The sequence below is a fragment of the Mytilus trossulus genome, chromosome 10 (assembly GCF_036588685.1).
Source record: "Mytilus trossulus isolate FHL-02 chromosome 10, PNRI_Mtr1.1.1.hap1, whole genome shotgun sequence".
Classification (NCBI taxonomy): Eukaryota; Metazoa; Mollusca; class Bivalvia; order Mytilida; family Mytilidae; genus Mytilus; species Mytilus trossulus.
Genome location: NC_086382.1, coordinates 19,952,323 through 20,096,501, shown reverse-complemented (window position 1 = coordinate 20,096,501; position 144,179 = coordinate 19,952,323). Strand labels below are relative to the sequence as shown.

General features: G+C 31.9%; 3 protein-coding genes across 21 annotated transcripts; 2 read left to right on the top strand and 1 right to left on the bottom strand.

The window, feature by feature from the left end:
• The first annotated feature begins 9,998 nt into the window (after window positions 1-9,998).
• On the top strand, window positions 9,999-51,885 carry LOC134687030 (WASH complex subunit 2-like). 18 transcript variants are annotated; one of them, XM_063546955.1, is made up of 20 exons: window positions 9,999-10,129; window positions 12,247-12,420; window positions 13,370-13,468; window positions 17,961-17,984; window positions 20,170-20,325; window positions 21,035-21,058; window positions 21,452-21,466; window positions 21,992-22,006; window positions 22,667-22,681; window positions 23,868-23,966; window positions 24,418-24,556; window positions 26,695-26,867; window positions 30,402-30,476; window positions 44,041-44,106; window positions 45,401-45,510; window positions 46,755-46,815; window positions 47,297-47,329; window positions 48,662-48,852; window positions 49,459-49,546; window positions 50,724-51,885. In XM_063546955.1, the coding sequence occupies exons 1-20, from the start codon at window positions 10,049-10,051 to the stop codon at window positions 50,793-50,795; spliced, it is 1,710 nt and encodes a 569-aa protein (XP_063403025.1). In that variant the 5' UTR covers window positions 9,999-10,048; the 3' UTR covers window positions 50,796-51,885. The 18 variants fall into 18 exon arrangements, with proteins under 18 accessions (XP_063403025.1, XP_063403028.1, XP_063403026.1 ...); XM_063546958.1 differs by lacking the exon at window positions 21,992-22,006; XM_063546956.1 differs by lacking the exon at window positions 22,667-22,681.
• A 3,374-nt stretch (window positions 51,886-55,259) lies between these two features.
• On the bottom strand, window positions 55,260-110,150 carry LOC134687027 (testis-expressed protein 11-like). Its single transcript, XM_063546952.1, has 29 exons — window positions 109,930-110,150; window positions 106,609-106,748; window positions 102,493-102,577; window positions 101,806-101,885; window positions 101,079-101,109; window positions 100,181-100,230; window positions 90,749-90,877; window positions 90,077-90,157; window positions 88,899-89,036; window positions 87,541-87,633; window positions 86,443-86,524; window positions 85,164-85,245; window positions 83,188-83,339; window positions 81,666-81,751; window positions 78,990-79,130; window positions 77,949-78,051; window positions 76,581-76,684; window positions 72,401-72,528; window positions 71,295-71,332; window positions 70,664-70,750; window positions 69,273-69,343; window positions 68,689-68,805; window positions 67,986-68,073; window positions 67,372-67,521; window positions 62,225-62,333; window positions 61,524-61,641; window positions 60,276-60,346; window positions 57,809-57,902; window positions 55,260-55,443 (listed from the first exon to the last, which is right to left on the bottom strand). The coding sequence occupies exons 1-29, from the start codon at window positions 109,973-109,975 to the stop codon at window positions 55,363-55,365; spliced, it is 2,775 nt and encodes a 924-aa protein (XP_063403022.1). The 5' UTR covers window positions 109,976-110,150; the 3' UTR covers window positions 55,260-55,362.
• A 22-nt stretch (window positions 110,151-110,172) lies between these two features.
• Window positions 110,173-133,214, top strand: LOC134687029 (uncharacterized). Of its 2 annotated transcripts, none has more exons than XM_063546953.1 (10): window positions 110,173-110,330; window positions 111,615-111,691; window positions 112,244-112,364; window positions 113,281-113,406; window positions 115,009-115,242; window positions 121,126-121,222; window positions 124,374-124,507; window positions 128,230-128,311; window positions 129,585-129,624; window positions 133,049-133,213. In XM_063546953.1, exons 1-10 carry the CDS (start codon window positions 110,211-110,213, stop codon window positions 133,167-133,169), a joined length of 1,152 nt encoding a protein of 383 aa, XP_063403023.1. In that variant the 5' UTR covers window positions 110,173-110,210; the 3' UTR covers window positions 133,170-133,213. The 2 variants fall into 2 exon arrangements, with proteins under 2 accessions (XP_063403023.1, XP_063403024.1); XM_063546954.1 differs by having other exon boundaries at window positions 110,182-110,289; window positions 133,049-133,214.
• The last annotated feature ends 10,965 nt before the right edge of the window (window positions 133,215-144,179 follow it).

Genomic DNA, 144,179 nt, shown 5'->3' with positions numbered 1-144,179 from the left:
AGTCTTACTAAAATGTTCTAGATTTTAACTATTAAAGTTTTCAAGTAATATAACACCGAAATCGTAAATATATGGTGTGTACTGTCTGCATGGGATGCCAAGCTAACTAGTACACTCTATAATATCTTCAAATCAAGAGCAATATCCAATATAGTCTGTACAGTCTGCATGGGATGCCAAGCTAACTTGTATCAGTCTATCAAGAAGTGCGTGATTTATACTTTTTAATGATAGCCTTGGCAGGGCACTTATAGTTTTATTAAATAAGCTGTAAATAACATTTTTATCATAATATAGTGGTGAACGCTATTGCCGCAATAGTTCTGTGTACATTTCTTATCGTGATATAGTATTTGCAACTTGTGCTGTGTACATTTTTATTGTGATACAAGTGGTGAACATTAGCTGCATACATTTTTACCGTGATATCGTGTTGATTCTTATTACCGCAATTGTGATGTGTACATAATATTTTTAACTTATTATCGTCGTAATATTTTAAGACTTTTAAAATATTTCTTTTAGTCGTACATATTTTAATGTAAATATAAAGATATCCGCAATCTCGGTGTGTAAATTAAATTGCTCATCCGATAAGTGGAGTGCTCCGATTAAACGGAGGTGAATACCTGTACAGAACAGAACAGAACTACCTGTGCGAATTTCAAACGCGCATTTTTAAACCAGTAATGAAACCTTCTATCATTATGGGTAGACTTTACATAGATAAATTCAGCCGTATAAGAAAAGCAAAATGAGAATGTTAAATTAATGTATGCCTTTTTGTGCTTCTTTGTTACATTTGTTGTTTATGTAGAGATATTAAGATGATAACACAATATTGACTGTTGTACCCCTATTTTTGACATTTTTACTCTTTGAGTATGTTTGTTTTGTTCATGCATCGTTGACAATTTAATGGAATTTGATGCGACTGTCATATAAGTGAGAGGTTTAGCTAGCTATAAAACCAGGTTCAATCCACCATTTTCTACATTAAAAAATGCCTGTACCAAGTCAGGAATATGACAGTTGTTACCCATTCGTTTGATGTGTTTGGACTTTTGATTTTGCCTTTTGATTTTTGATTTTCCTTTTTGAATTTTCCTCGGAGTTCGGTATTTTTGTGTTTTTACTTTTTGATACCTTTGTTAGTCATTTCTAACACAAATAATATCTTACTATAGTATGAGTCACTGAATAAAATGGTCTAATTTTAACATGGAAACTTTTATCATAAATAAATATTATAAATGAATAGTTCAAAACATTGTTTTGTAGGTGTATATTTTATAGCTTTGTCTTCTAAGATGAAGTTATTGTGCAATTGTGATTCGAATAACATTTTGTATACAAATTACTGATCTGCAGGCAATAAAGGGAAATAATTTACATTACAAATAATCAGCAAAATTTTGTTCTGTCTGACAAATATCAAATTTCCCCTTTTAATTTGTTTGTAACATTATTTCTGTTATTATTTAACTTTTATCCTCTGTTCTAAAACGAATAATGAAACTTATTTAATGATGAAAGACGATTAACAGCTGTTTTGCAAAATGTTGCATTATTCAAAGTATAAGGGATTGTCTACCAAGGAGCAGTATTTTGCAAAACCTTTCTAATTTGTGTTCTTCAACTTAATTCATACTAATTTTGCATTTCATTTTTTTTATGAATCTTTTGTAGGCAAAATCATAAGCCTCGTATCATTGATTAAATTTTATGTGTACATTTAAACTCAATATAAATTATTTCCCTTTAATGACAGCAGATCAGTAATTTGTATAGAAAATGTTATTCGAATCACAATTGCACAATAACTTCATCTTAGAAGACAAAGCTATTAAATATACACCTACAAAACAAATGTTTTGAACTATTCATTTATAATACTTATTTATGATAGAAGTTTCCATGTCAAAATTAGACCATTTTATTCAGTGACTCATACTATAGTAAGATATTATTTGTGTTAGAAAAGATTGATAAAGGTATCAACTGACTGGATCTGGATGGTAAGTATAACTTTTTAGTTTACAGCACTCACTTCATACTAACAACATTTCACTTGAGCAATCTGCTAAAATATTTTACCAGTTGATCAGGTAGTTGGAGTAGAAATCTGACTGCAATTTGGTAAACTGTTTTGGTCTTTGCAAATGTGATACCCCAAAGGTCACTGGATAAGCACTATAATTTCTTGAAAACATTTGTAGAGTTTCCCACTTAGAAGTAGATAATTTTTTTAATTTCATTAATTATACAACTGAAATCCGCCGAGAAGTACATTATGGGTTCTAAAATTATAATGAAGTAATGTGTATAGTTTATATTAACTAATAAAATATTTAAACTGATATGGAACTAAACAAATCTCTTATATCCTTTTTTAAGTTTGAAATAATTGTATTAAACTAAAATTTCATTAATTTTTTTTAAAATTTCTTATGTTGTTAACATATATTCATTCCAAACATATTTGTTTTTATAAAAAGTAATAAAACGGTTTAATTTTCTTTATTTTTTTAAATTCATAATAATTTTACCCCTAAAATCTTCTATTTTTCCTTATGAGAAAGTGATAAAATGTTTCATTTCTATAAAGTTCATTAATTATTTTTAACAGTTAAATAGTTATAAAAACACCTATTGTTATTATATAAACATCTATTAATATTTTTGTTGGCATTCAATGAATATGCAACAAATAAAATGTTGGCATTCGAGGAAGACACCCTCCATAAGATGACATTGCCGAATGTGAATTATATAAGGTACGGTGTGCAACCCATCAGATTATCGTACTGATGTCGTTAATAATCTTAATCTGCGTGATAAAGTGTTCATTATTTGGTCTTTATATATTTTAAAATTTTACTCTTTATAAATATAACACGATCTGATATAAGGGCCTATGAGACAACTCTATCTTCAAGTCATAAGTTGTAGCGGTAAACCATTAAACGTCAAATCACGGCTTTCCACGCGGTACCTGAGCTCGCACAGAACAGCATGCTGTAAAGGTTTCCCAAATAACTAGTGTAAAACAATCTAAACAGGAAATCAACGGTCCAATCTGAAGTGATTGGTTAACTTCCAGTGTTTTTTTTATTTTTTATATGCAATGAAATGTTATGTGACATTTTTTCTTTAATACTGGGCAGTATACTCAGGACTGTACTCATGCCAAGTATTCATTCAAACAAAAATAAATTCGGTACAATTTTGTGAAAAGTTCAAATTTAACAAATACGTATAGGGAAAATCTATGGTGGTATTTCCTAAACTAAAATGTGGTTACTAGTGCAAAAAATCAAAATTACAACAATTACCAACTATGAGGAAAATTCAAAACGGTAAGTCCATACAAAATTACCGAAATCAAAAGCTCAAATACATCAAACTTACAACTTAAAACTGTCATATTTTCTGACTTCCTGGCAATTTATCTTAGCCAATCCACTTTCAATATTTAACGGTCTCATTATGATACCACATTCTCTTATTTGTATACTTACATGTCTCCATGATTTTAAAGTGATATAAGTATATGTTTTACAGCATAAAGTATAAAGACATGTTCATCAAGAAGAAAAAAAACATACAAAAATGTGAAGTTACAGCTTATGTCGATGGTGGATAGGTATATCATTTAGAATCCTAATACATCTCCTTATTTCCATAGTAGTCAATTAATCTTTAAAGTGTGAATATCAAACTCATTTATACAAGTGTGAACTATGTAGCTAGTGTAAACGCCAAAGAGATAGCAACCAAACGATAACAGTAAGCAACAAACAACCTTCGACAATATACAAGTATGCATAAATTCAACAACATCATGCTTGATTGACAATTATGAACCTACAAGAGAAATACAGATATAAAAATTAGAATGTGTGGTATTTCTGCCAATGATACATCTCTCAAATAGTGACCAACTTTCATAGGTCATCGTACGGACGTCAACATGAGCAAAACCCATACTGCAATGTATGTATATTAATGAAATTTATCCTGCTGAACTTGCTTTAAATAAAGCTAATGCTAACAATGACCACTGCCCTTTCCTCGATCTTGATATCTATATCACTAACGGAAAGCTGAATACTAAAATTTATGATAAAAGAGATGATTTTTCATTTCCTATAGTTAATTATCCGTTTTTAGATGGTGACGTTCCCTTGTCACCATCTTACGGTGTTTATATATCTCAACTTGTACGATTCGCTCGTATATGTAACAATGTTTTAGATTTTAACGAGAGAAATTTATGTATTACTGAAAAATTATTACACCAGGGTTTTCGATATCACAAACTAGTCAAAACAATTACTAAATTGTATCATCGGTATAAAGACATCATACGTAAATAAAGCTCAACATGCAGACTTCTTATACGTTCAGGTATTTCACATCCAATTTTTTATGGAAATATTCTTTATAAAGCACAAAGGTGTCAGTATTCACCTCAGAAACTTACAAAACCATTGAATAGACTTATTAAGAAGGGATATAATTACGATACTGTTGTCAAGTCATTAAAGATTGCATATTTTGGCGTTAATATTGAGTCACTGATAAGGTCTTTGCAGTTGTTGGCATGACACGGGTTATGTTCTTCTCATATATGTTATGATGGTATGATACTAAACCCCTAACGGGAAGGATTGTGCCTGATGTTCATATGATGACATCATAATCTTTCAGTCAGTTTAATTGAAGTCTGGAGCTGGCATGTCAGTTAACTGCTAGTAGTCTGTTGTTATTTATGTATTATTGTCATTTCGTTTATTTTCTTTGGTTACATCTTCTGACATCAGACTCGGACTTCTCTTGAACTGAATTTTAATGTGTGTATTGTTATGCGTTTACTTTTCTACATTGGTTAGAGGTATAGGGGGAGGGTTGAGATCTCACAAACATGTTTAACCCCGCCGCATTTTTGCGCCTGTCCCAAGTCAGGAGCCTCTGGCCTTTGTTAGTCTTGTATTATTTTAATTTTAGTTTCTTGTGTACAATTTGGAAATAAGTATGGCGTTCATTATCACTGAACTAGTATATATTTGTTTAGGGGCCAGCCGAAGGACGCCTCCGGGTGCGGGAATTTCTCGCTACATTGAAGACCTGTTTGTGACCTTCTGCTGTTGTTTTTTTATTTGGTCGGGTTGTTGTCTCTTTGACACATTCCCCATTTCCATTCTCAATTTTATTTAAAAGTAAAACAAAATGACAACTGAATAACAATTCAAACGAGAAAAATAACGGCCTAATTTATGTACAAAATAATAAATGAAAAGCAGATATGATACACGACACCAAACCACTGAATAACAGGCACCTCACTTGGGACACATCGACCGCTACAGAATGTTTGCTGACGTCAAACCCGCTCCTAACCAGAGACAGTGGCGTGACAGCACGACATAAGATCAAGCTATAATTTAAGTCTCAGTTGAAAAGGGCTAAACTAATCATGATCGATACAAAGCACATATAACACTTACAAAAATATATAGACTGAAAGTACAGAAATGAAAGGATTCGAGGTTTCTGAAAGCTAATAACAACTAATTAGAATCTTACTTGGAATGGAGATAAATATTTTTCTTATTTGGTATCACCATTGTTCCTTTAATATTGTTCATTACTGTTTAATTTTGCAAACAATTAAGGTTGAGACTGTGAATGGATAACTGAAGGCTCAATACATTGGTTACTTGATTGTTTGTTTTTGCTGAAAATAAGACGAAACTTTCTAAGGGGATTAGAAAACTGAAATTTTACTATCTAGAGATATTTAGATGTCTTAGAATTTAAATGAAGAGGTAAAGCCAATTCCCCTGTTCTTGTTTTATTCACATGGTAATAAATTAGTTGTCAAATTCTACTAGCAAATAAATTCCAGCAGATATGTGCAATATATGAAGATGTGCACTTCGTGTTAAAAGCACAAAATTTTGCTTAAAAAAACTTCAATCTATACTCTCTAATTTTAGATATGTAGGCAAGCTAGAAAAATAGTCAACTTCCGGTAAAATAAAACATGGCGGATGCATGTTTTAGGTCTCAACTTTTTAATTTTCTTTCAGAAAGTTTAGTTTTAACCTATGATGACTAATGTTTTAATTCGATCAGAATCACACAAGATGGTCATCAGTGTTATTTGATAATATTGAAGCAGCAAAAGGTGGAGTTTGGTCCACTTCCGGTCGCAACATTGTGTCTTATAGAAAGGCATCTAGAGTTTCTAGTGAAGACGAGTCTAAACAAGAACTATCTTTAAAAAAGATATCCGACGTATTTAAATTTGAGCATATTTCAAAAACTATCATTTCGATAACCTTCAGAAGCACAATGACTTAATGATGCAGGACCTCTTTAATTAAATCTCCATCTGAATCTAACTACAAGAAATGTATATTTAAATAATTGATTTACCATTTAAATAACGTTTTCTCTGTTTGACCTGTTTGTGTTCAGTATTCTCGGTCCTCGTAACTTTCTGATTACATTCACCAAAACCCCGCAGAAATCTTACATGCGTAGGCGCGTTCTAAAAGTCATGTACGTTCGTACAACAAAGTTTACATTAAAAATTATATAATTGTCCCGAATAAACAGCTGTCATGGATGCAGAGAGCTATTGGAGAAACAATTATTTTAATAAAAATATAAATCTTAGTAAGATCTAGTTCAAATATTTATAGCTTTTCACTTGCTTTCCATCACGATATAATTAACGAGACGTTTTTTCAAACACAACCAAATCACCCACCATGACAGCATTTTATCCAATCACAGAAAGGATTTTCGAGAATGCGTATTCTGTTCCATAGTTAAGCGTCCTTAAGTTCAAAGGGCACAAACCGAAACTATACCGACTACGTCGGAAAAAAGGAAGAGACACTATGATAAGGCATGGTGTCGCATTGGATGAATTAATCAGCTACATTAGCATTAGTATTAAAGATGTCAGACCTTACAAAGGTTCATTCTGGTCGAATAAGGAATCTACGTGTAGACATTGAAGGCAGAGTTCACAGTACACGATTAAAGAATAGACTACTTGAGTATTCCCTGATATTCTGGCATACAAACAAGGAAGAGAGTTTATTTACTCTCAAGGATTATATAGGACCCGTTCTTTAGAGAACATGTGATGATGACATTGACTCAAACACAGGCAGATTCGTAAACCAGTAAAAATAATTCGCAGCGACATGAAACTATATATACGATATTTATATGTCGCTAGGTTGCTGTCTCATTGACGTTTACCCCACATTCTGTTTGTTGCACACTACATATTTTCAAACATGCAGTTAAGGTGTTATTTCATTTATATAATAAAAGTGAGAAAATGAAGAAGAGAAGATCAAAATACTTAGTAGAAAAAGAAGAAATGATATTTTGTTTTCTTTAAAAACGATCTATTTGGTCACTCGTATATTGGTTGTCTATCAATATAGTCCTTGTCAGTTTTATGAATGTAATCTATAAGAATTGTGTCTTTTAGGGGAAAATGTATGGCTCAAAATTATAAGTTGTGTTATTTGTTTGATAGTGATGTATATCATTATTTCTTTAAATCTTCACTTTTTCAGTTGGCGTTATTGGATTAAGTGTCAGAGATGTATGAAAGGCTACTTAAACAGCGTAAAAATCGTAGATTTAAAAGTAGTGCGTTTTTTCACATGTGTCTCATGACTTTATTTCATGTCATTATTATAAGCAATTCTGAACAAGTAAGCACATTCGAGTTCGTGTCAAGATGTACTACAGACTTAAACTTTTGTTTTATCACAGTTTCAATAGTAGCTGTAAATCTTAAATGTGTGTTTGCAAAGAAAATAAAATAAAATGTCTTCACTGGGAACTTCAGAGCTGAAACCTTTAGACTTCAGTTTAGCAGGGACGTAACTCTATGACATTTTTGCACATAGAATCTTTACAAACACAGCCAGCGAAGCACAGTTGTGCTTTCCAACGACATGTCTACTTAGCTACCGAATGATGCATCCAAATAATGACTGCGCAATACATTCTCAAAAATTTCGCAATTTTTGGACATAAACCACACCCTTTCGTAGAAAGAGAAAATATTCGATCTATAAAGGTGTCGTCTTAAAGTTACACAACGAACATACTTAACCTTTAAAAGGTTTAAACTTTAAATATAAAGTTAAAATGAAAGGTCTCCACACCAAATTTATGTGGACACAAAGACCTATAAACGCAAGCCCTATATGTTTGATGCTTAACCCTTCTTTCCTTTCTCTTGAGTCTTCTTACTCTTCTTTGTCATATGCTTGTGTTTTTCAAGCATATAACTCTCATAAGCAATATATGTTTCTCAACAAATGAATCAATTCTACAAGGCATAGATGCATTATTTGTATTTAATGTAGCTGCTTCATGTCTAGCGACAAATATATCAGTCCTATTTCAAAAAGATAGTTATGTATGTGTTGCAAAACATTGCTTTAGTTAAATTCAAATTCCAGTTCATAGATGCTACAAGGCTTTCAAGAAGAATTTTTAATCATCATTGGGTCTGCTTCATGTCCAGCGACAAATATATCAGTCAAAATACAAGAAGAGAGTAACATGTATGTGTTGCAAAACATTGCTTTCAGACAATTTAAAATCCTTTCAACATGTTCTTGTTGCCAAACCAAAATACGATGTAGGACACGTCTTAAATAAACCCTGATTTATTGTATTGCTTTTTTTGTGTTTAATACCACTTTCATTACTACCAGCTTTTCATTGCGGACATTTTTATCAGTAGACACGGAAAAAAAACGAAACAAGAGGTAGCATCAGCAAAGTGAATATATCATTCATATATATCTGTAGTCGCTGGGGTGCTGTTTCATTGAGGGAAACTCGAATCTCCTTTTCTCCATTCAGAATGAATATGCCGTTTGCTTATTAGTGTCGCTATGTTGCCGTCTCATTGACGTGTACCTCACATTCTGTTTGTTGCACACTTTATTGGATTAAGTGTCAGAGATGTATGAAAGGCAACTCTGTCTACTTAAACAGCGTAAAAATCGTAGATTTAAAAGTAGTGCGATTTTTAACATGTGTCTAATGACTGTATTTCATGATGACATTATTATAAGCAATCCTTCAAAAAAAAAAGTTCGCCAGTTCGTGTCAAGATGTACTGCAGACTTAAACTTTTGTTTTAAATATTAGGCTAATAGCTGTAAATCTTAAATGTGTGTTTGCAAAGAAAATAAAAAAAAATGTCTTCACTGGGATCTCCAGAGCTGAAACCTACAGACTTTAGTTTAGTAGGGACGTAACTCTATTGAATTTTTGCACATAGAATCTTTACAGACACAGCCAGTGAAGCACAGTTGTGCTTTCCAACGACATGTCTACTCGGCTACCGAATGATGCATCCAAATAATGACTCGGCGCAATACATTCTCAAAAATTTCGCAATTCTTGGACATAAACTACACCGTTTCGTAGTAAGAAAAAATATTCTATATATAAAGGAGTCGTCTTCAGTTTAACCAACGAACATACTTTACCTTTACAAAGTTTAAACTTTATATCTAATTTTTTAAATTATGTGGACACAATTCAAAGACCTATAAACACAGTCCCTATGTTTAATGCTTAACTGTTCCTTCCATCCTTTCTCTTAAGTCTTCTTACACTTCTTAGTCATATGCTTATTTCAAGCATATAACTCACATAAGCAATATGTTTATCAACAATATATATTTGTCACAGCCTGATAATTATGCCCTCCCCCTTTTTTCCTGTCCAGCTAATAACAATTAAACTAACCAAAAGTACTAATACCTACGTGTGTATGTACATTACAAAATTAACTTGTTTTCGTTAATTCAAGACCTGGTTCATCGTAATCGCTTATCGCTTAAGTAAGTTAAGTTAAAAAAAAATAGAATGAGTGCACAAAATTAATCGGAATTTTCTTGCATCTGTTCCGTCATTTCACCAAATTTAGTATCAAATTAGGAACCGGAAACGAAGTTGATACCAAGACAACATCAACAATATGAAGGAAGAAAGTAAATCTCCTCGACAAGTTACTATCAAAACCCCCGAAGGAGATCACAAATCATCGAAAAATAATGAAGTATGTTTTAAGAATAAAATGGTCCCTTTTTGAAATTATAGAATGGTAACACATAATGATATTTTTTTGCAGGCGACTATTTTTATTGAATCAATTTGCACCTTGTTGGTTTAGCAGTACATTGTCATAATTTGTAGCTTCATAGCTTGATGGCCTCGAATGCTAGGTCGTGATTTAGATCCCTGGCGCGGTTAAGACTATTATTTCAAAATTATTATTTGCTGATGATCTGCTTAGCAAGTATACAATCATGCACTAGAAAAGTATACAATCATGCACTAGAAAAGTATACAATCATGCACTAGAAAAGTATACAATCATGCACTAGAAAGAGAAGCAGATCGATATACAGGTCTGCAACCCTAACAGTGAAAATAAAAATGTTCCAGTCTGGGTAGGGTATTACAGATGTATATCTTACATGTACCTTGTGTAACTAGCATATTAAAAATCCAGTCAGTCTGTAGAACAAAACTATTTCCTTATCAAATGCAAAAATTCATATGTGTTGCAGTTTGCAGCAAGACTGACTTCTGCATGATGATCATTTGTGCATGTACATTTTTTTAACTTGTATAAATACACCAAATTAAGTCACTACTGACCATTTTCTAAATTCTTTCAGAGTAAAACTTAGCCATCCAAGTTTATAAAATTATCTTTTAAAGTCATATGAAATGAGATTCCTGAAATTTTATTTTTATCAGGATTATTGAAGTATAATTGAACCAATGCATGCATACAATAATCAATACATATATAAACATGTTCTAAATAAGTCTTGCATACACAATTTTATGCACCATTTATGGGCATTAGGTTTTCTAGTCTGTTTGTTTGTCCGTCTGTTCTGCTTCAAGTTAAAGTTTTTAGTTAAGGTAGTTTTTGATAAAGTTGAAGTCCAATCAACTTGAAACTTAGTACACATATTGCCTATTGTATGATCTCTTCAATTTCAAAGCCAAATTATAGATTTTCCCTCATTTTCACGGTCTACTGAACATATTATTATTGTATGACTAAATTTTACATTGAGGTTCTGAAAAAATAAATCACCAATTCACCAACATTCCAACTGACTCCATTTTCAGAAAACGACATCTGTAACAATCATAAAGTTTTAGCTACCTCTAGATCTTTATAAGCAGAACCAAATACAATGAAAGTCCCAACTATGTACTGGCTTCCGAAGCTACACAAAACACCTTACAAATATAGATTTATTTCATCTTCAAGCCATTGTTCCACTACATGCATGTATATATGCATGTATAGCTACTTAATTGTGTATTCTTCTTACCAGTACACTTGGTACAATCAAAAACCTGATAATTAATTGTTCAAATAAGGCCTTTGACATCAGTGGAATTAATTACTCGCTGCATTGAAGACCTACACTGTATTGGTGACCTTCTGTTGTTGTCTGTTCTATGGTCGAGTTGTTGTCTCTTTGACACATTCCCCATTTCCATTCTCAATTTTATAGAAAATTATAATGCGCTGGGGATATATTCTTGATTTTTTAATATTTATGACACATGTATAATGTATTATTGACAAATGATAATTCCATTCAGTGATTGTTGATCACATGCTGACTAAAGATTGTTAACTTTGGAATTTATGTGGAAGTCGGAGGGAATACTCCCAAGTTTCTCCGAGAATTTAGAGAGGGATTTTGGAGTTTCCTGGTGTCAAACCAAGAAAATCTTGGTGTAGGGAGTTTGGGAACCTGTTGGCAAAATTTGTACTGTATAAGCTTTTTGCCAAAGTTTACCAGTTAGATAGACATATTAATAAACAATAGAAACAGAACACTTGGAAAGCATGACATATAAGTGAAAGAGCTATGACATTTTTTTTATATATATATTTTCCATGTGTTCCCATTTGTCAATTAAACAAATTATTCCTTGACAATTCTTATTAAATTGATATGCTGTATTAAAATCTGTTCTCTAATAATTTGTTATTTTCATTTGTCGATTTGTACCTTCAAGAGCATACAAATGTTTGTATGGCATGTTGTGTAATTAACATAATGTTTAGCTACATGTACATTGTAGTGTGCCCATTTATATGCAAGTTACATGATTAAAATAAAATGACTTTTTCAGGATGAATATGAAGACACAGACGCTGACACTGATAAAGAAGGAGAGTCATCTCGACCTCAGTCCATGAGGATAGATTTGACTAGAGTCAGGAGTGCATACTCAGCCAAAACTCACAAAGAATCAAATTTACCATCTGTGTTAACTGATTATGGAATGGAAGATGATAAAACAAAGGTAATTTAAATTTTCATGTCTGAATATTATGCATGAACTTCCAGGTTTCTACAATTACAAGAAACGAAGTGTTCACTTGAATGTACATCATCTTACTCAGTTATGAATTTAATGGACATACAAATGTAGGATGTATTCATTACCCTCAACTTGATGTAAACAAAATAATGTCATGGATAGTATTTACTGTTATGTATTGAGTTTTATACTTTGATAGATTCTCATGTTAAAAATGTTTCCATATACCAACAACACTCTAGTATCATGACAATCTTTTCAATTAAAATTGCAACATTCAATAGCTAATTTCTTTGAAGTTGTAATAAAGAAAATAACAGGACTGTAATTAATAGCCTAGGTGGTTTAGTTGTCTAGCGTGTCAGGCATAGAGCAAGACTATTTGGTTCTATTGTTATCTCAGTAGCATTCATGAGGTTGAATTCCAGCCAGGGAAAGACAAAAAAAAATGCATCCACAAATTCACAGATCTAACATTGTTAACTTAGCCGAATTATATATACAGAATGTGTTTTCATCCTTGTATCGCCACCACTGGTGATCTGATGGAAACAAATCTGTTGTAGAGTTGTCATTGGTTCTGACTTTTTATGTCCCATTTATGGCAATATGTTTTCTGGTCTGTGTGTTTGTCTGTTCGTCCATTGGTCTGTTCATACTCCTGTCTGTGTGTCTGTCTGTCCAGTTTCAGGTTAAAGTTTTTGGTTGAGGTAGTTTTTGATGTCCAATCAACTTGAAACTTAGTACACATGTTCCCTATGATATGATCTTTCCAATTTTAATGCCAAATTACAGATTTTCCCTGATCTTCATGGTTCACTGATCACAGAAAATGATAGTGCGGATGGGAAATCTGTGTACTGGGGACACATTCTTGTTTATCTTATTATATATATATGTATATTATTGATACACCTTTCAAATATTTCAGGAAAAAGGCAGAAGAAAGAAGAAAAAGATCAAATCTGAAAAAGAAAATGATCATGATATGGATGGAAATACTGAAAAGAGAAAAAAGAAAAGGGAAGAGGTAGGAAAAAGATAAAACTTTAGTGAATATACTACAAATGTATATATATACAATTTCTTCCAAAGCCTAATTGTTTTTTTCATGGATTTGGATATGGAAATCTATAAGTTGAAAATAGAGAAATTATTACAATGTTTTTATTATTGCGAAAAATGCACATTTTGAAACTTTTTATATGAATCAAACAGTATTTTTTAAATATCACCCAAAAAAAAATCGCATTCAAGTAAGAAATAAAAAAATCACAATAATAAATGCACACAATAATTTTTGAATTAACAGAACTTTATTCCTATTCATCCTTCAAATAATCTTATTATTTCCTCAATTTTCTTTTAATATTGTAATAATTAATTGATTTATATCTATATGTACTTGTTGTGTTTATCGAAATCTAATAGATATCTTTATACATGTACATGTATATATACAATCAGAAACAAGCTACATGTATTAGGTATTTCAAACATATATTATTGTCTTTATAAGAACATTCAAGACTATTAAGAATGTACCTGTAGTAAAAATACCCTGGTAGGGCCTTTAAATTTCTACTGGGTCTTTGAAAAAAGTTTTGGGATCCAGGTTGGCCCCTGGAGAAAAGGTTAGGTATTGTTTCTGACTGTATTGTAGATTTATGTGTAGTATTTTAACTGACAAGCACAATTTCACTATTGAAATAAAAATAAGTCTACAAAACGCTGCTGGGCTCTGCAATACAACTTAAGCTTTAGATCCATCATGCATAAAAAAAACTATTGAAGACTGAGCTAGAAATAGACGTTGTTGGTACCTTTAATACTGTTACCCAAAATAAGGTTGCTTTTAATATAGCGTAAAATTGACTAAACCCCCTCAAAACTACTAGCTGAAACCTCTACAGTTTACATATGACAATGTTGACATGACCTTTTTGAAATATCAATCATTGTGCTAAAGTGTCCTTTTCATGATTGGCACCGTTACCCTTTTGAAATCCTAGCTGGAACACTGTCAGATACATGAATCTTCTTACTTTTCATAGCTGTAGATACAGTTACAGTATATTAGTATTTCCTTAGACTGGCTTAGTACAAAATTATATGTAGCTTTCAGATTTCTTTTTTACAGGAAACAGCAATTGTAATTATTGTAAAAAACAATCTGTTTGTTTTTGTTTGTTAAGTTCCAGGAAATATCTTTTCTGTTCAGTTTAGTTAGACATTTCTTTTCAGAGAATTTACATCGGTGACCCTTCTTCAATTTTCAAGATTACTTCTTTTTTTCTGTACATTTCCGACATGGAAATTGGCAAGCAACACTTAATATACAATATACGCTGCATGCTATTACGCAAATGATGCATTTGAAAAAATGTATATTCAGATATTGTGCAATAGAAATAATAAGTCAGTTCTGATGTGTCAATCTTTTAACAGTTTATTAGTTGAGGAGATTAAACGATTTTATGCCATCTAAAATTTGTTTTTTAATTGTAACAAAAAGATAATTCTTTGATGTAACACAAATATTTCAGAACAGAAGAAAGGTAATATATAACTTGGCAAAGGTTGCATTGCTTGATTGATTCACCAATTCTGAATCTGAGGCATTCAAGATAAAAAAATCAAAATTATGCACCAAAGCATTCTCTCATTGGTTAAGAAATTCTTATACTACTGATATTTAGCCAATGAAGCGATGAGGATTTGACCTTGGTGTATGAAGAATGTACTTTCCCATAATCTTTCAGATTTAAAGAAAAAAGTAATTAGCACATTTGAATTTCTTCTAAATCAGAACAAGATTTAAGATGAAGGCATTTATAATTAAAAGCAAATATAAGGTGTGACACAGTGACAGTCAATTGTTTAAAAAGATGTCTGATTTATAATTAGGAGCAGATATAAGGTGTGACAATCAATTGTTTAAAAAGATGTCTGATCTATAATTGGCATCTGACAATTCTTCATAATGTACATAAAACTTTGTTCAACTGATTGTTTGAAGTTTTAAGCAATTTTCATGTCTTGCAAGAGACCTGAGTTTTGATTCTTCAATAGTGTAGAGCATTACTATACATGTATATAATATGAAGTAAATACAAAATTATTCATAAATTTCAATTGAAAGTATACAATAACTATGACATTGATTGTAATATATTAATTGGTTTAAGCCATCTTATCGCACCACAGGTAAATTATCACATTGTGATTGGTTTAACGCCGTCACATGGTGACCCCTATTATACTGTAGGGGGTTAGTAAATTTCATAGGGGGTTCCTGACCCGGTAATTGTAATGTCATCTATTAATGTTGTTGTGTTTTGTTGTTTATTTTTCAACAAAACACATAAAAAAAGTCCAGCGTGCGAAAAATTCGTTATACGGTTAACTACTGATCCTTACGGATCCATAGAGGGTGAAAAAATCCTCTATGGATCCGTAGGGGGTCAGTAGCAAACCATATAACTTATCATGTGGTGACCCCCTATCTATCTGAAGGGAACCAGGGCTAGTAAATTTCATATTAGGTTCCTGACATCACATCTACTTTTGATAGTTGTTGCAGCTGTTGTATTTCATTGTTTATTTTTCTACAAAAGGCAGCAGGAAAGAACTGTGTACGATTTATGTGAAATACCATAGAGGGTGAGTAAAATTCATAGGAGCTTCGGCCTTTGGCCTCACCCCCTATGCATTTTACTAACTTTTTATGGGATCAGTAGCAAAACATATAATTGATAATGTTAAACATTCTAATATTTGATCTTTACATAAACCCTGTACTAACCAAGGGAAATAACTTTCATTATTTTAGGCTCCAATTGATTGGAAATCCATTGGTTTAATTTTAAATTTGGTTGTGTATTCTTGATTCATATTACCAGACATGTATTAAGGACTTTATTTAAACACAGATTATACCATCACTTTAATTACATTTAAATGTTTAAATTTGACATCTACTAGAAAATATTTTGACCTTCACTGCAGTTCAATGGATCCTGTCTACAGCAACTAAGTTCTATGATTTAGTGAAACTGTGCTCTCAAAATTTAGTCTCTATTTAAAGCATTATATTTCTTAGCTTAGTATGTTGCCAGTGCACTGTGGTTTTTCTAGCAACAAAGTGGATGCACTTCATCTTGTACATTTTTTTGTACATCTCCTCAAAGAGATGGTTCTCTAATGCTTATAGTATTGTTTTTTTTATCATTCACCCAAAATGAAGTGTATGATATATTGTAAATATTCTTAAGAAATTGTATTGATTCAATAGTTAGGAAAATGGATCCCAGATAACAAAATTAAATGAAGTTTCAAGTTATATACTGACTGACTTAAGAAACGCAACACTATATCATTTTTTTGATATTTTTGAATGAATGTGTCACCATGAAAAGCGCTGACTGCCTGTTACAAATGCCAAAATGATTGTCAGAAAGGTCAACAAATTCTGTCTGACATGTTTTGGGTTCTGTTTAACACCTTCTGAGTTTGCATTTGTTCAACCCATTAATTGCGTTTTGGCAATTATGCGGTTGGAACTTGAGGGCTTAAAAGGTTTTCCTTCAGTCGATTCTATGGCAGTTCAGTTGATGGGAAACATTTATGGCATACATCTGTACGCAATGGCATTCGGCAATTTGATAAGCAGTTGACATTGCGGTGGCAAACAACGTTTCATAATCAAATTCTGTTGACGTTTCATTGTAACAACACGTTGATCTGTTCATTGGTGGCCAGCAACAAATTTTGTATACTTGTATCATTGTCAGAAGGACAGTAAGACGAGTTTCTGAAGCCATATAGTATGGTTGCAGCATGTTTATGTTTTTCGGTTTGCAGTATTCTTGAGGGTTGATTTTGTTTTTTCTATTTCTCAGTCTTGGCAATATGGAGATGCAACATTTTTAACTAACTGAAGTGAGGCAACGGATTGAAAGAACTGTTTCACAAAGCAAAAAAAACCTGAAACAATCTTTTATGGGTCCCAAATTTCGCTTTAAGAAATTTATGCGACTTAAAATTCAGTATGTTCAATAACCACAGGTAAGTTAGATTTTGATTTTTTGTAAAAAGATAGAGGTATGGTAAGCATGAAAAGTAGTTGTAAGAGAATCAAACACGATTTGGTAAAAAAAATTTAACAAAATGAGTGTTGCGTTTTTAAAGTCGTTCAGTATATGTACTTAATTTGTAGGTAAATGTTATAGAAATGCCATTCATTCTAAGAGTCATTCCCTGAAGTAAAGTCATAATGGCTCCTCATATACATGTAATTGATTTTGATGTAAATAAATCTTAAAATATTTATTGAAAAGTTTAATTTAGTTTTATTTAATTTAAAATAATCATATATTTATATCTATGCACTGTAGTTTGTCTGACTATGAAACCATTACAGTATTTTGTGATATGATTTTATATTTATAATGTGATATATGTATAAATTTAGATTGTCTATCGGTCTTTATATTTATAATGTGATATATGTATAAATTTAGATTGTCTATCGATCATCATCTGAGGTAGGAGATTTAACAGCAGATTTTACATACACAAACTGCATGAATCACAAGTGAAGATTTTTATTACATTTTGCTTATTTCCCAATTCAACATGGATCTTTACAACTTTTTCTATTTCTTATTCGTGAAGAGCAATGTTGCTTTTATTCTTGTCTTAAACTTTGGTCAGAAGAGCCTTATTTTACCTTCCATCACATCAGAATCTTTTCTTATTAATTTTTTTGTTGTTATCTACAACTGAAACCCTGAATAAGTTAACTGAATTTTATCATACACTAGAGAGTATTAAAAATTTGCAACCCAAAAAAATTGAAAGTGAAATGTTTAAGTTGAAAGCCATATTCAAATTGACATATTTTCACTTGTGAATAACCAGTAGCTTCAAAGAAAGTGTGATAACCCAAACTCTTATAAAAGAAAAAATAACCTGCATGATAAATTAAAAAAAGTAAGCTTTTTCAGCATGAAAGATAATTGTATTGTATCACTGAAATGTGATCAAATTGAAAGTAATTGATGTGAAATATAACAAATCTACATGTATGCTCTGATTGTGACAAATTGATAGCTCACATTAGTTTTAGCTCTACTTACCAAATCCTATCTACAAATAAAGACTGAACGTCTCTAATCGTTTTTTTTTTTTATTTAGGGGCATCATACTCTGTATAGTCAAACTTTAGGTGGTACCTAACACTACAGGGAGATAATTCTGTAAAATCAGTTAAACGTTTAAATTATGTTGTGTTGTTAAGGGAATATTAAGCTTCTCAATGATCAAAGTAAGTGTTTGCCAAACTGCTATTATATAACCAGTGTAATTTTTCTGATGAAACTACAAAAATGTATTGGTTCAAATATTTTAGAATTTTTATGTTTTTGTCAAAGGGTCAAAGTAAATACTCTGTCAAAATTTTAAGAAAATTAAAGAGGCAAATTAATTTTAGATAAAGTGTTGGGTACCACCTTCAATCTGAATCTAAAGTTTTTAAGTGTGGAATAAAATGTTAATCATTTTATGGAAAAAGGGGGGGGGGCCTCAATCTTTGAGATAGTACATGTATCATATGGTGACTGTACCCAGAATGACACAATCTAAGTTGAAGAAGAGATTACAAATAGCATAAAAGAAGACAAAAGTAAACAAGATAATTTTTTAGAGAACGAAGGAGATTTAATCTTTTTACATCTTCAGTCACATACAATACATTTTTAGAATCAGTTTAAGTCAAAGATTCTATAGGAAAAATTTAAAACAGATATAAAGATCTCTTATTGAACAAAAATTATTGATATTTTTTTGTTATGTATTTGTTTTTCTGAAAGAAGTATACAAAGAAACTTACAATTACAAATCTGTCAATGCTCCACATTTATTTTTAAAGTTTTGTGCTTTTCTTACCTTTTTTATGAACTTTCCTGAAAGCTGAGTGTTTTATGTGTGTTTGAAGTATTGAATTTTATGAAAATTGATATAAAGATAAACAAGAAATATAAAGAAAATTGTATGTCATTTAGCATAGACATGTATGCATGTTAGCTGAATCCTGGTCTAAATGCACATTTCTTGCATGATTTTGATGATCACAAAGGTTAAGGTTTAGCTTTATTCACATTTCTGAGGGTTACTTTACTTTTAAATTTGAGATATATTTGTATTTTGCCAACATGCCTTTATTCTATTAACCGACAAGTTTGTCCAGTTTTAACATCAATCTTTACTGTTTAGTAACTTAGGAAATTGTCATTAATTTTGATAATCTAACAGTAATATATATGTGTGTGTACAATTTAAGATAAAGATGAGGTATAAGAAGATCCATTTTGCCAAGAAAAAGAATTGAGAATGCATTATTCCCCATAAAAAGTTGTAAATATTCCTGCCAAGTGATTTCTCACCATAAAAATTAAATAACTACAAAATTGAATTTAAAAAGCTTTTAATTCATCATTTAGAAAAAGATTAATATATTGTCAATAACAAAATTGTATTATTTATAATTTGATGACATTTTTTTACTCGTCAAAATGGCAAAAAAATGTTCTCTATGATACGTTCTTCTTTATCTAAGGATATGGGAAAAATATTATACTAATTTTGCCAAATTATAAAGTAAAACAAAATCTTTGCATATGACCAAACCATAAGTATATTTATCTAATTTTTAATATGATTATTTTTCAGCGATATCAACAAATTATGGAAAATCAAGAAGACGGTGGAAATTTTTACTCCAAAAAGGTTTCTGGTCTGGCACTGAGAGTTAAAACACAGTCTGATAGTCGATCACAAACACCAAGGACACCAAGAACACCTCGACAAGAGGAAGAAGAAACAAAAGTAGGTTTAGAAAATATGCAGTCTTATCGAAATTATATATATCTCATGTATTGCTCACTATTTTTATGCTCTGATAGCTGCTCTAACTGTGCTCTCTCAGCAAAGAATGAACATCAAGCAAATGTTGAGATCAATAAACTCATCATAGATACCAGGATTTAATTTTAATATTTACGCCAGTCTTAGTAATAAAAGACTCATCCGTGATTTCAATAAAAATGTGAAAATTTTGCAATGTTTACATATAATGTGTTGTGCATAAACCTCTATCCGTTAAGGGGCCCATCTTTAAAGGTGTTGTGTACTCTAAATTAAAAATATGCCTGGAATTCTATACACAAAAAAAATCAGGTGAATAATAGCTTATCTTTAATTGGCATCAATATAATGTTTTGCTATTTCAAGAGTGAAAATTTATTACGATTTTAAATATTAATTCCAATTCCTGTTAATGAATATGTCTTTGACGTAGACAACATCCAGCTCTCCATGTTTTCCTTAATTAAAGGTGTAACTTTCTTGATCAAAGAATATCTGCAATAATGATAATGCGTTAAAGTTTAAAACTGCACGCCTTTTTTTAAAAGAAAATAAAAGCATGACAATACATGGGCATTTCCTTATTTCAGGTTAATAACATGAATAAACATGATAAATCAGCTGTCGGAAGTAATTTGCTTTAAAATTATTTATTTTTGGTGCTTTTCAGCAAGTCCCAAATGTCCTTGAGAAGGTATTTTTACACTTGTTTTTACATTAATTCACCTTAACTTTTTTTTATCCACAAATTTTAACAAACTATTGCCAAATTCATGTATAAATATATGTTTATGATATGATAAAAAAAAATATGTTGGAAATATTACAGAATATAACTCAATTCAAATATTTTAACAGTTATACTAACTGCACATGCATTTTTACATTTATTACAATTTCAAGATGCATATATACCTTATTTTTTATACTAAATGAATTCAAGTTTAAAATCCAAGGTTTTTGATTACAAGACAGTTTAAGAGCAGGGAAATACACGAGTATGTATAAAACTTTAGGATAACAGAATGTACATGAACACATTTGTTGAAGTACTTTGCTATAAATTTTACATTTTTGTACTTTTCAGCAAATCCCAGAGAAGGTATTTTCATTAATGATTTAATTCACCTAAACTTTTTTTGTCCACAAATCATAACATTCTTCAGTTATAATATATGTATATTTATTAATGAAATAATAGTAAAAATTAGGAACTATTTGAGAATTTGGGTTGGGTCATCATCTTTACTGTGATTTATCTATAAATTGATGGGACCACGTTACTTGTGCGTGTGGCTGGGTAATAGAGCAAACCGTAAAGGACTACGCAATTTACACATTTCAACAGTTATAATATCAAACTATAAGTGCACATGAATTGTTGAATTTGTGGCAACTCTGAAATACTTGCTGTATATCTTTTTTTTATTTACTAAAATTAATTCAAATTAGAAACTACAAGAGGTGTTTTTAGATCCTTGTAACAAAATATGGACAAAGAATCTGCATTTCATTTAGATTGTTCTCAAGGTACATTTTATTTTAATTAACTATAGATCTACATGAATTTACATGATAACATTACTGAATTACTTTGCTATAAAGATTTCATATTTGTGCTTTCCAGCAAGTCCCAGAGAAGGTATTTATACTTATGTATTAATTCACCTATTTTTTTTGGGCACAAATCATATCAACTTTCTGTCATTAATGAAATAGATATAAAATATTTAAGATGTGTTTTAGAATAAAAACCTATTTTTCATATATTTTAATTTAAGTGGAAAACAAGTTTTTACATTTCTGGAAAATATGAAATGCATTTAACTTATTTCATAATGTTTCATTGGCACTGAAGAGACTTTTTTTTTCATGTCCCCTGCAGGTTATTAATAATTACTAAGCATTCTTTAATCCTCATGATTTGGTAAATGACTCAGTCATAGCAAAGCAAGAGAAAAAAATGAATGCAGTATATCAGCTGCTTAAAATGTGCTTTTTTATACAGTTCTGATATAAATAAAAATATTCACTATCTATCATAAGCAATGTAACATTCTCAAAAGCATTCACAAGCAATTTTAAGTTTGCAAAAACATAGATCTCTCCAGATGTGAAAGCAGAAGGTCAGCTGTTGTAAGATTCATAATCACAGTGTCTGTGATGGTTTTTAATTTATTAGATCTATATATGTTGGTATAAGTTTTTCTACAAATGAAAATGTAAAATTTGGAGGACATAATTTTGTCTTGATATGGTGACAGGTCTCACTGTAACTCAAATTTATCTTTGTAATTTACAGCCTGTCAGAGTGAAGGTATTTTTGTTACTGTACATGTTGATCATGTTTCCTTTTTTTGAAAACCAGTTTTGTCCACTCAGCATTTTCTGAACATCCCTCTAGTCTGGACATCATCTATGGACATTTTGTCTTGACATTATCCCTGAGCCTTTTGTCAATAGCCAGACATCACCCCATAAAATCCTTTCAAACCTCTTTGACCCTACCTCATCCTAAGAATACTCTCTGAATCTTTGTTCAGATAGCTTAACAACCTCTAACACAGTCCCTAAAACTATGTTGATATTTTAAAAGTGGAATTTTAACTGCACAATGCAATAAATTTTTCTTGTAACTATGAAATATATATAGGTTATAGTTAAAATTTGATTGGCACTTCACATTCTATTTTTTTGTGTGTCCATTTTGTATCAGATAACAACAAAATTATATTAGAAGTCAGGGATGATTTTATCAAATTAAGTTGATAATTTATCTTCTTGCAACGGTTTGTATAAGTTTAATTCACTACACAATATAGTATAAGTCACCTTAAATCTTATGGTATTCACAAGTGGTGTATACATTTCTTTGGCAATTAGTATACAGAATTCTTTTATAATTTAAATTACATTTACTTTAATTTATAAATTAACTATTGGACATTTTTCAAACATTTCTATCTGAATAGTGAAGTCGTTGTATATTTTTGTAAATTTTCAAATCATTATTTCATTTAAAAAATAGTTCCAGCAATTTTGTCTTTCAAAACAAATTGTATACATTTCTAAAGTATATTTGTCTTCAACTATTTTATTTGGATCAATTCATTATTATCTTGCTTTTGAGCATATTTTCCCCTTATTTAAATTTTCTAACTTTCATCGCTAAGGACAATTAAGAACTGTGAACCTTTAAGTCACTAAGACCAGTAAGTATTACTTATTTGTTAAAACATGGAATTTGAGTTCTGTGAGTGAGATCTGAAGCATCTGGATTTTTTTGCAAAGAATTTTATAGTGATCACATAAATCATTGGCCTATACAAGAAAGAGGTGATTGTAGTATAATATTGAGAAAGTGGTATTAAGAATAAGATACTTAGACTATTGGTTAATGATCCCCTACTTTACAGCATTGTAATTTTTCAAGTTATTTTAAAGTACATCTACAGAAATACATTTTTCTTTTATACAATGTAGGTTTTTTTTGTTTGTTCTAGAAGTCACAAAAGAACTGTATGAAGAAGAAATTAAAAAGACATGAATTGTCAACAAATACAGATTTTCTCAAAACAGTTCCTAAAACAGAAACGGCAAAGGTAATAATTGAAAATCAGTTGATTTTATTGCATTTTAAGGTATATTTTTAAAAGTGTTCAAACACCTATGAATTTGATGTACATGTATATATATACCATGCAAAATTCAATTCTCACACGTATAATGTGTAAAAGACAAGTTAATCGTAGAAAGTTTTTTGGAGAATTTGTATTGTTTAATGTCACAGTTTTCGTATTCATGATCGAAGTCAAGAGAGAACAAATACATCTTCTGATTTGTGAAAGTCTAATAGCATGTATCATGTGCATAACATAATGTCAACACTTGTAAATTAAAATTATCCAACCAAATAAAGATTTGCAAGTAGATATTTCAAACAGATGAATTCCTGACTTGAGATAGTAACTTTAACTTATGGCTGATAAATCTATTCATAGTTTTGTGATCAAGGACAAGTGCATGAAATTTTTTTTTTATCTTTGTAAATAGATTATAGAACTACAGGATAAACTGATGAAAGAAGGAAAACTCAAAACCCAGGCAGAAGTGGACAGATTTTGGCTGGACATCAAGAAACCAGATGTTTATTCGTCATATTTCAAACCAGCTATTCAGACTCAAGCATCAGGTATATAATTTATTTTGATGTCCTTTTTTTATAAAAGATACTTAAAAAATATTTAAACCAAGAGAGGAACATACACTGGAAACATTCTGATCATCAGACAACACTCGAATCAAATGCCTCTTAGAGCAACAAAAATACTAGCCAAACTCCTATAATAAAACAATACTTATTTAAGTCCTTTTGTTGTATGAAACAGTTTAACTTGCATTATAAACTAAAAAAAACATTTGTCTAAAGCTATGTGATCTGAACTTCAGAAATTCTCTCTTCAGAAGGTTATTTCAGTGGCAAAGCTTTTTTGACCAACACTACTCTCATCATTTTCCAAACTTAAATATCCTTGCTGCAAAAAAATATCACTTATAAACAGCAATTTGTAAATATATGTTCTGATTCCTATATATCGGGTTATATATATATAGTTTGTTGCAGCTGAAATGGAAGACATGTTTTTGAATCTGCAACACCTAAATCAATAGATGTAAGAAGATGTGGTATGAGTGCCACTGAGACAACTCTCCATCCAAGTCACACTTTATAAAAGTAAACCATTATAGGTCAAAGTCTCCAACACAGAGCCTTGTCTCACACCGAACAGAAAGCTATAAAGGCCCCTTAAAATGACTAAACTAAGTCTAAAAGCATTCAAATGGGAAAACCAATAGCCTAATCTATTTAAGAAACGTGAAACACATATGAACCACATCAACAAACAACAACAACTGAACATCAGATTCAGGACACTGCAAACTATTGCAGCAAGTTTAAACATTTTAATGGTACCAAACTTTCACCCTTATCAACAAGTCCAAGATTACAGTGCTATCTTTAACATACAAAGATATATTCTGCACTGTATTCTAGGTGACTCTCCCTTTTTCTTTAATATCATGATTGTAGAATATTATTAACATAATCTATTAAAGTATGAATATGGGTGGCGAAATTTCTTTTTAAAGTTACTTAATCTTACATAGAAATTACAATTAAGGAAGTTTTAGATGTTAGTCCATGGATTTAACTAGTATTTACAAAAATCTTTTAAGCAGCCGGTTATTTTAGAGATTAATCTAGGTTATTTACTTCTGTTTGTTAAAAATAAAAGATTAGAATGGATAATCTATAATACCAAACCTCAAGAATGCAGAAGGTCTATTTTCTTTATTGACCTTTTGAAAGAGAAAAAAAAAAATCTTCTGAACCTAAGTTTGTTTTTCGTGTCATCTGTGACGAAAGTTGAGGAAACTGAGACAATTTAGGTGTTTTTTCAGCAATGTTGACCCTCATGGTCTTGTGGCATTGAATCTATAAGCAATGTTCAATGTTTTGTTTTCTGCTTATGTCAGTTATAGTTATAAGATTTACTTGTGATAGATCATTGATTTTTCGAAAGTTGCAATACTGTTAGTACATATCAGTTATGTGACTTATTCAAAGCCCTGTCCATAGCTACAAGAGACATATCTCTGTCAATTAATAATTTCTGTTTAACGATGTGTTTAACATTGTAAAGGCAATTTTTACATTATGAGATTAAAAGATTTAAGACATTTTATTATGCCCCACCGACCATAGTAGAGGGGCATTATGTTTTCTGGTCTGTGCCTCTGTCCTCTGTTGGTTCCGCTTCAGGTTAAATTTTTAGTCAAGGTAGTTTTTTATGATGAAGTTGAAGTCCAATCAACCTGAATCTGAGTAGAACATGTTCTCATGATATGCTCTTTATAATTTTAATGCCGAATTAAAGTTTTGACCCTAATTTCATGGTCCACCTAACATAGAAAATGATAGTGCGAAGTTTTGGTTAAAGTTTTTGGTCAAGGTAATTTTTGATGAAGTTGAAGTCACATCAACTTCAAACTTAATTCACATGTTCCCTATGCTATGACCTTTCCAATTTTTTTTCAAAATTAAAGTCTTGACTCCAATTTCAGTGTCCACTGAACATCGAAAATGATAGTGCGAGTTGGGCATCAGTGTATTATGGACACACTCTTGTTGTGCCTATTCAAGTTAAGTATTTAACTGTTAAATATGATGCTGCTATTATACATGTATAAACAAGAATTATTTGAATTCTGGAATGAAATCTTTTCTTTGATGGAAATTAAACACCCAGTCATTTTAATAATCTTCAGGTTCTGGATCAGCCACCAGTTCATTGAATCGCTCAAATGTAGAAACCCATTCTACAGTAGCTGCTTTACAAGACTATCCTGGCCGTTCACTTAGTCAGATATCAGAAAGATCCTCTGTTCCAGGATTGTACAAAGATACACAGGACTGGGCAATCACTCAACAGTTCAAACATGTAAGTTTATACATAGGACAGGGCAATCACTCAACAGTTCAAACATGTAAGTTTATACATAGGACAGGGCAATCACTCAACAGTTCAAACATGTAAGTTTATACATAGGACAGGGCAATCACTCAACAGTTCAAACATGTAAGTTTATACACAGGAGCGGGCAATCACTCAACAGTTCAAACATGTAAGTTTATACACAGGACAGGGCAATCACTCAACAGTTCAAACATGTAAGTTTATACATAGGACTGGGCAATCACTCAACAGTTCAAACATGTAAGTTTATACATAGGACAGGGCAATCACTCAACAGTTCAAACATGTAAGTTTATACATAGGACAGGGCAATCACTCAACAGTTCAAACATGTAAGTTTATACATAGGACAGGGCAATCACTCAACAGTTCAAACATGTAAGTTTATACATAGGACAGGGCAATCACTCAACAGTTCAAACATGTAAGTTTATACACAGGAGCGGGCAATCACTCAACAGTTCAAACATGTAAGTTTATACACAGGACTGGGCAATCACTCAACAGTTCAAACATGTAAGTTTATACACAGGACTGGGCAATCACTCAACAGTTCAAACATGTAAGTTTATACACAGGACTGGGCAATCACTCAACAGTTCAAACATGTAAGTTTATACATAGGACAGGGCAATCACTCAACAGTTCAAACATGTAAGTTTATACACAGGACTGGGCAATCACTCAACAGTTCAAACATGTAAGTTTATACATAGGACAGGGCAATCACTCAACAGTTCAAACATGTAAGTTTATACATAGGACAGGGCAATCACTCAACAGTTCAAACATGTAAGTTTATACACAGGACTGGGCAATCACTCAACAGTTCAAACGTGTAAGTTTATACATAGGACAGGGCAATCACTCAACAGTTCAAACATGTAAGTTTATACACAGGACAGGGCAATCACTCAACAGTTCAAACATGTAAGTTTATACATAGGACAGGGCAATCACTCAACAGTTCAAACATGTAAGTTTATACATAGGACAGGGCAATCACTCAACAGTTCAAACATGTAAGTTTATACACAGGACTGGGCAATCACTCAACAGTTCAAACATGTAAGTTTATACATAGGACAGGGCAATCACTCAACAGTTCAAACATGTAAGTTTATACACAGGACTGGGCAATCACTCAACAGTTCAAACATGTAAGTTTATACACAGGAGCGGGCAATCACTCAACAGTTCAAACTTGTAAGTTTATATACAGGACTGGGCAATCACTCAACAGTTCAAACATGTAAGTTTATACATAGGACAGGGCAATCACTCAACAGTTCAAACATGTAAGTTTATACACAGGACTGGGCAATCACTCAACAGTTCAAACATGTAAGTTTATACACAGGACTGGGCAATCACTCAACAGTTCAAACATGTAAGTTTATACACAGGACTGGGCAATCACTCAACAGTTCAAACATGTAAGTTTATACACAGGAGCGGGCAATCACTGAACAGTTCAAACATGTAAGTTTATACACAGGACTGGGCAATCACTCAACAGTTCAAACATGTAAGTTTATGCACAGGACTGGGCAATCACTCAACAGTTCAAACATGTAAGTTTATACACAGGACAGGGCAATCACTCAACAGTTCAAACATGTAAGTTTATACATAGGACAGGGCAATCACTCAACAGTTCAAACATGTAAGTTTATACATAGGACAGGGCAATCACTCAACAGTTCAAACATGTAAGTTTATACACAGGACAGGGCAATCACTCAACAGTTCAAACATGTAAGTTTATACACAGGACTGGGCAATCACTCAACAGTTCAAACATGTAAGTTTATACACAGGACTGGGAAATCACTCAACAGTTCAAACATGTAAGTTTATACACAGGACTGGGCAATCACTCAACAGTTTAAACATGTAAGTTTATACATAGGACAGGGCAATCACTCAACAGTTCAAACATGTAAGTTTATACACAGGACTGGGCAATCACTCAACAGTTCAAACATGTAAGTTTATACACAGGACTGGGAAATCACTCAACAGTTAAAACATGTAAGTTTATACACAGGACTGGGCAATCACTCAACAGTTCAAACGTGTAAGTTTATACACAGGACTGGGCAATCACTCAACAGTTCAAACATGTAAGTTTATACACAGGACTGGGAAATCACTCAACAGTTCAAACATGTAAGTTTATACATAGGACTGGGCAATCACTCAACAGTTTAAACATGTAAGTTTATACATAGGACAGGGCAATCACTCAACAGTTCAAACATGTAAGTTTATACACAGGACTGGGCAATCACTCAACAGTTCAAACATGTAAGTTTATACACAGGACTGGGCAATCACTCAACAGTTCAAACATGTAAGTTTATACACAGGACTGGGAAATCACTCAACAGTTCAAACATGTAAGTTTATACACAGGACTGGGCAATCACTCAACAGTTCAAACATGTAAGTTTATACACAGGACTGGGCAATCACTCAACAGTTCAAACATGTAAGTTTATACATAGGACTGGGCAATCACTCAACAGTTTAAACATGTAAGTTTATACACAGGACTGGGCAATCACTCAACAGTTCAAACATGTAAGTTTATACACAGGACTGGGCAATCACTCAACAGTTCAAACATGTAAGTTTATACACAGGAACGGGCAATCAAAAACATGTAAGAATGAAAAGGGGAAAAAAAACATAAAAAATCCTGTATGAAAAGATCTAATAAGTTATGCAAAAACATTTAAATACTAAAACTTTAAACATGAGTGTTTTTGCTTAAATTTTTTTTATTCACATTAACATATTTAGATTATGGTCATGATTATGAGTAGTAAATAACAAATTTCATAATAGATTATTTACCAAAAATCATTTCCAAACTTATTTTTTCAATAACCGACAACATTGAAATGAAACCAAGGAAAATAGGATATACAGCACTGTACTCAACATGCGGTGTGTCAGTAGGTTACCCGTAAGTGTTTTCTGCTATATATACATGCATGACTTGACAAAGCCATTTTAAACTAATTTCCAGTAGCAAGTGTCATGACCAAGAACTTGTCAAAACTATTAGTAATTAAGGGAATAAACCATGGTTAAGGAAGATAGCTCTTTAAATTAGTAATGCATTTGTAATAGGCAGTGACATCAAGGCTTTGAGCGTTCCTGATGAAGATATATCCAGAAAAGCGCTTCGGATGCATGGAATTATTAAACGTGTTGTTTTCTATTTTTTAAGCATTCATGCCAAATAGAATTGAAATAATGGATGTTACCCGAAGGCTCAGATTTATATATATGAATGAAAATGCTTCATTAAAACATAACTTACAGTGATTTTACAGAGTTATGTCCCTTCAACAAGCTCTACTCACTTAAAAAAATAAATTGACAACAAAATGTTCACACGACTGTCATAGCATAAAGTTCAAATTCTCATAAAATTTGGTGACGAACATAAAAGTGTGTATTCATTTTGTGATTTTATTTTTTCAGCAACACTCCTCACACTCCAAGGCTGCATCCCCAGTGAAGTCAAGAACAACAGATTTAGAGAAGAAATTTCCAAAGGTAAAGGTTACGAATAATACCAACTATTCATTCTACAATGTTTAGAAAAACTTTTTTAGTGTACACTAGTAGCACGATTTCAGTCTGAAACGGTCATTTTGGTCTGATCACATCTTGATTGACTGGATTTACCGCTAGAGGAAATCGTCGAGACTTTTTAGACCGTTTAAGACTCCGTTACGATCGATAGTCACATCAGGTAAATCAGTCCGTTAAGGCATGTCAAGATTATCAAGACTGAATCTCCTAGCGAGCTGTTAAGATCCGTTACGACAGTGTCAGACCGAAACAGACCATGGATACAAAATGACGTTAAGATGTTGTCAGACCGTGTTTAGTCGTGTTCAGATTTTATTAATTTGGACAGAAAACGGGTAAAACTTTCCCAGTGTTTATCAGGGGTTGCTCCCCTTTTAAGAATAAAATTAAAATTAAAAAGAAGACGGTTTATGTTAACTGAAAGTCTGCCATGTTTTAATTAAATAAAGAAAATAATCAATTCTAATTCATACCTCTTCCTATTTAATTATTTAACATTTTCTATATTAAAAAAAAACATAAGTGGTTCAAAGTCATACTGCTGCGCAAACCGTGGTGAATTGAGTTTAAAATCAACAGATTGCCGAAATTATATTTAATAATTATTCATTGAATATACACATCAAAAACTTTATATTTAATGGTTTACAAGTGATTGTAAATAAATATTTATGCAATTACAGACTGGTGCCGTGGGGGAAAATGTGTCAACTTGACGTTACAGATAATTTGTATACCCTTAAAAATTACGGATGTCGGGATTAACACTTGAAAACGTAATCTAAATATGTTTATCTAAATATGTTTAATTTATTAAATTGTTGATGTTACTTTTCTTTAATATTGTAAATAATATGCATTATCATTTAACTTTTCATGTTTTCTATATAAATTTCATTTAAGTTATTGTAAACTTAAGACAGGGAAAAACTATAACAGTACTATGTATGTTTTTTGTCGTTTTCTGTTTATTGTCATAGCATTGTCCGTTCATTTTTGTCAGACTTGTGCGTTTGATTTCCATATTTTTTTTATTGTGTCTATAATCCAAAAACCATTTATAACTTTCTTATACATACCAGATTTAGAGGCGTTCGTTAAAAAATAAAGGTTAAATATTATTGCAAAAGTCTGTGAATTATTGAAAATATGACGTTCCGAAAACACAAGTCGCTATATTAAATGCTTGTAAATCTCCATTACATGTGGTGCGCTTTTATTCAAATACCTTTCTGTTACATAAAAAAAGTGTAAAAACAGTTATTGAAATCCAGCTGAAAAAAAGGGAAAACGAATAGTGTCTATCTAACTTATTTTTCAAATATATCGAATACACAAATAAATCTCTAACCATCAACGCTTGCAATTTGTTTTTACTGACAGGTGTCTGCTGGCATTCGATTGGATATCAGTTTTATGTAGGCGTAACAATTCATCACACTTATCCAATCAGCTGTCTTGTGTGCGATCTCATAAGGTCCACATAGTTTAGTTTTTTATACATGTAATGGTAGCGATAAAAAATATTCGTGCAGAATATACATATACTATGAAACAAACAATATCCTGTCCAAAAATGACTTACGCGACACCATATTATACCAAATAACTATTTAAAAACTGAGACAGCATACATACATGTATAAACTATTATCCTTCATAACAATTACTATTTAAAACTGAAATATTTTACTATTAGTATCATGGTCCTAGCAATTTAAAAAAAAATATCATAAAAGGACGTTGTTGCAATGGTGTGACAGGGACTTTACGGTGCGTCTAAAAACAACCTTGGCCGCCGTGGTGCACTAAGGTCTCGAAACTGCACTAAGACCATGATGGAACACTATAGCGAACTTTCTATACTTATGAAATGTCCATGTGTGGAAAAGAGATCTTACTATACACTGTACGGACATTTATACTTATTCACTAGCTGTGATATACAGCAAAAGATTTAGCAAGGATAGCAAGGATACAAAAATTACGATTTTGATAATGCTAGAAATTAAGAGGAAAGTGTACGGAATTTGCAAAAAAAACCGTATTTTAGAATCACGAAATAATTGAAATCGAATTTAGATTAGATTTGTGATCGTTGGAATTTATTAAGACTGTTTAACATATCGATCTCTTTATAATTATCTTGTTTAGATCGAAATTAATGAGGTTCATAATATCATATATATATATAAGTATATATTAGTATTGAATTGGTCTATACTCATGCAAATAACCCTTTCAATAAAAATACTTATAAACTGATTTTAAAGTAATCAAACGGAAGACATACTACAGGAGATGTGGGATATATTTCAATTTGACAGCAACCAAACGACAAAAAACATAGATGAATCAAGAGCGCATGTTTAGTCTTTAACAAGAAACAGGTGTCTATGCAAAAGGTCACGGTCTGAATGATCAATCGTTATAAGTTTGTATAAAATTTGTAAATACAATAAATAAAAACAATTATATGAAATAGTCTTAACAACTTAATATCCATTATTTATACAAGTTCGAATGATCTAAATAATCTACATTGTTTTTATTGTTAGAGACACGTTTGTAAAGCTCATTTTCTGTTCTCTTAATTTTTTTTACGGTCTTCTCTTTTTTCATTTATAACCCACAAAAGTTGCTCAACCTTTCATTCTGACAGCGTGAAAGACCAGAACCAAGGTAACACACTAATATAAGTTTTCACAAACCGGTAATTTCTTCGCCCAGGGATATGAATTTGACATTTAAAGTCCCTCAACAGCTTTACAATACCCGGCCGTGTCACTTCCGCGTATATTGTAGATGGAACGGATAATATACACAATGAATTTCATACACCAGAAATACTAATACAGGGGAACTTTACCTTTTTGGAGGACTCCGAAGAGGTGGTGCATTGCATGTGCGCTAATTTTAAACAAAAATCCAAATTTTTATTTGGAGTACGTCTAAACACCGGTAATGACCTCCTTAGTGCACTCAGGACATACAATGTGCACTCAGGATCCTTCATATTCATCCTATTTGCACACGGGACGGGATGGGTGAATATATTCATTACACGCTGCTTATTTAAGAGTATAATAGATTTTTTTTATATAAGATGACCGATAGTGCTGTCTCAATTCAGAGATTGAACATTAAAAAACATGATTAAGACTTAGTATGTATATAGTACAGAATAGTATAGAACGTGAAAGCGATTCGTTTGATATAAAATTTGCAGCAATTATCCAGTATAAAATGTCTGTCTATCTATAGCTACATCCAACGCTTTACATGTCATGATATAATGATATTCGTCAACTCTCAATCATTTTTTACAGCCTTTTTTATCATAATATAACTTCTATAATAACTTTATGGAATTATACTGAATATAAAAGGGAATTTAATGATGAATTTTTCAAATTGTTGAAGGCCGTACGTGACTATAGATGTTAATTTCTGTTTCAGTAAAGCTAATCTCTTTTCGTGCTTTTTTTTTATATATTTAAAGTTAGACTTCAATCCCCCCCCCCCCCCCCATTTTTCATGAAACTCCTCATAGATTATAGCTTACATATAACATATGTTTCGATAGCTAATATAGATCTTATTATAGTTTAAAAACTTTACGAATGCTCAGATTAAACGTGTTGCCGCATGATTCGAAGTGATCAGACTATCGCTAGGCCATTTCAACTCAAAATATATAAAAAATATCGTTGCATCGGTAAAACTTTGAATCTTTTTTGACAAAACTATTAGAATTTAAGGTTGCCCTGCTTTTATAATAACTGTTATCTTGTTATCATTTCAATGAATATCAAGTAATATTTGTCGATGAACGGTTGTTGAGTTAATGCACGGTATTGTGATTTTTTTTCACAATTGAATTTATAGAACCTTTTGTTAAGATTCATTGTCCTATGTATCAAATTAAAATAGCTTTCTATTATCAGTTCTTTGACGTTGCAACACCACTGCATGGTCATCCAATGAAAAAAGGAAAGCCATAATATTTATTTTACAACTTACAGAAAATAATTATTACAAATATTCAATTACATCAGTGAAATATATTTATATTAGTCAAATAATCATATAAGTAAGTATACCCATTTATATAACAGTACAGCACAGTATAATCAAATATAACACATTTTCAAATGAATTTAATTTTGTGCCTTCACAGTCAAAAATAAAAATTTCCCTTTAATTGTTAAGTTGCTTAACATAATGAACAGATACTGGTGAGCACCCAGCCACTTTAAAAGGGGGTCACAACCGAGCATAAAAAAAAGGGACGAACTATATGTCCCTATTGAAATGCATTGATCGTCTAAAAAGTCTAAGATTCGACGGTTTTCTTCAACAATATGGTTTGATAAATTTCTTTCGAAAACTCATTATACTTTTCACATACTAAAATAAAATGATATTCATCTCCAAATACTTGTTTATCACACATATTACAATTTTTTTAATATTTCTCAATATTATAAAATCGACAAGTTTCTATATTCAAACGGTGAGCAGATGTATGCGGTATTTTCAAATAAATGATTCTATAAATATAATTTTAATACAGCATGATCTAAATAAAATTGTTGGGGTCAAATACATCTATGCAACAAAAATGTAGGCGAGTCTTCAAAAAATTAGTTCATTTCACTATTAAAGCTACCGTTTAATCTATCTTTGAATTCAATTAATAACAAATTCACATTTTGTACACCCTGATGTAACCGTACTTTTAAAGCGTAGTCATCCGTATCAATAAATTGTTTAATATCAAAATTGAAGTGCATGAGTATTATTAACGTCTGGGATGAGTGTGAGAAATCTCTGTTGATGGGAATAAACAAAATTTAGCTGAATTTGTATTATTCAAATTAATGAAAAGGCAAGCTAGTGTGTGTTTAAAATGATATTGTTGGAATGGATTTATAACATGAAAAATGTGTGTAACCGATTTAACGTTGACTTGGACTGCGAATTTGAAAATAATATATTTGTGAAATCACATTCTACAAGATGACATATTTTGTAAGTACTTTAACCTTTGATTCTAATAATTCTAATACTAGTATCTTTGACATGCATTTTATAGCTGACTATGCGGTTTGGGCTTTGCTCAATGTTGACGGCCGTACGGTGACATATAGTTGTAAATGTCTGTGTCATTTTGGTCTCTTGTGGACAGTTGTCTCATTCGCAATCATACCACATCTTCTCTTTTATATTTATATAGCTATTACTTAAAACTGTACATGTTCCAGGCTCGTGCCGCTGAAAGAGGTCTCCTTTCAAGTTTGAAAATATGTTAATAGGTCGGAAAAACTATCAGAAATATATATGATAAAAAAAATCAGTAAAGTTCCCAATACTCTTTTTGTGAACTTTCTTGCTATTCCCGAGTGTGTTTTAATCGAAGAATGTTCTCTCTAATGACACTATGGTTATGTTAACCAGAATTGCAATTTAATATTTACGGAAGACTTGCGTTTCGTCTTAAAAAAAAGGCTCATTAGACTAGTGCGCTCGAATCAAAAAATTAAAAAAAGGCAAAATAAAGTACGAAGTTGAAGAGAATTGAGGACCAACATACCTAAAAGTTTTCCCAATTTCATCCTCCGTAAGGTTATCTATTCCTGAGATAAAAAGCCTTAGTGTTTCAAAAATACAAAATTTTGTTAACTATAAATTTATAATTATGAACATATCAATGATAACTCTTCCATCCTTCAATTGCAAACCACATAAAACCTAAACAATTCAAGTGCACTTATAAATTAAATGATGAAATGATGTAAAGCAAGACTTTAGTTAGCGTGCTTGCTTTGGTTTTTTTTTTTATTGTACAATCATTATGATAACACCAAATTTAATTCAAATATAAAAATTATATAAATACAGGTTAAACTATGCCGATACATATTGTTTAAAGATGTCAATCTTATTAACGAAATTTGTATAAACAATTATACAAACAAAGCAAGCAAATAAACCAAAGTTTTGCTTTACATACATTAGGAAACTAGCTGTAAAGCCTTAATTTAGCCGACTTGCTCAAACAATAGATAAAGTAAGAGACGGATTTGATAAAATTTAACATATGGAGGAAAGTTTGGGTTTAAAACACTCAAATGTATTCCATTTAATTTCTTATAAATCGTATAGGGATCTTTATCCTTGTTTTTTTTTTATCCATTTCCATATCCTTGTATTTTTTTTATCCATTTCCATGACACTTCACCACTAATTACGTACATCTTGATATAGATTGAATCGTTGGTTTTCCCGTTTAAAAGGTTTTACACTGGGGCCCTTTATAACTTGCTGTTCGGTGTCAGCCAAGACTCCATGTTGAAGACCGTATTTTGACTTATTTTTATTATATACTATTATAAATTGTGACTCGGATGGAGAGTTGTCTCATTGTCACAGACGACATCTTATCTATCTATGGCTCAAACCGAAACGAAACGGGACAAAAAGGGATAAAAACACACTTTTTTGATATATTTATAATGGGCTTAATATGAGTCAGAAAAGAGTAGAATAGTGAGTCGCGTTGGGGTATAAGCGTGACGCTGAATTGCCGATTGTTTTTGTAAGCGTGACACGTGAAAGTTAAATGATTGTGTCGTGAAAACGAGAAATAAAGTATAGCAGGACACGGAAAATTTCAAAAAATCAGAACTGCATAGTATGAGCGGGATACGGGAATCTGACAAAGCAGTAAGCGGGATCAGGTATCAGACCCCCCCCCCCAATAATACCCCAGAATAAGATATTTATTTATCTTCATCATATTGTTACAGTCATGCCTTCAATAACAAATGTATCCCATGCATGTATTTTCATATTTTGGGTCCCTTTTTCAAGTTTGTGGTCTTCAAATTTATAGACAAAAGTCCTTATGGATATTTGGGGTTCTCTGACATGCTGAATCTTACCGTGTATCCAGTTTAGGGATCTTTTGCCAAGTTACCGAAATAGCCCACATAGAGGTCCAAAGGGTCTAAGATCATCAAACATGAATTGTAGCATGCATGTCGTGTACAATTACCCAAATTTGCATTGTTTGACCTCTGTGGTACTGAGTATCAATCAGTTTTCCCTGTTAGTTAAAAAAGTCAATTTTGAAAAAAAGAAAATGATTTATTCAGATACACTTTTATTAGTATATATATCACGTATATAATTCCTTTATAGTTTTAAAAAATTAATCCGATACAAATATATTATGACTTTTTCAATGCATTCGAAAACTACAGTTTAATTATTTATTGCATACATGTACATAGTGACTTTTTCACATGCATTCCAACATATTTCTGACAAATAAGTTTACTTAAACAAATTTTGACTTTTTTTCTTGTGACTTTTTTTCCTGTGACTTTATTTCCTAGGGATATTGTGACTTTTTTTCCTGTGATTTTTTTTCCGTTATACACCTAATAGTTCAAAATGGAAAGTTATAAGTTACAGGCCGTTTACATTGACCAATACCCTAAGACGTGAAACGATGCATGAATTTGCAAGCTCGACAGGAAATCGCCTGAATACCTGGACGTGTCACACCCCCTGCAATACCTTTGGGAGTAATACCTTTAGCCATGCAGGTGATCAGTGGAACGAAGATCCTAATTTATTTTAATTAAAGTTTATTACATAAAAGAATTATGAACTAATTAGATTTCCGAAAACAATTCAAGTTTCACGGAACAATTATTTATGATTTGAAATTTTTACTATTTAACTTATTCCAATATTATCATTATTGTTAAAAATAACAGATCATGGTTATTAAAAAAAAAGAGAAGAAAATTTTCCGTATCAACTTTAACTAGTCGGATAAAACAACCGTACGATTGACAAGATATCGACACGCAATTACGACTACATCGGGTTACTGTAGTTTTGTTCCTTAGACATATATTGGGTGCAAAGCGGAGAAGGTAACAAAATGGCCGACCGGAGAGAATTGATACTCTAAATTCAAAATCGATGGTGATCTCTTATCTAGCAGAATTAAACTTTAATATTCATGCATTTGAGCATTTTTATACAGAATGAACATAATATCAATTTTTGATTTTTTTGCGAAGTTTCCCTTTAATGAAAATTCCCAATCATCACAATAAAAAGGGTGAAACAGCTTGTATACTTTGAGCTTTCGAACTAAATGGTAACCCCGCCCCCCAACATAGAATGGTTCAAATTTTTAGTTGGAGCCGTTAGACTGCTCTATAATTTGATATAATTTGTCTCGGTGGATCCAGGGGGGTTCCGGGGGTTGGACCCCCTTTTTTTGGCCGATCAATGCATTTGAATAGAGCATATACTTGGACCCCCCCCTTTTACTCTGGGTTGGGACCCCCTTTTTTAAAATGGCTGGATCCGCGCCTGATTGCAGTACACTGCACTGTGAGTATTTGTTAGATAATCACGCGCGATTTTATCATTTAAAGGAAATGCTTCACGAAATAACTAAGATCAGTTTATGCGGTACGTCTAAACACCGCTCAGGACCTCCTCAGTGCACTCAGGACATACAAAGTGCACTCAGGACATGAAATATATGTTTTAGTGGGTGGCGAAGGTATGCATTCGATAGATAATTTAATTCTTCATCTTATAGTTTTTGTTTTTATAAAATCAATTTAATATTTAAGAAGTTATTTGAGTTTTCATCGGCACGCGCAGTTTTTATGAAACATGTCAGGCATGACCGATGATTATATTGAATACTAATTATCATGTTGATTAGGTCGTTTGATCTTTAATAATTAGAAGTGATTAGTGAGGGGTCTAACCTCATACATGAAAGCTTGGCAAACCAACAAACCAAGATGTCTTTTGAAAAATATAGAACAAAGAAGATATATTGTTTTGGAAAAAAATGTTTAATAAACCTTTCGTTTTGTTTGTAATAATTGAAGCTGGTTGAGAAATCTACATATATTTGGGAAATTTTCTTTCAATTCTCCTCATTTGAAAACGTTCAAAAATATAGATTAAATTTATTGCAATATGTGGCGTCCTTGGGGATCAAAACCCCGTTTCAACTACGAGGAGTGTTTCCAGAGATTGAGCAAGGTATATTAATTTAATAGATAAAAATATATCGTAAAATATTTTCTTTGTATAGATTTTCAAATTTTATATAATTCTTTTTCAATACCGAAAAGTGTTAGTTATATTCTTAATTCAAAAATCAAGATGAATAAGTCTTTCGTATTTTCATATCTCTAGATATACTACAATAGACTTTAATTGCATTGTTCCATCGTGAAAAAAAAGAATATATTATTTACTTTTAAGCTAACAGTTAATCACAAAAAGTAGCGTTGTTTTTATTTTATCAAATTTCATTCAATATACGGAAAAGTTTTAGTTTTATTCTTTAATATTTCAAAAATTAAGATGAATAGTTCTTTCGTATTTTCATATCTCTAGGTATACTACAATAGATTTTAATTGCACTGTTTCGTAGTAAAAATGAATTTTTGATACACCTTTTTATATATAATTTATTTCCTAGCTAACAGTTACAATTACGAATAGTAGCGTTGATTCTTTTTTAAATTGGTATCATTGCGTTGTTTAATACTTTAATATTTATATATATATATGTGTTTTCTCTATTTTCTTGTGGTTAAGATTCAATCAAAATTTCATTTTGTAAAATTTATTCCCCTATTGAACGAGGTTTAAAACGGAAATAAATTTACTTTTCATGAAGTTAATTAATTTTGTATATGGAGCCCGTTTTTAACTATAGAAACCGTACTGATCAAAATAAATTTTTCAAACAATCAAAATCGGACTTGTGCACTATTGTTTTTCCTGAGTAATACGAATGTTTGAATAAATCCGCATTTAGTAAGATTTTATTTCTCATTAAAGTCGTTCTTGTCCAGTAATACAAGCCTTGAACGAATTCCGATGTGAAAATAAATTCTGAGAAATAAATTTTTCTCCGTTTTTAACTATGTGTATTGTTTATTAAGAATAAAATTTGATATAAGTAAACATTGTTTTTGTTTATTAAGTTGATATGGAGAGAAAGAAAAAATTACAATGAAAAACAAAAATAGAACGTGTTACAGATTTCTTTATTTTCTTCATTCATAAACTGTAGAACACAAAAAAACAAATGAGCCGTCAAAAAAAATAGACTTAAAAAGAACATCGAATGGGTTATCTAATTTTTTTCTCCATAAACATACAATTCACTATTTCACAGTGCCTAATTTAAATTTCACTACATTAAACAATCTCAAATATTTTAAACGTTTGTACAAACAACACAATTCATAAACATCAATAAAGATAATCCAATTAATTTTGTTGATTGGATGATTCACGGCTCAGTAGTTGTGTAATCAGTGACACGTGCCCTCATTATTTAAAAAAAAAAAACATATCTATCTAAGTTCGATTTCAAATTCTACCAAAATTTAATACTTTAATAAGCAGCATGTAACGCATATATACATCCATCCTGTGTGCACACTTTGTATGTCCTGAGTGCACTCAGGAGGTCCTGAGCGGTGTTTAGACGTACCCCAGTTTATGTGTACTCGTAACACAAAGAAGAAAAGATTGGGCTGCCTCTCTTCAATTGTGTCTATAGTTACCAAAGTAAAATCAAAATTTATAATTCTCTGACAATGCACCTGGTGATATATTGTATATGTCATTCCAACACTTACACTTGTTCTTTTATTTGTGTGGTTATTTAATGACCATTTTAATTCAAAGCTTGGTCAGTTGGATTTGCATCCTTCATTTTCCAGTACTCCAGAATTTCTACATACATATCACAGTAAGTAATTAAAGCTGTGTGTTAAACGTCAATGCGAAAGCAAAAAATCCATAATTCTTTTTAGAGGGCACATATGTTTCTTTCGTCTGACAGCAGGTATACACCACAGTTATCGTAAATTATAAAAACATATATAAAAAAAATCGAAAAGAAACCATTATTTTTTTAAACACAAAACAGAGAAAAGAACTGATAAGTGCGGGGAATCCATGCGCCTTTCCTCCCTGATGTTTCGATATTTAAAAAAATAATTATTCTTTTATCCATGTTAACACGTGAAAACTACACCAGTAAGTTCCATATATGTCATAAACTTACAGCTGGTCCTGAATATGCATGAAGTATTTGCCACTGGACTTTAAACAACCAACAATCAATCACACTACAACTTATAGTATATATAGTTGTGAAATACAAAATGTATATTATAATTATACAATTAGCCAAATAAATAGAATACAATAATACACACTTCTTTATATACGAAGTAACTGACATAATTTAAAGGAATAATCTCTAAACTATACAAGTAGAGAAGCGAAAAGTTTCTTTTGAATAGTAAACAAACTTCCGAACAGTACATGTTTTTTTAATGATTTTCCCTTCGGCGCTCAAATATTTTGCATGGTCTTTTCGTGGTTAGACATATGACATTGTAAGAACCTTTAACGTATAATAGATTCAAATTCGTTATTTTGTTCAATATAAGAAAAACAAAGACATGTATATTAAAAACTGACTGTCAGACATCACTATTTAAATACGTGTATACACAAATTCATTAGTTCTTTATTAACGTTTAGCCCTACGGCACCTTTTTATTAAGAATGATGATGAGAGTAATTGTAAAATATAATAGGCATGTTCTTTCTTACGTTATGGATCATTGATTTTGTTACCTGTTGACCCGGTTGATTACTAGCACGTGCCATTGAACTCGACCATTTTAACTAACACAGATTTTTTTTAAATTAACGCCATACATATATACTAAGTACTATATACATATTATATGAATTAGAAAATAAATTTTATAAGGATACAACATTGTTTGAATGAACATTTTTATACGGTGATACTTTAACACGGTCCCGACAGAGACTGAATGCAGTATCATGATCAGCTTTCGGGATCCGGGAAGTCTTTTTTTTTGAATTTCCGGATGTCGAGAATATTTTTTTCCAAGTTTAATAGAGTAACTCGCACGAAAAAAACATAAAAAAGCAACAGCTTCCACGGTAAACTATGACATATATCAACAGATAACGAATTAAAGCAACTGTAATATTTAAAACAAAAATATGCATGTGTTAATTTGCCTCCGTTGCATTTCTGTGGATTGTCTCATTGGCAATCATACCACATTTCCTTAACTTTTTAAGGTAACGTTTAGGATTTTCCGTTACTTTTTAATCTTCAAATACGATACACATTTTCACCGGTGTTCACATTTTAAGGTTAAATTGATGGCATACATTTTGGTGTGTATACAATAAACATACGTCCTTGCATTTAATTATCAATATATATATTCATATAAACTAACATTTATTAAAAAATAAACAATTATATAGACGAATAATTTAGTAGTTCCTCAACAAAACAAGAAAAGAAATAAAGAATCAACAGAAGATTTAATCCTTATTTATCTTTTAATTAACCAAAATATACTTCAAATTATAATTATATTAAAATACATGTATATTAATATAAAATGCATTATCGAGTAGAAGGGGCGCAACTCGTGGTATCAAACCGATATACTGAACGGATCTAAACAGGGTCTGAAAATTTTGAACGTAATTTTGTATCCATGGTCTGTTTTGGTCTGACACTGTCTTAACGGGTCTAAACAGCCCGCTAGACGATTCAGTCTTTTCCGTCTGGACATGCCTTAACGAACTGATTTACCTGATGCGGCTATCGATCGTAACACAGTCTTAACGGTCTAAAATGTCTCGACGATTTCTTCTAGCGGTAAATCCAGTCAATCAAGATGTGATCAGACCAAAATGACCGTTTCAGACTGAAATCGTGCTACTAGTGGTAGGAACTTATGGATTTCTAAAACTTCTCCTTTTCGCAACAAAAATTTGTCTTTTGATTAAATGGTCATTTAAACTGTAGTATGTTCAAGAAGTGTTTTGAAGTTTGCAGTTTTTCATAACACTATCTTCTATTCTTCAACAAAAAGATGTTATTTGTTGATAAATGATTATATGACATATCACTTGTATTAGAATAAGTCAACTTCACCAAAAAACAAAGAGAAAAAGGATATAGACATTACATACAAAAATACACCTTTGAAAGTAAAAAAGATCTGTCATTTAGTAAAATATACTATTTGCATTATTCAATACAGAGCTAGAACAAAAGACTGGCAGAACTTTTATACTTCTTTTACTAGAATCTACGTTTTCTCCCATTTTTTGCAAGTATTATTGTATAATTTGCACTAGGTCACTGGTGCATGGCAATCTGAAAATTAGGTGTAATTAACTGCAGATTAAACATGCCCTTATTTGGTACATTACTCTATGAGTTAATGTAAAAGTGTTTTTTAAAACTATGGTGTAGTTTACAAATCAAGAAGACAAATTGTTAAGGAAATTGAGATTTTATAAAGGAGGTGGAACTTTTTGTGTAAATAAAAAGTTATAACATAAAGCCTGCATCTTATTTTATATTTTTTTGCAGACACAGATGCCACAGTTACACTGCTTTACAATGGACCTTGGAGAAAAACCACCTGATCCAGAACAGGTACAAACATAAATCTTAGAAAATATACAGTCCAGAACAATGAGAACCACTACTTTTTAAAAGATTATGTGCAAGTCCAAAAGTTTGGGAAATGAAATAAATAAAACAAATAAAAAATGATACCTCAAATATAAATAAAAATCGATGTGGTTAATGGTCAACATTTTCAGAGGGAATTGTTACCATTTTATAAGCAAAAAGTTCCCTTGAAAAATGTCATAACAAAAGTATAAATATTGTGGGTTACAGTAAAATTATAAAAAAAACTCTTGAATATGCTGTAACATATATATACTGGTATCAAACTAAAAAAAAGATCAAGTTACATGAAAAAAATAAAAGAGTATTTTCATATCTATACCATTAAACGAGAAGACCTCATTTTGTGTGTCCCTTCTCTTCTTTCAACAATAAACTAATCATCATGCCTCTGTGTCCTATCGGTACCATGCATAGTCGCATTTGTCATCCATTCTTATGATTATTCAGTTTGGGTTAATTTGGGAAAAAAACGAAAAAAAGGCGTCCAGATATTGTTTCCGTCATTGGACAGACTAGTTTCAAGTTCAAGTTTACTATCTATGTGACGCTCGAATCCAAAAAAGTTAAAAATGCCAAATAAAGTACGAAGTTGAAGAGCAAACTGAGAATTGATAGTAAAAAACAAACACACTTTATTTATAGTAATGAATATTCATAAAATACTAAATGTTCATATTGAAATTAAAAACAAACAACCAGTTGGGAATTTGGGGAAAAAAAAGAGGAGGGGTAGAAAAATAATTGAGACCCAAGTACCTATGACTTTTGATAGGCTTTCCTGAAGAGAAGAAAATTGTTAATTTTGAAAAAAGGAGGAGGGGTAGAAATTGATTGTCCTTTCCCCAAGTACATGTACCCATGATTTTTGATACCTTTCAATGTTTCATTGAATCTTTTACGAAAATTTACTTTAAACCATGCTTTGAATGCCCGCGATTTCACAGGTGTGTTCTAGATACTTAAAAAATATATTCAGGCCATTTTAATTTTTTTAATAGTACAAACATTGAAAAAATGTCCAGCTTTAGAACTATTCACTAGTATGCAATTTTATGTGGTTCTTTTAATACTGCCTGTTTCATTACATGGGCTAAAATTGGCACAATTTATATTAATTATAGTTCACAAAACATATTCTCTAAAGCTTCCAACATCTATACCTTATTAACAGTTGTTGATTCAATATAAAAGTTGACTGTGTTTTTTTGTTTTTTTTTTAATTTTACAAATCATGACTTCTTTCTTATTGTAGATGGCTAGAGAAGCAGAACTAAAAGTAAAAATAAAACAGAGAAAGAGATTTTTACGAAAATTACACAGAATGCATCAAATGGCCATGGCAAATAATGCTGCAACTAACAGGTACTCACCCCAATACTATAATTTATAATATCCATGGCAAACAATGCTGCAACCAATAGGTACTCAAGCCCATTCTATGATTTATAATATAATGTACTATAATGTAAGATTAACCTGATATTATTCCCTTATGCATTACAAATATATTAAATATGGCATATAAATATCCTATAACTTTGTAGAGTATTATTGAGTGAATATTATTATTATTTTTAGCTCACCTGGCCCAAAGGGCCAAGTGAGCTTTTCCCATCACTTTGCGTCCGTCATCGTTAACTTGTACAAAATTTTCTCCTCTGAAACTAGTGGGCCAAATTTAACCAAACTTGGCCACAATCATCATTGTGGTATCTAGTTTAAAAAATGTGTCCTATGACCCGGTAAACTAACCAAGATGGCCGTCACTGCTAAAAATAGAACATAGGGATAAAATGCAGTTTTTGGTTTATAACTCAAAAACCAAAGCATTTAGAGCAAATCTGACAGAAATAAAATTGTTAATTAGGTCAAAATTTATCTGCCTTGAAATTTTCAGATGAATCTGACAACCCGTTGTTGGGTTGCTGCCCCTGAATTGGTAATTTTAAGGAAATTTTGCTGTTTTAGGTTATTTTCTTGAATATTATTATAGATAGAGATAAACTATAAAAGAACAATAGATGTTGGCAAAGTAAGATCTACAAATAAGTCAACATGTTGTCAGTTGACCCCTTTAGGAGTTATTGCCCTTTATAGTCAATTTTTTAACCATTTTTTCGTAAATCTTAGTAATCTTTTACAAAAATCTTAAACTGAAACTACTGGGCCAAGTTAATTATAGATAGAGATAATTGTAAGCAGCTAGAATGTTCAGTAAATTTAGATGTACAAACACATCACCATCACCAAAACACAATTTTGTCATGAATCCATCTGCGTCCTTTGTTTAATATTCACATAGACCAAGGTAGGCGACACAGGCTCTTTAGACCCTCTAGTTTTAAATATTTGAATTGGAAAATATTTGTTTCAAAAGTTGTGACAGATTTTTCTGCCTCACACATTTGTTCTAGAAGCTACACAGAAATAAAGAAAAATTAATTTATTGCTTTTCAAAATAAAAATAGAATAAGTTTAATTGTATAATGTTTTAAGTATATCGAATATTCAAGTTTCAATTTTAAATTTATGATAAAATTTAAATATATTTCAGCAAAACACTCATAGGAATTTCAAAATTTTATATTATATTGCATCATTTTCAGAATTTTAGATAAACATGGAGAATTATCAAGTTTTTTGGAAGGAAATACTCTCAGAGATGTGGTAAGTATCTTTAGAATTAGAGGATTATCTCCCCTCCCCAGAATTAAATTCTCTTTCAAGGGAGATAATTACCTTACATTTACCATTTCCATGTTTATTGTCCACTACCTGCATGATAAAAACTCTTCCTTATAACCAAATAATATGGGTAATGGTCAACAATATTCTGTTTATGATTAATATTTTCATGTAAGTAACTTCAAGTTAATTGTATTTTGAGAGTTTAATGATTTTATGTTTTTTTTGCAACCAAATTTTACAATTATACATCTATGAAAAGGTCATTATTTTTTTAAATAACTATCATTTTCTGTCACAACGCTAAACAAAATTCAGGTGATGGTGGATTTTCTTTTGCATAATATAGATAAACCCTTTCAAAAAATCATTTTAAACATATCATATGTATGAACAGTCCACTCCTGGATTAGAACCCTTTACAGAGACATAAGAAAATCATGATGATGATGTTTAATTTCAGAAATCTTTATATTGCGGAATGCAGACCAATCTTGTAGGTCAAATGTGTGATCTGTATTTCAATGAGTTTTGCATAAATATAATTTTTCTTGCACAAGATGATAACATTGTGAATCACACATATGATATTGTGCTGTTCTGTTTTTGTTGTTCATGTTATGTTGTTAATTGGTCTATTGTTAAAGGATTTTTAAAAGTTTAATTCAGTATACTTTTCTGCTCAAGTGTTAAAAATTGATGTCTTCTTTTCAAAAATACTTTCAACACAGGAGAATGTTTTACATTTCATGCATAGAAGGTTCTTCAACAAAAAGTTCAGTGAAAAACTAGGCCAAATAACCCAAAATATTTTAATATTCTTTAAAAAAATAGAAAAGTAGCCTAAGACAGCCACTACAGTAACAATTGTTTATCAAGAAAACTGTAGGGCACAAATATACTTTTACAAACATGTTTAGGAAATCTGCATGTGATAGTAATAAGTATAAAGATTTCTATTTCTTTTTTTTTCTTTGTTTTTATGGTACATTTAAGCTTCATAACCTTCCAAATAACTCATACATGTTTTTCTCATTTTGAAAAGTCAAATCTTATCTTTATGATTCACCTGGTTTTTTATTTTATTTAATTTCATGAGTGGCTATTTTTTACAATTAATACATGACATTTATATGTGTGTTTTTCCCTAATTTATTGTGAACTTACAATTTAACAATAAGTAAAAATATATGTATTTGAAACTATATATAGAGGAAGTTTCAAATGCCCTACAACTATAAATGAAAAGATCTATTGTATAGTGATCTCAAAGTTTGTTAGCACATTTGTTTTACTCATCTAATCTTTTATTTAATTTTTTGCTTCTTGAAATAATTTCAATTTTGAAAAGATTTTGATATATTTTATTATTTCTTAACCTTTATGCATATCAATAAAGATTAACAGGGGGAGAATTGATCGAACAAATTTATACAAGCTTCTCTGATTTTAAGAAAAAAATTGTCAACAAGAGTATGAATAAAAATTTATCTACCAGAATTGTTTTCAAATAATAGAAATAGGCCACACAAACTTTATTTGTTGTTCTTCATAACTTCTCAAATTCTAGGCATAAATCAGAAAAAAATAATATCTTAATTTGTCATCTAGCTTTTCATAATTTTAGATCTTTTTTCAATCAAATCTGGAGTTTTTAAACAAAAAGTTTACTCCTATATAAAATCATAACTACAAACGAAATTTAAATATGTTATTAATTAATTGTTTTAAAATCTGAAATTAACAAATTAAAAACTTCAAAGAACAGCAAATTTGTTTGGTGTAGTCTAATTGAAAATGTTCATCATCTATATTGTTCATATTTTAGCTATCAATCTTGCCTGCCCCAGAAGACCAATATATATCTGAGGAGGACTTACGGATGCCAGAATCTGTGTATCCTGCTCTTCCCCCACCCAGAGCGTCAGTCAGCCAGGGAAGTTCAAAACCTAGGTCACTAGTCAGCAGGGAATCTAGAACAAGTCTAGCGTCTAGAGGTTCATTTAGAAAAGAATCTAGGTATGTGTATGATTATTAAGGTCATGTACCAAGGTCAGTTGAACATTACAACTGGAAATATAGATAATTATACTGTTGACTCAGAGATATGTCTCACTAGTTAAAACTTGTTTTTGATTTTTATAATATGAGCATGTACTGATAATGCAAATATGGAAATAAAAATGGCAATATTTAAACATAGGAACTATGCAAAACAGTTAAAGTGAATGAACCATGACTGAAATTGAAGGGCCAAATAACCCTACGGAAATGAGAAATACCAATTCTTATTTAACTTAATACTAGGTACCATTGACTTATCACAAGTGGTCAATATGGATATAATTATGTTTCAAAGTTCAGCTGGTTATAAAATTTTGTGTGTTATGAAAATTTGATTTTTTTCCCTTTAAACTAACTATGTGTTAATGGTGTAAGGGCTGTTCTATTGAAACAAATACATGCATATTAAGTTTAGACAACTGTAAAATAAAGACAATTAAAGAATTTTTTATACATTTTCAAAATACAAAATAGTCTTTAATACTAAACCAGTTGAGATATCAAAGTGCCCTTGGTTGCATGTATGATTAATTTAACAGCTGTATTAATCTTATTTTTCAGTCGTCGGAAGTTAGGAAAAGAGCTACCTCCTCCCCCTCCTCCTATACCTCTTACCCTTGAGGAAATCAGACAGAAAACTAGAGTTATTGTAAGTTATCACTATATATAGAAAACCATATCTGATCAAGTTAAGAACTGAAATGGGGAATATGCTTAAGCGACAACAACCAGACCAAAGAGCTGATAACAGCCCAAGGTCACTAATAGGTCTTCAACACAATGAGAAAATCCCTAACCCAGATGTGGGCTTCATCTAATCCCTATTAAAATAAAAATGTACACTATAGTTCAGTGAATAAGGATGTCATACTTAACACCAAAACATATAAATGAATAACAAGACTAACAAACCCCAGAGGATTCCCGACTTAAGAGTCATAGGCACAAAAATGTAGTGAGGTTAAACATGTTTAGTGAGATCTCAACCCTATGGTTTCTTTCAAGTCATAACTTTATTAAGAATACTGTAAACAACTAATTTTTTACAAGTGATTTGTTTTCACAGATTTCTGGAGTAGAATAAAAAATGTATATAAATTGTAACAAATGTCTATCTTCTCTTAATTCATGTGTATAACAAGACTGTGGCCATAGTACACGGATGCCCCACTCGCATTATCATTTTCTATGTCCAGTGGACTGTGAAATTGGGATAAAAAATCTAATTTGGCATTTTAATTAGAAAGATCATAACCTAAGGAACATGTGTACTAAGTTTCAAGTTGATTGGAATTCAACTAAATCAAAAACTACCTTGACCAAAAACTTTAACCTGAAACTTGCACTTTCATTTTCTATGTTCAGTGGACCGTGGAATTGGGGTCAAAAGTCTAATTTGGCAATTAAATTAGAAAGATCATATCAACAGAAACATGTGTACTAAGTTTGAAGTTGATTGGACTTCAACTTCATCAAAAACTACCTTGACCAAAAACTTTAACCTGAACGAACAAACGGACGGACGGAAGGGCGGTACCACGGACAGACGCACAGACCAGAAAACATAATGCTCCTCTACTATCGTAGGTGGGGCATAAAAACCAAATTTAGAAAATTGTGAAGATGAATCAACACAAAATCAGCTAAATATCACACAACACAAAATACAGCCCTTGTGATGTCACAAATGAAGGCAATCATAATGTTTTACAGAACTATTTTAATTTACAGATCATTGAAAAAGTACCTACATATCATCTAAAACATTACATATTCAAACTTGTTATATAGCTGTTGGTGTATAGATTTATGTTTTATATTTTCAGGAGCCAAAATGTTTGAGTACAAACTGGATAAACTACATGAGGAATGGTAGACCAGTGCAGAGTGAATCGTAAATTGAGAATTACCAATTTGATTATATCATCAAAGTCATGCCGTCCAAACACAGAAACACAAGAATGTTTTTACCTCTGTGTGCCTCCGATTGCACAAGGCACTGATATTTACATTTGGTTTCACAGAACAAAGCACATCATAGTTGTGTTGATAAAATAAATCATCCGTCGGTCAAAAATGTATTTTTTAAGGGATAACTATAAGAAGTAATATTTTGGAAACAAAAAAAACATATTAAAAAAGTTTGGTTGCAGCTCAATACATATTCATGTTGTAGTTTTCCTTAAAGTACAGAATTGTGATGTCTTTTCTTCAATTCTTCTCCACAATTGAAACAGGGCAGATACATTTAGAACTTTTAAATGTTTGCATTTTAACGGTTTTGTTCAATTCATTTGCTCATTATTTTGAATGTGAGAGACAGGGTGACTGAGGGAATGAGTTAGTGACTGTTGGTATTATACACAATCTTTTATAAGTATGCCAAAGATTTTCTAGAGCAGTTATGCTAAAAATTTGAGTTTATGGCCTTATTTGACTTAAACTTTCCCCCTAAAATTTATTTTTTGGGACTATCTGCCATACTTGCATACAATTGTAGTTTGGCATTAAATGGTGTTAATTTTCAAGGAGACAGTTTTTATAGTCAACAAATATAGTAAACAGAGTTATTTACTCAAATTTTCAAATTTTACTACCATGTATATCTACTGAGTTAGCTAATTAATACTTTTTTCCATACATGTACATTTGATATAATTTATAAAAGGGTTACATTCATAACATTTCTCATTGATATTTTTATCTTTTCATAAAAAGTGAAGTTATTGTTATACAAGAATAGGTTTTGTTCAATCTATAAGATTACAGAGTAGAATGTATGAAAGGTGTGGATTTATGAAAATGAAAGTGCATATATAAATACTGTGGATTCTATACTTGGGTACTAATTTTCATGGATAAGGGAAACAAGTTTATTTCCATGGATATTTGATTTTGTAGTTTTACAAAAGACTTCTACATAAAATCCCTATGTTAAAAATTTGTGTATCCAAGAAAACCACAAAAGTTGGTATGCCTCCAATAATTATAAATCCACAAAAGTTGGTATCCTCCAATAATTATAAATCCACAAAAGTTGGTATCCCTCCAATAATTATAAATCCACAAAAGTTGGTATCCCTCCAATAATTATAAATCCACATAAATTGGTACCCTCCAATAATTATAAATCCACAGAATTGAATTAGGATAGTTATGATCATTTACATATCATCATTTCATTATCATTCAGCAGTGGTGCAAAAATTAATATGGCGTGTGTATATTTTTGTTAAATACAAAGATTTTATTTTTATTCATTTTATGGCATAGGCATGAAAGTATTTGTCACTTCTCATTGAAAATGAACTTAATATATAGGGAAAAATGATGAACCTCATCAATGATACAATATTGTATCTTCTCTGACGAGATTCTTGAGGTCCTTTCTTCAATGCATTACATGATTTCATTTAAGCCTCACTTAAGTTTCAAGCATAGACCTAGTCCTCAGTAAAGCTTCCTTACATTTCTAATTGATATATTTTCATCTATATTTGAGTTGATACATGTGTGGCTGGCAATTTTTGTGTATGATCTTCAAATGATTTTGTTATATACAATAAAATCTGCATTTTATTAAATTAATCAATTTGAGTATTTAGTTTCAAATTTAAAATTACTCGACTTTTCTATGGTTAAAATAAATAGACTAACTGATAAATCTGGAAAAGCACTTTCATTATCCGTTAGTTATGACAATCTTTACTGCTCCCAATATAGTGTGGAAAAGAAAGCCAACTTTTTATCAGTTAAAAGTAGGGAGAGAATTCTGAAATGAATAATAAAGCTAGAAGAATATAATATATAGCATTTCATACTGAAATGTTGAAGGCATTTTTATTATAGTATTATTGTTTAATATAGTTTATGAATGTGAAATATGTTTGTATTTGTTTTTTTTACACAAATTTGTCAACTGACAATTTGTTGGTTCGATGAATAAAATATTTATAAATAATTACTTTTTTTTCCTCATCCTACAAGTAACATCAGTGAAGAAATTCCCTTCCTTTGTTTTGACACAATTCCAATAAATATTGTCGGTGTACAATCATCCACTTCATATAAAACAAGAATGTGTCCAAAGTACACGGATGCCCCACTCGCACTATCCTTTTGCATGTTCCATGGACTGTGAAATTGGGTAATAATCTAATTTGGCATTAAAATTAGAAAGATTTTACTATAGGGAACATATGTACTAAGTTTCAAGTTAATTGAACTTCAATTTCATCAAAAACTACCTCGACCAAAAACTTTAACCTGAAACTCCCACTTTCATTTTCTATGTTCAGTGGACCGTGAAATTGAAGTCAAAAGTCTAATTTGGCTTTAAATTAGAAAGATCATATCATAAGCAACAAGTGTACTAAGTTTCAAGTTGATTGGACTTCAGCTTCATCAAAAACTACCTTGACCAAAAAACTATAACCTGACCGAACGAACAGAGCCACTGACCAGAAAACATAATGCCCCTCTACTATTGTAGGTGGGGGCATAAAAATATGTTATTGTGCTGGAACTTTAATTGTAGGCAAAGTTGACTGGAGGTTATTTTTCTCAGTTCCATAAAAAATGCAGACTTCAAAATCTCATATAAGAGGATGTCAAATTCTTTCTTATGCAAGTGAACATGTACCTGAATTTATAAAATTGCCAACATTTATAAATACTGCGGATTCATTATTCTTTGGATATTAATTTTCATGGGTTTCGTGAGAACATGTGAACCATGAATTCCAATGTTCAATGAATACCAAATTTTATATAGGCTTTGTATGTAGAGATTGATAAAACCACGAAATCAAATACCCATAAATAGATATAGGAAGATGTGGTGTGAGTGCCAATGAGACAACTCTCCATCCAAATAACAATTTAAAAATTAAACCATTATAGGTTAAAGTACGGCCTTCAACACGGAGCCTTGGCTCACACCGAACAACAAGCTATAAAGGGCCCCAAAATTACTAGTGTAAAACCATTCAAACGGGAAAACCAACGGTCTAATCTATATAAACAAAACGAAAAACAAGAAACACGTATATATTACATAAACAAACGACAACTACTGTACATCAGATTCCTGACTTAGGATAAAGAATGTTAGTTTCCTCAATCCACGAAAATAAATGAATCCACAGTATATATGTAGCTTCCCTTATTCAAAGTGCCTTCCCTGTTTTAATGAAACATCCTGTTAACCCTTCAACTAATTGTGATCTACATTTCATATTACTGACTTTCCTAACTTTTGGTATTATGCACCTGGTTATGGTTATTATAGAAACAAACGTTTCACTTACTGTTACAGAAATCAAATATATTTTTTTTAAACCAGTAAAAGTAACTTGAAATTTCAGCAGATATTTTCATATACCTTACAAAAAATTCAGAAGATCAATGTATGGTGTTCAACAATAGACAAGTTTCTTACATAATGACAAGCTCTTTATCATCCAAATGGAAATGTAGTAAACATGTAGGTAATTCATCTAACCACTAGCTAGTCAATATTGTGGTTGGGAGTTCAAACCTTGCTCATGGCAATGTGTGTTTGACAAGATTTTTAATAAAGAGTTGACATTTTAAATGCAAACGTATGTTGTTTTTTGGGGGGCTCTTCTTGGAGGAATAAAACTGACCAACAACAAGATATAGCCAAGTGTGCTGATAGTGGAGTAAGAACCCAACAACCAATCAACCATCATTATCCAAAAAATGAAAACTATTATTACAATTGTATTTTTTGGAGTCTTGTTTTTCAGCACCACCTTGAACCTTGAGGCATTAAGTTTTTCGATTTGTCTGTGTGTCTGTCTGTCTGTCTGTCTGCTTCAGGTTAAAGTTTTTGATAAAGTTGAAGTCCAATCCAACTTGAAACTTTGTACACCTGTTCCCCATGATATGGTCTTTAAATGCGAAGTTTGAGACCCCAGTTTTAGTCCACTAAACTTAGAAAATTATAGTACAAGTGGGTCATCTGTGTATTATGGACACATTCTTGTTTATATAGATTGGTTTTCCTGTTTGCAATGTTCTACACTAGTCATTTTTAGGCCCTTTAAAGCTTGCTGTTTGGTGTGAGCTAAAGCTTTGTGTTGAAGGCAGTTATTTGACCTATAATTGTTAACTTTTTATACATTGTGACTTGGATGGACAGTTGTCTCTCATTAAGTTATTGCAATTATAATCTTGTTGCATTTTTCGCAATAATAAAAACATCACAATAATTTCAGAATTTACAGACTTGCTTGACATTGAAAATAGATACCTTATAACTAGCATGTACAAAGAATTGACCACAATGGATCTTATAAATATTCATAATATATACAAATAAAACAATTTTAAGTCCATAATTTAATTTTTATGAATGAAATAAACAAGAAAACAATTTATCATGTTCAGATTTTGTTCATGGTTTGTCTCAATATTTTCCTGAGTATACAGTAAAATACATTATTCCTCTTGTCCTTTAAACACTTTCTTTGGTTTTGAACTTTCAATCTTTGCCAGGATCTCTGCATATGTGTTGTTCATCTAAAAATATTAAGAAACAAAATTATTAACATGAATTGTCAAAAAATAATTGAAATGTAAAACTTTCTTAATTGTAACTATACCATGTTACTTTTTAAATGCCAATTTTACACTTTTTTTTTGTATATGCAATTTTTGTATATTTTATAGCTTGCTGTTTAAAGACAATGGTGTGAGGCTCTGTGTTAAAGACCATACTTTGACCTATAATGGTTTACTTTTACAAATTGTGACTTGGCCGATGGAGAGTTGATTCATTGGCACTCATACCACATCTTCTTATATCTATGAAAATCTAGAAAATGATCCTCTTTGTCATCCATCAAAAATTTTGAAAAAAGTAAATTAATAACTGGAGGCTCTTAAAAACCTGTGTCTCTGACCTTGGTATATGTGCATATTAAACAAATTACACAAATGAATTCATGACAAAATTGTGTTTTGATGATGGTGATGTGTTTGTAGATCTTTCTTTACTGAACATTCTTGATTCTTACAGTTTTCTCTTATCTAGAATGAACTTGGCCCTTCTGTTACAGAGGAGAATATTTTGTAAAAATTTACCAAAATTTATCAAATTAATGAAAATTGACTATATAAAGCAATAACTCCTTAAGGGATCAACTAACCATTTTGATCATGTTGAATTATTTGTAGATCCTACTTTGTTGAACATTATTGCTGATTACAGTTTATTTTTATCTATAAAAGTATTCAAGATAATAACCAATAACCGCAAAATTTCCTTAAAATTACAAATTCAGGGGCAGCAACCCAACAACCAGTTGTCTGATTCATCTGAAAATTTCAGGGAAGATATATCTTGACTAAATAAACAATTTAACCTTATATCATTTGCTCTAAATGCTTCGGTTTCAGAGTTATAAGCCAATATCTTCATTTTACCCCATTGTTCTATTTTTAGCCATTGTGGCCATCTTGGTTGGTTGGCCGGGTCACCAAACACATTATTTTAAAAAAGATACCCCAATGATGCTTGTGGCCAAGTTTGGTTAAATTTGGCCCAGTAGTTTCAGAGTAAAAGATTTTTGTAAAAGTTAACGACGACAGACAATAGACACTAAGTGAGAAAAGCTCACTTGGCCCTTTGGCCCAGGTTAGCTAAAAATACCAAACTCAGAGAAAAAATCAAAACAGAAAGTCTATAATCAAATGTCAAAATCATACACGCTCAAACACATAAAAAAAAGGATAACAACTGTCAGTGTCCTGACTTGATACAGGCATTTACCTTAAGTAGAAAATGGCAGATTAAACCTGGTTTTAGGAAATTAGGATCAGAACAATTTCCAGGATATTCAACAATTCTTGATACAAAAATTATGGTGCACATGAAATGTCTTATCACGGCAATAAAGACTTATTTTTGCAGAAATTTTATTTTGTGTTTTGCCCTTTCTAGTCCAATTCGCAATGATTTAATCTAGCGATTTTCAAAGGAGTAGGTCAGGTAAGGACCGATTTTGGCCTCAAATTTCAGGTTTTTCTGACGAAAGATTTTGACCACTTTTTAAACACTTAAGTGTCTATTTCATTTGAAATCAATATTTTTGTGAAAGATTTTAACTGATTTAGTCATTAAAAAGGATCTGATTAAAGCTCAAATATGAAAAATCTACCAAATATGCAGAAAAATTACACTTTTCAGATGTTTTTTTGTCAAAAATGAAAGTGGCCACATCCATGTTCATCCTCAACCTTTATATATGTTATGTATTATCATAAAATACAAAGTACATTTTAATATAAAGGATGAACACGAATGCAGCCACTTCGTTTTACACGAAAACCGTCTAAAATTTAACTAAAATGCTAGAATTGTGAAGAATTCAGTAATTTAGCATGACTTAATGGTGCTAGTACCTGATATATGTGCATTGTATTGTCAAAAACAGTCCATATTTATGTAACAGAAGCATTCTACTGTCCAATAAATAATTAAAAGTTTACATTTTAACAACTTTGTAAAACTGCTATATTTTGGGGCCAAAAAGGGGTCTTACTGGACCTACTCCTTTATTTTGTTTAGTTCAATTAGGAGAGATCCTAGTTTTACTAATCACAACGATTTATTTTCACGTTAATTTTCTACTCACGAAAAATAAATCGCCCACAAGAAATAGTTTGTTTACAGTAAATGGTTCAGCCATATAAATCTGAACAAAAAATCTAACAATTTATTTCTTGGAGCTAGAAATGATCACAAGGCAAAATCCTACAACCAAGTATACTGGACATGCCATGGCATTTATCAGTACAGTTTTGAATACTAGTTTATTTTAAACATATTTCATTGTTGAAATAATACATGACAAAAGTATTGGACATATTTACTGTCACTTACATGATCTTCATAATTACTTTTCATTGACCCAAGATACTGAAAAAGTTTCATACTAGTAGCACACCATTTTTCAGCCTCTTCATATCTACCAGAGCTGAAAAAAATGTCAGTTTTTATTTCAAAGTTTCTATTTTGTTAACTAGATTTTTTTTTAAATCTCAGACAAGGGAAGTCATTTTATTGCTATTATCAGAGGTCTAGATTACCAGATGTCTGAACTTGGAAAACATTTGCAAAGTAATTTTTAATTTTCCAAAAACATATGCCAACATGTCATTTTCATAATGTAATAAGACTGTTACAGAGACAAAAATCATTTACACTAAAACCATGACAGTGCAATATTCAGTGCATGTAGCTATGATTTGTTCCATAGACTCTAATAAATCTTTGAAATAAATGAAGTAGCTAAATTTCATAAAAATTATTTAGTCCAAAAAAAGAAAAGATTTGTCAGTGCATTTTAAAAAATATTTCACACTGTTTCAAGAGATAAAGATCATCTGACAAATTCAGGAGCCTCCCATTTTGGAAAAGTATAACTCATTATCATTTTGGTTTTTGTGTTGTTTTGATTTTGTTATGAGAAAGAATTCTGAAATCATTGATTATGCATATATCTGTTTAAAGTAGTGCATCTTATTGTACCTGTCCTAAGTCAGGAAACTGTTGTTCAGTTGTTGTTGTGAGTTGATAGGTAGTGCATCTTATTGTACCTGTCTTAAGTCAGGAACCTGTTGTTCAGTGGTTGTTGTGAGTTGATAGGTAGTGCATCTTATTGTACCTGTCCTAAGTCAGGAACCTGTTGTTCAGTGGTTGTCATGAGTTGATAGGTAGTGCATCTTATTGTACCTGTCCTAAGTCAGGAATCTGTTGTTCAGTGGTTGTTGTGAGATGATAGGAAGTGCATCGTATTGTACCTGTCCTAAGTCAGGAACCTGTTGTTCATTGGTTGTTGTGAGATGATAGGAAGTGCATCTTATTGTACCTGTCCTAAGTGAGGAACCTGTTGTTCAGTGGTTGTCATGAGTTGATAGGTAGTGCATCTTATTGTACCTGTCCTAAGTCAGGAACCTGTTGTTCAGTGGTTGTCATGAGTTGATAGGTAGTGCATCTTATTGTACCTGTCCTTAGTCAGGAACCTGTTGTTCAGTGGTTGTTGTGAGATGATAGGGAGTGCATCGTATTGTACCTGTCCTAAGTCAGGAACCTGTTGTTCAGTGGTTGTTGTGAGATGATAGGTAGTGCATCGTATTGTACCTGTCCTAAGTCAGGAACCTGTTGTTCAGTGGTTGTTGTGAGATGATAGGGAGTGCATCTTATTGTACCTGTCTTAAGTCAGGAACCTGTTGTTCAGTGGTTGTCATGAGTTGATAGGTAGTGCATCTTATTGTACCTGTCCTAAGTCAGGAACCTGTTGTTCAGTGGTTGTTGAGAGTTGATAGGTAGTGCATCTTATTGTACCTGCCCTAAGTCAGGAACCTGTTGTTGAGTGGTTGTCATGAGTTGATAGGTAGTGCATCTTATTGTACCTGCCCTAAGTCAGGAACCTGTTGTTGAGTGGTTGTCATGAGTTGATAGGTAGTGCATCTTATTGTACCTGTCCTAAGTCAGGAACCTGTTGTTCAGTGGTTGTCATGAGTTGATAGGTAGTGCATCTTATTGTACCTGTCCTAAGTCAGGAACCTGTTGTTCAGTGGTTGTCATGAGTTGATAGGTAGTGCATCTTATTGTACCTGTCCTAAGTCAGGAACCTGTTGTTCAGTGGTTGTCGAGAGTTGTTAGGTAGTGCATCTTATTGTACCTGTCCTAAGTCAGGAGTCTGTTGTTCAGTGGTTGTCATGAGTTGATGGGTAGTGCATCTTATTGTACCTGTCCTAAGTCAGGAACCTGTTGTTCAGTGGTTGTCGAGAGTTGTTAGGTAGTGCATCTTATTGTACCTGTCCTAAGTCAGGAACCTGTTGTTCAGAGGTTGTCGTGAGTTGATAGGTAGTGCATCTTATTGTACCTGTCCTAAGTCAGGAACCTGTTGTTCAGTGGTGAGTTGATGTGGTTCATAAAGTGTTTCCTTGTTTATTATATAGATATTCTGTTTGAATGGTTTTACACTAGTCATTTTATGAGGGCTCCTTATAAATTGCTGTTAGGTGTGAGCCAAGGCTCCTTGTTGAAGGCTGTACTTTGACCTATAATGGTTTACTTTTATAAATTGTGTCTTGGATGGAGTGTTGTCTCATTGGCACTCATACCACATCCTTTTATATCTATGTCTGAAATCTGCATTACAATTTTCTCATTCAAAATTTCTAAATAGCAGAATTGTTTAATATGCATTGTCCAGATTTACACTTTTTGTAAGAAATAGTAAATTAAATCAGTCTAAGAATCAGATTTTTTTTAGCCTCATTAAAATCAAACCCTTTACATAATATGTAAATTTCTTTTAATATAAAGCTGTACAAGATACCTGTAAAAATTGATTCCACAGTTCCAAGCTTTGGTCATAAGCCATAATATTTCTATTTCAGGAAACTGCCCCTAAAAAAGAAATATGAAACCGTGGTTCATTTTAAATTTTAAATTTTGAATGGGATATTTTTAACATCAAATATATTATGTGGAATAGAAGACATTTATTCTTGTTATTTAGGATTCTGTGAGAAATTCTTCTGTGATGTTCTTGATGTTCCACTTTCACAAGTTGTTAAAACTATTTGTATGATGTCAAATGTCTTGACTTTTAGTACGCTTTAGAATTACATCAATTAAATTAATGCAGATTTACGTATCACTTTTTTATTACAGAAATATCTATTTATGCAAAATATAGGCCACAACCATAAGGCCAATTAAAATTATTTGATAGATTTTCCTTCACGCCAGTCCATCTGAAATCGTCCCGCCCCAATTTTTTTATTTAAATATTTTATAATTTCTGGATTTTATTATTTTCCATTACCGGTAACTGTCTATAGTTTCGTTGCAAATTTCTGATTTTCATTTTTCTTCAAGTTATCTTACCAAAATGATGAGTTGACATATTCCGCTACTCTATGATGACAATTCATCTACTGAGAATAGAGATTGATTACAAGAAGGGCATGAAATATTCGGGTTACTAGTAATACAATGGGTCCAAGAACGCAAACCTTGGTATGTCACAATTTATGTGATTAGAAAACCGTGGATTTTTTTTCATTTATGCAACAACTTTGTGTCATGAAATTTGGACTGTGAAAGATATCCAAAGCGCAAAAATCATGGAACACATTAGTAAAACAAGAATGTGTCCCCAGTAGACGGATGCCCCATCCACACTATCATTTTCTATGTTTCATGGACCATTAAAATAAGGGAAAATCTCTGATTTGGCATTAACATTAGAAATATCATATCATAGAGAACATGTGTACTAAGTTTTAAGTTGATTGGACTTCAACTTCATCAAAAACTACCTCGACCGTAAACTCTAACCTGAAGCAGGTCAAATGGACTAACGAACAAACAGATGCAAAGACTAGAAACATAATGCCCATAAATGAGGCATAAAAAACATAACTAGATTAAAGAATTGACACAAGCAGGAACTTGTTAAATCTATGACCGTATATTGAGACTCTGAGTTGAAAAAGTGGACAAACATCTGCCATCACAATCTGGCATAACTCACCTGTTCGTGGACAAACATCTGCCATCACAATCTGGCATAACTCACCTGTTCTGTCTTATGGATAATTTCAATCACTTCTACAAAATAATTCCAAGCCTCATCTTTTCCACTAAGTTCTACTCCACTACTCAATGCCAGCTGGATCAAACTATGGAATAACTTACTGAAATATGTCATAGCTCATAATTAGAACCCTGGTTTATTCAATACCTTCATATACTCCTTAAATTAATAATTGAGATGCAGAAAATATAAACTCAAGTTCTTTATACGTTTATAGTCTATCTTTAGATATGTGAGAATGTGTAGTGATTTTTTTCAATATCATTCTTTTGCACTTTGTAACACATCTCCTCCTTTATCGCTTAGGGCCTCCGTGGCCCAGTGGTTTCAGTAGTCCAACTACTGTATCACAAGCATATCAACACAGAGGTTGTGAGTTTGAATCTTGCATGCAACAGGTGCACCGGACTTCAATCTTAATTGACTAGGATTGTCAGATTTTCCTACTGGAGTTCTCAGCAGCTTCCCCCACAAATAAAGTCACTGCCACATAATATAACAATAGTGCTGAAAGTGCCATTCAACACCTATCAATCAATCAATCAACCAACATTCCTTCAACAGTTCATCCCCCTCTTTCTATCCTTTTATCAGAAGAATATTTCCAGAGCAAATATAAATTTTACCATTTATCTACAAAAGGTTAAAAGTGTTTTCAAGAATTGATGAGTTCAACAAGTTACCTGCATCTGATATAATCTGGCGTTGGCATCTGAAGATGTTTTCTGATGGCTACTTTCAATGCTCTGACGCTCATACTTTTATTTTGTGCTGGTTCTTCAACTGCTAATGCTGCAAAATACAGAAATTTGTATATGAAATAAAATAAACAATTTTAAATGCAATTCTATTGTAGAGTAATACAATGATAACAGCTTGATGTGCCTATGGCAGTGTTTGTACCAAGTAATGAAACATTAGTGGATGGAATATTAAAGGCCTTCCATCAAAGCAGTTTTCACAGATTTTGCAATAAAGATCAAACAATAATGTGTCCATAGTACATTGATGCCCTGTTCGCATAATTATTTCTATCTTCAGTGGACCGTGAAATCCGGGTCAAGAGACTAATCTGGCATTGAAATTAGAAAGATCATAAAGAACATGTGTACTAAATTGATTAGACTTTAACTTCATTGTAAGCACTGAAGGGTGAAGATTGTGATCATTTATCAGTGAGAAGTAAAATTAAATACATGTATTGCATTGTCAATAAAGCATTGGTTGTAGTTGATTCAACTAAAATTCGGGACAATGGGAGATAACTCCAATTTTTAAAGATAACCTTAAAATGACATCATTTATATCTTTAGAACAGATAGTAGACTCCTGCACCTTGCAAAAGTTATGTAACTTTTTTGACAGGTGTAACATCGTTTTGTTACTTGAATATATCTGAGCATATATTTACATTGATAAATTTCTGTCAATGTTCATGGATAGGATGTATAGAATGTTATGATCAATGCACTATATTTTGTGTATCAAAAAGGTAGTGATCAGCCTTGGAAGATTTAGATATCAAGTCAATAACATAGGATTTTGATTGCATTACATGCAATCTTTACCCAAAAACTATCTTGACCAAAAACTTTAACCTGAAGCAGGACAGACGGACTAACAAAACAGAACAAACGCTCAGACCAGAAAACATAATGCTCTTCTACTATCGTAGGTGGGACTTAAACAATATCTCCTCTTATAGATTGACCTTCAAGACAGATGCTTAGTAGATAAAGTATATCCAAAAGGAAATGCTCATGTACAGGTTTGGTTCTAGATATCTGAAAAAAAAATCACTAAAGTCTATAGATACAGAATTCTTACAATGTCATGAATGGAAATATGATCTTTTTCATCTTTAAACTAAATTAGCATCATATTTAATATGTGAATTTGAAAAATATTCTGAACTCAAAAATTAAGTAGTTCTACTTTCACTCATTCACCCCCAACAGTATATTCACACTGCAACAGTGATGAGCCAATATCAGCCCCAGAGCATTTTTATCTAATTAACTTTTCTACTATCAGACGTGCACATGCATGATATTTACCTTGATTGCTATTATATAGTATAATTATCCAACATTAATAAAAAAAAATATCAGTGAATAAAGAAGAAAAAATTGTCTTTCCACACATAAATGTTATCAAAAAATATACAGAATAAATCACATATTTATCCAGGTAAGTAAGAATATTCCAAAAATATTCCAAATAATTTGGCATTAAAATTAGAAAGATCATATCATAGGTAACATGTATATTAAGTTTCAAGTTGCTTGGACTTCAACTTCATCAAAAACTTTAACCTGAAGCGGGACAGACGAACAGACAGAGAGATGAACAAACAAACAGACGAACAAACAAACAGCCCACAGACCAGAAAACATAATGTCCCTCTACTATCGTAGGTGGGGCATAAAAATATATGAATCTCAATGAATATATCCTCTCTTTACAAGAACAACTGTGGGAATAATTTTCTGTGGCATGGCCTAAAACATTCTGTGCACAAATTTACTTTACACTGAGCACACCCATTTTTGGGTTCCTTTCTAATTTTATTTTGTGAGCACATTTTGCATGTCTTCTTCTTTGGCATATTTTTTATCTAATGATATTTTGGTTGGAGTACTGGTCTTGGATCGATTGACCGTGAACTTGTCCTAGCATTTGGTGAGCTAGTTTCATTCTAAACTCTAGCTGAGTCATTTGTCGCGGCTTGTTTTTTTTGTGTCACTATTTGGTGATAGACGACTCCCTCATAAGAAGGTATGAAAAATACTGATGTCCATAAGGAAGTTGAAGAGGTATTTCCACCATTTCGAACACTTTCTAGAGATGTTGTAGGTAGACCTCAACTGATCTGCATGGTCTCCCCTATTCATGAACATGTTATAATGTTTGACTGAGAGAATACAGTCCAGGTGCCTCTTTGATGGTACCAACTTTTTGCTTACAATTGATTTGTCAGGTTCAACAAAACAATCTGTTGATAATAATTTTATGTTTTTCTTGTCCCTCCAAACTGTTACTCGCATATGTAATTTTTTGCTTTATAACAAACTGGCCATGTTCTTTGAGTTTACGGTCTAAACCAGCAGGCAGTCCTTTACGGTTTGCTCTATTAACGTGCCACACGCACAAGTACTGTGGTCCTATAAATTTATAAATAAATCTGGTGAAGTGAAAAAACTATCACAGTAAAGATGATTACCGGACCCAAACACAGGGGTCATAAGATCAAGAACAACTCTTTTGCCAAGGTTTTGTTCTGGGTTATTGGCTGTCTTTCCAGTATAAACCTGAAAGTCATTTATGTAACTTTTAGTTGGATCTGCTCAAACCCAAACTTTGATCCCCCTTCTTGTAGGCATCAAGGGAACATACTGTTTGAACCCAAACCTGTCATCAAAACTAATCATTGCTTCGTCAATGAATACTTCCATAAACGGTTTGTATTTTTGAAGGTATTTATCACAAATTATTTCGAGTATTGGTCTTACATTGGCCAGTTTATCATGTCCGGGGTTGAAGTCGGGTGGATTTTGTGTGGCGTCTGCCCCATGGAGATATCTTTGTAACTCCTCATATCTGTTTCTTGAAAAATTTTCCTCCAGACTAGAAGCATGAAAAAGTTTATCTTTGTATCAATACATATCCATATTGGAGACAGGTACGATTCCCATAACAATCTGACCCCCTAAGTATGCTTTGATTTCATCACCAATTTTCATTTTGCCTCCCATTTGCATAAGCATTTGTTTCTGTTGCTATTTCAGATTCAAGTCTCTCCATGAAAATAAAATGAATCAAAGAGAATGATTGCTCTTAGGGATACAATTTCCATTGATTTCATTGATATTAGTATTAATCTTAAGGGTGCAAAAATTTCAGCAAAATTTAAACATTTTTTTCTTCCTTCCAAATTTTATTTAATACTTTATTAGTTGTTACTCTATCATATGGTACAAAAATTAACCAAATAAATCAATTCGTTTTGGCCCCAGATGACTTATAAAATGTATATATGTCATTGAAAAAGCTCCAAATATTCTCCCTTTACAGCAAAAGTGAGAGAAGGTATCTCACTTCATACCTCATCACCTATTTTCTTACGTGATTCTAGAAAGAACCCCATTTCTAATTCATTAAATATTAAAATTCCTTTAGGTCAGTGAGCATGACTCCTCTGTACACGTTCCTCTGTTTAAATTGACATCGCTTTTAATATAATTCGAAGTCTATTGACGGAACTGGTTAATTTTTTCTCGACGTATTGTCATATTTTAATTCTAACATTGACAGGAATATAAGGGCGACAACTTGAAGCAATAATATAGAAAACTCCATTTCAGCTGTAGGGTGTTCTCGTTACACTTTTACATTATTGCCTACTTTTTAAAAAATTTAAATGTTGCACATGATTTAAAATTATGCAACAACAATAACCTTCATTGCAGACAGACATAGAAATGATCTCTTGAGTTTCAAATTTATCAAGAGTAGGGAATCCAGAGCAACCATTCAGTCTGATACCCCTGGAGGTCAAGAAAACTATACGCATGTGCATACCTAAACAAGCAAGGACGTATATTAAATGTTAATCAAACAACCTTGATGGTTCTCCATTTCTTTATGGAAGTTCAATATCAAATATCATTTTCATAACGGTGACATATAAGAAAAACTCTACTTCAGTTCTTATCTGACAGAAATAGCTTTATTGGAATTCAGAGAACTCTCGCATTTCATCAAAACTGCAGAATTCCCTCTGTGGCATGTTTCTAAATATATAAAAACACTTAAAATAAATACTGATTAATTCTGATTTTCGGTGTTGAAAAAACACGCATATAAAAGAGGGAAATATCGAAACATTAAGGTTACTAGAAGAAAATAATAGGAAAGTTGTTTAAATTAGGTCAGTTTGTTTGTTTTTACCTTTTGAAGCAAGACAATATTAAGAATATGAGATGTTCCTCAATATTTAGAACGAAATGGTTGACGTGAGGGCATGGGCAGAATTGAAAAGGAGTCAATGATAAGTCTACAGATTGCTTGATAGCAATTGTATCCCAAAAAAATCTATCTCTGTCTTTTCCTAGTCCATTTCAGTGGTATACCAGGCCTTGGACCTGTAAAATCATTTATTTGAACCAGGCGAAATTCATCATCCCATCTTGCAATTCGGCAAGTGCAACATTGTCATGATTGCTATTAAAACCTTCATTTTCATCAGAATCGACGTCTGAAAATTCATTATCAGAATCAATAATTTTCAATGCATCAATATGCTGTAAATATCTTTCTTCTGTAGCATTTACAAATGTATATCCCTTAATTCAAAGCCATCAAACTCACTATCACTCTTGTTACTATAAAAAATTTCAGCCATTGTTTCAACATTTTTATTGAAAACTGCTCATACACAGGTGTAACAAGAATGTCTAAATACCGCATAACCTTTGCACTTAAAACAAATAAATGTCACACAATGAAACATTAAACCCTTTTCTATTGGACAGTATTCTTTAAATTCTGGAAATAACCAATCGGAGCAGTTCTTTTAGAGTGGTGTCGACCACGAGAAAAGACGCAATTGGCCATTGAACCAGGTAAACAAACCACTACTTTAGTCGTTATTGGCCTGTGAGTGATATATTGTTATCAAGACTACAGGCGGGATTGGGACTTACGAATTTACAAAAAAATAAAAAGTGACTGCAATGTATCAAGTTTTCCAAAGCATATCCACTTAAATCTAATAGACATTCTTATATTGTGGAATATTTACCAACAAAAACAACAGTTTTTTACAAACCTGCAATGGTTTCAAATGTTTTAGGATCTGGATTAGGAAGTTTCAGTGCTGTTTCTAAAATCTCTTCAACATGCTGATCCTTCAATTTTACTCTAGCTTCAAACTCATACAGCAACAGTAAAATCTCTGTTGTGTCTTTTGTTTTACTTTCTGAATAAAATATTAGGCAATAAAAGCATTTTGCAAAATACTGAAAAAAACAAACTATTTCTTTAATTATCTCATTAACTCCAATGAAAACTAGGCAGAAGAGCAGCAACTTTCAATTTCAAAGTCTTCCATTTGAACTGGTCAAGAAATAACCTCTTCACTACCTGCACTGAAATGTATAACATAGCTATTCTTATTTTTGACAAGACAAATTCCACACTGCTGGAGTTTTACAGTTTTTTCTTCTTTTTTTTTTTTAAAGTCATTTAATGCCATTTCAAGGCCTTTTATGGCTCGATATGTGGTATGGGTTTTGCTCATTAATTATGAAAGGACAAATATTGACCTATAGCTGCTGATTTCTTCATTGGCGAGTTGTCTCACTAGCAATCATTTATTTTCTTCTGTGAATTATCTCTACATTGTTTTAAGTTAAATAGTTTAATCCAGTACAATGCACCTACCTGCTGCAGATAACATATTCAACTCAAGCTGGTTACAAAGTCTTTTACATTCTTCAACATTACATAATGCATCTTCAAGGGCATTTCTCTGAAATAGAATTAAGTCATTAAAAATTTCATCTAAGCATGATTATTTCCTTGAAAATTTTTCAAAGGAAATGTATAACATGCATTAACATCTTAACCTTATATGAATTAAAAGCAAAATATAAATGAAATGTAAAAAAATAAATTGTACCTTTGTTGACGCAAATATTTACAACTAATGTGTAAAAATTGTCATCCAAGGGCAATAACTCTTATAGGGAGTCAACTTATACAATTTCTGTCATGCACAATTTTTTGTTGATCTCTTTTTTCAGATCAATTCTGCTATTTTTCACTCTCTTCCAATCTCCTATAGTTTCGTACAAAAAAAAAAACGATGAGGGTAAAAATCTTCCTTCAAGGGAAAAAATACTAAGGAAACAACTAATGAGTTTGGTCATGTTAACTTATTTAAAGCTCTTGGAATTTAAACACAAGTCTGTTTTTTACAATTTTTATAAACCAAATTTTGACCTGGGAATCAAAGCTAAACAGTTTAAACAAGACCCTTTTCTTAACAGATTTCAATACGAATTCGCTCAATTTCCTTAAATTGCTAAAAAGTAAAATAATGTTACTTCTATTTTCATTAGTGCATCCTATACTATGTAAGTACCTGTTCTTGTTCATTTAGACATTTTCTTGCCACTTGTAAACTTGCAGCAGCTGCCATTAATCTACAGGTTTTCTGTCTGGTCATCTGATTTCTGTCCTCGCCACTCAATGCTGACAGCTAAAATATACTTTAGATAATAATAAGAATGTTCCAGAAAATAACATCTCAACTCTGACAACTTACATTCAAAATAAAATTTTCTATTATCTCCCCTTTAAACTACCTTACTAAAATTATATACCAATATGGACTCTCCATTAAATATATGCTAGGCACAGAGAGACCATTTTAAATTCACAGTGATGGGTGTTATCAAACACATTTTTTGTACTATGAAAAAGTCAGTGAAATTTGAAATCTGTCTCTTTAGTTAATTACCCTATTTTCCGGGGGTTGCATATCATGTACATTTACCTCTTTTTATCCATTCTTTCAAATTTTGAATGATTATTTATAGTTTTCATAGGGCAAACATCATTAAAGATGTAGAGGAAAATAATGTAGTTTTTAGCTCAATATTAGAATCTTGACAATAATAACAGACTTTTTTTTTACCTGAACTGATATCAGAAAAATAATCTCACCTGGCAACACAAAGTGAATAAATCCCTCATACAATGTGGTTTTTCCTCACTTTGCAACGCCATGTTCCAGGCTGAAACAAATATTTTTTACTATGTTAATTTATTATTAATTATTGTCTTATGGGTTTGCACTAACAACATACAGACATATGTTTGTGCCACAAGGTGTTGGATTGCTGTCCATTGATGAATTGACCACATCTCCTGATATTCATTTTAGAATCTTAATTACTAACATTCAGGACTTTGCACAGAACTATAACCTTATAATTTCAAGTGTAAAAATATAGAAGTGTTTGTAAACAGGAGGTTGAAGAGCAATGGATGTGAAACACATCACAAAGTATAGATCAGATCGAATGCTCACAAGATGAAAACACTACACAGACAACATCATTTGTAGTCTAACAGGACACATGGATAATTATCATCTTCCTAAATGTGTAGCAGTTGGAAAATACATCAATCTTTTGTTTTGCTGATAACTTTATGTTTTATGATTACCAGAATCTTTCTTGAAAACATATAATCAATAAAAATCCTAAGGACTGTTCCATTCCAACATAGACAGTACAAAGGGAAGTAACCTTTTAAAATGGGATAACTACACAGACTCAAACAAGTGAAACTGCAAGCTACTGCTCACTGATGATACCCCCGCCGCAAGTGGATAATATTAATAGTGTAAAAATATGCAAGTTTTTAGTAAACAGGAAGTTGTTGAGTGATGAATCTGAAAATGCATCACACGGTAAAGCTGACTTATATAAATCCTGAAACCAAATTTCAGAAATCCTTGTATTGTAGTTCCTGAGAAAAATGTGACGAAAATTTTCAACTTGGCTATCATGTGTAAAATCATACAAGTGTTTGGTAAACAGGAAGTTGTCAAGTGATCAATCTGAAAACGCATCACACGGTATAGCTGACTTAGATAAACACTGAAACCGAATTTCAGAAATCCTTGTATTGTAGTTCCTGAGAAAAATGTGACAAAAAATATTCATGGGACGGACGGACTGACGGAAGGACAGACAGAGGTGAAACAGTATACCCCCCCCCCTTTTTAAAGCGGGGTATAATAAAGAATTTCACTTTAATACATATATCACTGTACTTGACATTTACACATATAGTAGAGATTTTAAAGAGCCTTCCCTGGGTCTCATGTATGTTTTTATGGAACAGCTCCTATAAAGAATGTACCAAACATTAAGTGCAAGGTCTATAAGTTTTTGCAACCACTTATTCCTATTGCTTAAGTATTAAAAAAAAGAAGATGTGGTATGATTGCCAATGAGACATCTCTCCACAAGAGACCAAATGACACAGATATTAACAACTACATGTCACAGTACAGCCTTTTTCAAATAGTAAATAAATATACTTACAGATCTTCATGAACCAGTTAGCTTCATTGTTAAGTTGCTCTGTTAAATCTTTTCTTTCATTTATCAACTGTAACAGCTTGTTGTAACCTAAAACATTAAATGACAAAAAAATATTGAAGATTTTAAGAGACATGTGTCGCTCAAATTGCACCATTGTAAGTTTTTCTACAGATACAATACTATATATTAATTGCAGTGGACATGACATGTTGCAGTGGACATGACATAGCATGCTTTTCAAAAGTGGATAATCTAGGCACTAGAAACTAAGTTAATAACTTTACAATGTAACTGTTATCACAAAATTCTTCTTGGTTTATCTACTAGATAACAAATTCTGCCTTCTCTTAATTTAAAAATATTCTTTATTTTTTGCAATATCAAAATGTTTACAGTGAAAAGATACTACATCCTCCTGCCCAAATAAAAATTAAAAAAAAAATAAACTGCAGCTTCCCGCCCAATTTTTTTTTTTTTTAAACTTCAGCCTCCGTCCCAAATAAAATTTAAAAAACAACAAAAACACCAAAAGAACTTCTAATTCTCAACAATGACAATATAAAACATTTTTCAGGCAATCAATTAAATATAAACAAATCAACAAGAATCCCATGCATATATAATCTACTACCTGTCCTTATATGAGTAGTTATATTTTCAATATCAACACTGAAACAAGAATGTGTCCATAATACATGGATGCCCCACTCACATTATCATTTTCTATGTTCAGTTTACTGTGAAAATGAGATCGAACCTCTAATTTGGCATTAAAATAATTAGAAAGATCTCATCATACATGTGTAACATGTGTACCAAGTTACAAGTTGATTTGACTTTAACTTTATCAAAAACTACCTTGACCAAAAACTTTTACCTGAAAGGGGACAAATTATTGGATGCACAGCCCAAAAACCTAAATGCCAATAGGGTAAGCCATAAAAATAGAACAGAAACTATTCACCTAAATTGAATTTGTGATAGAAAAATAAGATTAAGAAATAATTGTCATTCAAAAATCACAACTATTTACTTTTTACATAAAACTAATCATGCAAAAAATAAAAAGTTCACAATCCACAATCATATATCTCACTTTGAATACTCCCGACACTTATTTGTCAGATTTGACATTTAGTTGAATAATTTGTCAGTATTCTAATAGTGCCTAAATGTTTGTGCTCTGTAATGGATTGAATTTAATCATTTATCTTTTGCTTCTAAAACTTGCATTAATAATTTTCTTTTAAATATATACAGACTGTCATTTCAATTATTCTCAGTGTTACAATTTTTTGTGGTCAGAAGAAAATCTTTTTTGTGAATACATATTTTAATGAATTTTACACTTAAATTTGTGGTCAAGTGTACAAGTGTATGCACGAAAATGGAAAATGTTAATATTGAACACTGATCCCTTATATTTTAGTGCAAGTAGAGAACTCTAGCCTTTTGCTGACCAGTATGTCTTCTGATTGTTCCAGTACTGTACTGATTTTTTGGTGGATATCAATATTTTGTGGATTTAGGAAAAACTTGCCCTTTTCAAAGATATTTTATTTCGTAGTTTTGCAAAAGTCTGCATACAAGTCTACAATTTTTTTTTAAATTCATTGAATATTCAAATGTGTGGTTCACCTGCTTACATGAAAACTGGTATAATTACTATCTTGCAAATTATAATGAGTCTACAGTATGTTCTACAAGATTGGCATTTCTTTGTTCCATTTCACTTACCATTTTTCTTCTGTTTCTCCTAGTTTTATTCTAATCAAACACCTCAGGGCTGTTAAAACTTGTAAATGATCTGGACTTGTGTTAGCCAAACATTCTAATGCTTCAGATGCAGTTGACTGGTGATGTTGCTGCAAGGAAAACAAGAATTTGTCTATAGTACAAGGATGCCACACTTGCACTATCATTTTCTATGTTTAGTGTACCATGAAATTGGGGTTAAAAACTCTTAATTTGACATTAAAATTTGAAAGATCATATCATGGGGGACATGTGTACTTAGTTTCAAGTTGATTGGACTTTAACATCATTAAAAACTACCTTGACCAAAAACTTTAACCTGAAGTAAAACAGATAGAAAAACTGACAAACGAAACGGCGTTTTGCACTTGCGCCGATTTTTTTACAGGTAAATTACAGGTGAAAAAATATAAGAAGATGCGGTATGAGTGTCAACTAGATATCATTGAGATGGGAGCCATCTCTGTGGGCCCCGCTGTCAATAAAGTGTGGTAAATAAGTTGTATGGATAATCTGATATGAAGCATTATTTGAAGTTATTACATAGTCTCATGTGCGATTTTATTCTAAGATTTTAAGTTAAAACTGATAAATATTCTCAACTTACTTTCATAGTATAATAGTGATATGACTGCATGATGTGAACTCATTGTTGACTACTCTAAGGTGACTTCTGGATATGTGGATTGATGTTTGAACAATATGTTTAAAGGTGCTGCCCAATTGATATTTGTCACATATTTTTAGAATTATGCCTTCAATATATTAACACCCACCAAGTATAAAGTATGAAATAATAACGGTTCTCGAGAGGTAGAGCGGACACAATTTGTTAAGAACAACGAACGGATGGACAGACCGACGGACTGACCTTTGACCTAGGATGCATACATTATGACACATTCTCTGGTGTTGGTTAATATATATGTTAAGTTGAAAATGTTTGTCAGGTATAAAGTATGAAATAATAACAGCTGTCCTCTCAAAATATAGTGTGGATCAAATTTGTTAGCGATGGACAGACCAACAGACCGACAGACCTTTGACCTATGAAGTGGTACATACATCATGACACACCCTCTGGTGTTGGTTAAAATGGATGTCAAGTATAATATTTGAAATCATAAAGGTTCTCAAGATATAGAGCAGACACAATCTTCACAACAGAACACGGGGTTGTCAACTGAAACCAAAGTTTTTTTGACGTTGACCTTTGACCTAGGAAGTTATACATACATCACGACACGCCCTCTGGTGGTGGTTAAAATAGATGACAAGTATAAACTTAGAAATCATAACGGTTATCTAGATATGGAGCGGACACGATCTTCATCACAGGACACGGGGTTGTCAACTGAAACCAAAGTTTTTGACCTTGACCTTTGACCTAGGAAGTTCTACATACATCATGACACACCCTTGGGTGTTGGTTAATAATCATGTTAAGTATTAAGTATAAAATCATAACGGTTATCTAGATATGGAGCGGACACGATCTTCATCACAGGACACGGGGTTGTCAACTGAAACCAAAGTTTTTGACCTTGACCTTTGACCTAGGAAGTTGTACATACATCATGACACACCCTCTGGTGTTGGTTAAAATGGATGTCAAGTATAAACTTTGAAATCATAACGGTTCTCAAGATATGGAGCGGACAAGAAAGTGTTACGGACGGACGGACAGACGGACAGACGGACGGACAGACGGACAGACGGACAGACGGACGGACGGACGGACAGACTGATCACTATAGGGCAACCCGCCTTAGTCGGCGGGGCCCTAATAAGACAACTCTCTACCCCAGTCATGTTATAGTTGTTTATTCTTTAGTTTTCTATGTTGTGTTATATGTACTTTTGTTTGACTGTTTATCCTTTTCATTTTTAGCCATGGCGTTGTCATTTATTGTCGATTTATGAGTTTGACTGTCACTCTGGAATCTTTCGTCCCTCTTTCATTTACCATTTATCAACCTCTTCCGTAAACCAGTTGTACAAATGTTTTGAATTGTCAATCATAACATGTATATAACTGTTGTCCTCTTCTCACTACGGGGAGGTGGAAGTAGGGTTTCGAGCAAGATAAATCAATATAAAAGCTATATATTTACATACTTTAAAATCGAGAAGTAAAAACCTAAGATAAAAGCACTCTGTTAATGCTAAAATGAAGGATTCAAATCCATTAAAACGGAATACATTCAAATCATAAATGTGTACTTGTTGAGTGTATATGCAACATATCTGATATATTCCTATAATTGTCGCTATAGTGTCACTCTTTTCTTTGTCTGGCTTACGTACTGATGCAAGCATTTCTATAGAGTTCGCATTTTAACATACATTACGGCCTGGATTTTATGACAAAATCTGTAAAAACATATCAGTTGGGGTGCAGCTGCTCAGAAATGAGGTGGATAGCGTTACAGTGTGCATATATATGTACTTAAGTCTGTAGGCTAAGAATGTAAGACATTTGTAATCAGAAGGAGCGTCAGACATATTGTCAAGCATGAAGTAGTCATTGATTTCATTTGGGGGAAGGAATGGTAACCCGAAACTAGAGGCTCTCAAGAGCCTGTGTCGCTCACCTGTTACTGTATTTACTGATGTCAGTCATCTTGGTTGGTAGGTGGAGTCATTAGACACTTTTTTTAAATAGATACCATAGTAATGATTGTGGCCACGTTTAGTTTAATATGGCCCATAGTTTTAGAAAAGAAGATTTTTGTACAAGTTACAAAAATGACGAAAAAAATTTCAAAATTGACTATAAAGGGCAATAACTCCTTAAGGGGTACTCTTACAATTTTTATCCTGTTGACTTATTTGTAGATCCTACTTTGCTGAACAAAATTGCTGTTTACAGTTTATCTCTATCTATAATAGTATTCAAGATAATAACCAAAAACTGCAAAATTTCCTTAAAATTACCAATTTTAGGGCAGCAACGAGTTGTCAGATTCATCTGAAAATTTGCGAGGGGATAGATCTTATTCTGATGGACATTTAATTCTTGCAAGATTTGCCCTAAATGTCTTAGTTTTAAAGATATAAATCAAAAACTGCATTTTACCACTATGTTCTAATTTTAGCCATGTCGGCCATTTTGTTTGGAAGGTGGTGTCATCGGATAAATTTTTTAAACTATATACCACAATGATAATTATGGCCAAGTTTGGTTTAATTTGGCCATGTAGTTTCAGAGAAGAAGATTTTTGTACAAGTTACAAAAACTGATGAAAATTTGTTAAAAATTGACTATAAAATAACTCCTTAAGGGGTTGATTGACAATTTTTTCATGTTGACCTATTTGTAGGTTTTACTTTGCTGAACATTATTGCTGTTTACAGTTTTTTTCTATCTATAATAATATTCAAGATAATAACCAAAAACTGCAAAATTTCCTTAAAATAACCAATTCAGGGGCAGCAACCTAACAACAGGTTGTCCGATTCATCTGAAAATTTCAGGGCAGATAGATCTTGATCTGATCAACAAGTGATGAGAAAAGCTCACTTGACCTTTCAGGTCAGGTGAGCTAAAAATGGGATAGCCATTTACCAATGATGCTTAATTTGTCTGTATACTCTGTGCTCAGCCCATGTAATAATATTACCTTACCTGTAACTTACTTGTAAATCCAATTAGGAGAAAAAATAAAATCGGCACAAATGAAAAATTGAATTCGTCGCAAATGAAAGAATGAAAATTTTTCAAAATCAGCGCAAATGTCGCACAAATGTTATACGTCCATACCAACGGATCCATACTGAAAAACAAAATGCCTCTAGGTGGGACATAAAAACAGGAAACTTTTTTGTCAAAAAAAGTCTTTTCCAGAAATTAAGTATTTGGCATTTGATTAGAATATTCAGAACTGTTGATTAGTTAGTTTCATACTTCTCAAGGCAGATTGTTATCAGTCATTCTTTAGACAATTAGTTTGTGACCCCAACATAATTTTTAAAAAAAATTCCAGGTATGCACACAGAAGTATCACAGATACTAATAGATTATCGTTGATCATCTCAACAAGACTGATTTTTCTCACTTGAGCCGGGACTTCGAAAGTGAGAAAAGCAATCAAGTTGAGATGACCAATGATAATCTGTATTTTCATAGTGCATAGCTTATAAGGGATATTCTGACAAATACCTCAAAAGCCATGTGTGCTGCCAGACAAATAAGACTGTGTACATCTGTATCTTCTGAACTGTCTTGTACTGCTATTTCACACATCTTATGTAAGGCTTGCCTTGCTTAAAAAGAAAATATTTATGTCGACATGATTTGATAAAAATGAAATATTTCCCAATTATTAACAAGACTTGAAAAAATGGTGCAATAGTTCTATTCTTTCTGGTATTAATCCAGAATCTTATAAGGGCTGTTCCAGAATTAAGCACATGGGAGGCTTTTCTTTAAGACCACCAACCATAAAATAAAAGTGTTCATTTTACATGCAGTTCTTACAAAATTGTAAGTAGTTTGCAATCGCCCATATTTTTTAATTTCAGTGAGTCTTATTTTCCCACTTGCTAAGTATTTGAAACAGCCCTTTAAAGCAATGACACTTTTAAAGAAACAGTTCTAAAAAAGTACATGCTTGAAAATTAATGTCTGCTTTAATTTTCTCCATGAACATTGCTACAGATCAAGCTGTTTAAACCTCATAACTTTTATTCATTTCACTTTCACATAACATGAATGAATCAAAAGATTTTTTCTGATTTTAATAGTAACATATGAGGAATTAATTGTTGACTGCTTCATTTAGCAACAAAATTTTCAGGTTCAAACACTGACATTGGATGGGAATGCTCTGTATTTTCTCATATATTTAAAGGGATTTTAATCATCATTTTCAAACAGTGAAACCATTTTGTGAGGTTTATTTTTTAAGCCAACAGGAGTGCAAATGAATAATCCTTTGTCCAACAAACAAGAATGTGTCCATAGTACACTAATGTCCCATCCACACTATCACTTTCTATGTTCAGTGGACCATGAAAATGGGGTAAAATCTCTAATTTGGCATTAAAATAAATCATAGGAAACATGTATACTAAGTTTCAAGTTGATTGGACTTCAACTTCATCAAAAACTACCTCGACCAAATACTTTAACCTGGAAGGGTCAGATGGACAAAAGAACGGACGGATGGACGAGCGAACAGAAGCACAGACCAGAAAACCTAATGCCCATAAATGGGGCATAAAAATCAAGTGTTTAGTATGCTGTCTCATAGAAGGTTACCTTACATCTTCTTTTGTTTATCAAAGATAACCAGAAACAGGTCACTTCTACAAAATATACATGCTAGCACTATAAAGATCTATGATTTCTTACTATAGTAGTTTGCATTGCAGCTATCTTTTATTCTTTTTAACTCATAGGAATGGACATTTTAACCAATTCCTATATCATTTGATCTCTGGTGGATAGTTAGTTGTCTTATTAGCAAGCATATCACATCTCCTTATGTTTATACACCATGGATAATCATGCTATCCTAATACAAACCATTTTCTACATCAGAATCTGCTAATGCCAACTTGTACAAACTAAACTGTGTGTGTATTGATCCAGGGTCATGTTTCTCTGCTTCACTCAGTGCATCTAATGCCTGTACAGTAAAATGATAATCATCTTATAAAATCCTTTCATCTTTTTGTGTATTCAATTTACAATTCAAGCTACTTAAATGATGTGGGTTTTTCTCTGAGTAGAGTAGTTGGGTATAATGTCTTAATCCAAGGTCATTCAAATAGCCTAGGAAAAATGGCAAAAAAAAGATAGTCTTAGGTCTTACAATTTGAGGCAGTTTCCTAGCTTCATCTGGTAGATTGTAAAAATGCAAATTTTCTCTTTAGAACCACTAATAATATATCAGGCAAATTTTTCTCTTATCAATATTTATACCACACATAATATATCAGGATTTAAAACGTATAAGGGCTGTTTCAGGAAAAAAATACAAAGGGTGGTTAGAACTCAGAAAAATTATATTTACCATGGTAGAGGATTATTTCTATTATTTGTATTGTAAAGGAAAAAATAGTTAAACTTTTGTGTGGTGAACCCACAAATCAAAAATCCTTAACCTCAACCCCTGGCATTCTTTTTCTGAAACAGCCCTGATCAGTCTGACAGATAATTAAGATTAAAGCACGGTAATGAGGGTACAAGTCTGACAGATAGTTAGGAATGAAGCACAGTAATGAGGGTACAAGTCTGACAGATAATTAAGATTAAAGCACAGTAATGAGGGTACAAGTCCGGCAGACAGTTAGGCTTAAAGCACGGTAATGAGGGTACAAAACCTGTCAATTAAAGCACAGTAATGAGGGTACAAAACCTGTCAATTTTGATTCCAATAATTATGTTGTAAATAAGAATCTTTGACAAAGCTTGTAAATGAATGTTATCCTATAAGGTTTTAAAACATTTTAAATTTTTGCACTTTAACCAATGTTGGTTAATTTTTTAAAACAATTCAACATTAAAATAGTTTTAAAATTTGCTTCAACTTAAGTAACAACATGTTTTTCCAATTATACCTACCTTCTCATTGAGTTGAAGATACATGTTACAATTAGCTCTATTTCTGTGTAGCTTAGCCAGGTTTTTGTCACCAATTTGTGAAGTATCATACAGACTTAAAGAATAATTGTACCACTCTAATGCAGATTTAAAATCTTTTTCCTGCAAAGAAAAAAGAAAATGCATGAATATTAATGTAGCAAATCCATTCAAACTCAACTGAGAAGAATCTCTATTTTTAATAAAAATTGGTCAAAATATTTCAACCATAAATATTTTCCCTCTGTTCAATTAAACACAACTTTGTGTAATTTTAACTTAATGAAATTAATTATATTTTAAATACATATACCCATTTGCTATTAAGTGCATGAACTATAATAGCATAGTTGCCAAGTAACATGATATTCCTGTGTAATACAGGCTTTTTCAACTGTTTACACACACAGATTTTTTCACATGGCGTGTACACCCTTTTTCGTTTTTTTTTGGTAGTTAGTGATATCACTATTCACAGGTTTTTTCCTTATTTGGCGATAAATATTGAAAAATTGGAATCAATTGTTTGGATGCCATATTGTTTATTTTTCTAAACGGACGAACAGCAAAAGATATTAAGTAGTTTGTGATTAGTTTTAAAGATTTTGTGACTTTCTTTCAAATTCACTATAGGAGGAAGAGATCGCTTTCAGGGCCTGTACCGTTGTCTAAAGAGCCGATTGTTAAGTGGAAACGATGTGTACGTAACAAGATTCAAGATTTATAAATTGTATTTTCAAGTTTCAGTTTAAATGATCGAGTAACAAGTAATGCATTGCGCATTCTATGTTGCAATGATATAAACAGTACATGTGAGAGGAGAAATACAATGTAGCTATTTGAATAAGCATTTAACATGTTTATTTAATGGAAATCAAATTATAAAACATTTTTCTTTTGCAATTTCAGTTTCAAATCTAGCCAACAGATTTTCCACAGGCCATGGGGATAAAAATATCACAGAACTGTTGGATCAGCTCTCATAGTACCAACTTTCTACTGATGAACTATCCAGTTTTGACCAGGAAATAGCAATGGCAGAGATAATAGATGACATTTTACATTGCCGAAAAAACAAACCGTTATGACATTCTTTCAAAGCTTGATAAAGCTAATTACGTTCAGTCAAATATCAAGTCTTACTGTTGGAGAGCATTTTCGATTATAAAGAAATTGACACTGAATTCTGATCAGAACTTGACAATGTTACATTTATATTGCGTGCTGTTATCAAATAAATGTAACTTGAAACTGGCAGTTGTTTTGAATATGTGCATAGTGGTTTTGCTTTAAACGCAACATAACAGACCACTGTTGAAAACAATGAAATTTACAGTAGAATATATATTGTTTTTTTATATTAACAAATTTGTATAATGTTAAAATTATGAACATTACCACATTGAATTTCATATTAACAAGAATGTGTCCATAGTACAAGGATGCCCCACACGCACTATCATTTTACATGTTCAGTGAACCATGAAATTGGGGTCAATACTTTAATTTGGCATCAAAATTAGAAAGATCATATCATAGGGAACATGTGCAAAAAGTTTCAAGTTGATTGGACTTGACCAAAAACTTTAACCAAAACTTTAACCTGAAGCGGGAAGAAAGCACACATGGACAAACGAACGGACAAACAAACAGAGGAACGGAGGTGGACAAATGAACAAACGAACGGAGGCACAGACCAGAAAACATAATGTCCCCCTATTATCGTAAGTGGGGCTTAAAAATTCCACATCTACGTCAAACGTTTTCACACACTTTTTGACATATCCCATGATTTCCCATGTCAGAGCTGTTGGCAAGTATGTAATAGAACTATTTTCAATTTGCTGTATAATTTTGGCAGATAAGATATCACAGAAAAGGAATTATAACTCCCACAGTCAGGAATCTATTAAGTTTTCAATAATGTTACTCTGAAATGTTGCCAATTGAAAAGTAGTAATTTGGTTGACTTCTTAAATGCTATCTGTTTCATGGAAAATGATAAGACTACGGTATTCTCATGGGCTTCAAACCATTAAAACAGAAAAATTTAAATAAAACCTTAACTCTTAAAGTCATATGAAACCTCAAATTAAAAACAAATGATGCATATGTTTTTTAATAACTAAATGGATTATTAAACTTATATACATCAACTTTTTTCTGAAGAAAATTCTTCACTTTTTCCACATTTAAAAAAAGTTTACCTTTTTTTAATTGCTTGCTTTCACCGACATATTTTCGGTATGCATGTGATTTCAGCATGACCCTTGTCGTAAAAATCTGATGATTGCAATATGCATGGATCTGTCATTTAAATAAACTATTATCTGATTTATATGTTAAACACATGCTCAATATCAATGCTTCTTTGTTGATTGTTTACTATAAATTGACAATCAGTAAACTACAGCTTTAAAACATGACAATTAAGTGGCTGCCATATTTTCACACAATAACAGGCAGAGAGAAAAAAAAAATTACTATTATACAAAATGTTTGTGTAAACAATTATAATATCGTGCACAGAAGACAAAGTTTATGATATAAACATGCATTGGTTCAAGAATTGGATTAACTTTATTTTCACCAGTCACTCGTTTCATATGACTTTAACTAATGATTCAATACAAAATTATTATATTATTTCAATCTGACCTCAAAAGCCTCAGCTGCTTGTTCCCATAATAAGATATGAAATCTTTTCAGCACCTCCTTGTCCAAAGGATTTCCTGTATTGTGCCCTACAATAAATACAAAATAATTATTTCTTAATACACAACTTCAAAATTTTCTTTCTTACAAAGACAGTAACTTTAAACAAGAATAATAAATTTTATACAACACCTTGAAAAGTAAATATTAAACATTTATTTCCCGTGCCTGAGAGAGATATGAAGATTTGTTCACCCAAGAATATTCATATTTCACGAGGGCTCTGCTCGAGGGAAATATGATTTTTCGAGGGTGAACAAATCTTCATATCTCCCGAGGCCAAGGGAAATGAATGTTTTATTCCACTGCCTAAGCTTTGTATACTATCTGAACTTCAAATATTAGTTTGCATACCGGCATTTTTTCAGACTTATTCGCTTGTTTTTATTACTGAACACGACATACATATTGATAAACAGTACGGATAAACATTGATTATTTAATAAGTCTTTTTGTTTTAACATCTGAAATAAATTTGAACACGATAATGATATTTGCTATTGCTATTTAGAAAATAAGAAGCTCAAGACGTTATGTTCATAAACCGCGAATAACGTCGCACGATTTAGTCCCGACATGTCAGAGGGGAATATGATACTCAGAGGTGAATATGAAGTTTTGTTCGACGTCACGTGTCAAAGTTTCAACCAATCAAATGTTGATTTCGCTATCAAAATCAACATGCAGTGGAATAATATTGTTTACCTTACCTCCTATACATATCTAGGAATATGATTGGTTAAAAGCAACTGTGTGGAGACCGTGTATATTCTATATTAGATTAGTAGGGTTCCATATTGGGTTAGTAGGCAGGGCTTATTTCAATACATGGTTAGTAGCAGTGTTATGTCCCTTTACAAAAAACAACACAATGTTAAGGAAAAATCTTGATGGGTTTTAAAAGACGTAGAAATTGATGATGAACCATTAATTTTTTTTCTTAAAACACTTTTAACAAGTTGTTGGCAATTGTTTTTTGTATAGACCAACAAGAAGTTTTTAATACCCCTACCTCAACCTGGTAAACTTATTTACACCACGTCAGAATTACTCTAAATGCTATAGTTTCAGAGATATAAGCCAAAAACTGCATTTTACCTCCCATGTTCTATTTTTAGCCATGGTGGCCATGTTGGTTGACAGGCAGGGTCGACATACACCTTTTTTTACTAGTTACAATTATAATGATTGTGGCCAAGTTTGGTTAAATTTGGCTCAGTGGTTTCAGGAGAAAATTTTTTTAAAAGTTAATGAAGACAAACGACAAACACCAAGTGATGAGAAAAGCTCTTTTTGCCCTTTGGGCAAGGTGGGCTAAAAGGGGGGAGTTGAATAAGATGTTAACATAACAAAAAGAAAATCTTCCAAAGTAATTTGAAAAAGTATCAAATCTGAAGAAAAAAAAACAGAATACTCAATGATAAATGTAGGCAGTATATGTAAGGAGTAAAGTATGGATGCCAACCTGTTATGCAATTTTCTACAAATTGTTTTGCTGCCTCTTTGTTATTTGTCTGTAGAAATAGTTCTAATTGGATTCCTTTTAATTTACATACATCAGGACTATTTCCAAATCTTAAAATTTGATCTTGTATCAGTGACTGGTATACAGCAGCTCTGTCAAAAAGACAAAATAAATGTATAGCAATATAGTGTAAACAGCAGCTCTGTCAAAAAGACAATATAAATGTATAGCAATATAGTGTAAACAGCAGCTCTGTCAAAAAGACAAAATAAATGTATAGCAATATAGTGTAAACAGCAGCTCTGTCAAAAAGACAAAATAAATGTAGAGCAATATAGTGTAAACAGCAGCTCTGTCAAAAAGACAAAATAAATGTAGAGCAATATAGTGTAAACAGCAGCTCTGTCAAAAAGACAAAATAAATGTAGAGCAATATAGTCTAAACAGCAGCTCTGTCAAAAAGACAAAATAAATGTAGAGCAATATAGTGTAAACAGCAGCTCTGTCAAAAAGACAAAATAAATGTATAGCAATATAGTGTAAAAAGTAGGTATGATACTAAACCCCTAACGGGAAGGATTGTGCCTGATGTTCATATGATGAAATCATAATCTTTCAGTCAGTTCAATTGAAGTCTGGAGCTGGCATGTCAGTTAACTGCTAGTAGGCTGTTGTTATTTATGTATTATTGTCATTTTGTTTATTTTCTCTGGTTACATCTTCTGACATCAGACTCAGACTTCTCTTGAACTGAATTTTAATGTGCGTATTGTTATGCGTTTACTTTTCTACATTGGTAAGAGGTATAGGGGGAGGGTTGAGATCTCACAAACATGTTAAACCCCGCCGCATTTTTGCGCCTGTCCCAAGTCAGGAGCCTTTGTTAGTCTTGTATTATTTTAATTTTAGTTTCTTGTGTACAATTTGGAAATTAGTATGGCGTTCATTATCACTGAACTAGTATATATTTGTTTAGGGCCCAGCTGAAGGACGCTATCGGGTGCGGGAATTTCTCTCTAAATTGAAGACCTGTTGGTGACCTTCTGCTGTTGTTTTTTTATTTGGTCGGGTTGTTGTCTCTTTGACACATTCCCCATTTCCATTCTCAATTTTATTTTACAAAAGTAGCTCTGTCAAAAAGACAAAATAAATGTATAGCAATATAGTGTAAACAGCAGCTCTATCAAAAAGACAAAATAAATGTATAGCAATATAGTGTAAACAGTTTGAAAAGCTTTATCAAATATTCATTGAAGATTAGGTAAACTTGCCACAAAAAAAAACCACCACAATCTGTACGTACATACATAAAATTTTGACATGTTTAGTCCATTATAAATCAATTCAAATACACTTACATGTACTATCAGACAATGAACAACAATATTTGAACTATTTCTAACTGTTTGATGTAGTGTATGTATTTACTAACACTACATGTTTAATAATGTAAGTTTAACAGAAGATTTTCACAAGACACTTCATTAATTTTGAACACTGTGTGCCTTCTTCAAGTGTCATGTCATTTTGAAAACTGTGTGCCTTCTTCAATTGTCATGTCATTTTGAACACTGTGTGCCTTCTTCAAGTGTCATGTCATTTGAACACTGTGTGCCTTCTTCAATTGTCATGTCATTTTGAAAACTGTGTGCCTTCTTCAATTGTCATGTCATTTTGAACACTGTGTGCCTTCTTCAAGTGTCATGTCATTTGAACACTGTGTGCCTTCTTCAAGTGTCATGTCATTTTGAACACTGTGTGCCTTCTTCAAGTGTTATGTCATTTCTGGTTTCATTGTTTTTTTAAGCTTTCTGTTTAACAATTTTAGTTTCCTCTGAAGGTCATAAATCAATTTTTGGTGGGCAAAAAAAATGAAGATATTTTTTTTATGGTTAAAGACAAGGTGAAAAAATGCCATTGCTTCTCCCTTCAGCTAATGATAGTCATAAATAATAAAAGCCAACATCCAGCCATACCTTTTGTAATCAGATAAAAGCTGAACCAATGATGTAACACTATCTATCGTGGTATCTGTCTGTTTCACTATTTCTTCTACAGCTGGATATAATATTTATAATACAGTAAAAGATTTATTCATTAATTCAAATTAACAAATGTCCACAGTTTAAATTTATATCAAGAGTATTTGAGTAGAATTATTAAATTATTCATTGCAATTAGTAAGTAATTTCAAAAAGAAAATGTAGCTTACATCTATATAAAAGGATATTGCTTACTATGTAATGTGGTATGGGTCTAGCTCATTTTTTGAAGTTCATATAGTGACTGAAGTTATTTTCATCCTTATCCAAAAGATATTGTTGGATTATTGTCTCATTGGGAATGAAATAACATTTATTTTAAAATTAACAGTTAACAAATAGCTTGTGTGACATGAAAACAGATATGACCAAGATATTGGACTAAATTTCCTGGATTTTACATTATTACTCATTTTTTCATCGCGAGTTATTACTCTGCATTGGAAATTGAACATTTTGAGGGAAAATATGAATAAAATTAATAATGGAAATGGGTACTATGTCCAAGAGACATAAATCAACCAAAAAGCAGATCTATTAGAAAAATCAAATTATCAAAGAAGAGTGTCCACCATGCACTTGAACTGCACTGTTATTAATATAGTAGAATAGAATATTACAAATGAATGAAAATTATATATTATACATGTAACTGTAATATACAAATATTGATATAATCTATAACAACAAACAAGACAGTATACTGTGTCTCTACAAAATAATTATTACAGTGAGGTTGAATCCCCTGTCATTAAATTATCATCCAAGCATGAACTTGTCTCAAGATTTATTTTTCATATCTGTACATTAACCTCACTTTCAGATATAGATGTGGTTTTTTTTCTGAGACAAATGCTTATGACCGTCCCCAAGAACTTGCTTTCATCAAATGTTCAGTACTTTAGTACTTTAATTAATTCAAAACATATCAAGAGCTTCTTAATCCATTGTTGCTGGGATTCTTTTTCAACTTGCAAAAAAAATAATACACTGTGTTAAAACCAATTTCTGTGTTTTAAGACTAGTTATCTCTAGTCTTGTGAGGTTCCCTGTGTATCAGTAAATGTAGGTTGAGGCAGTATAGAAACATTAATCAATAGTGTAGGTTGAGGCAGTATAGAAACATTAATCAGTAATGTAGGTTGAGGCAGTATAGAAACATTAATCAGTAATGTAGGTTGAGGCAGTATAGAAACATTAATCAGTAATGTACCTCTGTTAACCACTTCATCAGTATCTCCATTCTGTAGAAGAATTTTCAGGTGTATGTAAAGACCAGCAGGATGTGGATACTCCTTCAAAAGAAATTACAATAATAATGTGTCTATAGTACATGGATGCCCCAATCGCACTATCATTCTTTCAATGTACAGTGAACCTTGAAATTGGTGTCATAGGGAACATGTATGTACTAAGTTTCAAGTCAATTGGACTTCAACTTCATCAAAAACTATCACGACCAAAAACTTTAACCTGAAGTGGGACATATAAACCGAGGAAGGACCGAAGGAACGAAACCAACAGGTGAACAGACCAGAAAACATAATGCCCATAAATAGAGCATAATAATAAAAAAAAAAGCAGGTCAAGGAAACTTGTATATATTAACAGACTTTTATTACAAACCCTCAGATGACAAAATATATGTAAATAAGTAATTGATACAAAGTCACTGGACCTAAAAGACAGCCTCAAAATATACTTCAAACTCATATCTTTATAGTAATGCTACTCCATACAAAACATCATTGATTTATCACAAATAGTTCTTATCGAACTTAAGCAGAAAACCTAACATTGAAAATGGTTAATTAATTCAAGCCAAGGCTCAGTGTTGAAGGCTGTACTTCTATCTGTAATTCAATTGTTAAATATCAAATAAGAGTTAAACGGCACTAGAAAAGAAATCCCTATGTCTAGCTGTCAGCGTCTTTCATCACAGTGGTGACAAAAATGCTTGGTTTTTATTCAGTTTCAATATATATTATATGAACTTTTGACAATGGGCTGTATTTGTGCTTTTGTATTTTCTTTAAAACGTTATCAATAGCTATTTACTAACCATACATAGACATAAGATGTGGTGAAGGACATTTTTCTTTGATATTATAAGTATGAAGAAAATTATGAGAAATTATCCATATACGAATGATAGGGCTTTCCAGAAATAAATATCTGGGAGGGTCAGAACTTCACATTTCTATTTTTTAATAATTCAAGTAGGAATATTTCATTTTGTCAGTAATAACCAAAGATAAGAGAGAAGTTCAAAACTCCTAGATATTTTTTAGGAATATCCCTTGCTACTTACAGCATTAGCTAAGGTAATGGCGTTCTGTGCTTTCTGTAGGTATGCTGGACCTAAGTCTAAGTAAGCACATGCCAATAATCTCAATGTTCTGGCCTACAACATAACTCAAGGTTTAGTTATAAATAACTGAACAACATAACTCAAGGTTTAGATATCAATAATTGAACAACATAACCAAAGGTTTAGATATCAATAATTGAAAGTCAAGGTTCACAAGAATGAACTGGTAATTTAATACTGATTTGGGGAGAAAACATCTGAATACTAGAGTTCTTGGTAGAAATTCTGTGAAAATTTAATTCAATAAAAAGATTACAAAGATACATTATAATATCTAATAACTTAACAAGATTACTTCCATTTATTTTCAAATTTTTAACCCAATAAAGGGCCAAAAAGTCGAATTTTAAAATTTTCATTCAAATAATGCCGAAAACCATTCTCTCAGAGTAGCTTCTGTGAGGGTAGATATCGGTGAAAGGGTTAAAGAAGGATTTAGGCACATTTTAAATTTTACAGTAAATTGTATTATTTAATTGTTTAATGCAGGTTTGGGATTTATACATTGAGGAGCATTTTTAGATTAATTTGTTTAAAAAAGTATTTTTTTGTATTATAATATAATATTTCAATTTTAGTTTCTTGTGTACAATTTGGAAATTAGTATGGCGTTCATTATCACTGAACTAGTATATATTTGTTTAGAGACCTGCTGAAGGACGCCTACAGGTGCGGGAATTTCTCGCTACATTGAAGATCTGTTGGTGACCTTCTACTGTTGCTTTTTCCATGGTTGAGTTGTTGTCTCTTCAACACATTCCCCATTTCCATTCTCAATTTTATTTTTATTGCTCAATGATAAATGCACTAAATGCACTTATAATTGATTATTGATTTTTTTACGTACAAAATATTAATTAAGGCTTTCTCGGCTATTTCCTCAAAAGTTTGATACTGCCAAGTGGTCAAGATTATAAACAGATTAGTGATTTTTCCATCAAAATGACAAACTGTAAATTGACAGCTATTGTACAAACTTTAACAGTTAATTAAGTTCAAAGAAAAGGTCAAATGCTTAAGCATTTTCGGAGAAAGTTTGGGCTCAAAATTCACATGAAACTAGAATAAGCGAGCATTTAACTATTGTTAATTAAGAAGTTTTTCAATGTTTTTGCTATTACCAAAATTGCAATAGAATAGGATTTGCAAAATTTAAACTCAACATTTTTTAATAGTTTGAAAGCAATATATCTGTATGATGCATTTAAAGATGTTGTTCATTGTTATGATTGTACAAAAGTTGCAATCATAAATGCATGCAAAAATTCTGCATATAGTATACTTAGTTTAATACAAACTTGGTTCTTAGGTCCTATAAGAGATCTTCCTTTACCAAGTTCAAAACTCTCTCTCAACCAAGTGGTACATTCTTCATACTTCTTCTTCTGATACGTATCAACTCCAAAGTTGTAGCACATCATGGCTAAAAAGGCTCCCTGGAAACATATATATAGATTGAAGAGGTACAGATTGTTTGTTATCTAGAAAAACATGAAAAGTAGTCGTTTGTTGACGTGGTTCACAAGTATTTTTCGTTTCTTGGGTTTTTTTTAAAGATTAGATCATTGGTTTTCTGGTCTTAAACTAGTAATTTTTTGGGGGCCCTTTATAGCTTGCTGTTCGATGTGAGCCAAGGCTCTGTGTAGTAGACAGTAAATTGATCTATAATAGTATACTTTTATAAATTGTGACTTGGACGGAGAGTTGTATCATTGGCACTCATACCACATCTACCTATATCTATCTAACTGTTTAGTTTATTGGAATGTATAAAATTCTTTAAGAACTATCAATCATTCATTATTCCCTCCAAAGATTTTTTATTTTTAAACAGAACATCATCATTGCAGGAACAGTATGGCATTTATATACTTGATTAAACTTAGCTAAAGCTTGGTTCCATATATCCAGAAGCTTTGAGTTGTTGCAAAGTGGCAATGTTAATCCAGTTTTCAACCCTTCTAAGGAGTTTTAGTTTGTATATTAAAAGGAAACCTGTCTTAAGTCAAGAGCCTGTAGTTCAGTGGTTGACATTTGTTACTGTGTTACATATCTGTTTTTTTTCCCATAAATTTATAAGATGTTAGGCCGTTGAATTGATTAACATTTGCAATTTATTGCAGATTCTTCAGTATGGGCTTTGCTAATTGTTGAAGGCTGTACAGTGACCTATAGTTGTTTATTTCTGTGTGATTTCGTCTCTTGTGAATAGTTGTCTAATTGGCAATCAAACCACATCTTCTTTTTAATAATTATCAACTAAAGGAAATTTTACTTAATTGTTCTAGGACATACAATCAACTTATCAATGTTAGTAGTGTAATGAGTGAAATATTCATTCGAAATCGATAAAAATCATTCTTTATCTTCAGCAGAAAAAGTCACAGGAGGCCTTGTTATCTGTAAAATACAGACACACATTGAACATGTACATAAATAATAAATACAAATTCAACATCTCAATATAAATATATACCTCTTTAGGAAAATTCACTAGCATTTCTTTAGCCAGAAATGTCATCTCTAATGCTTCCTGGTATCTGTACTGAGCTGTATACTACAGAAAGAGAAACAGAAGGAAAACTGCTTGTATAAACACATTTGCCAAAAAGTTTTCCAACTGGTTTATGATATTGCAAATGAGGACCACTGATTTTAAAGAAGAGGGTCAGTATTGTAATTGTTTGGGCACGATATGAGCACTTGTTCAAAAGTTGCATGAAGATCATCAAAAGGTGGTCAGAGTGACAGATTACTGGATATTTTAAACAATTTTAAGTTACAAGTGTCCATGGCAACAATTAATATTAAATGCCATTTATATATTTGAAATTCATTAATTAAGGTGGTACCTAACACTTCAGGGAGATAACCCTGTAAAATCAGCTGAACGTTTTAATTATGTTGTGTTGTTACAGAAAAATTAAAGTTTCTCAAAATCAAAAGTAGTGTATGTCAAACTGCATATAACTTGTGTATTTTTTCTGATAAAACGGTTGGTTAAATTTTTTTGAAATATTTATATTTTTGTCAAAGGGTCAAAGTAAATACTTTGTCAATTTTTTTGTGAAAATAAAACAAGCCAAGTTAATTTTAGTGAAGGCGTTGGGTACCACCAGAAGTACAAAGATATGTGTGAATTACCTACCGATTCTGCTCTGTAACAGATGATTCTGAACATATCTTGCTCTGCTTCAATCCTCTGTCTCTGTAATACCTCAGTGGGACCATTAGCATTTATTTTCTGTACAATCATTCTTCTTAAAAACTTAACAGACTACAAAATAGCAACATTGTCTTATAAAGTTGCACAATCAAATCATGCTAATATTAGATAAAGATTAAAATGAAAACATGTTGTAAATTTTGATACCTTTTCAATATCTACACTTCTAAAGGAATAGACTGAATTAGTTGAGCCACAAATCCTCTGAAACCATACAAATTAGGTAATATTTGTGATATATGACGTCTAAATGAAGTCTTTTGTACTTCCAAAATTTGTCTTTGAAACAATATATTTCCACAGAAATTGCCAATTTTTGTGAAAATATCCGAATTTGGAGGCTGTTTTTGATCTATGTCGTATATATTTTTTTCGTGCTTGCTCAGTTGACTTACTGCCTGCAAATTCTTTAATACTAAAAATAACAATGCCATGAACTTCATCATTATACGGAGATTACTACTACTAAATTCAATCTTTGTCACATTATTTTTTTGGTTGTAGTAAGAAAACCAGGACAGGTTCAAACAAAGATTTTGATAGAGAAAACTATGCAGCTTATTATCAACATGACTTTATCAGATCAGAATTTGAATACTAAAAATCCAGGCTAAATAAGGCGTAGGTACTTTATTTGTCAGGGATCTGTGATGTTTCAGGTATTTTCTACTATATGTATATTTAAGGGCATATCCAACAGTTTATTTCTGACGGTGAGAATTTTTTCCCTTTAAGATATTTTATTCTTCAATTGACAGAGAATCTAATTTTGCCCAAAAAAATATATGTTGTCGATTTCGTTTTTGCAAAAAATGCTGCTGAAAATTGAACATTTTTGGAATTTTGGAGTAAAAAACGTTTTTTATTTAAAAAATTTAAATATGATTTTTTAATCAAAATATACTTATATAATTGGGCTCAAATTGAAGCAAAATAATCCAAGATGGTTAGAAAAATCTAACTTGACCATTTAAAGAATTAATTCTTACTCAAATAAAGCCAAAAACGTCATGGTTACCCCCAAAAACGGTAAGAAATGAACATTTGAAATGCACATTTTAGATTTTTTTAAATATTTCTAACGGTGTCGATTTGACCAAAGTAAGATATGTTATTCTTTGAAAAAAATGGAACGTCATAACGTTTTGAAAAATATTTGTCACCGTTCTCGTTTTTGAGAAAAATCGAGTAATATCATAATTTTTACTCAATCCCTTCCGTAAGCCTCACAAATTGCGCCAAAAATAAGACGTTTCGGAACGTAACGTTATAGTTCCCGCTTATTTTTCATAGGCAGTGCGACGGTGTTGCAGACAAATGTATTTTTACACTGTGACTTTGTTGGATAGTTGTCTCGACAGCAGTCATGTCGCCTCTTCTTCTTTATAATGGACCAGTATATGAACGAGATAATAATTCAGTTAGCTCTTCTATAGTGTTCGTCAAAATTGTGAAACCCGGGTGTGAAACATGCAAACCATTAACCCGTATAATTCAGTCGTTATATTCCGCTGATCTACGATTACTACCTAGCAAGTAGGAGAGATCGATTACGGGGAGGTACTGAATTATTCGGTTTAGCAAACCATGGAATAACAAACTATCATTAAGCCGTTATTTAAAAATAAGGGGGATCCAAACAATTTGGATAATTACAGAGCTATTTGTCTTACATCGAATTTAGGAAAAGTGTTCACCTCTATACTTAATTCAAGACTTAATGCTCTGTCAGACGAGATCGGGATTATAACTGATGCCCAGGGTGGTTTTCGTAAGGGATATTCTGTCCAAGATAGTATGTTTATCATGCATGCTTTAATTTCATTATATTTGAGTTCGGGAAAGAAATTATTTTGCGCTTTTGTAGATTTTAGAAAAGCGTTTGACACAGTGTGGAGGGTGGGACTATGGCAAAAACTATTAAAATATAATATTGGTGGGAAAATGTTTAAAGTTATATTGAGCATGTATACAGATATTAAGTCTTGTGTTAAAAATGGAGAACTGAAAACAGATTTTTTCCCGTGTGAGGTAGGTGTAAGACAGGGAGAAAAAATGTCACCTTTTCTCTTTGCCTTATACCTTAATGACTTGGAGGAATATCTGGATGAAAACTCTGTGGATGGTCTAAAATTTATTAATGGAAAATTTACAGAGAATCTTGATTTGTATATCAAGTTATTTATTCTTCTGTACGCCGATGACACAATCATTTTTGCGGAGTCGGCAGAAGGGTTACAAAAGGCTCTGGATGTTTTTGAGCAATATTGTTTTGAGTGGAAACTCACTGTTAATGTTACAAAAACAAAGATTGTAATTTTTTCAAAGAGAAAGTATAATAAGAATGTTACTTTTAAACTATGTAATGAAATTATTGAAATTAAAGATTCATATGTTTATCTTGGTCTGCTGTTTAATTACAACGGAAATTTCTTTCAAGCTCGTAAAAAATTGGTAGACCAAGCTCAAAAAGCACTTTATGCTCTTTACAAGAAGATACAAAATATCTCACTTCCGATTGATCTACAGCTAAAATTATTTGATGCTTTGGTGGTTCCTATTTTGACCTATTCCTCGGAAATATGGGGGTTTGAAAATAAAAATAATACTGAAAAGTTACATCTACAGTTTTGTAAGCGCACATTGGGTGTGCGATCATCTACGCCAAATTTTATGGTATATGGGGAACTTGGAAGATTTCCGCTTGAACTGCAGATCAAGTTAAAAATGGTATGTTTTTGGCACAAGCTAGCAACAAATGATAAAAAACTATCGGGTAAACTTTATAAGTTACTTTGGTACATGCATGAGCATGAAGGTTGTAATTTTAAGTGGTTTAACTATGTAAAATCTGTGTTTAATGATTGTGGCTTTTGTGAACTATATAATTTTCCGGAGCAAGTCGATTATAATTATATTAAAATTAATGTAAGGCAGCGTCTCCAGGACCAGTTTATTCAAAAATGGTTCTCAGATATAAACAATTCATCAAGGGGGGAATTTTATCTACACTTTAAAGAAGAGTTTTGCTTGGAACCATATCTGTTAAAATTAAGGCGGGGTCATAGGGTAAACATATGTAAATTAAGGGTATGTAATACAAAGTTTCCACTCGAAACAGGAAGATGGAGAAATGTACCACGAAATGAGAGGATTTGTCCACTTTGTAAAGCTGGTCTTGGAGATGTATACCACTATATATGTAAATGTACCAACTATGAAGTTAAGGATTTAAGGGGGAAGTTCATACCTCCATATTATTTAAAATATCCAAATGAAAAAAAAGTACTTGGCATGCTTAAATATAGTAATAGTAATGTGCTGTCTAAGCTGTCAATTTTTATTCAAAAGGTAGAAAAGATGCTTGTCTAATTTAAAACTGTAATAAACACAAACTTATTTTTGAAGATGTATAATTTAAAAATGTATTATGTTTGTATGATGAACTATGTTGTAATTAATATTGTGTATATAAATATGCTCCTGTTACAGTCTTCTGCGGCTGAGTTTTCTCTAATAAACTATCAAGTAACTAACTATTAAAATAGTCCCCGGCTATCGTATACGGTATTTCATCCCTCTTCCTCTGAGTTCAGTATTTTTGTGATTTTACTTTTTACAACAAACGAATTACACGTTAGAAGTCCGTTTCTGTGTGTCGGTCTATAGTACAAAGCAGGGTTAATTTTCATATTATATTTACATTTGATGTTTTTCATTTAATATGCCACTTGACGTCCGTCGTCATTATTTATTTTACCGTTACTTTACAAAGAAGTGTTTGTCTTACACTGATTTACATTACACTGTCTATATAATTTCACATATCGAAATCAATAAAGAGCACGTGAAATTTTGCAACAAAACACTTGTCTAAAATCTCACCCACTCCGTATTATATATTCCTGTTGCAGTTTTGGCTTTTTCTCTTTACAGGCTTCTAGCTATAACAAAAATCTGTATGTTGACTCTTAGTGTTTTGAATTATATGTGTCGTTGGTTTGCTGACGTATTAATGTATACCTTTAAAATCTTTATCATTAAAAATGGATTGATTGGGTAAAGAAATATTCCGTCTCTGGACTGCTCCTGTCCAACAGTTACGTGTATATATTTGCTAAAATTGGGTGCGGCCGTTTAGCTGCTCGGATGTATAAATTTGCAGCCTCATTTAGTCGAAATAAAAATGTCGTAATATCAGATGCATAGAGTAAGGAGAGTTTCGCGCTATCTATACGCTGCCATCTAAATGAATGATTGCAGGGATAAAGGAACTTTGAATAAAATCTATAAACAACAACAAAGGTCACATGAAAATTGAAGTTGCGCCTTTTGCAGTTGTAGATGAAAACATACTTTGTTGAACAAAACAGATCAGTTTGACATTAACTTGAGCATAAACAAAACGACCGAAAAATGTTGAATGTTAAAATAAATTGTGGACATTTTTTCGTGTGTTTTTGCTTTTATGACATATTTACTATAATTTATATAAGTATATGAAATTGAAACTGTGACAGTATTTTTTTCACCTAAACGAGCCTGACTGCCGTGGTTTTACGCTTCAATATATGAGTTATTGCATATATACACAATGGAAATTGTTTTCTGTTCTACTGCCCTCTACATAGTTTGGCTGTATACAATGTAACCACTGATGTAGACTACTAGATCTATATTATTATTGATTATTCAAAAAAGTGAATTCAAAGAGAAAGATGCGGAAAGAAATTCTAAAATTTTCGTTTTGAAATAAGATATAAAATAAAAATAAAAAACCAAAACTGGAACACTGTTTGAAACAATTATCAGTTGAGAACTAATGATTATGCCTCACTATATGAAACTGATGAATTGATTGTTGCCGTGCTCCAGTGGCAAATATATCACGCATATCTACGACGATGCGAGAGTGGATCGATTGATACATTATCAAGATATAAAGAGTGTACTAGCGGTAAAACGTATGCCGTACTAGATAAAGTTGAATGATGATCAAAATCGTGAGTAAAGCTATTAGCCCTCCCCCCTCCACATTTTGAATTATGGTATTTTGTCAAAGGCTGTTTTTCCCCCATCCTGTTATGGACCTACTGACTGAAAAGGGCGTGTCTAATTAGTAAAGACACCTACACTGGGTTTTTTTTGTGTTTTATTTTTAAATTATATTTGTTTCCTCATACATAAGTAAACACCAACATCGTCGGATATTTTCTACTTGCATTTCAGTGTATATATTACAATGTTTTCCTATTTCAATATTTTTTTATTACTGTGTCATCTTTTGTTTTACATTGTCAGTGTTCTCCCCAGGATTTTTGGATAGCACAAGGGTAACACGTGACGAAATGATTTTTTTCAATATTTTGTGTCGCGTTGCCTCGCTTATTTTTTTCTTGTTGGTTTTTGTCATTACCTTTTTGCCTTTGTTTTGTTTACTGTGGTACTGTGTTGTATGGACTTTGGGTCAGAACATTATTGGTAGAAAAAGTAAATCAATAAAACAGTTTGTATACTTTAATATCTTTGAAAAAGAAAAGAAAGCACAATTAGTCTTTAAACTAAAGTCACTTCTTATATTTGGATCAAGCCATTTTGTCCCAATACTTGTAGTTACACTACACATTCCCTATGTTAGATTTGACCATAACAATGAACTTTGAACAAGATTAATTTTTGTTACAGAACCTTCAGTAAATTGAAAACTACTTTCCATTCTTTTTAACAACAGTTTTATTTATTTTCTTATGCATCTTAATTATTATTTTTAAAATTTAAGTTTATAAATACTTTATTTCAATTGTAAGCTCACATTCCTGTTAAGTTTAGGCCCAATAACCTTTTGTATTAATGATCAATCGGGTCAAAAATCTATTTAATATAAAATGACAAAATGTCTGTGTATCAATAAAGGTATCATTCTCTAAAATAATTTGCAAAACATTTTTGTTGGTATGTTCTAAGATTTGTTTTATCCTTAATGTAACATTCTAATATAATTTTGCATTCAATTTGTACTTTATTTTAATTTTCAAAGAGAAATTATATGTGAGGAGCATTTATTTGTAAAAAGCAAAATCAGGGGAAATAACTTCACAATTAATTTTTATAACAGTCAAATTATTTTGACTAAAGACTGGCGTAAAAGAGTTCATTCACAAATGTCTGCTTGTCCCCTATTACAAGTCTGTTATTAAAATTATGATCTCTTAATTAATTAAAACACAAGAGAATCATGTATATTGATTAAATCCAATCATCAATGTTAACCTCAACAGGTAAATCGATCATGTGGTGTAAACAATCTACCTGTCAATACTGGATTAAACTGGTTAGAACTGGTCAATTTTCATGTAAAATTTTAACCCTCACTGAAAGTTGAAGTCATTTGAAACTTTACCGATTTTAATACAAATTTTTTACCGAAAACTTTAGCACCACGGAGAAAAATTATACATCACGGCAAGAACGATACCACCGCGGTAGAAAATTATACATCGCGGGCCCGTGGTCCTTTAAGGGCCTGGGGAGAACACTGATTGTTTACCGGTTAAAGTTCATATTCATTTAAAGAGCTACTGTATATCTTTTAGCACTTCAACGCAAATCTAGATGCATGATAAATGCTATATTACGCCGTATTTATTTTTTCTCAAGAAACCTTTTTTTCATCTTTCTCAAGTAAAACCAAACTTTAAGTTTTCTATCCTGAATGACAAAATCTCGGAAAAAGTTGATAAAGAACTAATTACAATTTGTGCTACTTTCTTATGCAATAATAAATCATTATGCATTTGCTCTCGTTGTTTTCTACTGTATTGAAGATAATTTAATAAAACGGAAACTTAAGTGAGTATGGTCTAGTAATGATTAAGATAATTGCAGTTCTTTTATAATAGACCAAATGGACAAACATATCTTTTAGTTTTGAATTCTAGTTCTGCTAATATTCTGTATGATTTTTTTGCCGATTCCCGCCGTGCAATTTCCAATGAGGAAAGAAACCGCTCTTTCCAAACGGCCATTATGACGTCGTTGAAACACCGTGAAATTACGGGAAACAATAGACGACGTTTACGTTTGTTATTACCTCCCCTGAAACTGTTGGATATGCCCTTAAAAGCATTATGATTGAGTCTATATATACATTGTAGTACTGCATTACATAGTCCCCTACCACTTAAAAATTCATTGTATTGAGACAAAACTCTAACTTGATCTATAACTTGTCATGGTATAAACTATTAAACAAATATCAAGTTAATATCTTCAATCATGATGAAAGGTGTGGAAAACAGAATTTTCTGAGGGAATTTTCCAAAGACTCTGTACAAAATCTGAAAAACTCATTATTTTAGGGTTTTTTTTCATGTTTCACAAGTTAAAACTGGAAAATGTTGATGTTTAATTTAAGGCTTTCTTAAATGATTTATAAAATTGAGAATGGAAATTGGAAATGTGATAATGAACGCCATACTTAACTCCAAATTGTACACAGGAAACTAAAAGTTAAAATAATACAAAAGTAAATGCATAACAATACGCACATTAAAATTCAGTTCAAGTATGTATTAAATGATAAATGTAACTTAATGAAAACAACAAAAAATGCAAATTACCACAAGAACAATGCTAAAAGTTTTGTTAAAAATCAGCATTTATAATTGAATTAGTGTTTATATTGAACAGATTGCAAAATATTTGATATTGAATAAATTCAACAATCACATGAATTAATCTCAAGTTATAATATGTATTTTTGTCTATTTTGAAGATATTTATTTTACTCAGGTAAAAAGCTACACAAGAGTTTGCCACAATTAATTCCTAAATCAGTTCTTTATAATGATTTGTCGCATTAAAAAAAATTTGCTTTTTCTTTTTGTCTAATTTTTTGTGTGTGTAATGTACAGTACATGTCCAAAAATATATGCAATTTTCAGAAAATTTGCATGTTTACATCATACAAATTTGGCCAATACCCCAATAAGCAAGTCAAGAGATGTTCCGAAAAGTGTTAATATTATCTTTTTGTCACCTGGCCTAAGCACTCTTTCCTTATCAGTTAAAATAAAACACCAAAAATTTCTTTCAGCTCTCTTCTTTCATTTCCACCCAAGAAAAACAAAATAATGTATGATAAAGGGAAAGAAAAAAATAAAGAAAAGCTTTAACATCTATACTATTAAACGAGAAGACCTCATTTTGGGTGTCGCCTCTCTTCTTTCCACAATAAATTAATCATCATGCCTCAGTGTCCTATGGGTGCAGTGCATAATCGCATTTGTCATCCATTCATGATTATTCAGATCGAGTTATTTTGGGTGAAAAACGAGAAAAAAGACGTCCGGATATGTTTCCGTCATTGGGCGAAATTTTAAGTCAGATTAGACTTCCGGTTTGTGTTTTCTGTATATATACTTTGAACATACATTAATACTACGAATACAGTGTATTTTCTGTCTTATATCCGTCATTGGACGAAATTTAAGTCGGATTAGACCTCCGGTTTGCGTTTTTCTTTTTACCTTGAAACAAATGCATATACATGTACTACGAATAAAGTGTATTTTCTGTCTGATATCATTTTCAAGTTTACTATCCACGGCAGTCACAGGGTTTATTTAATAGAGAGGGTCTGAATAATATATCAATGACCACTGTGGATCAATTATTAAACTGAGAAAAGAAAATAACCTTTCGGGACGTCTGGAACGGGTGTTTTTAAGATCGAAATTTCAGGATTTACCATTTTGGGATCCGGTATTTCTTTTTTCGAATTTCGGGATACTAAATGTTTTACAAAAACTTTTTTTGGTATGAATGCCAATGAGACAGCTCTCCACAAGAGACCAAAATGACACCGAAATTAACATTTAAAGGTCACCTAACGGCCTTCAACAATAAGCAAAAGCCAATACTGCATAGTCTGATATAAAAGGCCCTGACATGACAATGTAAAACAATTCAAATGAGAAAACTAACAGCCTTATTTATGTACAAAAAATGAACGAAAAACAAATATCACTGAACCACTGAATTACAGGCTCCTGACTGGAATGTTCATAATACATGTGCACTAAATGTATGTTCATAATGAAATTAATAGAATCAAAAAATGGGAATTTGGAAAAGGAGGAGGGTAAAAAAAACATTTTCCTGTCCCCAAGTACCTATGACTTTTGATACTTTTCCTGAAATTCTCAAGTCAATAAATTTTTTACAAAATTCTTCCTACAACACTTTACATCCTTTCAAATACGCTCTGGATGCCCGTGATTTTGCGGGTGTGTTCTAGTGATAATAAAACTTCCAAAGTAAATACAATCATGACAATCAACCCAAGTATTATACCTGATCTGCTATCTGCAATGTAATATCAGCTAGCTTAGTATTACCAGCATCTAAAATGAAAAACAATAGAATTCTAATTGACCAAAATTCAATTTGTGAGGGTTATTCCATCTAAAAATATAATAGTATTTGTATATATCCCAAAAATGAAATGTCAAACCTTGATTTTAAATATTTATGGCATGTTAGGCATGTAAAAGTCAGGTTTAGCTAATATATAGCTAGCTATAAAACCAGGTTTAATCCACCATTTTCTACATAAGAAAATGCCTGTACCAAGTCCGAAATATGCATTATTTTCCATTCATTTGGTGTGTTTTATATTCTAATTAGATTCCTGCACCTTGCAAAAGTTGTGTAATTTTCTTAACAGGTGTAACACAATTTGTGTTTTGAATATCTGAGCATTTATTACATCCATAAATTTCTGAAATATTAAAATGGATAGGATGTATAGAATGTTATATTTTGTGCATCAAAAAAAGTAATGATAAACTCTGGAAGATTTAGATATCAAGTCAGTAACAAAGGGCATTTCATGCAATTTTTACCAGAAAATAAAAAAAATCATTTTAAACAAGAAACAATATTTCCAAATATAAATACCTAAAAATCATAAGAAGGGTTGTATCGAAGTGACAAATCCCACTTTGTATGATGAAACTTTAAGTCAGAATTCAAAAACTGCTTCTATAGAATGTTACTTTATTTTCAAAGTGCATTTTACCCTTTGATACCATTAATATTGTAATGATACTATTTAACAAGTATGTCATATTTTCAGGACTATTAGTTACTTTTTGTTAGGATAAATTATTTCCTTCTATCATTAGTCATATTTGTTTTTTTCTATTTTAGCTACTGCTATAATTTTTAAGCTGCATGTAACAAAACCTACCAAGCCATCCTCTTGCTGTTTTGATACCCATCTGAAAATTATATCAAAAAGTATCATTAAATATTTTAATATTTAAGGAATGACTGTAATAATTTTTCTGTCTATGAAAAAATAACATAAAAAAATTGGTGCACACTGAATAACCCCCATAGCAGGTTATTTTAAAGTGTGCACCACAATTTTTTTTGTTATTTCGAATAGACAGAAAAAATATTACAGTCATTTCTTATAATTTTATTCTAAATTCCATTTTAAACCGGAGTGAACCATGAAAAAACGTTGATGATGTCAGGGTCACATGACAAAATTATGTCTATGAGCTGATAAACATAACAATTTCAGCCAATCAGAAGAATTGTACATCCAAAATTAAATTATTATGTTATAAACAACTATTAAATGAAAAGTAACATAAAATGTTTCGTGCTATAAAAATGTGAAGAAAAAAAAGGAGAATGTGTCTGAGGACATGAAAGAGACCGTGGGTTGTGGTGTTATAGCATTGTGTTTGAAACAAGGCAGAGATTGTGGATCTTGTTTGTTTATCTCACAGGTCTCATTTGCCATAAAACATATTAAAATTCCTAGCCATTTATTATAAAAATAAAACTATATACAGATAACCTGATAATCAGTACCTTTTCTATTTAATATCAAGGAAATATATATATCTTAATTCATGTGAATCTCTATAATTTTTCATAAAAAATGAATCTACATGTTATACCATAATTTTTTTCTTTACAATGGTCTCATCAGCATCTTCACCAATATAAGAATCAACCAGCAGCAAGGATATATATCTTACTGTAATAGAAATATGTAGACAGTCAGTACTTGATAAATGTTATTTACAATGGTAATTAGGAACAGTAAGTAACATCAAAAATATATAGATATTAGTTCCTGCGCACCTTTCTTGTATAACAGTTATCAGGTTCATCAAAACCAAAAGATTTAGTATTCGCTAAATTGTAGTGACTAATATGTTTGTCCTGTAACTAATTTTCGAGAGCGTTTAATTTTGCAACTTTTCCCAGTAGTGAAATGGCGCAACTAAAGTTGGAAGGCAGTTTTTGTCAGCACCCGCCACCCAGACAATTGTAATTGAGAATTGTAGTGCATTATGGTGTGAAAAGTTGCTCTGATACCCATCACCCATGTATTATTAATACAATGTGCCTTCCAACCCCCTGATTAAAAATAATTTCATCTTCTACAAAAACAATGTTTCAGTTCAAATAAAAAGTTAGAAAATTTTGCCTTATCATGCTTATAATCCTGTTACCCTTGTGTACAGTAACCATCACTTTTTCAGTTTGTCAGTGGCAACACATTCTTTTCTAGGCCAATAAAATCTACTCAAATTATACCCATAGCAACAGATATCAACCGTGATAGATTTCAACCTTACATTTTGCATTAGATAGGCCAGACAGTGTTCCTTTTGTTTTTAAACCAACTGCAAAGTTCCATAAATTGACAGCAGCATTTTCTAACTGAAAAAAAAACAATAAAAACTGAAGTTTCCATGATAGACCAGTATCTGTTTAAATATAAAGAATGTCAAAAATAGTTAGGATTTATTTATAGAAAAATAATAGTTAAATACATTTAGCAAAAATAATTTCTTAAAAGCACAAATGTATGATTGCTAATTTTAATACTTCTATTCCAAAAGACTTAGACAAGAGTTGAAGCCCCTACTTTGACCTATAATTGTTTGATTTTTATATATTGTGACATGATGGAGAGTTGTCTCCTTGGCACTCATACCACATTTTTATAATGATGTAAACAACCACAGGTCACTGTATAGTTTTCCAAACCTTATAGGCTGATAACAAAGTGTAAAACATTTCAAAAAAAATAAAACTAACTGTCCAGTCAGTGTATATACAGTACAGTTCAAGAGTACCAACTCTCCCACACCCTACACCGAGGAAAATGTCGGAGCCACTCCGACAAACTCCGATATTCCTCCCAAAATGTTGGGAGGAATTTGGGAGTAATCTCTCCCAAAATCAGGTAAATGTTTATTGTGATAACGAGCTCACTCTCTACACCGAGGAATTAATTGCCCTTATCCTACTTTGATCTATACCGGCACTAGACTGAATGGGTAATTGGATTACCTGACAGGTAAAGGTTGAAGTAATAAAGAGTTATATTTCCGGTCTACTGTACCAGTTTAAGTGTCAAACAGGTGTATAATTTTAAATGTCTTTTATACTAATTAAATTTCATTTGTGGTAATAAAAACTCAAGTCAAAATATTTTCGTATTTTTTGTTAGCCCATCTAAAAATATCTTAACCTTAATGTACTTGCTTTAAAAAAAAAAAACGATTATAAAATATAGCGGAATATGTGAAAAACAAAATATTCTACTTCAAAGTTATAGTCTTTATTTAAAAATTATAAGTCTAAAAGTTTTATATATGGAAGTAAAAAGGAAAATTTATTCACCATTCATTAGACAAAATGATTGCCCCGTATTAATTGTGTAAATCTACGGCATTTTCTTTTTACGATTATCTAATTGCTGGAATGAATAAAAGATTTAAAAGCAAAATGTTGTTGTTAATTCTTTCAATTGTATTTAAGTTTTATAAAAAATGAAAACTACTTAATTTTGACCTCGATGTCTTCACCAGTAAATTAATATTTTATTTACGAAATGAGCATACTTGTGTAAAAATAACCGGAAACTTTCGCTAAATTAATCTGAGCAGTTAAATAAAATTACGTGTTTGAAAGTTTTGTATATTCAAGTTAAAAGGAAAATATTATTCACCATTCGTTATGCTTAACAATTACGCCATTTTCGTTTTACGATTTGTTGGCAGTACAGCAGAATAATAATACATTTCCGTTACAACAGGAATACTTCCAGCTGCATTAATTCGTCTTTGTTTAATATTAACTTTCGCACAATGAATGTAAATTTGTGTATTTTCAACAAAAGATTTTAAAAACAATTATTTGCCGTGCGAAGACAATTCCACGATACACATCTCAGTTATCAACAGTTTGGGTTGAACTTGAACTTGACTTACTTAACAATGTTAAATGCTAAAAATAGTTAACATCAATGTTATCCACAGCACGAGTTTTTTAAAGGGCGGGAAAAAATATCGCGTACTAGTAAACTCAGGTGACCTTTCTGGCCGACCGTGGGAAAGTCCATTCAAGGTTTCTAAAGTTGCAGAACGACATTTTTGTGCAATCGTATTGAGGCTCCAGAAGGTCCTTTTACAATTGATTTATCGGGAAAATATAATTCTTATCCGAATAAACGTGAACACATTTTTAACTATTTGAATTTTAATGTTTTATCTTTCAAAAAAGAAAGTACATTAGTTATATGTCCATGGTCAATAATATAGATTTACAGTTGGTGATGTATTAATTGAAATTATGATGGAAATTGTCCGGGGTGACTGATTGTATTCAAATGACAATAATCATGATAATACGATAAAGAAATGCCAATTGTAGGCGGTTGGGAAATTTTGAAAATAAAATGACTGACTTAACTGGAATAGAATATTATGATGGGCAATTATGAGGTTTGATAAATTTTATTAATAATTAAAGGATTAGTGACCTATCGGATAGCGATAAGCGGATTACTTATCATCACAACTTTTAACATCTTTTGTAAACGTAAAATGATTGAGCGTCATAAACTTGTCAAACACCGGTAGAATTATAGTACATTTATAATATAATTAATGTGAAAATATTTTTCACTATGACGAAATTGATATAAATACTTTCGTCAATTTGAAAACCGTTCCGTAAAATGCGAAAATGACGAGCACTATCAATATCACTTGAAATTATTTCCTTTGTCAACAGAGTTGTCATTTAACAGTTTCTGTTCGTAATTTGAATTATTCAAGTCTGTATAAATGTACCGAGGTGGTGAAACATCATATTTTACATTGCTCAATAAATTAAGTTTACTTGATAATCCGATGAATCGGGTTACCGAAAAAAAAAACATGATTTTATTAGCCAGTTGATTTTTTAATAATGAACAATTAATGCGCTGATATTGCTTATTGAATAAGTTATAAAAGAAACTAATTGTGGCAAAATCGTCCTTGCTGAAAGAACACAATGTATGACCTGACCGGACTGTAATAGAAACACAAAATAACAATTTTCTTCGTACTTTTTCGTATGTACGTTCTATTTTAAAGATAACGGCATAAGACACAAATATAAAAGATAATAATTATCTTATTCTAAATGATATTGTCACATCTTTATCTGTCAAAGAAAGGAAAACATTTGTTCAATTTATAATACCGTGATTTTAAAGCACACCTGTGCAACCAAGATCGATTAAATGTTCAAAGGTAAATTATCTGGGTAATCCAATTATGTTGTCACGCGTCGTTAATTTGAAGTACATCCGATGGGCAATAAACCAATTAACAGCCACGCGGTGTTGGGAGAGAATCTTTGGAGGATTTTAGGAGTGAAATCCGCGGTACTCGGTGTGATTCCGAGAAAATCGGAAATCGGAGAAAAAAGTTATCGAATCGATATTTTTGAACAGTACTGTAATGCACCCATGTTTTACACATAATCTAAAGTTTAAAGTTCCATATCTGTAGATAGTTTCCATGATAAACCAGTATCTGTTTAAATATAAAGAATGTCAAAAATAGTTAGGATTTATTTATAAAAAAATAATAGTTAAATACATTTAGCAAAAATAATTTCTTAAAAGCACAAATGTATGGTTGCTAATTTTAATACTTCTAGTCCTAAAGACTTAGACAAGTTTTGAAGCCCCTACTTTGACCTATAATTGTTTAATCATTATACATTGTGACATGATGGAGAGTTGTCTCCTTGGCACTCATATCACATTTTTATACATTGTGACATGACACTGCATGATGGAGAGTTGTCTCCTTAGCATTCGTACCACATTTTTATAATGATGTAAACAACTACATGTCACTGTAAAGCTTTTGTAAATGAACCAATTCCTAACCTTATAGTCTGATAACAAAGTGTAAAACATTTTAAAAAAATAAAAAAACTAACTGCCCAGTCAGTGCATATAACATGTATAATGCACCCATGTTTTACACATAATCATAAGTTTAAAGTTCCATATCTGTAGAATAAAATTCAAAATAAATATAAATCTGAATCCATATTGTATTTGTCATGAACATAAATATTGCATCAAGCTAGGATGTGTAAAGTTAACAAAATTAAACATGCATTGTGAATGTAATAAAATTTCCAAGTAAAAAGAAAGCCTGATTTTCAGGGCAAACAGGCCAGCCATGAATTTATAAGTATTTTGGCACAACATTTAATTTAAACAAAGGTTTGCAGCTATGGTTTTATTCCCATTTATAAGCACCAAGCACCACAGAATTTCAAGTTATCACAGTGAAACCATTTCTTACATATGAACAAATAAAGTGACTCCATGAAAAAAAATTCTGGGATAATAAAAACCGTCAATAACTGCAGCATTAAAAGTAGTCACTAACCATTGAATCTGCTTTCATGGATTTAAGTATGGCTGAATCAACATCATGAATTTTTTCAGCAATACCAATAGCTGTCTCAGCATAGTTATGAAACTGGCTATTCTCACTGCAGTCATCTCTACAAATTTCCTTCAAAAGAGCTAAAATAAATTATAACAATAATATCATTTAACTACACATTTAGGCAACGTTTTTTTTATTTGTTGGTTTACGGATCCGCCGACCCGAATTGGCATCAAAATCTTTAAAACTACCAATATAAATAAAATTACAATGTACTTGTAACTCTCAAATTTCATCATTACTTCAGTGTGAATGTATATAAATTCATGTCTAATATATGTTAAACAGTGTCACAAGTGGAGCTGGATCTGTTTACCCTTCCTGATAACTGAAATCACCACCTGTTTTCGGTGGGGTTTGAGTTGCTAAGCTTTGGTAGCCATACACAGTTAGGGAAAAAACTTTAAATTCACACTCATAACTTTGAGACACCCTCTTTCCTTCATTTCTAACAAATATGACGTGTGTTATGCATGTGTATATTTATAGAAAGAGAATCTTCCATAGATTTGATATCCAATAGTTATAATGGTGAAATAGAGTCTTTTTTTTGGTGTAACCATGGCAACAATATGCATTTATTTGATACAAAGTAAAAATGCAAAAATGGGGTGAAAATGTCACAAGTCTCCAAAATTTGGTCCAAAGGAAAATTTCAATCAGTTAGATTGATACCTTTCCTGAAACCAATTAACCATAGACATTTATCCATCAAGAGGTTCCAAAAAAATCATATGCATTTCTGCTTGTTTTCCATAAAAATTGAATTGAAAAAATTGAGCGTCAAAAAACACTACAATATTTTCTGGACCTATGGGCTGTACTGATAGGAAAATACCGACTGTCAATTAGAAAAATGGCCTATATAAAAACATGCTTAAAACAATCTAAATGTTCATAAAAGGCCAATTAAAATTAATTGGTAGATTTTTATCCCCAACTGCCCCTCTGAAATCATCCCGCCCCAATTTTTTTTTTCTTCAATTAATGATTTCTGGTTTGTTCATTTCCGTTTCCAGTAAACGTCAAAAATTTCATTTCATTCAAAACTTCCTGTTTAATACATTTTTTTGTATTTCTATTTTCATATTTGGCCAAGTACATTGAAGTAATTTAAAATGATTCTGCTACTTTATGATGACAACATTATCTACTGAGAATACGAGAAGTGCATGAAATACTTAGGTCACAAGTTAAACGCTGTGTCCAAGAACGCAAATCACGGTATGATACAAATTTCTGTGATAAGAAAACTGTGATTTTTTTTATTGATACAAATAATGACTTTGTTACGGGAATAGTGGATTATGAATGATATCCAAAGCTAAAGAATTGTGGATCACATTGGTACAAAAACATGACTGGATTTAAGAAATTTATTACAGTAAATTGAGTTCAAAAAGTCGGCAAACATTCACTTAGATTTACCCATGGCTTTAATAGTTTTTTGTTGACAAACTGCAAAAAAAACAAAACACTCAAAAGAGTCATTAAACAACTTGTGTCAGTTGATCGGAAAAAAAAGTATTTTGTAAATAGATTTGTTGAAATTTTACTCTGTAATAAGAATTTGTTTTATACACAATATCGAGAGAATATTTTCGTGAATAGCAGTTTTAAAAGATTTTTACTTCAAAGTTACTGTTTTGATTTTTTGTTGTTGAAGTTTTATTCTTAATTGTATATTTTTTAGTCACGGATCAGTTACGATGTGAGAAGAGAAGTTAATTTAGCAGAGAAAGTTTTGAATTTAAGTAATTCATGATTGTATTGAAGAAATATATATTTTAGAGTTTGCTTTCAAATGAATAGTCATTTTTGAAGTTTGATAAAAAGCAAATATTGCATTAAGGCAATTAAAATGAAATTACTGCGTTTTAATGAGCATTTACAGTGTTGTCATTTGTAATGACGGATTTGGTGTACAATACCAGAAATAACCTATTTTTTTATGGTTATATTTTTAGAGGCAGCGTAAATGGCCATTGTGTTGCTTTAATTGTATTTCCATTTAATTAGAGCCAGGGTCTCTGCTGGTGTCATCATTTATTAAAGTTTGCTCTATATAACCAATTTTATTATGGAATATGCAGTAGGAAGTGATTTTTATTTTGAGTATAGTCAAAGATTTTGATATTGATTGAATGAATGATAGCTTGGAAGAAATAAAAAGCCATAATTTTTATGAAATTAATTAATTTTTTGAACTATTTTAAATGACCAAACACATTGACCATTGAAAACAAACGGGTTTGTTTATTTGTTCGGGGGGATGTTATATGTCAGTTTGGTATGGCAAGTCGTTTGAGAAGTTAACATACTTTTATGAGAGTTATCTCTCCTTAACCAGTCTGGTGTATTCATGCGGATTGCATTCCGTATTTGTATTATATGTTATTTTATGTTGTTCTCTTGATTTATTGTTACGATACCATGTGGATGTGTTTTTGAAGAATAGAACATTATTAATTTGAAATTCAGTTTAATTATTTATGCCAGATTGCAACATAAAACGCCCCATTTTTTCAAAAATTTGGATGAAAATCTACTAATTAATTTTAGTTGGCCTAAACCCATTTGGAAAGCTACAATATTCTTTGACTAACTAAAAATCTATTTTATTGTACAAAAACTTTCATATATACATGTATATATTTGAAAAATCCGCCATGGCCATAATGTGAAATTAACTTCTACTTTTACTTTATATGTTATGTTTGTGAACTAATGTTTGTCTGTTTGTCCTTCAGTCTTTTTTTTTCTTTTTTAGTCATGACATTGTCATTTTATTTTCGACTTGTGAGTTTGAATATGTCCCTTTGGTATCTTTCTCCTGAGACAGTAGTCTTCAATTAATGTTTAACAAGACAGTAGATGGAGGGCATTCATAACGTGGGTCTGATTGGGGTCTAAGCGTGATGTGGGATTGCCAATTTTTCGTAAGCGTGAAACGTGAAAGTCAAATTATTGTGTCGTGAAAACTGGAAATGAGGTCTTGCGGGACCCGGGAAATGACAAAATAATGAGAATTGCTTACGTACATAGTGTAATCAGGATACGGGAATCTGACAAAACACTAAGCGGGATCCGGGATCGGAATCCCCCAATGAGACCCCCCATAAACTCCTATTATCAGTATTTCTATTTGAATTACTTGTATTCAAGTTTACTGTTTACAATAAGCTTGCATAATAAACCCAGTTGAGTGAAAACACATACTTTGTATGGATATATAATACATTATATGTGTCATTTTACCTTGAATCTGAGCTATTAAACTGTGAACATTCACTGCCTGTGTCATTATTTTCAAAAGATCTCGATACACACAGTAAATGAATATTTTACATATTGTACATATGATGAGTATGGTGCATAATTTGTGAATTTAAACGTGTGTGTGTGTCGTGTTTGAGACTTGTACAATATTTTGTTTTTGATGCTGAGGATGAATAAATTTCCCGCCAAACGTCATTTCGTCCAGTTCGTATAAGTGTTTTATTTATTCGGAATGACAGATAATTCTTTCAAACACCACAATGACTACGAATGGCAGCTTCTTGCAGCAGCAGCAACAAAACTTTAAAACTTTCTGTCACTTTACATCTTGCCTTACAGATAACACCATCAAATTATCGTCAGCCAAGGGAAAACATATTGTAATTGTTTAATGCTTTATTCAATTTTAAGGTTTTACAAGGGATTTGTTAACAGGTTCTTTTACAGATTTTATTGTCCATCTGAGTAAAATTTGTGGTAGCCAAAAGGTTTGACGAATCTTAAAACAATTAATATTTCACAGCCAAAATCGCCCAAAATACCCCTGACTTATAAGAATTGGTTCAATAATTTAAAATCATCTTAAATATATTAAAATTTAATATTCGATGCATATTCAGTGGCGGATCCAGGGGGAGGGGGGGGGGGGAGGACCCCCCTTTTTTTTGGATGATCAATGCATTTGAATGGGGACATATAGTTGGACCCCCCCCTTTCTCCTGGGTTGGTAACCCCCTTTTTAAAATGGCTGGATCCGCCCCTGATATTTTGGTCCTATAGTGAAAATTAAGGTTCATGTGACCCTATGGCTAAAATGGCCATATTTTCACCTCAAAATTTACTCTGAGTGGGTTACACTAATGTCCTGACAGTGTCCTGACAGAAATGAAAATGTTAAATACTTATTATTGGAAGGATTTATTTCAAATTTGGAATCGAGCAACATGAGAACTTATATTTAATAAATAAAAATTTAAAAAAATATTTATAAGAGTTAGAAAACTTGACCTGACCAACTTGATTTTGAACCACTAATGTCCTGACCGATATGAAACGGATAAAAATGTTTTATTATTGACAGAATAGACTTCAAATTTGCTACCAAGGAAGACAATGTTTTCTCGGGGTAACAATCTGCTCTTAGACTGTCACCCTCTCAGCTATGTGTTATTTATATAGTTTCTAATACTATCTATAATAAAAATCTACATTATGTTATATTGTCTTCAAATTTTACTTTATTTCAAGAGATATTGAAAAATGAAAAAGTTAATCGATAGTCAGGATAGTTCTTAAAAACAAGGAGGCAAAAGATACAAAGGATATTCAAACTCATACATATAAGTTCAAAACAAACTGTCAATGCCATAGCAAAAAACAAACAAACAACTGAGAAGTGAACCACAACATAAAAAACTATATACTGAGCAACACCAACACTGTCAAGACTGTTGACAAAAAATAAATTTTAAAGGAGCATATTTTTTTTTATACCTACCACATGTACCACAAAAGTATCATTATTTAGTTTTAAAAAAATCACAGCACTTTTACAGTAATTGATTTTTTCACTGATCAGTTTAAATTTGAATTACATTGTATATGTATAAATTAAGACCAGTTTAAACTGGCCCAGTACATGTGTTACATCACTATTTTTTCAGGTTGTAAACTACATGACAGCATTAATTTACATAATGCCCTTTGCTGACAACATTCATTCACAGAAAACATTTAACAGGTACATGAAATTGAAGCATCAATGTTATTAACAAAAGTTAACATAACAAGTGGCATAATACGGGATGATGAAACTTAACTTTAATATTGTGTATAAATATATCAAAGAAGATGGTGTGATCTGCACCAAAATTTGGCTTTCTTTAAAAAAAAAATCTTTTGTTTTTTCTTTTACTGCATGAACTATTGTATAGATTTTAAATTGACTAGAAAATAATCTTTGGGGAGCAAAAAAATATTTCTAGAAAATATGTGGTTTTGAAAAAAAGAAATGTGAAAAAATCTGACTGCGTTCTCAAACATCATGCAAATAAACCAGTTCTGCTGTTTTAGAGCTCATGCTCATAATATATCAACATATATTTGTATAGGGCAAGTTAAAAATATCATAATTGATATGTATTCATACTTTATATCTCGATCAATTTCAAGCATATTTTTTTTAAAGATATATCAGTTGCACACAATAATGTATAAATTACAAATTGAAGATTTACACAGAAGTATAATTATATTAGCTATTTAGTAGACACATTATGTCTTTTTGTTTCAGTTCAGAACAAGTTGTACCATACACTGCTTTAGAAGGAATGATGGAGGCAGATTTACCAAATGAGAAGGGTGCTGCAGAACACTCGCATGACAAGAATTCAATGGAATGTAGTGATGTAAAGGTATTTAATGGCAGAACATAAATTAGTTTTGTGATTTTATTTTTTATGCAGTTGTTTTAGCATAATATGTAAATTGTACTGCTCCTATTTCAGTTTCAACATAAATGTTTTTATTGAATTCCAGACATTAAATAATAAGTTAAATATAGTAGCTATATGTTTTTTACTTGCCAGATCATACTCAACTTTCTTGTGGAGGTATTTTGTCTAAGAGGTTAATAGCACATTTATTCCAACAGGAAATCAGGCAGAAAACACAAATGTGCTGTAAGATTTAATTTAGATAAATGTATATATTTTTCAGAGTGAAGTGATATATTTGTAAACATAATGAGATTTGTTATGATTATACTACTTTGTGGTAGTTTACTTCAAGGGACCAAAATATTGACCATATCATACCTTCTCTTTGCTCTAGGTACAATTTTCAATTTTCCTAATTATTAATTAAAAATATTTGAATTCTGCTGACTACTATGCATATTTTTTTAAGGTGGTACCCAACACTTAAACTAAAATTAATTTGGCTCGTTTAATTTTCTTAAAATTTTGACAAAGTATTTACTTTGACCTTTTGACAAAAAATATAAAAATTTCAAAAAATTTGAACCAACCGTTTTATCAGAAAAAATACACTGGTTATATAGCAGTTTGACAAAAAATTATTTTGGTCTTTCATAAGCTTAATTTTCCCTTAACAACACAACGTAATTAAAACGCTTAGCTGATTTTACAGAGTTATCTCCCTGTAGTGTTAGGTACTACCTTAAGTAACAATGAATCCTTACATGAAAAATTATAAAAGCAACAGTAAAATACATTAAAATTACATAGGTAGATTTGCCTACAAAAGTGGAACTTTACATGAAATGTACAAATGAATATAACATCTTTAAAATGTCTGGTTTGCTTTTAGATAGAGGTAAGCAGTCAACACCAACCAACTTTAAACTCATGTGATTTAATTGAAGATAATAAGGATGTGTTACATCTTGAAACAGAGACCCAACAAGATATGTCTGATAGTTTACATTCAAAAGAGGTACTATGGGAAATAATTAAATAAGGGAGATAATTTTATGTATTTTTTATTTTATTTTGGACACCAATGTTTCTTAAAGTTTTAAAATGAGATCAAACTTCATGTACCAGAGAAACAATTTAAAACTCATAATTCTAAGAGAAACAAAAAAAAAGGGGGCAAAAAAACTACTAACTACTAAAAGACAAAAAAGTCTATAAAGACTGACCAACAAGAACAGGTTTGAACAGTGTGAATGTCTATAAAGACTGATGAACAAGAACAGATTTGTACAGTGTGAATGTCTATAAAGAGTGATCAACAAGATCAGGTTTGTACAGCATGTACAGTGTGAATGTCTATAAAGACTGATCAACAAGAACAGATTTGTACAGCATGTAGTGTGAATGTCTATAAAGACTGACCAACAAGAACAGATTTGTACAGTGTGAATGTCTATCAAGAGTGATCAACAAGAACAGGTTTGTACAGCATGTACAGTGTGAATGTCTATAAAGACTGATCAACAAGAACAGATTTGTACAGCATGTACAGTGTGAATGTCTATAAAGACTGACCAACAAGAACAGATTTGTACAGTGTGAATGTCTATAAAGAGTGATCAACAAGAACAGGTTTGTACAGCATGTACAGTGTGAATGTCTATAAAGACTGATCAACAAGAACAGATTTGTACAGCATGTACTGTGTGAATGTCTATAAAGACTGACCAACAAGAACAGGTTTGTACAGTGTGAATGTCTATTAAAGGAAGTTAAAATTACAAAAAAGATTGTGACGTTATACTTACACCCTGTACAAAGATAAAGTGAAATGCTAATAAAGTTGTGACGTTTGATGTTGGTTGACATCATAGGTGCAAATTATATAAAATGTCAAATGTCCATATTAAAGCACCTAAAGTGTTATCATCAAATCTTTAGGAAAGTGTAATCATTGACACTTAAGTTTTATCTTATACCCTGTAATTTTATGTAACCTTTTTGTAAGTAAATACTATTAAGGTTATACACATAGTAGTTTAGTGCTAATGAGATTCCCTGCTACACAAAATTATTGAAAAAAAAGATAACTTGCCTTATTCACTTTTTCTACTATACTTGTTTAAAATGCTCGAAATTACTTTGAAAAATGTTGTACTTTAAAAATCAAAGCATAATAGGGACTGGATACTACAATAGAACCACTAATAAGAGCTTATGTACCTTCACATTTTCAGATCATTATTCGGCACATTGTCTTAAATTATAAAGTCTCCACCTAAAATTCAGCCTTGTGTGGATTAAACTTCACTTCTAGTATTTAATGTGTGGTCAACAAAAAAATGTTCTGTTTAGAGAATCCAAACTCCATTACAAATCACAAAATTAACAAATGCGCTCTTAGCATAAGTCCAATTCATTGTCCAAAAAGAGAAGTCCAGGTGTCCACATTTCTAAACCACCGTCAACATTGGAATCAACCGGTAAAAGTATAACAAAAATACTGAAGGTAAATTCAAAAAGGGGATATCTATAAAAACTGACCAAATCAAACTTTATCAACAAACAAAAGAAGTGCCATATGAATTTTAATAAATTTTAATTAAACATTTTTTTTCAGTTTTCTTCAAACATGGACCAAGACAAAAACAACAATGTATGTTCTGATGTCTTTAGTTTAGATCTTGATGAGGATTCTAATCAACATGATCCAAAACAACACCAATACCCAAGTGGGTCAGGGAGTAAAATACAGCCATGGTGTCCACCATTCTCTGTACCATTAGATACTGGAGATACAGATATGGGTTATTCTAGTCATAGTGCATGCAGTAGCTGTCAACAGGGCTCACAGGTTAGATCTAATACTGTTCATTCATTATTATACCATGCAGTAGCTGTCAACAGGGCTCACAGGTTAGATCTTATACTGTTCACTCATTATTATACCATGCAGTAGCTGTTAACAGGGCTCACAGGTTAGATCTAATAGTGTTCATTCATTAGTATACCATGCAGTAGCTGTTAACAGGGCTCACAGGTTAGATCTAATACTGTTCATTCATTAGTATACCATGCAGTAGCTGTTAACAGGGCTCACAGGTTAGATCTTATACTGTTCATTCATTAGTATACCATGCAGTAGCTGTTAACAGGGCTCACAGGTTAGATCTAATACTGTTCATTCATTAGTATACCATGCAGTAGCTGTTAACAGGGCTTACAGGTAAGATCTTATACTGTTCACTCATTATTATACCATGCAGTAGCTGTTAACAGGGCTTACAGGTAAGATCTAATACTGTTTATTCATTATTATACCATGCAGTAGCTGTTAACAGGGCTTACAGGTAAGATCTAATACTGTTCATTCATTAGTATACCATGCAGTAGCTGTTAACAGGGCTTACAGGTAAGATCTAATACTGTTTATTCATTATTATACCATGCAGTAGCTGTTAACAGGGCTCACAGGTTAGATCTAATACTGTTTATTCATTATTATACCATGCAGTAGCTGTCAACAGGGCTCACAGGTTAGATCTAATACTGTTCATTCATTATTATACCATGCAGTAGCTGTTAACAGGGCTCACAGGTTAGATCTAATACTGTTCATTCATTATTATACCATGCAGTAGCTGTCAACAGGGCTCACAGGTTAGATCTAATACTGTTCATTCATTATTATACCATGCAGTAGCTGTTAACAGGGCTCACAGGTTAGATCTAATACTGTTTATTCATTATTATACCATGCAGTAGCTGTTAACAGGGCTCACAGGTTAGATCTAATACTGTTCATTCATTATTATACCATGCAGTAGCTGTCAACAGGGCTCACAGGTTAGATCTAATACTGTTCATTCATTATTATACCATGCAGTAGCTGTCAACAGGGCTCACAGGTTAGATCTTATAGTGTTCATTCATTAGTATACCATGCAGTAGCTGTTAACAGGGCTCACAGGTTAGATCTAATACTGTTCACTCATTAGTATACCATGCAGTAGCTGTTAACAGGGCTCACAGGTTAGATCTAATACTGTTCACTCATTATTATACCATGCAGTAGCTGTCAACAGGGCTCACAGGTTAGATCTAATACTGTTCATTCATTATTATACCATGCAGTAGCTGTTAACAGGGCTCACATGTTAGATCTTATACTGTTCACTCATTATTATACCATGCAGTAGCTGTTAACAGGGCTCACAGGTTAGATCTTATAGTGTTCATTCATTAGTATACCATGCAGTAGCTGTCAACAGGGCTCACAGGTTAGATCTTACACTGTTCATTCTTTAGTATACCATGCAGTAGCTGTTAACAGGGCTCACAGGTTAGATCTAATACTGTTCATTCATTAGTATACCATGCAGTAGCTGTTAACAGGGCTTACAGGTAAGATCTAATACTGTTTATTCATTATTATACCATGCAGTAGCTGTTAACAGGGCTTACAGGTAAGATCTAATACTGTTCATTCATTATTATACCATGCAGTAGCTGTTAACAGGGCTCACAGGTTAGATCTAATACTGTTCATTCATTAGTATACCATGCAGTAGCTGTTAACAGGGCTTACAGGTAAGATCTAATACTGTTTATTCATTATTATACCATGCAGTAGCTGTTAACAGGGCTCACAGGTTAGATCTAATACTGTTTATTCATTATTATACCATGCAGTAGCTGTCAACAGGGCTCACAGGTTAGATCTAATACTGTTCATTCATTATTATACCATGCAGTAGCTGTTAACAGGGCTCACAGGTTAGATCTAATACTGTTCATTCATTATTATACCATGCAGTAGCTGTCAACAGGGCTCACAGGTTAGATCTAATACTGTTCATTCATTATTATACCATGCAGTAGCTGTTAACAGGGCTCACAGGTTAGATCTAATACTGTTTATTCATTATTATACCATGCAGTAGCTGTTAACAGGGCTCACAGGTTAAATCTAATACTGTTCATTCATTATTATACCATGCAGTAGCTGTCAACAGGGCTCACAGGTTAGATCTAATACTGTTCATTCATTATTATACCATGCAGTAGCTGTCAACAGGGCTCACAGGTTAGATCTTATACTGTTCACTCATTATTATACCATGCAGTAGCTGTTAACAGGGCTCACAGGTTAGATCTAATAGTGTTCATTCATTAGTATACCATGCAGTAGCTGTTAACAGGGCTCACAGGTTAGATCTAATACTGTTCATTCATTAGTATACCATGCAGTAGCTGTTAACAGGGCTCACAGGTTAGATCTAATACTGTTCACTCATTATTATACCATGCAGTAGCTGTCAACAGGGCTCACAGGTTAGATCTAATACTGTTCACTCATTATTATACCATGCAGTAGCTGTTAACAGGGCTCACATGTTAGATCTAATACTGTTCATTCATTCATTAGTATACCATGCAGTAGCTGTTAACAGGGCTCACAGGTTAGATCTTATACTGTTCATTCATTAGTATACCATGCAGTAGCTGTTAACAGGGCTCACAGGTTAGATCTAATACTGTTCATTCATTAGTATACCATGCAGTAGCTGTTAACAGGGCTTACAGGTAAGATCTAATACTGTTTATTCATTATTATACCATGCAGTAGCTGTTAACAGGGCTCACAGGTTAGATCTAATACTGTTTATTCATTATTATACCATGCAGTAGCTGTCAACAGGGCTCACAGGTTAGATCTAATACTGTTCATTCATTATTATACCATGCAGTAGCTGTTAACAGGGCTCACAGGTTAGATCTAATACTGTTTATTCATTATTATACCATGCAGTAGCTGTTAACAGGGCTCACAGGTTAGATCTAATACTGTTCATTCATTATTATACCATGCAGTAGCTGTTAACAGGGCTCACAGGTTAGATCTAATACTGTTTATTCATTATTATACCATGCAGTAGCTGTTAACAGGGCTCACAGGTTAAATCTAATACTGTTCATTCATTATTATACCATGCAGTAGCTGTCAACAGGGCTCACAGGTTAGATCTAATACTGTTCATTCATTATTATACCATGCAGTAGCTGTCAACAGGGCTCACAGGTTAGATCTTATACTGTTCACTCATTATTATACCATGCAGTAGCTGTTAACAGGGCTCACAGGTTAGATCTAATAGTGTTCATTCATTAGTATACCATGCAGTAGCTGTTAACAGGGCTCACAGGTTAGATCTAATACTGTTCATTCATTAGTATACCATGCAGTAGCTGTTAACAGGGCTCACAGGTTAGATCTAATACTGTTCACTCATTATTATACCATGCAGTAGCTGTCAACAGGGCTCACAGGTTAGATCTAATACTGTTCACTCATTATTATACCATGCAGTAGCTGTTAACAGGGCTCACATGTTAGATCTAATACTGTTCATTCATTCATTAGTATACCATGCAGTAGCTGTTAACAGGGCTCACAGGTTAGATCTTATACTGTTCATTCATTAGTATACCATGCAGTAGCTGTTAACAGGGCTCACAGGTTAGATCTAATACTGTTCATTCATTAGTATACCATGCAGTAGCTGTTAACAGGGCTTACAGGTAAGATCTAATACTGTTTATTCATTATTATACCATGCAGTAGCTGTTAACAGGGCTCACAGGTTAGATCTAATACTGTTTATTCATTATTATACCATGCAGTAGCTGTCAACAGGGCTCACAGGTTAGATCTAATACTGTTCATTCATTATTATACCATGCAGTAGCTGTTAACAGGGCTCACAGGTTAGATCTAATACTGTTTATTCATTATTATACCATGCAGTAGCTGTTAACAGGGCTCACAGGTTAGATCTAATACTGTTCATTCATTATTATACCATGCAGTAGCTGTCAACAGGGCTCACAGGTTAGATCTAATACTGTTCATTCATTATTATACCATGCAGTAGCTGTTAACAGGGCTCACAGGTTAGATCTAATACTGTTCATTCATTATTATACCATGCAGTAGCTGTCAACAGGGCTCACAGGTTAGATCTAATACTGTTCATTCATTATTATACCATGCAGTAGCTGTTAACAGGGCTCACCGGTTAGATCTAATACTGTTTATTCATTATTATACCATGCAGTAGCTGTTAACAGGGCTCACAGGTTAGATCTAATACTGTTTATTCATTATTATACCATGCAGTAGCTGTCAACAGGGCTCACAGGTTAGATCTAATACTGTTCATTCATTATTATACCATGCAGTAGCTGTTAACAGGGCTCACAGGTTAGATCTAATACTGTTCATTCATTATTATACCATGCAGTAGCTGTTAACAGGGCTCACAGGTTAGATCTAATACTGTTCATTCATTATTATACCATGCAGTAGCTGTCAACAGGGCTCACAGGTTAGATCTAATACTGTTCATTCATTATTATACCATGCAGTAGCTGTTAACAGGGCTCACAGGTTAGATCTAATACTGTTCATTCATTATTATACCATGCAGTAGCTGTCAACAGGGCTCACAGGTTAGATCTAATACTGTTCATTCATTATTATACCATGCAGTAGCTGTCAACAGGGCTCACAGGTTAGATCTAATACTGTTCATTCATTATTATACCATGCAGTAGCTGTCAACAGGGCTCACAGGTTAGATCTAATACTGTTCACTCATTATTATACCATGCAGTAGCTGTCAACAGGGCTCACAGGTTAGATCTAATACTGTTCATTCATTATTATACCATGCAGTAGCTGTCAACAGGGCTCACAGGTTAGATCTAATACTGTTCACTCATTATTATACCATGCAGTAGCTGTTAACAGGGCTCACAGGTTAGATCTAATACTTTTCATTCATTAGTATACCATGCAGTAGCTGTTAACAGGGCTCACAGGTTAGATCTAAAACTGTTCATTTATTAGTATACCATGCAGTAGCTGTTAAAAGGGCTCACAGGTTAGATCTAATACTGTTTATTCATTATTATACCATGCAGTAGCTGTTAACAGGGCTCACAGGTTAGATCTAATACTGTTCATTCATTATTATACCATGCAGTAGCTGTTAACTAAATGAGAGTCAACATCTTCCTAGGTTTATAGCTTTAATAATAAGGATGACTGATACCTGAAATGAATACACAGTATATTAGTAAATGATTAGTTATTAACAGGGCTCACAGGTTAGATCTAATACTGTTCATTATTATACCAGAAGTTCTGTTAGTTTGCATATATTAGTTATGAAATAGAATTTCCTTCATAATGTTAGTTCGAAATAGAAGAAATTTTCTGTAACATTATTTCCTTGGGAACAAATACTACCACTGGAACAAATATAACATTATTTCCTTGGGAACAAATACTACCACTGGAACAAAGATAACATTATTTCCTTGGGAACAAATACTACCACTGAAACAAAGATAACAGTATTTGACTACAGTTATTCTGTATCAGAAAGTTAAACCTATTACGTGTCAAATATTTGATTACAATCCAAATTCAGACCTGTATCAAGTGCTTATATTGTGCCCATTTTCGCTCCAACTGTTCAGGGTTGGACCTCTGTGGTCGTATACAGCTGCGCTGAGCAAATATATCTATGACTTATAGATAAAATTTTCATGAGAATTGTACTTGTCCATAACTTTTTTGTAAAACATGCTTGAGTATTTATGTATTTCTAGTAATATAGATATACATGTATATGATATTTGTGTTGACTGAGATATATTTTCATTAAAGACAGACAGTGGACAGAATATAAACTTCACAGATGTTGAGTATGCTGAAGACTGTTTGGATGGGGATGATGAAATGGAAGATTTACTGTTTCATTTTGGTAATTTTAATTCTGACTTTGTAAAAGATATGCCAAAGATACTTAAGGGACATTTAAACTGAATAGTTGAACCCAAAATGACAATACCATGGCAAAGAAAAGGAAAATGATCAAAAGACAAACAACAGTACACAATACACAACATCATTTTTTTATAAAAAACTGAGCTGAGCAACAATTAAGAACCCTACCAAAAAAAGGGTTGATCTTAGGTGCTCCAGAAGGGGAAGCAGATCCTGCTCCACATGCTCATATCTTAACAATTACTGATAAAAGGTTGATACCGAGAGGCTTATCTGTTTAGAATCAGAACTGTCACCTTGCTTCACAGGGTCGTAGTTGCTGTTAGGCACTTTTGGCACGTGCCTACATATAATTTATCACAAATAATTTTTTTATTAAAATTTTTTATAAACAACGTAATCTGTAGATGAATGCCAGTGAAGTCAAAACTCTTTGATTATCAAATGTCATGTGCACACTAGTCTATCATTCTTAGTAAATGGAATATTGGATAGAAATGAATGTTATTATGATTTTACCTTATATAAAATCTATAAACTAGAACTTTAGTTGATTCAAATCATCTCACTTCTATAAAAAAAAACTTGAATGAACCTCAACTTAGACACATGAGTGTTTTACTTTAAATAGTTGTTGTTAGTTTTCAACTAGCTTTCCACTTTGCATTCACCCGACTTGCCAATGTTGGTTGTCCGTTTGGCTGTCCTGTGCAGGATGTATAAATATGCAGTCACGTCAGGTCAGAATGGGGACATTCAATCTGATGCCTAGTTGTAGAGTGAATGCCACTCTTTGGGGAGTTCGTAGTTGGTCTACTGAAAGGCAAAATTTCTGCTCCTATCCAATAATCCCTCATTTTCCAATGCATGGCATTTTTAAATTTCCAGACCTTCGTCCTGGACGACACCTATTACAGGACCTAGCTCCCTGTTGTATTTATTGTAAATTTGGGTGTTTTTTTTGTCCAAATTCCTAAGCAGGTAGGGATTTTACAGTAGAGGATATAAAGAAATACGAATTTCTTGAATTTTGTTACGATGGTATGAACAGAACAGAACTGTGTGTATGTGTTTGTGTGGCTAGGGTGAAGGTTTAAGAATAAACAAAAGATTGATGGTTTTTGTCTAGCCAAAAGGATAGTTTTATTATATAGTAATATCAGTGTTTACGTGGGTGCCTATATTTTTTAATGAAGGATCGTCACAATATTTACTTTTAATTAACTTATAAGTATATATCAATCAGAACGGAATAGATATGAAATACCAAACAGGGTGTACTGCTTAATTAAAGGCATAGGGTGATATGAAAATACCAAACAGGGTGTACTGCTTAATTAAAGGCATATGGTGATATGAAAATACCAAACAGGGTGTACTGCTTAATTAAAGGGATACGCTGATCTACGCTGGGCAGTGCATATTGTAATTTTTTTTCTTTCATAGTTCCGATTGTACTGCGTTATCTAATTCACTATTCAGATTACTCATAATTCTTTAAACTTTTCATCATGTATATTATAATTATCATGAATAAATAACCAGTAAATTTAATATTTTTGTACATAAAATTATGCAGCTAAAATGCTAAAAAACGTTTTTCGCCCCCCCCCCCCCCCCCCCCCTGGGACATACTGGGGGCCTTGAGCGTCCTCCTGAATACCTAGCTACGCCCTGCTTCATTCTATTTGTTTGTTGTCCATATTAGACTGAAGACAATCCAATAAGAGGTGGTGTTCAGTGACTTTTTATCATCCAATCAAATCTTTGCCTTCAAATTTTTTGGTATTTTTATGCCCCACCTACGATAGTAGAGGGGCATTATGTTTTCTGGTCTGTGCCTCCTTTCGTCCGTCCGTTCGTTCGTCCATTCGTTCGTCCCGCTTCAGGTTAAAGTTTTTGGTCGAGGTAGTTTTTGATGAAGTTGAAGTCCAATCAATTTGAAACTTAGTACACATGTTCCCTATGATATGATCTTTCTAATTTTAATGTCAAATTAAAGTATTGACCCCAATTTCATGGTCCACTGATCAAAGAAGAAGATAGTGTGAAGCTCAGGTTAAAAGTTTTTGGTCAAGGTAGTTTTTGATGAAGTTGAAGTCCAATCAACTTGAAACTTAGTACACATGTTAACTATGATATGATCTTTCTAATTTTAATGCCAAATTAAAGTATTGACCCCAATTTCACGGTCCAGTGAACATGTAAAATGATAGTGTGAGTGGGGCATCTGTGTACTATGGACACATTCTTGTTTACTATAGTACAAAAATTATCTGTAAAATGCAAAATACATTTGTATTATCTTTTTTTTTATTATTTAATTTCCTGACAAGGTTGACATGGTAATCTTAACCGGATGGTAAACATTCCTCAACTGAGCAAGACAATTTACTTTCGTGGTTTTATTCATGTTTTATAATATAAATATGATATAAAAAATAAGATGTGGTATGTTTGCCAATGAGACAAATCTCCGCAAGAGACAAAAAGACACAGAAAATAATACCGATAGGTCACTACAGCCTCCAACAATGAGCTTAACCCATACTGCATAGTCGGCTTTAAAAGGCCCTGAAATCACAAATGTTAAATTTTCAAACGGCTTAATTAATGTACAAAAAGAATGAATTAAAACAAATATGTAGCACAGCAGCATACATCAACCACTCGATTACAGCTTCACATTCCACAATGTAATACCATTAGAAAGATTATACCTTTTGACAGTAACTAAAGCCTTTTTTGTAATTACAGCTTATAATCTTCATATGGTCCAGTAGTGGGTGGGAATAAGCCAGATTAGTTAATGATAGCATTGCTTTTAGTTGGTTTTTTTACAATGATTCATAAAAAAACAATTGGAAAATACCAAGGAAAAAAAAAGGAAAATACCAAGAGGAGTTGCGAAACTCATATTAAGGCAAAAAGATATTGACATGGTCATGGCAATAAATGTATGACATCATAAAACAAAAAGGTAAATGAAACACTTCATAAGAAAACTGAGCAACACAAACTCTGTTAAGATCTAGGGAAGTAGTGAGGGAAAGTGTAGTGTTATGTATAAACCTTATTGTATTGCTTGTTCAAAAACATAATGATTAATATATTGGCATTTTTTTTAGATAGATTCTTTAGGAATAGATATGAGGAACTTTTAACTGAACAAGGGATGCATGTTAGACAAATCATAAAGAAAGCAGCCAAAACATATGATGATAAATGTTGTATAGCAGACACAGATCCCAGTTCTGTTGAGGTGATTATAAAAAAGAAAATATATGGGATACTGTGGAATTATCATTATTTGTTGAATACTATTTTTTCTCAGGTAGGGCAACCCACCAGTTTAAATGTTCAACGAATTACTAACTTTCAATAGGCTGTGCATGCAAAGATTTGCCAAACCATGAATACAAATATCCACAAAAATGAATATTTTCCTCAATCCACAAAAAATCATACCCACGAAAAATGAATGACTCTGCAGTACATTATATGAATAGACATTCCACATATCTGGACATCAAATTAAATTTAAGTGTTCAGTCTTTTAAGATAAACTTTTAATTGATGGATGGACGTAGAAATAATTAACATAGTTTCTTTGATTTTTTTAGATAAAGTTCAACAATTAGTTTCAAAATTCATTTGAAAAAGAAATGCATATTTTTAGAAATGAAGGTTTTAACTTTCACAATTTCTTATTGAAAAAATAAGTCATTGGCAAATAAAAAAACAAACAAAAAATATCTTTCAGAATATAATCACTTTCACATGATTTATTTAGATCAAATACTTTCTAGACAAAATAGATATTTGTAGTCTTATTTTCTTGCTATGTCACAAGATTACTGATTATTTTTATTTTGCCGAAAATTATTGTACAAGTTCATTTAACAAATAATTTATACATATACATGAAATAAAGGATACAATTTTACAGGCCCTTCCAAAATAACCCACATAATATAGATTTGTAAAAAAAATTATAAAAAAATAACTCACTAGTACAATACCAGTAATCAAAAATAAGGGATGTGCGGGCGGGTAACTGATAAAAAAATAGATCTAATTATGAATACAAAGTACTCACTGAACAGGTACTATTGATAGGACAGAATTTCAAATGTTGAGAGAAACGAACTTTGCATATAATTATGCGTTTTTATGACGCACCTACGATAGTAGATGGGCATTATGTTTTCTGGTCTGTACGTTCTTTCGTCTGTTCGTCCCACTTCAGGTTAAAGTTTTTGGTAAAGGTAGTTTTTGATGAAGCTGGAGTCCAATCAACTTGAAACTTAGTACACATTGTCCTTATGATATGATCTTTCTGATTTAAAAACAAAATTAGACTTTTGACCCCATTTTCATGGTCCACTGAACATAGAAATTAAAAGTGTGAGTTTAAGGTTAAAGCTTTTGGTCAAGGTAGTTTTTGATGAAGTTAAAGTCCAATCAACTTGAAACTTAGTACACATGTTCCCTATTGGTTGATCTTTTTTACTTTTAAGGCCAAATTAGATTTTTTACCCAATTTCACAATCCATTGAACATGGAAAATGAAAATGCGAGTGGGGCATCCGTGTACTTTGGACACATTCTTGTTAGAATTAAAATTGTACATTTTTAGTGATCTCCCCTGGAAAAATCACAGAATTTTTTAGAAGTCTGCAATGGCTTTGATTTTTTTCCTTTATGTTTGCAAATCTAAACAAGAGGCTCTCAAGAGCCTGAATCGCTCACCTTAATTCTTTTGGTTAAATCTCTCATCAATGATTATTTTGGCTTTTCAATTTATTTAAATGTTTTTTGGATCGTCCTATTTTCTTCAAAAGCCAAACTGAAAATAATCATTTTCTCCTATGTTCTATTAAATTGTGAAAAAAGTCTTTAAAGGGCAATAATTCCTTAAGGGGTCAATTGACAATTTTGGTCAAATTGACTTAATTGAAGATCTTACTTTGCTGAACATCATTGCTGTTTACAGTTTATTTCTATCTATAATTATATTCAAGATAATAAACAAAAACAGCAAAATTTCCTTAAAATTATCAATTCAGGGGCAGCAACCCAACAACAGGTTGTCTGATTCATCTGAAAATTTCAGGGCAGATAGATCATGACCTGATAAACAATATTACCCAACGTCAGATTTGCTCTAAATGCTTTGGTTTTTGAGTTATAAGCCAAAAACTGCATTTGACCCCTATGTTCTATTTTTAGCAATGGCGACCATGTTTGTTGATAGATCATAACTTCGGATACAATTTACAAACTAGATACCCTAAGGAACATTCAGTTAAAGTTTGGAAGCATTTGGCCCAGTAGTTTCAGAGGAGAAGATGTTTGTAAAAGATTACTACGATTTACGAAAAATGGTTAAAAATTGACTATAAAGGGCAATAACTCCTAAAGGGGTCAACTGACCATTTCCGTCATGTTGACTTATTTGTAAATCTTACTTTGCTAAACATTATTCCTGTTTACAGTTTATCTCTATCTATAATAATATTCAAGATAATAACCAAAAACAGCAAAATTTCTTTAAAATTACCAATTCAGGGGCAGTAACCCAACAACAGCTTGTCTGATTCATCTGAAAATTTCAGGGCAGATAGATCTTAACCTGATAAACAATATTGTCCCATGTCAGATTTGCTCTAAATGCTTTGGTTTTTGAGTTATAAGCCAAAAACTGCATTTGACCCCTATGTTCTATTTTTAGCAATGGCGACCATGTTTGTTGATAGATCACAACTTCTGATACAATTTACAAACTAGATACCCTAAGGAACATTCAGTTAAAGTTTGGAAGTTTTTGGCCCGGTAGTTTCAGAGGAGAACATTTTTGTAAAAGATTACTAAGATTTACGAAAAATGGTTAAAAATTTACTATAAAGGGCAATAACTCCTAAAGGGGTCAATTGACCATTTCTGTCATGTTGACTTATTTGTAAATCTTACTTTGCTGAACATTATTCCTGTTTACAGTTTATCTCTATCTATAATAATATTCAAGATAATAAACAAAAACAGCAAAATTTCCTTAAAATTACCAATTCAGGGGCAGCAACCCAACAACGGGTTGTCTGATTCATCTGAAAATTTCAGGGCAGATAGATCTTGACCTGATAAACAATATTACCTCATGTCAGATTTGCTCTAAATGCTTTGGTTTTTGAGTTATAAGCCAAAAACTGCATTTGACCCCTATGTTCTATTTTTAGCAATGGCGACCATGTTTGTTGATAGATCAAAACTTCGGATACAATTTATAAATAAGATACCCTAAGGAACATTCAGTTAAAGTTTGAAAGTATTTGGCCCAGTAGTTTCAGAGGAGAAGATTCTTGAAATAGTTTTCGACGACGACAGACGACGACGACAGACGACGGACGACGACGGACGCCAAGTGATGGCATAAGCTCACTTGTCCCTTCGGGACAGGTGAGTTAAAAACATAATATTCTGAATTAGAATAAGCACAGAACATATCCAAGATGCGGCTAGTATAAGTACTCAATTCAATTCTTTCTTTAACATTGTAAAAAGTAGTTTTTAACATTGTAAAAAGTAGTTCCATACTGTAATCACTAGCCAGTCAACACTGAGGTTGTGAGTTCAAATCCAGCTCGTGCGGGTCAACTTGATTCCAACCTTAATTGACTAGAATTGTAAGTTTTCCTATTGAAGGTCAGTGGTTTTCTCCTGGCACTCCAGCTCCCTCCACCAATAGAAACTGGCCATCACAAAATAGCTAAAAAAAATGGCACTTAAAAGTGGCATTAAAACACCAATCAATGTATGAAATTGTTGCCACTGAATGTTAAAAAAAGCAACAATCAATTAATAATTCAAATATATTCTGAATATGAATATCATGAAAATTTCTAGTTAAATTAATTGTTTGAAGAAGTAAAATTTATTTTGTTTATAAGTTTTGACAAAATATAAAATGCCTGACTTTTGTTGTAGGTGACCGATAAAGCAACCCAAACAGTTGTGGTGGAAAAATTTAGTCTACCACCAATGATTATTGAGAATTCCTCTTGTCAAGGTAATACATATATTATATGCTTTAAACCAGTACAAGTAGAACTTTAGTATTTAGATATGCAATGACTATCTATGAGCAAATAAACCAGGTTAATCAAACCACTTACTGTTAGAAGAATCTGTACCAGTGATATTGTTTGCCTTCAATTACCGGAGAATAAAGGCTTTTTCCCCTGGAGAAAAATCCCAATTTGAAAAAAAAATGGCTTTAAATTATTCCCAAACAGTGCAGTCTCAGTAGTAATTGTGCATGAATTCAAACTGAAAAACACTCATTTAAACATTTTTCTTGCCTAAAATTACCAAATGTACAGATTTGAGGGTCTATTTATGTATCATCAACGACAATAAGGGTTTTTATTTAAAATGAGGGTTTATCTCTTAAAAGAAGGTCTTCAAATTGAAGTTCCAGTCAAATTCATGGTTTAATATAAATTTCCCAATTTGATAAAAATGACGCATAATTTCCCAATAAAAAAGGGTAGCGGTAGTTTTGAAAAAAGTCAACAATATCACTCTGTACCCTTTCACAATTTTGGTGAGCTTTATGTTTGCTTAGTATTTAGTTTTCTTTGTTAAGGATTGTGGACTACTGTTTAAGTCTTTTCATGATTATACCCCCACTTTAAAAAAAAAAGGGTTGAATTGATTTATATGTGTCTGTCCAATGGATATTTTTGGTCATGTCAGAGTTGGCTATACCGTGTGATGTGTTTTCAGACTCTTCACTCAACAACTTCCTGTTTACGCTTACATCATTTTACACATTACATACAAGTTAAAAAAATATCATCAAATTTTTCTCAGGAAATACATTACAAGGATTTCTGAAATTTGGTATCAGGTTTTTTATGAGTAACTTACATATTTTTACACTATTAGAATTGTCCAGTGGTGGCAGCCGTTATCATCAGTTTAACTTGATTTTTTTTCTTTTTTTTTGCCATAGCATAGTAGTTTGTATTTGACTTATAAGTTTGAATATCTCTTTGGTATCTTTCAGCACTCTTTAAATATCTGTTTGCTATCTTTCATATCCAAATATCTTTAAAGAACATTTCCATGTATTTGGCTCCCATTTAGTTCTATATAGTTGAAAACTACACATAAAAACACATATGGATTCCTGGCATCAGACACACATAGTACTGGTAGTCATTTACAAGAAAGAAAAAGACTAGAAAAAATTGCAGGTCTTTAATTGCAGTAATCTCTGACAGTGTCTACTTAAATTCAAAATTGTTTTGTACAATGAAGTTGATTTTGTTTTTCAGCATTAGAAAGATTAGAAGACCATAACAAAATACCTACCAAGTAAGATCAGCTGTGATAAATAACATATGTATTATTTATTATTTTTTTGGCATCCAACTTTTACACTTAACCATGCATATCTTTTAAAATCTGTCTGTCATAATGCAAAGAACCTAAACTCTCAGAGTAAGAATATGGACACTTACCGTATAGAGATTTCTTTTCCACATTTAACTTGATACATATATTTGTATGCAGATTATTCCTGAAATCACCATAATTAATCTTGCTTTTTTGTCCATTCTCAAAAAATTGCAAAATAAATGCACACAATAATTTCTGAATTTACAGTACATAAACTCCGTAAATAACAAGTAGGAATTAAATAGCAATTATAACAAAGTCCAAGGAAAATACTGAATGCAAAGTCCTTAATCAAATGGCACAATCAAAAACTCCAACACATCAAACATCAAAACAATTGATTTAAGTTACTACTACCTACCATTATTGTCATTTTTAGCTCACCTGGCCCGAAGGGCCAAGTGAGCTTATGCCATCACTTGGCGTCCGTCGTCGTCTGTCGTCGTAAACTATTTCAAGAATCTTCTCCTCTGAAACTACTGGGCCAAATACTTCCAAGCTTTAACTGAATGTTCCTTAGGGTATCTAGTTTATAAATTGTATCCGAAATTATGATCTATCAACAAACATGGTCGCCATTGCTAAAAATAGAACATAGGGGTCAAATGCAGTTTTTGGCTTATAACTCAAAAACCAAAGCATTTAGAGCAAATCTGACAGGGGGTAATATTGTTGATCAGGTCAAGATCTATCTGCCCTGAAATTTTCAGATGAATCAGACAACCCGTTGTTGGGTTGCTGCCCCTGAATTGGTAATTTTAAGGAAATTTTGCTGTTTTTGGTTATCTTGAATTTTATTATAGATAGAGATAAACTGTAAACAGCAATAATGTTCAACAAAGTAAGATTTACAAATAAGTCAACATGACCAAAATGGTCAGTTGACCCCTTTAGGAGTTATTGCCCTTTATAGTCAATTTTTAACCATTTTTCGTAAATCTTAGTAATCTTTTACAAAAATCTTCTCCTCTGAAACTACTAGGCCAAATACTTCCAAACTTTAAATGAATGTTCCTTAGGGTATCTAGTTTATAAATTGTATCCGAAATTATGATTTATTAACAAACATGGTCGCCATTGCTAAAAATAGAACATAGGGGTCAAATGCAGTTTTTGGCTTATAACTCAAAAACCAAAGCATTTAGAGCATATCTGACATGGGGTTATATTGTTTATCAGGTCAAGATCTATCTGCCCTGAAATTTGCAGATGAATCAGACAACCCGTTGTTGGGTTGCTGCCCCTGAATTGGTAATTTTAAGGAAATTTTGCTGTTTTTGGTTATTATCTTGAATTTTATTATAGATAGAGATAAACTGTAAACAGCAATAATGTTCAGCAAAGTAAGATTTACAAATAAGTCAGCATGACCGAAATGGTCAGTTGACCCCTTTAGGAGTTATTGCCCTTTATAGTCAATTTTAAACCATTTTTCGTAAATCTTAGTAATCTTTTACAAAAATCTTCTCCTCTGAAACTACTGGGCCAAATACTTTCAAACTTTAACTGAATGTTCCTTAGGGTATCTAGTTTATAAATTGTATCCGAAGTTTTGATCTATCAACAAACATGGTCGCCATTGCTAAAAATAGAACATAGGGGTCAAATGCAGTTTTTGGCTTATAACTCAAAAACCAAAGCATTTAAAGCAAATCTGACATGGGTATTATTGTTTATCAGGTCAAGATCTATTTGCCCTGAAATTTTAAGATGAATCAGACAACCTGTTGTTGGGTTGCTGCCCCTGAATTGACAATTTTACAGAAATTTTGCTGTTTTTGTTTATTATCTTGAATATTATTATAGATAGAGATAAACTGTAAACAGCAATAATGTTCAGCAAAGTAAGATCTTCAAATAAGTCGATTTGACCAAAATTGTCAATTGACCACTTAAGGAGTTATTGCCCTTCAAAGACATATTTCACAATTTGTTCATCATGTTGACTTACTTTAAAAAATCTTCTCCTTTGAAACTGCTGTATCAATTTCAGCCAAACTTAGGCTTAATGAGTTTCAGAGTATCTAGTATAGATTTTATATTTTATTTCCTTTCCTTGTATGTCAAGAAACATAGCTCCTATGGCTAAAATAGAACATAGGAGAAAATGATTATTTTTTTTGGCTTTTGAAGAAAAGAAAGGACGATCCAAAGAACATTTAAATACCGGTAAATTGAAAAGCCAAAATATTCATTGATGAGAGATTTAATCAAAAGAATTAAGGTGAGCGATTCAGGCTCTTGAGAGCCTCTTTTTAGAAGTACCACTTTGTGTACTTAATTACATAATTTCTTGAATAAATTGTTCTGATGATGGCTGTCTGGCAGGAGAAACATGAAGATGTGATTTATAAAATTGCAGACCATTTGAAATTTTGTTGTCAATTTTAATCCACCTCAGAGCTCTATCAAAAGGATTCCCAAAGATATTGATTCGCCATTTGGGTCAAAATCCCAAATGTGCCCAAAAATGAGGAACAGGAGCTCAAAAGTTGTGTTTAAACAAAAAATCTCTGTGTAGTGATATTGGACATGTTTCTATTTTTATGCCCCATTTATGGGCATTATGTTTTCTGGTATGTGCGTCTGTTCGTTCATCCTTCCGTCCGTTCGTCCTGCTCCAGGTTAAAGTTTTTGGTCAAGGTAGTTTTTGAAGAAGTTGAAGTCCAGTCAACTTGAAACTTAGTACACATGTTCCTTATGGTATGATGTTTCTAATTTTAATGCCAAATTAGAGATTTTACCCCATTTTTACGGTCCACTGAACCTAGAAAATGATAGTGCAAAATGGGCATCCGTGTCCTTAGGACACATTCTTGTTTACAAATGACTGAGCTTAATCATTTGTGTTGATTAGTAAAGAAGAGGAATACAGAATAAATGTGTAAAAACTATGAAGCTATTAAATGTGTTCAAAGTATTAAATTTTCAAAGAACTTATTGGGTTCAAAAAGGGATTTTTGAACACGAGGAGACACATCACTCAAATATGTTCTGGTTTGCAAATTTACAGAAAAAGTAGTCTTTCTTGGTACCCTGAAAACTTTGCCACATGTGTGAAAATGTCACTGCTTCAAAATGAGCTATCATACATATCCAAGTTTACGATTTGGTCTGACTTACAAAAATGTGACCATTACCGCCTATGCAAAAACAATTTAAGATATTGACCCTTTTGTAGTTTAATATCTTAGTATTTGTACTTATTATTTTGTTATTTGTACTTTTTTAGTATTGGTATGTATACTATATTAGTTTTTGTAGTTACTGTATTACTATTTGTACTTACTCTATTAATATTTGTACTTACTATATTAATATTTGTACTTTATATTTTTAGATCAATACCTTTGGACCAGCTAGGAACAGCATGTTTATCCAAAGACAAACAGTTTCTTAAAATACTGTCTCTTACATGTGCAGTGTCAAATCTGTTACATAGAAAGGAATATAAAATGTAGTGTTTTGTTGATGTACTAATTTAAATGTTAAATGTATAACAGATGTGACTATTCATGTACTAATGTAAATAAAACCAGTTATACATGCTGTGCATGCAGTAAGAAACATTTGTCAATTTTATTTTTGCAATTTTTATTTAAAACATTAAAAAGCATTACAGATAAAACTTTTAAAGAATTAGCTGCACAAATTAAAAAAGTCAGTAGTGAACCCGAGAGCTTCAGAAGGGTTTTATGTTTCTGATTTCACTAGTAACACTCATTATTCTGCTTATGACAATATAAACATCAGGTGATATCGGCAAGTGAAGAGGGAGGGAAATAACAAGTTTATCATGGTTTACTGTTGTCTGTTCCTCTACATTGTTCAATGACTATAGAATGATGTGTTTAAGTATTGTAGGAAATATAAAAAAGCTTCCTTCTAATTTTGAAAAGTTATCAGTTTGTTGTTCCAGAATTATGTGACTTGAACCATAAAGTTTTAGGCAATTTTTTAATATCCCACACTAGCTCAAGTATGCTTGGATTTTTTTATTTGAGACTTCATGTTGTAGTTTAATTTTATGGTTAGTTATTCCAGAGTTATGGGACTTTCTCAACTATCAGATTTTTAAAATAATGATGTTGTGCACCACACACTAAGGCAATACTCCTAAGGTGACTTACTTGAAACTTAACACTGTTGTTAAAGTAATGAATAATGGATTATGAGGGTTACATGTACTTTCTTCACAGTCTTTTAATTGTATATATTCTACTTTTATCCAGTATTATAACGTAAATTATGACATAATTCTATTTAAAAGGTGACTTATTGTGATAAGTTTTCTTCTGGCAATGTTTCTGTATCTAACCAGCATTCTCTCTGAATCAGATGATACCTAAGTGATGTTTATTATAAGAATAAGTCTGCGTTCACGTCTGTAGACACATTGGTTTCCCGACAATAACTTTATTTTAAGGTTTCACTAAAGTCAAAATATAGGACACTTCATAAACATCTAAACTTTGCCTGTATTTGTCAACCTATAATGAATAAAGTCATAAACTATGAAAACATATGTTCATTTAAACATACTTAACATATACACACTGTGAAAAATGTAAATAAACTTGAAATTGTTATGTTGTGGCCAAACCGGTTTCTTGGGATGAACACCTAATTTTCAAAAAAATCTGGAGGCCTGTGAGACGAATTAATTTGCTTAAAATTGGTATGGACGAATACTATTACATGTAATGCAGGGCAAGCTCATGTTGATTTGTCACATACATATGTTTTAATGGCATATCTGTCCAATTTCTGTATTGTACCTTCGGTATTCGTTCAGTTGGCTACATGAAATTAACTGAAACTCGAAAATTAATACATTTTATGAAAAATCAACATGCGCTTGCCTTGCATCATATATAACAGTATTCGTCCATACCAATTCTAAACAAATTAATTCGTCTTGCAGGCCTCCAGATTTTTTTGAAAATTAAGTGTTAACCCCAAGAACCGGTTTGGCCACAACATAACAATTTCAAGTGTATTTACAATTTATACAGTGTGTATATGTTAAGTATGTTTAAATGAACATATGTTCTCATAGTTTATGACTTTATTCATTATAGGTTGACAAATACAGGCAAAGTTTAGATTTTTATGAAGTGTCCTATATTTTGACTTTAGTGGAACCTTAAGTGAATGGATCTCTATAAAATTTGTTAAGAAGGTTCGATACCACAAAAGGAAGGTTGGGATTTATTTTAAGTGTTATGGGACAAACAGTTTTGGAATGATGGTACAAACCGTTTAGGAATGACGGGAATAACAAGCATTTATCTAGTTTCAGGACAATAACATGTACAATAACAATTGTACTACAATGTTTAATACCACAAATAGAAGGTTGGGATTTATTTAAAGTATTATGGGGCAAACAGTTAAGGATTTAGGGGGCATCAAAACAAGTATTTTTTCTAGTTTCCGGACAGTTACTTGTGTGCAAGTGTATGGATCTCTTGGACATTGTACCACAAGTTTCTATATAACAAAGTAAAGGCTGGGATTGAGTTTTGGGTTAATTGCCCCAAACATTTAGTAATAAAGGCCAAAAAGAAGCATTTTTCTAGTTTCCAGACAATAACTTGTGTTTAAGTATTTGGATTTATCTGAAATTATACTACAAGGAATACTTCGAAGGAAAAGCTGGGATTGATTTTTTTTTCAATTTTTCAAATTTCAAGTTTTTGAAAAGATTCAAGAAGAAATCTTCAATTGCACAATAATGTGCAAACAGATTTGTAAGATCTTGGAGCAAACTTATTTTGTGTCAGTAACCTAAATTTTGTCAAAAATTTGATCACAATCCAAATTCAGACAGTATCAACCTGAATATTGTGTCCAACTTGCCCCAACTGTTTAGAGTTCAATATCTGTGGTTGTATCAGGCTGTGCTCAACGCAGCATTTTATTAAAATTTGGCCAAAAAAAATACAAATCTATTAGTGAGCCACTCAAAAAATCTGATTCATGGATTGCACAAAGAGATGAGATTTTGACTCCATTCTAAATTTTGATATCAACACCAAATTCAGTTATTTTTTATAATTTTCTGAAAAATTATGTTCAGATATTTTGGTGGTTTTCTAATAGATTCATATTTGTTTTTTTGTCAAATTTTGAATATGTAAAGTCATGGAATCTTTTTTTTTTTAAATAAGATGAAGTATGATTGCCAAGGAGAAATTTTATTTGGAGATTATTTTGCCCTGTCCCTTCAGTCATGGTATGTTGAGTTTTTCAGGTTAAAGTTTATGATTTTGCAAGTATAAAATGAATCACTGGTGATATTTGGTGTATTTGATATCTAATTTCCATTGTGATTATTTTGCCCTGCCCTTTGGTCATTGTTCATAGGCTTTGAATGTTTGACATGTAAAAATATTGCAATTTCAATTTCAACAATTTTTTTACTGTCAATTTACGTGACATGTCTCCATGTCAACAGTTTATTTACTACGGCATACCTTCCATTCAAATTGTTGAGCTAAATATTTTAAATGATTTTGAGTTATATTAAATTCGACATAAGCATGACATCATCAACACTAACATATTGATGACTCCTAGAATGTCCATATCACCTGCTACGCTTTGTAAAAGGGCAAAAAGATCATTTTATTTATCCATTTCTATAATTATGTCCATGGTGTCAAATTGATATTTGTTTCTACTAAGTCCGAAAGCAATAACAAAATATCAATACAAAGTGTTACTAAACTGTTAATTAATGACAGACGTATGTTATCTTGTTGCTGTCAAATCGTCATTTCTCAATAATTCGATTACATTGTAATTTGCATATAGTATACAAGATATCTCAGCACTTTAGGCTGTATACAAGATGTGGAAAAAAACATTTAAAGTACTTTTCCTCAACATTTCAACTATATTGCAACCTGCTTGTAACACTGTTTATCAATATCTGTTGAAATTGAACAGGTTCAAAGCCTGGCTTTCAAGAAAAAGGTGGGCATAATGGGAAAATATGTTTAGAACATTTGTTTTTGAAACTTTAAGGCAAACATCTTTTTTTTATATCAAAGTGGTAGGGGGTGCATTACACCTCACTTGAATCTGAAATTGAATACATTTTGGCATTTTACCAAAACGTTCCATATATACCCTAACTATATAACTTGTAGGCTTGTGTTGTTTGATGCGTGTCTCCTTGGTGTGTTTCCTATATCTTTTTATTTACATTATTGTGAAAAATGCTTAGGTTGCACAAACAATTGTACTGTCATGATTACCGGTAAGTATCTCTACATAAGCTTTACTTCTTTTAACATTTTAGTTAAGTGTAACTGTTTAGGCAAGATTTTTCAGTTATTTTACATTTATCCATCACAACAAAGTTTATTCAGTGCAGAACATATTTTGAGAAATCCTTTGAGACACTATTTTACATGTTTTGTCGGAATTCAGCATTCCAGCTTAGGTGTGAAATATTCTGGACTCTTTCCAATTCAGAATTTACTGTTCATAAAAAGTTAAAAGCATACTATGAGCCCTAAGGATTTCTACCCCAAGAAGAATGGCCATTGCCAGATGTGAAAGAACTATTGAAAATTTCTGGCTTTCAATGATATTCTAATTCATAATTCTTTTGATTCAAGAGCCACTGATGACTTAATGCAGACATCTGGTTTACCAAATAAAAAGTCCGACATATTTTGATAGTTTTTATAGTGCTGTTTTCCCTTCTTATTCTATTGATTTAAATTACGCGGGAGAGTGATGAACCTATAGCTAGACACATTGATATGTCTCAAGTAAGGAACTGCGTCTACCATAACTGTTTATTTTCAACTGTTTATCTGTTAATTTTGGAAATAAGGGAATTTCAGATGTTTCCTCAGTTGAATTGTGCTTTACACAGATTTTGCTACTAGTCAAGACAGTTTGAGGAACTCGATGTGGAGTACATGATAACAAGACACTTTTGGGGCCCTTTATAGCTTGTTGTTCGGTGTGAGCCAAGGCTCCGTGTTGAAGGCCGTACTTTAACCTATAATGGTTTAATTTTTAAATTGTTATTTGGATGGAGAGTTGTCTCATTGGCACTCACACCACATCTTCCTATATCTATCTATGTGGAGTACATGATAACAAGACAGTTCGATGAACTCTATGTGGAGTACATGATAACAAGACAGTTTGATGAACTCGATGTGGAGTACATGATAACAAGACAGTTTGATGAACTCGATGTGGAGTACATGATAACAAAAAAGTATGAGGAACTCGATGTGGAGTACATGATAACAAGACAGTTTGAGGAACTCAATGTGGAGTACATGATAACAAGACAGTTTGAGGAACTCGATGTGGAGTACATGATAACAAGACAGTTTGAGGAACTCGATTTGGAGTACATGATAACAAGACAGTTCGACAAACTCGATGTGGAGTACATGATAACAAGACAGTTTGATGAACTCTATGTGGAGTACATGATAACAAGACAGTTCGGTGGAGTACATGATAACAAGACAGTTTAATGAAATGGATGTGGAGTACATGATAACAAGACAGTTTGATGAACTCTATGTGGAGTACATGATAACAAGAGTTTAATGAACTCGATGTGGAGTTGATAACAAGACAGTTTAATGAACTCGATGTGGAGTTGATAACAAGACAGTTTGATGAACTCTATGTGGAGTACATGATAACAAGACAGTTTGATGAACTCGATGTGGAGTACATGAAAACAAGACAGTTCGATGAACTCTATGTGGAGTACATGATAACAAGACAGTTTGATGAACTCGATGTGGAGTACATGATAACAAGACAGTTTGATGAACTCGATGTGGAGTACATAATAACAAGACAGTTTGATGAACTCGATGTGGAGTACATGATAACAAGACAGTTTGATGAACTCAGATGTGGAGTACATGATAACAAGACAGTTTGAGGAACTCGATGTGGAGTACATGATAACAAGACAGTTTGAGGAACTCGATGTGGAGTACATGATAACAAGACAGTTTGATGAACTCTATGTGGAGTACATGATAACAAGACAGTTTGATGAACTCGATGTGGAGTACATGAAAACAAGACAGTTCGATGAACTCTATGTGGAGTACATGATAACAAGACAGTTTGATGAACTCGATGTGGAGTACATGATAACAAGACAGTTTGATGAACTCGATGTGGAGTACATAATAACAAGACAGTTTGATGAACTCGATGTGGAGTACATGATAACAAGACAGTTTGATGAACTCAGATGTGGAGTACATGATAACAAGACAGTTTGAGGAACTCGATGTGGAGTACATGATAACAAGACAGTTTGAGGAACTCGATGTGGAGTACATGATAACAAGACAGTTTGAGGAACTCGATGTGGAGTAGACAGTTTAATGAACTCGATGTGGAGTACATGATAACAAGACAGTTTGATGAACTCAGATGTGGAGTACATGATAACAAGAGTTTAATGAACTCGATGTGGAGTTGATAACAAGACAGTTTAATGAACTCGATGTGGAGTTGATAACAAGACAGTTTGATGAACTCTATGTGGAGTACATGATAACAAGACAGTTTGATGAACTCGATGTGGAGTACATGAAAACAAGACAGTTCGATGAACTCTATGTGGAGTACATGATAACAAGACAGTTTGATGAACTCGATGTGGAGTACATGATAACAAGACAGTTTGTTGAACTCTATGTGGAGTACATGATAACAAGACAGTTTGATGAACTCGATGTGGAGTACATGATAACAAGACAGTTTGATGAACTCAGATGTGGAGTACATGATAACAAGACAGTTTGAGGAACTCGATGTGGAGTACATGATAACAAGACAGTTTGAGGAACTCGATGTGGAGTACATGATAACAAGACAGTTTGAGGAACTCGATGTGGAGTACATGATAACAAGACAGTTTGAGGAACTCGATGTGGAGTACATGATAACAAGACAGTTTGAGGAACTCGATGTGGAGTAGACAGTTTAATGAACTCGATGTGGAGTACATGATAACAAGACAGTTTGATGAACTCAGATGTGGAGTACATGATAACAAGACAGTTTGAGGAACTCGATGTGGAGTACATGATAACAAGATAGTTTGAGGAACTCGATGTGGAGTACATGATAACAAGACAGGTTGAGGAACTCGATGTGGAGTACATGATAACAAGACAGTTTGAGGAACTCGATGTGGAGTAAGACAGTTTATTGAACTCGATGTGGAGTACATGATAATAAGACAGTTTGATGAACTCGATGTGGAGTACATGATAACAAGACAGTTTGAGGAACTCGATGTGGAGTACATGATAACAAGACAGTTTAATAAACTCAATGTGGAGTACATGATAACAAGACAGTTTGATGAACTCGATGTGGAGTACATGATAACAAGACAGTTTGAACTTGATGTGGAGAACATTATTACAAGACAGTAACCCAACATAATTAAATAGAACAGGATATCTAGAAGTCAAAAATTGACCTGTTCCTATAAAACATGCTTAGCTGTCAGTAATTGCAAGTACTCTCATATCTGTACTTAAGAGTGTCTTTTTGTTGTTGGGATGTACAAGTTACCGGCCATGTCCAATCTTTTTTTGTTATATGTATTTCTATTTGTATCAATCTCATGATCTGATGAGTTAAACCTTTTTCAGCTGATTTTTATAGTTCGTTCTTATGTTGTACTGTTACACCACTGTTCCAGGTAAGGGGAGGGTTGGGATCCAACGAACTTGTTTAACCCCCCCCCCCCCCCCCCCCCCATTCCAGGTTGGGAGAGGGTTGAGATCCCATGAACTTGTTTAACCCCCACCACCATTCTGTGTGTTTGTACCTGTCCTGAGTCGGTAAATAGTGGTTGAAATTGATGCTGTTACATATTTGTTTTTCATTCATTTTTCTGTACATTATTTATGCTGTTAGTTTTCTCATATCAATTGTTTTACATTTGTATTTTGGGGCTTCTCATAGCTGACTATATCGTATGCGTTTTGCTCATTGTTAAAGACCTATAGCTGTTGATTTGGTCTCTTGTGGAGAGTTGTCTCATTGGCAATCATACCACATCTTTTTTATAAGCTCTTTATCACATCAGGTCTAGAAAAGAAGGGGAATCAATTTTGATCAAAAGATTTGCCTTCAACACTTCATCTTTTTTTCTTTAATTGTTGTTGGATTGCTGTCTCATTTCATCAAAGGTATGTTTTCTGGCAAAAATTAATAAAAGACAATTATTTTACATTATTTTACTTTCCACAAGTAATCTTTGTAAAATTTACACAGATAATAGCATAATATATAGATATCTATCTTGATCATTAACTGTACAATGAGTGCACAATGAAAGGCCCAGGTATATATAACAGCAGCCAAAAATAACAACCAATCAAAATCAACCATTTTTTTCTATCGCCTATAAGTAATAACTAAGTGGGATTTCACTGTTAACATCATCACCTGCCCTCAAATTCAGATAAAAAATACCATTAATTTCACACATAAAATGATACAATATTCTTGTAATATGTAAAGAATGAAATTGCGTATTGGCCACTTTCAAAAAAAGCAAAACCTGATCAGTTTGCAGATAAATCAAAATAGTGGTTGATAAAATGTTTCAAAATCATATGATTGCATCTTGGTAGAGTTAGAAGAAAAACGGCTGGTAAAAGTACCTGAATATTTTAACATGTAATAAAGCTAAATATCACCCCACCAAGCATAGATGAAGAAGAAACTGTTAATTGTTAAGGTTAAAATAAAAGTTCACCCCACCAAGTGAAGATGTTTTTTACAGTTAATGTTGGAAAAAGTGCAATAAAAAGAGCGTATCATCAAATAATACAATCTGGGAGGTGGATATATTTGCATTTATACCATTTGAAACTGTGAAATAATTATCACGTTTTTGTTCTAAACAGATTCTGGAATAAAGCAGGTGTTTGCTTGATGACAAAACACAAAATCATTTTGTTTCTACAGTTTCTTGCTTTCAGTAAAAAATAATTTTATATGTACGATAACAACCGAACAAATATTTTATCAAAAAGCAACGAATCCAAAATATGACATAGTACACAAAAATGTTTTAAAAGAGGATGAAATCCCACTTAGTTTTAATTTAATTGAACTGTATTTCTATTAGAAATAATCAAGGTATACATTTTAATTAGTTATGAATTTTTAACAACTTTTTTTTCAAAATAGACTATGAATATTCACAATGAAAATAAACAACAAAGGGCTAAAATGATACAGATTTTAACAATGAAACAATAACAATTGATCACAACACTAACCTCCAGCATTTTGTCCATTTAGTATGATTTTAAAGTAATTGTGTAGCTTTCAAAAATGAGACAATTTTTACTTTTTGACAGCTGGACTTGTTCATGACTTCTGAGAAAAATGTAAATTTTAAAAGTGTCAAGGGCATTCAATATAATCAAATATTTTAAACTTATGGGCAAAGGAAGCTTTAACATTCATCTTTTTATATATACGTATTGGGGTTCTACAGCCAATTGGTGAATAAGAAGATTCTTAAAACTACTTTGTAAATAATGTTTTTGTTATTTTTCTGTTTTTGAGATGTGTCACTTTTTCTTTTTCAAATGTGATGAAGTTTCAAAGATACACCAATAATATCCTCATGAACATGAACTATTACATATAATTTATTTTGACTTGACAACATTATGATTATGGAAAGGTAACTTCACAAATACCTAAAAAGTGCTAAATCTGACTTTTACAGCTGAAATATGAATACTGGCACAAATTGTTCATCATTAATAGTATGAAAATGTTAAACAGATTTCAATTTCTAATGATACAACTTGCTTAAAATTCCCATTGAAAGTTCATTAATTATTACAGATTTTGTGATTTTTATCATTTCTAGGTAATTTACTTCTGAATATTCATTTCATGAAGTCTTTCAATTCTCTGTAAATGATTAACTATATTTTACAGTCCAATACAATTCAAACTCATTTAATTCAACTGTAAAAATTGGTGGCAAAGAAATGAAATTAAATCATATTTATATTCATAATATGAAGATAACGAACTTTAAACAGTATTTTTAAACAAGTAGTAGTTTGAATGAGTAGCATGATCTGTACACATAAATACATCCTTTATTTTAGTAATTGTTACTTAATGCAAAAAAATCATTAGTACCGGCATTCAGTTGAATGAAGTATTTATTGACTGTTCAAACAAAAACAAAAATTTAATGCATATATATATATATATATTTCTTTTTACAAAATCTGTAACAAAAATGACAACAATTGATATGACAGATTTAATAATTATTCAATGTATGATTAATTTATTTTGAACAATCTAATATAATTAGTAACAAGCTTACTCTGTATCTAAAAATACCATTGAAAGGGAATTCACTTACAACAGATAGGAATGACAAGACTTTTTGACACTTATTCTGGTGGTAAGACTCGACAGATTCCATTTTAGCCTGGGATCATAGCTTATCACTATGTCCAGGTTTTAGTACTCATGTGATCAGCTTTGAAGACTGAAGGTACCAGTGCATTTATACATTTTGAAAACATTAAAGAAACTTATCAAAACAATCAAAAACGGTTGCTTACAAATTCAATATAGTTTGGGTTTAAATAATTTCCTGCAGATTTGAGTTTTGAGTTGCAAAAATAAATCAACCTGTGATATTCTGTAATAATAAAAAAACAAAACCTTTCAATGGTATTTCAAAATGCAGTGTATTATTTATAAAATAATTTGAGTTCAACATATTTCTATAAAATCAGGAGAGATAACAGGTAAAACATTTTCTATAAATAGACTTTGGTACCATCTAGATAAAATTTAAACAATAAAAACACTGCAACAAAAAATACAATAGATATAGAAGTCAGAAATATCTATTACATGAACAATTTTTCCCATACATCTCATGGTACTAAAAGGAAAGTACATGAACAGGAAGTAAGTCTGTGTAAAACTTAAATAATCTCTGATCGTCTTAACACTTTCCACACCTCTTAATTTCGCACTATTTAATGAAAAACATGAAGTTACAGAACCTTTCTTGACCTTTGAACTTGTACATTTCTTCAAAGTTCAAACAGATGAAAAAACTTACAATAACATTGCTGCAATATCTTCAATAATTAATTATTAAGCCCTATATAAGATAAATCAACTTGACAATCAAACAAAATAAAAAATGTGAAAATAAGACTATTGCTATTGTTCTGGGAGGTCATGAATAAATGTGAATCCTTAATGAGAACAGAAAAAGCAGTTTCACATTCAGAGTTTCCTGATAAATCTGTGCACATAATAAATTGAGCAAATAAAGAGACAATACAATCAGCTTTCCTATTGTTATTTTTTAAAACAAGAATAGAATATACTAAGCTAATTTCCAATTGTATAAATTCAAATTTTGTTTA

Excerpts from the sequence above, each read along its gene's own strand:
- LOC134687027 (XM_063546952.1), bottom strand. The coding sequence starts at position 109,975 with ATGACACAGGCAGTGAATGTTCACAGTTTAATAGCTCAGATTCAAG. Across the intron at positions 78,052-78,989 it reads ATCTTCAACTCAATGAGAAG|GCATTAGATGCACTGAGTGA; the intron begins GTAGGTATAATT and ends TTTACTGTACAG. Across the intron at positions 67,522-67,985 it reads GAATATGTTATCTGCAGCAG|AAAGTAAAACAAAAGACACA; the intron begins GTAGGTGCATTG and ends TATTTTATTCAG.
- LOC134687029 (XM_063546953.1), top strand. The coding sequence starts at position 110,211 with ATGACTACGAATGGCAGCTTCTTGCAGCAGCAGCAACAAAACTTTAAA. Across the intron at positions 110,331-111,614 it reads CAGCCAAGGGAAAACATATT|GTTGTAAACTACATGACAGC; the intron begins GTAATTGTTTAA and ends CTATTTTTTCAG. Across the intron at positions 121,223-124,373 it reads AGATTTACTGTTTCATTTTG|ATAGATTCTTTAGGAATAGA; the intron begins GTAATTTTAATT and ends CATTTTTTTTAG.
- LOC134687030 (XM_063546955.1), top strand. The coding sequence starts at position 10,049 with ATGAAGGAAGAAAGTAAATCTCCTCGACAAGTTACTATCAAAACCCCC. Across the intron at positions 45,511-46,754 it reads AATAATGCTGCAACTAACAG|AATTTTAGATAAACATGGAG; the intron begins GTACTCACCCCA and ends CATCATTTTCAG. Across the intron at positions 49,547-50,723 it reads GACAGAAAACTAGAGTTATT|GAGCCAAAATGTTTGAGTAC; the intron begins GTAAGTTATCAC and ends TTATATTTTCAG.